At 36.9% G+C, this 136,588-nt stretch overlaps 3 protein-coding genes across 3 annotated transcripts; 1 reads left to right on the forward strand and 2 right to left on the reverse strand.

The window, feature by feature from the left end:
• Positions 1-17,810: 17,810 nt before the first annotated feature.
• On the reverse strand, positions 17,811-40,862 carry LOC131162732 (uncharacterized). Its single transcript, XM_058119338.1, has 3 exons — positions 40,280-40,862; positions 40,040-40,231; positions 17,811-17,920 (listed from the first exon to the last, which is right to left on the reverse strand). The coding sequence occupies exons 1-3, from the start codon at positions 40,860-40,862 to the stop codon at positions 17,811-17,813; spliced, it is 885 nt and encodes a 294-aa protein (XP_057975321.1).
• A 17,120-nt stretch (positions 40,863-57,982) lies between these two features.
• Positions 57,983-72,159, forward strand: LOC131162060 (WD repeat-containing protein PCN-like). Its single transcript, XM_058118189.1, has 11 exons — positions 57,983-58,337; positions 58,438-58,581; positions 58,999-59,305; positions 59,401-59,464; positions 59,623-59,736; positions 60,900-61,062; positions 64,540-64,693; positions 64,783-65,381; positions 65,752-65,933; positions 68,443-68,703; positions 71,477-72,159. The coding sequence occupies exons 1-11, from the start codon at positions 58,170-58,172 to the stop codon at positions 71,790-71,792; spliced, it is 2,472 nt and encodes an 823-aa protein (XP_057974172.1). The 5' UTR covers positions 57,983-58,169; the 3' UTR covers positions 71,793-72,159.
• Positions 72,160-75,176: 3,017 nt separating this feature from the next.
• On the reverse strand, positions 75,177-76,713 carry LOC131161729 (protein SOB FIVE-LIKE 5-like). Its single transcript, XM_058117694.1, has 4 exons — positions 75,933-76,713; positions 75,722-75,793; positions 75,547-75,622; positions 75,177-75,420 (listed from the first exon to the last, which is right to left on the reverse strand). Exons 1-4 carry the CDS (start codon positions 76,323-76,325, stop codon positions 75,395-75,397), a joined length of 567 nt encoding a protein of 188 aa, XP_057973677.1. The 5' UTR covers positions 76,326-76,713; the 3' UTR covers positions 75,177-75,394.
• Positions 76,714-136,588: the final 59,875 nt, after the last annotated feature.

Below are 136,588 nucleotides of genomic sequence, written 5' to 3' on the forward strand. Positions count from 1 at the left end.
GAAATCTATATCGGACTATATATTACTGCTTGCTAGAGGTGCCATCTCCTAGAAGAGTGCTAAATAGTCTTTTTTAGTCTCTTCCACCATGGCAGCAGGGTATATAGCGTGTTATGAGGAGTCTAATCATGGAGTATGGCTGCGAAATTTTGTCACAGGGCTGTGCATAGACCACTTAAGTTATTTTGTGACAATAAATCTACAGTTTTATATTCCAACAACAACAGGAGCTTGACGAAGTCGAAGCATATAGACATCAAGTTCCTAGTTGTTAAAGAAATAGTTCAGAGTGGTCAGTTGTCTATAGCGCACATTGGTACAAACTCCATAGTTGCGGATCTGCTTACTAAGGGATTGCCACCCACACAGTTTCATGAGCACACTACTCAGATGGGTGTCATATTTCTAGATGATGTTAGGTTTTAGTGGGAGTTTGTAATTTATGGATGTTTTTTTTTCGATATAGACATGTTTTTAGTTATTCCAGTTTATGGATTATTTTGAGGTTATTTTTTGCATAAATAAAGTTTAGTTTTCACACTCTGATTTATGTTATGGTTTGATCTCACTAAGGTTTAAGGCGAACCAATTGGAAATAGGCATGTTAAGATCACATTGCATGAAATTTCCATGCTACACATCCACATCATAATATATGTCATTCAGTTGTATTGACATATATGATTATTGATAGGTCGACTTACGAATATTGTAACAAAGGCCGCTTTGATCCTATGTTAGTATAATTGATGGACCGAATTGGTTATAGATACATTTTGGTATGGTAGCAAAGTTGAGCTCATTTGGTTATCTTTTGGAATACATAATTATGAGGTTACACATATAGCCCAAGTGGGAGATTGTTGGATCAAAATTCAATTATGGGCATATATGTGAAACAGTTATGTGTTGTGGATTGACTAATAAGGAAAGAATCTATTTAAAAGTGATCAATTATTTTGATTTATAATGGACTTTAATGTATCCAAAACGGTTGTGGACCTTTAAGGTGTAGATACTTTATTGGTTATTTCCATTTATTATGATGGGCGAAAACGGAAATACACATATATGGCCAACGGTAATATATATAGTGGTTATGGTCCTCGGATCATACAGACAGTTCTATAATATCTCTTTTGTCATCCCATCGCCAAAAGAGAATACAGAGAACACAAAAGGAATTCTCTGGACATTACGTGTTGATATGGAAGGTAATCCGCACGGCTCAACACATCTTGAAACGCTATGGATTCAAGTACACTTCCTTATTCAGTTTAATGTTCTTGATGATTTGACATGACTGATTCTGGCATGATGATGATTCTCATCAATTAAAGAAATACTCTTTAAGTTCTTACAAGGTAAACATAACATCTTTATATATATAAGCCCTTGATGGAATAAATATCATACTTCAATAATGGTTAGACTTTTATGCTGTATACTTTGTTTAATTTTTTTGTTTTCAAGGCTAGCATCTTATAATTTGTTTTCTTGCAAGTATATGATTTGTAAGAGCATGGTACATGGTGTTAAAAAAATGATCTTTGGTTTACCATGATTATAAACTAATTAAATAGACCGATTTTTTAAAATATTAGTATTATTAAACATTATGTTTTGTGACATTAAGGTTTATTGTTGATTGAATTGAAATAAAATATTTATAATTATTCAAACAATAACATATCGTGCTACATTTGGATCAATGTATCCTCACACGTTTATAACAAATTAATACTTTTATCTTTATTATTTACTTTTGGGAACGAGTATTAATAACCTATTTAAATGTTTACTTTAAAATATTTTAATAAAAATTTTAATTTGTCCCGCTGCATAGCGTGGCCCTTTCACTAGTTAACTAAGAAATTAAAGGCAACCTGTTGTGAAATAAATAGTGAATGTCACCATCCATGTCTTCAACATACCTGCCCCATCTCTATCATGTTTCCCATGCATGTGAATCTATTATTATTATCAAACAAACTCACTTGCCCTTTTAATTATAAAAGAATATATTACTCACTCCTCCCACGAATATATAAAGGGAATCATCTTATTGAGATAAGGTGAGGAAAAACGAAGAGTGCAGAGTGCAAAATATAGAGTGCGGAATATTAAGCATGCAAAAAATAGAGAAGAAAGAAGCAGGAGAAAAAAGAGAAAGTGAGATATTTTATAAGATAAGAAGGTGAGATATTTGTACAAAAGTCAAGTATATTTTGTAATTCCTCTTAAAATAGTGATCCAAAAAAAATTAATTAATTAATTATTATTTAATTGAATTAATTAAATTAAGTTATGTAAAATATATATATGCCTAAATGTATAAGGATTGGTGATATATGTATATATATAAAAGTATATAATATAATATTATTATAATATATAATAACTTAAAAATAAATAAATAAATAAATAATTAGTTATTTAATTATTTATTTGAATTAAATAAATTAAGTTATGTGAAGATTAAATATATATATATGCCTAAATGCATAAGAATTGGTGATATATGTATATATATAAAAGTATATAATATAATATTATTATAATATATAATAAAGTAAAAAAAATGAAAAGCATAGGAAGCTTCTCAGCTTCCTAAATTTGAATTCAATCAGATTGAATTCTAGAGAGTAGCGCACCCCCTTGAATTCTCACGTCCTCTTCTCCGTCTCTCTCCTTTCTCTCCTCAATTTCTCGGCAGATATTTGACCGATTAGAAAACGGAAGGTACCGTTGGGTTCCTAACTCCGCCACTGACATTTCTACCAGAACGAATTTGTCATTGGAGTGGTGTAGGCACCATTCTTGGGGTAAGGTAATTTTTCCCTATTTTCCCAATTTCTCCTTAAATCTATCATTAAATCGACAATCAGGCACCACCACGGGGTCTTAGTCGCGATCGTCGTCATTTTGGCCGGAGTAAAATTCCAATTTGGGTTTCCTAGGCCCCACTCCAAAGCGAGAGTGAGATTTAGGAAATTAAATAAATTGGTTATATTTAAGGGTATAATTATTTATTTGGAATTCATAGGCTTAGGAAATATTAAAATAGTCTTTTATTTAGGATTGATTTAATGGAATTAGGATTTTTTATTCAAAGCTCGGGTGAGTGCCACAGGTAACTTTTTGGAGTCCCTATTGGCGTAGTTCAAGAAACCAGGTAAAGGGAAAAATATATATTAAACCAAAATTTTTATGAATTTAATGGAAAATAAATTGTGTTATATATACGTGTATATGTTTTGATATGAGTTTAAAATATTAATCATTTAAATTATATTTTCCGAGCTTAGGGTTGTTTATTAGATACGTACATGCGAAAATGAACTGATGAAAGTTAAAGATATTTTCAGGATAATTATGTAAGATAAGAAAGGTATATTTTGAGTGTATGAATGTTAAATGTAGGTTGACTTATTTTATGGGGAATATATATATATATATATATATATATATATATATGAATTTTACTACTAAATAGTGTGGCATGAGTAAATTGAACCTTGTATGGGACTATGTTATATGTGTGAGATGCATGTTATGCAGGAAATGCATTAAAATGAAATGTTATATGGAATATGCTGCATGTGTTTGTTAATGCAACCATGTTTACGACAGCCAAAAGGGAGTTGTGGATCATGTTTATGACAGCCAAAAGGGAGTTGTGGATCACGTTTATGACAGCCAAAAGGGTACTATGGATTATGCTCATGACAGTCAAAAGGGAGTTGTAGATCATGTTAATGACAACCAAAAGGGAGCTGTAGAAATAACAGCCAAAAGGGAGTTGCTGTAATTAAAAGACAATGAGAATGATAAGGAAATATGAAATGTGAACAATGTGAAATGGAATGAGCCACGTAAAGTGAAATGCTATAAAATGTTTAAGCTAAGAACATGAACAATTAAGAATTATAGGATAATGACAAGAAGAATAATGTATTATGGTATTATCAGTATGTATGCTAGTAGAACATGTTACGTTTGGGTGGGGCAAACTCTTCGCCTGAGGGCTTGCTGAGAAAGGCAAGTGCCCTAGTAAGTATCAGATGTGGCACTAGGCTGTATAATGTGTTAGGGCAGAGGGAAACTATTTGTATGGGCGGGTAGATTTCCTTATTCTCGGGGCCTTCGCTAGTAAACCTTTGTATGAATTGTGTGAGTACGAGATTACATCACTACATAGGGGCTTACTGAGTAAGGTGAGTGCTCTAGTATGCTTCAGTTGTGACCTTTGGGTTACCTAAAGTATCATATCTGTTGACCTTACGTGTCACGCCCGGTTTTGATTATGACAAATACTCATTGTATCTAATGGGTAATTGAGTTATTGTGCAGGAATCAAGAATGACAAGATCAAGATGTGCACAAAGCAAGAAAGGCTTGAAGACAGTTTCATAAACTCTTAATTGAAATATTTTCCAGTGAAATTGTCTGTAATAGTAATTAGGGTTTTTCGGTTTGTAATAAGCTCACACACATCACATGAATGATTTACTTTGTAAGCTCAAACCGAACCATAGAAAGACCTTAGAGTGTACCTTCGGGCGACCGAAGGTCGACCGACACCGGACTTTTTCGGTGTCTTCAAAATTGGACCCCAAGTGGCCTTAGGACACACACATATGCACATATGTTTATTAGGCACTTAAAATTGATTGAGTTGGGTCAATTTGGGACCGAAATGCACACTTGGTGCACTTTCGGTCGACCGAGCCAAACAGTTCAAATTGGCCCGATCGACCGAAACCGGTCCGGGTCAACTATTTGACCCGATCCCGATCGACCGACCCCTTACAGGTCATTTGACCTCGGTCGACCGAACCACCTGGGAGTCAACTATTTGACCCCCCGGTCGACCGACCACTTTTGTACTCCAACAATTCGGTCGACCGAAGCGCCTCGGGAGAATTCCCAACAACTCGGTCGACCGAGCCGTGCAGTTCAAAAAGGCCTCGGTCGACCGAAACTCGGAGATTTCAAAAATCTCCCTTACCCGGTCGACCGACCCCTTAGTTCAAAATGCCCTCGGTCGACCGAGCTACTTGAGTCCCGGTCGACCGAGCTACTTTTGGTCGACCGGACCTCTCGGGTTGCTCCCATTTTTACCGTGGTTAATACTTTTCTAAACAGGGTTAAAATGCACTAAACTTCATTAAACTTTTCTGATAATACCCTATAGGTCCCCAACGGTCATATTTTCTCCCTTGCCTATATATATGCCTTCATTTGCAAAGATTTAAGGGATTAGCCACCTTGATTAGGGAAAAATTCTTTGAAAAACCAAAACCCTATAATACTCATTTTATTACTCAAACCACTCATACTTGCCTTCTAGCATTGCCTACATATTTTGTAAGTTGATTGAGTGTTTTGCTTAATAGGTTTGCTCTCCTTGTGTTACTCGTTTGATTTTCTTGAGAGCCAAACCTTAGGATTCTTAGGAGGCTTTTGCTAATAAAGCATTTCCTAAGAAGACCTTGTTAGATCTTCTAAGCTTGCACCTTCATTGCAAGATCTTGAGAAGAGTGTATTTGCTTTTGTCTGCAAAAACTTTTCAAAACACTTTCAAATATCTATTGTACTTTTATGTTGCAAAATACTTTGAAGAGATATTTGCATGTGTGATTGTGATCTTTGTTGCAACATTCTTTCACTCATATATCATTTGCTGAATACAAAGATTACACGTCTTTTGCAAATCAAGCATATACATCGTTTAATACTTACATGCTTGAAATATCTAAATGATCGAAATATACAAGACTTGACATCTTTGTGTGAACCTATTTATTGAACATATCTTGTGATACAAAGACTGTTAGTTCGACACTCTCACGTACACATTACACTGATAGAATATACTTTGAGAGTTGAACCATATTGACCACATTGAGCTTACAAATTATTTCATATTTGTGGTGTATATTATTGTGCGAATTTGGGTACATATCTGCTTTACTTAAAAGCACAATCACTGTACCAGTTCATTGTAATACACTTTGATTGTATTTCCAGGCACGGGCCTGAAGAGGGAGACTAGCCCTGGAATAGTCCCGGATTGGCTTAGACCCGGTTAGGAAAGCTAGGTGCGTCGTCCTGTTAAGGCGTGTAGGTTGAGGTCAGCCCCGCTAATTGACCTGGTTAAGGTTGAGGTCAGCCCTGTGTTAATTTGACCTGGTTAAGGTTGAGGTCAGCCCTGTGTTAATTTGACCTGGTTAAGGTTGAGGTCAGCCCTGTGTTAATTTGACCTGGTTAAGGTTGAGGTCAACCCTGTGTTAATTTGACCTGGTTGTAAACGGTGCCGCTCCACCCTTAAGTGAGCTATTAGTGGAATCCTCTAGCTTGCGAGCTTGAGGCGGGGACGTAGGCACGGTTGGCCGAACCCCGATAACATATCGTGTGTTCATTTTTATTTCCGCACTTTATATTTACCGCACATGTATGTTATGGGTGAATGATGCGTATGACTTAATTTTCACATTATATTTATCTACGCATTTGGAAATTGAATAGGCATACCCTAGGTTGTGTATATATTGCTATTTATCCAGTTCAACCTAGGTGATAAATTTTAAAATTCCAATTCACCCCCCCTCTTGGGAATACACCAATTCTAACAATATCAGAGGGGTGCTACTTGTATGGGTGGGTAATCACCCCTATCCTTGGGTAATCTCGTGAGTAAAAATGTCTTACATGTGTTTGAATAGAAACAGGAAATGATTTCAGAAATTATGCTAATGATTTGCAAATAATGAAAATTATATTGTTTCTTCCTTTACTGAGATGTGTCTCACCTGAATATGAACTTATCTTTTTCAAAACCTCCACGAGATCGAGCTTAGAGAGCTCGAGGTACTTGTAGCATTTTTGGGATATAGAAAAGAAAGGGTATATACTTAGCTGATATTTTGGGTTGTATGTAAGTTATGTTTTATGTTTTAAATTTTAAGTCTTTTGAGATATGGATGGTTGTGAAATATACTGGAGTTTAATACTGAATGTTTTTGGAGATATGTGTATATATGAGAATATAGGTGATGAATAGTTATTTTGGATTATAGATAGAAATAGTAAACTCTGATAATATATTTGTGGAGATTATATTTATATTTTCTGCTGTATATATGATATTAGAATGTGAATTATCAGGTAAATAAATGGATTAGTAGCACTCCGGGCCCACGTATAGGGTCAAGGTGTTACATTTCAGATCCCATCCGCCCGTGGAGTAGGTATAAACTGAATCACGTAAATCCTATCACACTTTTATTTATAATTATTATTTTTTATTTTGATTGTCTTCATTACTTTCTAATTATCCATGTTTATTTATTCCAGTATTATTTTAAAAGGCCATATATTAAATCTCCTGAAGAGATAAGTCTCCTAAAGAGTCAATATATTTAATCTCCAGAAGAGATAGTAATTGTTTACCTCTTAAAGAGGGTATATTTTTAATCTCCTGAAAAAAAAAATGATATTACTATTTTTGTATTATTTCAGTTAGTATGTTTCGCTTTTCTAAATCGCTTCATTATTGTTAATTTATTCAGATGTTGAGCCTTAGCAAAGTTGAGTTTGTTCGCCTTAACATCAAAGGCGACAACTATCTCTCATGGTTTCTTGATGTAGAAATCCATTTGAATGCAATGAACTTAGGAAATACAATATTAGAGGGAAATACCGCATCTCAACTGGATCGCTTTAAAGTCATGATCTTTATCCGACATCATTTAGAAGAAGAATTAAAAACGGAATACCTCACTATTAAAGACCCACTCCTTCTATTGAGAAATTTAAAGGATAAGTTTGATCATAAAAAAACAGTGATTTTACCAAAAGCTCGATATGAATGGTTGCACTTAAGGTTGTAAGATTTTAAAAATGTCAGTGAATATAACTTAGTTCTACATAAAATTAGCTCGAAGTTAAAGTTATGTGCAGAAAATATTACTGATAAAGACATGTTAGAAAAAACTTTTACTACTTTTCATCCCACTAATGTGCTCATGTAGCAACAATATAGGGAAAGGAAATTTACTAAATTTTTCGCATTTATATCACAAACAATTCACACAAGATAGAACATACATTCTTCATTCATACCCACACAATATGCACTCGTCCACACAGGACTCTAACACACTCATCATACACGTCCACAAAGGACAGTCAATTACAACATACCAATCCACACAGGACTAACCAATCACACAACATATATGTCCACACAGGACTAATCAAACCACACAGGTTACAAACAAACACTTCATTCATGGTAAATAGGTAAACAACCTCTTCATACCACTGCCAATGTTTACCTCCCAGTATAAACGCCCATATACAACCTCCTCATACCACTGCCAATGTTATATGATGGTTATACTAGGTACGATATAATGAATTCTTCATTCCACTGTCAATGCTATAACGCAATTTACATGAACCATAACACAAGTCCATAGCCAACCAATCATTCAACATATCCATAGTTCTACCACAGTATATACAACATCACTATCCGCAATCAACCAATAAATTCAACCAGACAAAAATTACAGCCAAATAATATTTGCAATCTCAATGGTTCATCAAATCCACAATGCTCACGATCATTTAATTAAGAAGAATGGTTTCAACCACACGGTTTTGCCCATTATAATATAAATATTTTAAAACAGTATTTTTAATACCAGCATGATTTAGAAAAATTATATCTGAATGTGTAGAAATTATACCTGAAATTAGTCTTTTAAAATTATTAAAAAGCTATTACAAAATATTTCCCCTTACATGCTCCTCAGAATTCAGCCTAAAATCAACAAAACGAGACCCAGTATTCCAAAAATTCCAAATTCCTCAAATCTTAGTAAAAACACCCTTATAATACTTCCTAGGCTCCAAATACTTCAAAATAATAATACCTTAAATTATTTCACTTACCCTGGTTTTGGGATGTTTCCCAAAGTTCTCAAATTGAAAATTCGCTCCACCTATATTACAGAGAATCTTCCCAAGAGTCTCGTAATAGCTTCCGATCGTCAAACCGAACTAAATCCTGCCTGAAATCGAAGAGAGAAGGCAGAGGAGTCGTGGGTAGAGAGAGAAACAAGAGAAAAAATGAAATTCTCGGCTAAAAATCTGATTTCTTCTTATTTATAAGCAACTTACCAGGTGGCCTCGTCGATGAGACGTCTGGACTCGTTGACGAGCCCAAGTACACCACTCATGAACGAGATAGAGATTCCGTCGATGTAATTAAGGTATTCAAAACCCTCTCTCGATAAACCCTCGTCGACAAGACATGAATACTCGACGACTAGGCTTTGAAGACTACTCGTCAACGAGAAAATCCAGCCCGTCGAGTAGTGCTTACTTATTTCCTTTTCTCATATTTTCCCTTTTTCCTTTTATTATTTTTCTTATTATTTTAAATAGTCCAAATTTTTCAAGTCGTTACATTCTCCCCTCCTTAAAAGAATTTCGTCCTCGAAATTAGTTAATCACCCATTTTCACAATCAAAAGTTAACTACACACATTCATAAATTTAAGCCAATCCAAACATATGCAGCATCAAATCATGCATAGTTAAACAAAATTAACATACATATTAACATAAACAAATACTTGGGTGTAGCGACCTCAAAATTTACATCATCATCATTTATATATATATATATATATATATATCCATACCTAAGCAGCGGAAACATAAATCATATATATATATATATATATATATATATCCATACCTAAGCAGCGGAAACATAAATCATATAACTATATATATTATACAATACCAGAATCCTGTATATACAGACCGTAGCCATACAAAATAAATCCCTCCAACATCATCTACCCCAAAAAGACAAACTATGTCAAAAACTCACCCTACAACCAGGGTAATCAGGTAAACTCCCTATCTGCGAGCATGATCTGCTCGCCTAGCTGGCTCACTAGAAAAAATGATAAAATAATGGGGTGAGACGACACTCAGTAAGTGGAAATATGATATTACTAGTGTGTGGTGAACGAGTCGTAAAAATATAATAATAGCATATAAAACTGCATGATCTGGTAAATCTGTAAAACACATATAACACATGTATAGTAGCTTAAAATGTATGTATCATCTAAACTTTCTATCATTCATACTGTTAATATCATACTATATACAACAAAAGCTGTAAAACTGCATACATATACATAACTATGCTTTATCCCTGAAACTCTGTATGTCATGATTTGACCCCTCATAACAGGGTTGTGCGGCCCATAGGTGGAACTTAATTTGGTTGGCCCTCCAAATAAGTCATCATACTCTACACTACCTCAGCCCGGCCAAACTGCATCCACTCCTAAGCTCGGGACTGGATGCTATCTCGTCAAACCGACCCCCTTAACCCAGTGAACTTGGGAGCTACATACTCTCCGAACACGGTTGACGATACCCACACACTATCTGAGATATGTGGTTGCACTCTATCTGTATATAGCAATGGTACCGTGTTCTGTATTCTTTATCTGTATCTGTTTGTAATCTTTTCACAGGGATCTAATACTGTATATATATATATATATATATATACTCTTTCACTGTTTTCATCATGTTTCCAAAATTACCATAACGCTATCTTTTGTACTGCAAATACTGTAATCTTTGTATGTTGTTTGTGACGAACTTAAAATTTACATAATTTATATATATATATATATATTCTACTCTGATACCGCCTGCTATGAAACTCAAGCCTTGGAAGGCACCGAGTAAATCTGAATATTAAATCATACCTATGCAGTAGAAACATAATCCATACATCCATACACATCATACAATACCAGGAATCTATATTTCTAAACCATAACTATATAATACATCTCTCTCCAAAAATATTTGTCCCAAAATACAAAACCCTGCACAAACTTACCCTCTAAACTAGGGTAATCAATAAACTCTTTATCCGCGAGCCTAATCTGCTCGCCCAGCTGGCTCACGTGAAAAATGTTAAAGTCATGGGTTGAGTCGACGCTCAGTAAGTGGAAATTATTGTTATTACTAGTGTGTGATGACTAAGTTGCATACTGTTAAAAATAACAACTAAACTATAACGAAATAGTAAATCTGTAAAGCATGTCCATCATTTTCACAAATTGAAATATAATTGTATCGTCTGTATTTTCTACTTTTCATACTACTAATATCATACTATACTCATCAGATATTGTAAAACTATATACATATACATAACTATGCTTTATCTCTAGAACTCTGTATGTCATGATTTGACCCCTCATGACAGGGTTGTGCGGCCCGTAGGTAGGACATAATCTGGTCGGCCCTCCAGATAAGTCAATATACTCTACACTATCTTAGTCCAACCAAAATGCATCCACTTATAGGCTCGGGACTGGCTGCTATTTCGTCAAACTGGCCCCCTCAACCCAATGAACTGGGGAGTTGCATCCTCTCCGAGCACAGTTTGACGGTACCCACACACTATCTGAGATATGTGGTTGCACACTATCTGTATATAGCAACAATACCGTGCTCTGTATTCTTTATCTGTATCTGTCTGTAACCATTCCTCAAAGATCTGATACTATATATATATATATGCATATACACTCTTTTACTGTTTTCATCATGTTTCCAAAATTACCATAACGCTATCTTTTGTACTATAAATACTGTAATCTCTGTATGCTGTATCTATAGCATCTTGATGCTATCTCTGTATATCTGTCTGTATACTATGCCTATATACTTTGTTTGTATACTCTGTATGTTATGATAATAGGAAACATGACATACTATAAACATTGTATATACTGTTCTGAATAAAACTGTAATATATTGATCTGAGTAAAACTGTAATATACTATTCTGGATAAATATCTGTGATATACTGATCTGTATAAAACTATAACATACTGATCTGAGTAAAACTGTAATATACTATTCTGGATAAATATATGTGATATACTGATCTGTATAAAACTATAACATACTAATCTGAGTAAAACTGTAATATACTGTTCTGGATAAATATTTATAATATATTATCTATATCTGTGTAATCAGTATAGTATGATATACTGTAAAAACTATATAAGTTCTTCATCACATAAATATCTACTCAGGCCACACAAGTATTTAAAACTCATATTCTGTAAAACTAGGTAATAAGCTGGTATATTCATATATGTAAAATCTCTGATAACATTACAAAAATTCCTAGCATAGCATATTTCTCTTACCTTATTCTGAAAAATAACTACTGTACTCTAGCCCTATACCTGCATGGTTCTCCACTCAACACCCTGAAAACCACATCCCCTAGAACAAAATATCAATATTTTCTTACTTACAACATTTCTTATAAATACAAGGAAGACATAATCTGAATAAAATACCTTACCCTGGATTTGGGATGAATTCCAAACCAACTTCTCCCACAATCAGCTCCAGTAGATTTGCAGAGAACTTCACCAGGAGCGTCATGGTGGCCTCGGATTTTCGATCCGACTAGAAACGAGACCAAGATCGAAGAGAAAAGGAGGGAGAGGCGTTTTAGAGAAAGAGAGAGAGTGATTGTTGTGCCAAATTTTACAATTTAATCCGAGTTTTCACTATTTATAGCCCTAGATTCATCGACGAGACACGTCATCTCGTCAACGAGTCTTTAAGAAATTTTGTCGACGAATCTTCCTCCCTCGTCGATGAATTTTAGACTACCCCCAAATCCTCTCTCAGTATTTTCTTGTCGACGAGACGTGGCTTCGTCGAAGAGGCCTACTTATGCGCTCGTTGACGAACTCCTTGTGTTCATCGACGAGGCCCTATGTAAAAAAATTTCTAAGTTATTATATTCAAAGTGCAATGTCATCGATGAACGCGAACCGTTTGTCGATGAAGCCTGCTGCCTCCTTCTATTTCTATTTTCATTTCCCTTTCTCTTTATTATTTAAATATCATTATTCTTCGGGTCATTACATTGGGTCTTTAGTGTTACCGTCCTCAGGCATACCCAACATATAGACATGCGTCGGGGCATCGTCACCACGAGGCATCGGGTTATTCCTCTTATTCTGATTCTGGTTCGGAGTTGGTGCATTATTTTGCAGTTCTCGACATTCCCGAGTTATGTGACCCAATTTTCCGCATCTATAGCATATGACACTCCTACTCTGGCATTATCCCCAATGCCGCTGATTCAATTTAGGGCACTAGGGCTGTGACGAATCACCTTGTCATCCCCGATCACTTCTTTTTTATCCTTGGCTCCCTACATCTCCGTATCCCCTCCATGACCATTGTTTGATATTCGTTTGGGATCATGGATACGCAGGCCTTTGCCATCGTTCTGAAGCCTCTATACCCCTCTGCAGACTTAACTCTGCCACGGTAGTTTTCTTAACCTACTTCATGAAATCTTGAATCTGCAGACACGCCATATGCTCGTGAATCCTCTTATTCAGACCCCTTTCAAACCACCTCACCTTTTTATATTCATTTGGAATCAAAGAAGGTGCAAAACGAGATAGCTCAAGAAATTTAGCGACATACTGTTGAACAGTGAGGCGCCCCTGAGTCCAGCTGAAAAATTCCTCCACCTTCGCATTTCTGGTGGTGGCGGGAAAATATCGGTTATAGAAAACGTGCTTGAAGCGACCCTAGGTCATCGCTATTGGTACCACTTGTTGTTCCTCCAACGGCTTCATTCCATGCCACCACCGTTCAACTTCTCCAGCTAGTTTGAAGGTGGCGAAGAGAACCTTCTGCTCCTCGGTATAGTTCAACACAACAAGTATCTTTTCCATCTCTTGAATCTACATCTCAGCCTTAATTGGGTTAGTGCCACCCTCAAAAGACAAGGGTTTCAGAGAAGTAAATTGATCAATGGTGCAACCCTGGTGCATTGGTGGATAGCTTGTTCCCCCAAAATCCCATCTCATTTTTTCCCTAACCTAACGAGCTATTCCTCGTAACAGTCGAGAGGTGTCAATCTCGTCCACGCTGGAAGCTCCCATTTCGCTTCCCCCTCCTTCATCCATGCCTTTGCCTTTAAGATCCATCCCTAAATATAAATGTACAACAAAGGCAATTTAAAATCTCCATATCTTAATATGTCTAACATAATCATATAACAAGTGATTATTTCAATATCCATATCTGCCATTAGTATCTAATATCCAATTATCTACAATCATATTAACCTTCAAATCTAAATTCCAAATTTTAGTTCCTCCGCTTAGAAACATCACCGTCGATGGATTTACCGTGGTTTTCTAAAACTGTCGACTAATTTAGAAAATCACATAAGTCCGTTAAGGGATTTCTGCCTCCAAGCTACGAAACAAACTCAAATCTTTTCAACACCCTAATCTACCCACTCCTACCCTCATTCAACTCAAACCTATACTTTGGTATTAATCCACCTAAAGTCCGCAAGACCGTTATGCTCTGATACCAACTAAAATGCTTGGACCCGCCACGTGGGGCCCAGAGTGTTGTGAGACCAACACGCGTCTCTGATACCATTCACGCAACAGAAATAATAAAATAACCTCAACAAAATATACCAGAGTTCTATATTTACACATACAGATCCATAATAATTACAAACTCATTCCTCATTTTACGACCAGAATTTAAAATATGTTAAACGTAGAACTTAATACATAACCGTTATGATAACCACTCACAAAACTACCCCGCCCTGGAGCTATCTAAGCTCGATCATCTGGATAACCTGAAAAGATTAAATCATCAACGGGGTGTGACACCTCTCAATAAGGAAGAAATAATTTATAATAGTGTGTGACTGAAGTGTTTAATATATAATTAAAATATCCATACAATCGCGTTCATGATCTACTAGTAGCCAAAATATCACGCTCATATTCATATCATGGTCAATGTCTTGTCATCCAATCCCATGCCCATATACATAAGTATTTTACTGATAATTCCCAAGAATAGGGAAGTCTACCCACCCATACAAGTAGATTCCCTCTGTTCTAGTACTAACACCAGGGAACTCACCTTTCTAAGTAAGCCCTCGGGTTATGTATTTAGGTAAAGTCTCCGAGAATAGGGAAGGTTACTTGCCCATACAAGTGGCTTCATCTACTTTGGTATCCACAAATAATTACCAGAGTACTCACCTTCCTCAACAAGCCCTCGGGTGGGGTAATCTACTTTACCCTAAATACTTAATTAATTGAAGTCACATGCAGCCAACCATAATCGTTTCACAAAACTCCACACATATATGCATATCACAAACAATCCACACAGGATAAAACATACAGTCTTCATTCATACCCACACAATATGCACTCGTCCACACAAAACTCTAACGCACACATCATACACGTCCACACAGGACAGTCAATTGCAATATACTTGTCCACGCAGAACTGGTCCACACAGGACTAACCAATCATATAGTATATATGCCCATGCAAGACTGGTCCACACAGGACTAATCAAACCACATAGGTTACAAACAAACACTCCATTCATGGTAAATAGGTAAACAACCTCCTCATATCACTGCCAATGTTTACCTTCCAGAATAAACGCCGATATAACGACCTCCTCATACTACTGCCAACGTTATATTACGGTTATACCAGGTACGATATAACAACCTCCTCATACAACTGCCAACCCTATATCGCAATTTACATGAACCACAACACAAGTCCATAGCCAACCAATCATTCAACACATCCACAGTTCTACCACATAGAAATTACAGCCAAACAATATTTGCAGTCTCAATGGTTCATCAAATCCACAATGCTCAAAATCATTTAATTAAGAAGAACGGTTTCAACCATACGATTTTGCCCAATATAATATAAATATTTTAAAACGGTATTTTTAATACCAGCATGATTCAAAAAAATTATACCTAAATATGTAGAAATTATACCCGAAATTAGTCGTTTAAAATTACTATAAAGCCATTATAAAATATTTCTCCTTACATGCTCCTCAGAATTCGGCCTAAAATCAACAAAACGAGACCCTGTATTCCAAAATTTTCAAATTTCTTAAATCTTAGTAAAACACACTTATAATACTTTCTAGGCTCCAAATACCTCAAAATAATAATAATACCTTAAATTATTTCACTTACCCTGGTTTTGAGATGTTTCCCCAAGTTCTCAAACTGAAAATCTGCTCCGCCTATATTGCAGAGAATCTTCCCAAGAGTCTTGTGATAGCTTCCGATCATTGAACCGAGTTAAATCCGGCTTGGAATCGAAGAGAGAAGGTAGAGGAACCAAGAAGGTAGAGGAGCCGTGGGTAGAGAGAGAAATAGGAGAAGAAATGAAATTCTTTGCTGAAAATCTAATTTCTCTCTATTTATAAGCAACTTGCCACGTGGCCTCGTCGACGAGCCCAAGTACACCACTTGTGGACGAGGTCGAGATCTCGTCGATGAAATTCAGGCATTGAAAACCCTCTCTCGGTAAACCCTCGTTGATGAGACATGAATACTCAACGACGAGGATTTGAAGACAGCCCGTCGACGAGTGCCTGCTTATTTCCTTTTCTCCTATTTTCCCTTTTTTTCCTTTTATTATCTTTCTTATTATTTTAAATAATCAAAATTTTCCAGGTCGTTACATTCTCCTCACCTTAAAAGAATTTCGTCCTCGAAATTCATTAATCACCCATTTTCACAATCAAAAGTTAACTACACACATTTTTATAAATTTCAGCCAATCCAAACATATGTAGCATCAAATCATGAATAGTTAAACAAAATTAACATACACATTAACATAAAAAAATACCTGGGCCTTTAGTGTTACCCTCCTCAGGCGTACCCAATATATAGACACGCGTCGGGGCACCGTCGCCGTGAGGCACTAGGTTATTCCTCTTATTCTGATTCTAGTTCGGATTTGGTGCATTATTTGGTAGTTCTCAACATTCCCAGGTTATGTGACCCTATTTTCCGCATCTATAGCATACGACACTCCTACTCTTCCATTCTTCCTAATGTTGCTGATTACATTTAGGGCAGTGGGGGCGTGACGAATCGCCTTGTCGTCTCCGATCACTTATTTCTGACCCTTGGCCCACTGCATCTCTATCTCCCCTCCATGACCCTTGTCTAACATTCATTTGGGATCATGGAGACGCAGGCCTTTTCCTTCGTTCTAATGCCTCTGTACCCCTCTGCAGACTCGACTCATCCACAGTAGCTTTCTCAACCAACTCCGTGAAATCCTGAATCTGCAGACACGCCATATGCTCGTGAATCCTCTAATTCAGACCCCTTTCAAACCACCTCACCATTTTATATTCATCTGAAACCACAGAAGGTGCAAAATGAGATAGCTCAAGAAATTTTACTACATACTGCTGAATAGTGAGGCGCCCCTGAGTCAAGTTAAAAAATTCCTCTACCATTGCATTTCTAGTGGTGGCGGGAAAATATTAGTCATAGAAAACCTACTTGAAGTGACCCCAGGTCATCGCTATAGGTACCGCTCGTTGTTCCTCCAACGGCTTCATTCCATGCCACCACCGTTCAGCTTCTCCGGCCAGTTTGAAGGTGGCAAAGAGAACCTTCTGCTCCTCGGTATAGTTCAATACAGCAAGTATCTTTTCCATCTCTTGAATCCACATCTCAGCCTTAATCGAGTCAGTGCCACCCTCGAAAGACAAGGGTTTTAGATGAGTAAATTGATCAATGGTGCAACCCTGGTGCACTGGTGGATAACTTGTTCCCCCAAAATCCCATCTCATTTCTTCCCTAACCTAACGAGTTATTCCTCGTAACAGTCGAGAGGTGTCAATCTCGTCCGCGCTGGAAGCTCCCATTTCGCTTCCCCCTCCTTCATCCATGCCTTTGCCTTTAAGATCCATCCCTAAATATAAATGTAAAATAGAGGCAATTTATAATCTCCATATCTTAATTAGTTTGACATAATCATATAACAAGTTATTATTTCAATATCCATATCTACCATTAGTATCTAATATCCAATTATCTGCAATCATATTAAACTTCAAATCTAAATTCCAAATTTCAGTTTCTCCGCTCAGAAACATCACCGTCGATGGATTTACCGTGATTTTTCTGAAACTGTCGACTAATTTTGAAAATCAAAAAAGTCCGTCAAGAGATTTCTGCCTCCAAGCTACGAAACAAACTCAATTCTTGTCAACACCCTAATCTACCCATTCCTACCCTCATTCAACTCAAACATATACTCTGGTATTAATCCTTCGAAAGTCTGCAAGACCTTTATGCTTTGATACCAACTATAATGCCTTGGACCCGCCACGTGGGGCTCGGAGTGTTGTGAGACCAACACGCGTCTTTAATACCATTCATGCAGCAGAAATAATAAAATAACCTCAACAAAATATACTAAAGTTCTATATTTACACATACAGATCCATAATAATTACAAACTCATTCCTCATTTTACAACCAGAATTTAAAATATGTTAAACATAAAACTTAATACATAATCGTTATGATAACCACTCACAAAACTACCCCGCCCTGGATCTATTTAAGCTCGATCACCTGGATAACTTGAAAAGATTAAATCATCGACGGGGTGAGACACCTTTCAGTATAAAAGAAATAATTTATAATAGCAGCCAAAATACATGCTCATATTCATATCATGGTCAACGTCTTAATGTTCAATCTCATGTCCACATACATAAGTATTTTACTAATAATTCCCGAGAATAGGAAGTCTACCAGCCCATACAAGTAGATTCCCTCTGCTCTAGTACTAATACCAGGGAACTCACCTTTCTCAGTAAGCCCTTAGGCTATGTATCTAGGTAAAGTCTCCAAGAATAGGGAAGGTCACATACCTATACAAGTGGCTTCCCTCTACTCTGGTCCACAAATAATTACCAGAGTACTCACCTTCTTTAGTAAGCCCACGGGTGGAGTAATCTACTTTACCCTAAATACTTAATTAATTAAAGTCACACGCAGCCAACTATATTCGTTTCACTGAACTCCACACATATATGCATATCACAAACAATCCACACAGGATAAAACATACAGTCTTCATTCATACCCAAACAATATGCACTCGTCCACACAAGACTCTAACACACACATCATACACATCCACACAGGACAATCAATTATAATATACCTATCCACACAGGACTGGTCCACACAGGAATAACCAATCACACAGTATATATGTCCACACAAAACTGGTCCACATAGAACTAATCAAACCACACAGGTTACAAACAAACACTCTATTCATGGTAAATAGGTAAACAACCTCCTTATACCACTGCCAATGTTTACCTTCTAGTATAAACGCTCATATAATGACCTCCTCATACCACTGCCAATGTTATATGACGGTTATACCAGGTACGATATAACGACCTCCTCATACCATTGCCAACGCTATATTGCAATTTAAATAAACCACAACACAAGTCCATAACCAACCAATCATTCAACACATCCACAGTTCTACCACAGTATATACAATATCAGTATCCGAAATCAACCAATAAATTCAACCAGACAGAAATTACAGCCAAACAATATTTGCAGTCTCAATGGTTCATCAAATCCACAATGCTCACAATCATTTAATTAAGAAGAACGGTTTTTGAAATTAGGAATAGCTTCCCAATAGGGGGGTGAATTGGATTTTAAAATTTTCTTTTAATTCCTTTTAAGAATTCCTAACTTCTTTTAATTCTTTAACCAATTCTTTAACTTGTTTGTTAAGTTTGTTAATCACACAACAACTTAATCTCTTTGTATAATCAGCAACACAGTTAATAAAACAACCAAGTAACCAATACAATCAATTTTTCAATCAACCACACTATCCAGACCAATCAAACACATTCAATCTAGATATACGTTGAAATTCTCAGTTTTTTCAACTTGTGTGCAGCCCTGTTGTAAATGCAATTACTTTTGATAATAATTTAGCTTTCTCAATCCACACAATATTCACACTCTTTCCAAACTTCAGAACTCAAATAAACTCTTGATAAATTTATCTTTGGGTGTTTAACCAAGTAACGTACTCCCATAAGGTTTCCACGAAGAATGGTTTAACCAACGTACTCCCTTTCGGTTTCCGCAATCCTAAATCAAAATTAAACTTTGAGTTTGTTTGATTTCCAAGTTTACATAGTATATATGATTTCAAATTTAAACCATCCATGCAATTGAAATATGTACTAAAAATAAAAAGTAAGAGAAAGAGAGAGTGTGACCGAGATTTTTACGAGGTTCGACTTCAACACAGCCTACGTCCTCGCCTTTGGCAAAACCACCAAAGGATTCACTAAACTTGTTCCGTTAATAGGTGGAACAAACCTTTACACACTCCTTTGTTAAGGCTAGAGCCCACCTTCTTCAAGCGATATCCCCTCACTTAGTCACTCCTTCAAATAGGTTAGAGCCCGCCTCTCCAAGCGATATACCCTCACTCGGTCACTCTTTAACTAGGCTAGAGCCAGCCTCTCTAAGCAATACCCCCTTGCTTAGCCAACGATCCGAACACCTCGAACCGTCCAAGAACTACACAAAAATATGGAGAAAATACTGCATACAAAGCACTCTCAAAACATAGTAGATTAGTACAATTTCAGCTCTAGGTACTTCAATAATTTAAATAGCACTAAGAAATAGAATTGAAGCTCAAGAGTAGAATTCATCAAGGTTTCCTTTGTGCTTTGAAAAAATTCATTATGAGAACCTTAGGTAGATATTTCAGTAGCAATTCACTTGTTCTCTTTCCAGCAAGAGTTTGAACAATTCAAGCCTTGAAAGAGATTGAAAGATTTTTATACAAGTGTGTTGTATAATTTGTCGTTATATAATTCTTGGGTTCAAAGAGATATTTATAGACATTCTAGGATTAATTTCCTTGTTCCCCAAGTTACTTTGAGTGTTTCCAAAGTTTTTACAACGTTCATATTTTGAAAAACCAATTTTTGAAATTTGCTCGTTGGAGTTTAAAAGAATAAAACCCGTGGAGTCAGTCGGCTGGACAAGCGACTGAGTAGTTCAAAAATCACAAGGTTAATTGGCTGGATAGGCAACTGACACCATTCTATTTCCCAAAACTTATTTCAAGAAATTGTCAGTTGGCTGGAAAAACACAGTTCATTTTGAGTCAGTCGACTGGGTAATTTTGCCTTGGTTAAGTCAGTCGACTGGGCAGACAAAAAACTGGTTTTTCTTTTTGATTTTTTCATTTTAGCTTTACACTTATGATTTGATTTTTCATAAAATATTTCAGGGATTTAAAAATGAGTTTCTTAAGTTCATATTGGTCCTTTAAAGAGCTTCAACAATATTCCAAAGGATATTTAAATATTAAAGTACTTACATAAAGACTTCTAAGCTTTTTGCCATTCTTGAACACTCCAAGTCTTCATGCTTTTGGTCTTCAAGCTTTGAGATACTTTAAGATACTGAGTTTTTCATTGAGTTTCTCTTTATCTTCAAACTTTCATATCAAGTTCATTATCTCATAGTCGTCAAGCTTTAATATATCATCCATTCTTTTAAGTATTCTTTAAGCTTCATATGATCATGTTCCTTTGAAATATAAGTTTCAATTGATCCTTATGAGTACTTGACCTATCTTTCACATATGTGAGATCTGAAATATAATCACTCAATCAAATATGTTAAGTTCCACTTGTTTGTTAGCATCAAAATAGGATGTTAAGCCTTGTAAGGCCAACAATCTCCCCCTTTTTTATGATGACAAACAATGAGCAAAAATATAAGTAAGTCTTAAAAAGACTCCCCCTCTCAATAAGCATCATCTTCAACATATTTGTAAAGATCATTCAATATCATGCATATCAATACCAATTTCAAGATCATTCAATATCATGTACTTTTCCCCTTTGTCAAATACTTCTCTCCCTTTTGAAATATAATTCATGTTGCAAAGTTTCAAAATATTTCATACCAAACTCAATTTTCAATTTTTGCTCAAAAACTTCTCTCCCTCTTGACATCAATCAAAAAGAGTAGGATATAAACAAAATATATCATATTTTTTAGCATATGAATATAAATCATGCATATCAAGTATATGATACCAATTTAGATTTTTATTCATTCTAATTCCTATTGAACTTTTGAATTTTTAATACCAAACTCAATTGAAAATTTGTGATACCAATTGAGGATTTATGATACCAATAAAAAATAATTCATGATACCAAAAAAAACAAAAAACAAAACAAAATTAGGGAGAAACAAAATACAAGTTATGAGTCATGATACTCCCCCTTTGATATTATTCAAGATACCAATTTTTGATACCAATTTAAAATTTTAAATTTAATTCATGACATCATTTGATTAATAGGGAAATTATCATAATATAAGCAGTAAGTCATAACTCCCCCTAAATTCAATAGATTCAGTTTTGTTACCAACTTTGCATTTATCATCCCATGTTTCAAAACATTTAATCATGTCATGTATCAAATATCAACATCATGCTAATATCACCAATGTCATACCATGCTCATAGACATAATCATACTTGTCATGCTCAAAAACAAATTGATCTTTTAGATTGTGATACTAAGTGAGCTTTTAAATTTTGATACCAATTAAAATTTTTAAATTGTGATGCCAAAAATGCTTTATAGACACCAAAGTCATTATCACATCATGCATAGCTCATGGATACCAATATTACTGTTTTATCTTTCATAGCTCATAGATATCAATAGTAAAAGTAGTAAGTTTATCCATATGATTCATCAATAGCATGCATGGTCAAGAATTAATCTCATATCAAAATTCATGCTTATACGCAATAATCTCATGCTCAAATTTTCAACATAGTGAGTCATAAATTATCAATATAAGTCAAGTCATGTAGCATATAGCATATCAACACATCATATAAATAGGGAGCATATCATATAGGCATGTGAGCATGTAGTATATAGGCATTCATTCTCAAATATCTTCTTCTTAATCAAGATACTTATGTAATAAGCTTAATTTGATATTTTCTTAATATTTTCTTAAGTTTAAGCCTTGTAAAAAAAATCATCCTATGATTTTGGACCAACAATGCTCTTTTCTTTATGTTTGTATGAAGTTATTATTTCACTTTTGGTACCCATACCTTTTTGGGCCCAGTAGGTTTCACAAGGGATGTTTCTTTTATCTTCCATACTTGTTTTTTTTTTAAAACCCTTTCTTTTAAATGGACATTCAAACTTTATATGCCCCTTTTTCTTACATTGATAGCATATGGTGTTAGTGTAGGCATTAGAAGACGTGTTTGCATAGTCTTTGGATCCTTTTGAGAAATATCCCATGTACAGATTCTTTTTCCTTTTATTTTCAACTCCATTGAAACCAATGTCTTCTTTGTTCAATGACATTCTTTGTGAGCCAATCATCTCATTAAGATTTTCTTTTCCTTTAGTGAAGTTATAAATGATCTTATCTTTATCTTTGATTTGACTCTTGAGATCGTTTATCTCCATCTCTTTCTTGTTGTCAACTTTCTTTAATGATTTCTCTAACTCTAGAGATAATTTTCTAATTATATCCTCTAATTCAGAAATATACATATCTTTCTCATATACCGTAGAGGATAGGGATCGAAAGTTTTCTATCATTTGTTCACTCTTGCTTTCTAACTTCTTGATTTTCAAGTCGTTTTCTTTTTCAGCAAGAGTTTTAACTTCTATTTCTTTTATTGCAGCTTCATACTTATTTTCTTTTTTCTTGATCCTTGAATCCTTTTCTCTCTCAACATTTCTAATGGATTCTAACTCTTTCATTAATCCTTCATTCTTATTCTTCAATGAAACATTTTGTTTATTTACTTTGATAAGCATCTTATGTACTTTGAATGAATCATTTTGTAGTTCAACGTAAGATGGTATACCCTCATCATTGGATTCACTAGATGAATTACTATAGAAATTATCTAAGGGTTTGATTGAAGAGCTTTCCTCATCGTCCCAAGCCATAAATCAAGTATAAGCAACCTCTTGGTCACTTGATTCATTTTTCGAACTACTTGTACTCATCATGTCCCAAATAGTGGTATTCATGCCCTTTTTGTTTTTCTTCTTAGACTCTTTCCTTAGTAATGGACATTCTGATTTTATATGTCCACTTTTATTATAATTATAACAAGTAGGAATTTTATCTTTAGATTTCTTTTTGCTGATTTCTTCTTCCTCTGATTTAGAGTATTGTTTAATTCTTTTGAATTTGTTTCTCCTTCTAAGGATTTCTGCTAGCTTTTTAGATATAAAGGTTGCTTCATCTTCATACATCTCTTCACTACTAGAGTTTTCTTTTGAGGCTTTGAAGGCTATTGTTTCTTGAGCTTTAGTTTTCCCACTCTTTTCATTCATTGTCATTTCATATGTGAGGAGAGAACCCATAAGCTCATCTAAGGATGTGTTTTTTAGATTTCTACCTTCCGTGATAGCAGTAGCCTTTGGTTCCCACATGGAGGGAAGGCCTCTTAGAATTTTTCTTATCATCTCATAAGTAGTGTAAGTTTTTCCTAAGGCGTTAAGGGAATTGATTATGTGGGTAAATTTGGTATACATACTAGACATGGATTTATCCTGGTTCATTCTAAAAGCTTCATATTCACTTGTAAGCATATCAACCCTATTATCCCTAACATCCGTTGTTCCTTCATATCTTACTTCTAGCTTATCCCATACCTCCTTAGCTGATTTGCAAGTCATTACTCTATTAAATTCATTAGCATCCAAAGCACAATATAAAGCATTTATAGCACTTGAATTTGTTTGGAGCATGTTATAATCTTGATCGGTCATATCTTTCTTCTCTTTTGGGATTTTTTTTCCATCTACTATCCTAGGGGGAATTTGATCTCCATCTATAACAACTTCCCATACTTTCCAATTCATCGTTTGGAGATATATTTGCATTCTCTTTTTCCAAAACGTGTAGTTCCAACCACAAAAGATTGGTGGCCTGGTTGAGGATTGGCCCTCACCGAAGGTGCTACTCCTATATTAGCCATTTGATCTTTTTATAGTTTCTTGTTAAGAGTTACTATAATTAGGCTCTGATACCAATTGAAATTAGGAATAGCTTCCCAAGAGGGAGGGTGAATTGGATTTTAAAATTTTCTTTTAATTCCTTTTAAGAATTCTTAACTTCTTTTAATTCTTTAACCAATTCTTTAACTTGTTTTTTTAGTTTGTTAATCACACAACAATTTAATCTCTTTGTATAATCAACAACACAATTAATGAAACAACCAAGTAACCAATACAATCAATTTTTCAATCAACCACACTATCTAGACCAATCAAACACATTCAATCAAGATATACGTTGAAATTCTCAGTTTTTTCAACTTGTGTGCAGCCCTGTTGTAAATGCAATCATTTTTTATAATAATTTAGCTTTCTCAATCCACACAATATTCACACTCTTTCCAAACTTCAGAACTCAAATAAACTTTTGATAAATTTATCTTTGGGTGTTTAACCAAGTAACGTACTCCTGTAAGGTTTTTGCAAAGAATGGTTTAACCAACGTACTCCCTTTCGGCTTCCACAATCCCAAATCAAAATTAAACTTTGAGTTTGCTTGATTTCCAAGTTTATGTAGTATATATGATTTCAAATTTAAACCATCCACGCAATTGAAATATGTACTAAAAATAAAAAGTAAGAGAAAGAGAGTGTGACCGAGATTTTTACGAGGTTCGGCTTCAACACAGCCTACGTCCTCGCCTTTGGCAAAACCACCAAAGGATTCACTAAACCTTTTCCGTTAACAAGTGGAACAAACCTTTACACACTCCTTTGTTAAGACTAGAACCCGCCTTCTTCAAGCGATATACCCTCACACGATAACTCCTTCAAATAGGCTAGAGCCCGCCTCTCCAAGCAATATACCCTCACTCGGTCACTCTTTAACTAGGCTAGAGCCCGCCTCTCTAAGAAATACCCCTTGCTTAGCCAATGATCCGAACACCTCGAACCGTCCAAGAACTACACAAAAATATGAAGAAAATACTACATACAAAGCACTCTCAAAATAAAGTAGATTAATACAATTTCAGCTCTAGGTACTTCAATAATTTAAATACCACTAAGAAATAGAATTGAAGCTCAAAAGTATGATTCACCAAGGTTTCTTTTGTGCTTTGAAAAAATTCAATATGAGAACCTTAGGTACATATTTCAGTAGCACTTCACTTGTTCTCTTTCCAGCAAGAGTTTGAACAATTCAAGACTTTGAAAGAGATTGAGAGATTTTTATACAAGTGTGTTGTATAATTTGTTGTTATATAATTCTTGGGTTCAAAGAGGTATTTATAGGCATTCTAGGATTAGTTTCCTTGTTCCCCAAGTCACTTTGAGTGTTTCCAAAGTTTTTACAACGTTCATATTTTGAAAAACCAATTTTTGAAATTTGCCCGTTAGAGTTTAAAAAAATAAACCCGTGGAGTTAGTCGGCTGGGCAGGCGACTAGGCAGTTCAAAAATCACAAGGTCAGTCAGCTGGACAGGCGACTAGCACCATTCTGTTTCCCAAAAATTATTTTAAGAAATTGTCAGTCGGCTGGCAAAACACAGTTCATTTTAAGTTAGTCGGCTGATTGTTAATCAACTGGGTAATTTTACCTCGGTTAAGTCAGTCGGCTGGGTAGACAAAAAACTAGTTTTTCTTTTTGATTTTTCCATTTCAGCTTTACACTTATGATTTGATTTTTCATAAAATATTTCAGGGATTTAAAAATGATTTTCTTAAGTTCATATTGGTCCCTTAAAGAGCTTCAACAATATTCCAAAGGATATTTAAATATTAAAGCACTTACATAAAGACTTTTAAGCTTTTTGCCATTCTTGAACACTTCAAGTCTTCATGCTTTTGGTCTTCAAGCTTTGAGATACTTTAAGATACTGAGTTTTTCATTGATTTTCTCTTTATCTTCAAGCTTTCATATTAAGTTCATCCTCTTATAGTCGTCAAGCTTTAATATATCATCCATTCTTTTAAGTATTCTTTAAGCTTCATATGATCATGTTCCTTTGAAATATAAGTTTCAATTGATCCTTGTGAGTACTTGACCTTGCTTTCACGTATGTGAGATCTGAAATATCATCACTCAATCAAATATGTTAAGTTCCACTTGTTTGTTAGCATCAAAATAGGATGTTAAGACTTGTAAGGCCAACAGTTTCAACCACACGATTTTGCCCATTATAATATAAATCTTTTGAAACAATATTTTTAATACCAGCATGATTCAGAAAAATTATACCTGAATATGTAGAAATTATACCCAAAATTAGTCGTTGAAAATTATTAAAAAGTCATTATAAAATATTTCCCTTACCTGCTCCTCAGAATTTGGCCTAAAATTAACAAAACGAGACCTTGTATTCCAAAAATTCCAAATTCCTCAAATCTTAGTAAAACACCCTTATAATACTTCCTAGGCTCCAAATACCTCAAAATAATAATACCTTAAATTATTTCACTTACCCTGGTTTTGGGATGTTTCCTAAAGTTCTCAAATTGAAAATTTACTCCGCCTATATTGTAGAGAATCGTCCCAGGAGTCTCGTGATAGCTTCCGATCATCGAACTGAGCTAAATCCAACTCGGAATTGAAGAGAGAAGGTAGAGGAGCCATGGGTAGAGAGAGAAAAAGGAGAAGAAATGAAATTCTCTGCTGAAAATCTGATTTCTCCCTATTTATAAGTAACTTGCCATGTGGCCTCGTCGACGAGACGTCTGGACTCGTCGACGAGCCCAAGTACACCACTTGTGGACGAGACCGAGATCTCATCGATGAAATTCAGGTATTCAAAACCCTCTCTCAATAAACCCTCGTCGATGAGACATGAATACTCGATGATGAGGCTTTGAAGACTGCTCGTCGACGAGAAAATCCAACCCGTCGACGAGTGCTTGCTTATTTCCTTTTCTCCTTTTTTCCCTTTTTCCTTTTATTATCTTTTTTATTATTTTAAATAGTCAAAATTTTCTGGGTAGTTACAAAGAATCATTGAAAACTCATATGGTCATCCACTAAAGAACCTAGAGATTCTTTTGTCTAGAGATTTTATGTGTACTACCTGCTCTCAAGGGAAATTAATTGTCAAACCATCTGTTTCGAAAGTAAATTTTGAGTCACCCAGTTTCTTACAAAGAATTCTTGGTGATATATGTGGACCAATACATCCACCATCTGAACCATTTAGATACTTTATGGTTTTAATTGATGCATCTATTAGATGGTCACATGTTTCTCTGCTTTCAACTTGAAATGTTGCTTTTGTTAGACTTCTTTCTCAGCTGATTAGATTACGAGCTCATTATCCCGATTATCCAATTAAATCAATTCTAATGGATAATGCTAGTGGTTAGTGCTCGAAGCACAACATGAAATCACATGGAATGCCATGAGTTTATCTCATTTAGATTCTCGTACAAATCAATGTGAACTTAAAGTTCAAAAGATTATACATTTGCAAGGGGTTGCAAATCAGTTACCTAATTCTTTTGCAAATACCAAGGCAATACTAAAATCCCATATACCTACTGCAAATACTCCAACACGTATTGATATCCTTGAAGGACAATAGTCGGCTAATAAATCTAAGCTGCAAGTTAAACGTGGAAGGCTTGTTAATGCAAAAGATAAGACTCTTAGAAGGAGAAAATTGAAATCTGTAAACACTCCAAAAGAGGTTACAGAGGTAAGTAATCAAATCGACATTCACAAACCCATTGCTCTTGAAAATGAAATCCCTATTATAGAATCTTCCAAAGAGAAATCCCCTCTTGAAGAGGAATCTCCTGAAGAGACATCCCTTGAAAAGGGACAGGTACCTGGAAATAATAATGAGATCTCAATACATTACACATGAGAAGTGTGGGATAGAAATAAAGTTGTTGTCAATAATACATTTGTATATGCAATAGCTACTGACATTACTAGAAGTAATGAGGTTCCTAAACCAAAATCTGTGGATGAATGTCGATATATAAGTGATTGGCCAAAATGGAAAGAGGCTATCACATTAGAAATAAACTCTCTTTCAAAAAGAAAAGTTTTTGGACCTATAGTCCAGACATCAGAAGATGTCCAACCCATTGTGTCACACCCCTAACCCGACAATGGGACCCAGGGTGTGATGTAGTAACCTAACTTGTCTCTATATCATACAAAACACACATGATACTATAATGAATGAGGGTCCGACCCCGTGGGGTTCCCGTACACCCTATACACATTCACATACACGACATATACGCAGCGAAAAAGTTCATTCCATACATATATAGTACCATACCAAAGTCTACGCAAATAGAGTCTAAGCTCCATAAAACAAAACATAACCTAGGGTGCCAGCAATACCCAAAACAACAACCCTGTTACAGTCCAAGTACTTACACAAGTACTCTACGCAGTAAACCGACCACCACGCTCCCCACACTAGGACGCTAGTTCTAGTTACTCGAAGGACCTGAAAACATGTACATACGATAGGGTAGGGGTGAGACATATCTCAGTAAGGCAGAATCAGGTTATATCGGTGTGTGGCATATGAGTGTTATCATGACATAAAACATACATAGTTAAGTTCCAGTATTTCCACAAAACAGATCCAGTATAGTTCTCAACACACACATGATCAAGCAACCCGGTGTCATCACACCCTTCAACACAAAATCGGCCCGCATTACACGGCATCCCCGGCATATGGCATAGTCCTAGGCTCCCATGGCATCGTATCGGTACATCTGGTGGATCCACACCCTTCAGTGATTAGCCAGTAAGAGGCAATATTTCACGCCCTCGGATATAGAGTTGGACACTCTTGCCACTGGAAAGTGGTATTTCACACCCTAGGATTAGAATCGGACACTCTTTCACAACCTAGAACAATTCAGAACACACGTTCCTATATCTCATTTTAGCAAATCACAACTCAATGCATATTCATATAACAATTCATTCCACACTCATTTGGCAATCACAAAATCATGATTTTCAAAATACAGGTTAAAGCAAGTCAAGGCACGACCATCTCCATAGCACAATATATTCAACAATATATCCACAGTTTTCCAACGAAACCAGAGATGCAACCTGACGCCCCATTTTCCCAAAACTGTAACATGAAAACCCCGTAATTTTTACCCATTAGATTTCCCAAAATAAGTAGCCAAAACACACACAAGATCGTGAACCACTATTCTACCGAATCCAATTTCAAAAATAACTGATATAAACAGAATCCCCTTACCTTTCCCCGAAAATCCAACACGAACTCTACAACTCCTAAACAGAGAACCGAGTTTCCAAAACCTATAAACCACAGTACGATAATTACTTACAATCTTACTCTTTATAGATCCACCAAAATGAAAATGAAAACAGAGCCTTACCTCGATTTTTGGGTCAAAACCCAAAGACCTCAAAACGAAGATCCATTCCACATAACACATAGAGATTCCTTCCCTGATCCACGCGGTAACGTCGGATCGTCGATTCTAACGACGAACAATGAAGAAATCTAGAGAGAGAGTGGAGTTTTAAGTTCTAAAGAGAAAGAGAGAGAGATAGAGAAATTTGGATATTTTAGCTTCTAAGCAACCCAAAATGATATTTATAGCACCTTTGACCCAGCCAACCTCGTCGACGAGGTGGCGTCTTCATCGATGAGCTAGCAAAGGAAATTCGTCAACGTAGTGGTGGCCTCGTCAACGAGCTTGAGATTTTTGGATTTCCCAAAATCTCTCAGCTTCTCCTCGTCAATGAACCTCTGTATTTCTTCGCCGAACAATAGAAGGGCCTTCATCGAAGAAACTCTGGCTTCGTCGACAAAGTCTGCTCAATCTACTATTTTACCCCTTTCTTATTTATTTGTTCCACATTTAACGGGTCCGGTTCTTATAACCTCTCCTCCTTACAAAAATTTCATCCTCAAAATTTGTAATCTCTCATTATGCACTCATCCACACAACCAAATACACATACCCGACTCTAAGAAGAGCCGGCGGCCACTTACATCGCAACCCCGTCACAATACATATATACCCTCGCTTGTGGTGGAGGAATACCGTGATTACATACATATACCATCTCGGGAGTTCACAATAACACACACTCCCATCGACTAACCACCTATCACAATACAATAGTACCATTATTCACACGTACTCAACTATCTCTACTATCCAAACTGCCACTTAGAACAACTGTGGATACTTCCGGCATATCTCCGCTTCCAATTCCCAAGAAGCTTCCTCAACCTCATGATTCCACCACAATACCTTCACTAACGGTATATCCTTGGAACGTAACTTCTGAACTTTACGGTCTAGAACTTGAATGGGTACCTCCTCATATGCTAAAGCATCCCCAATTTCCAAGTTCTCATAACTAATAACATGCGACGGATCCAACACGTGCCTCCTCAACATGGATACGTGGAACACATCGTGGATCCTCGAGAGCACTAAAGGTAGTGCAATCCTGTAGGCTACTGGACCCACTCGCTCAAGAACCTCAAATGGGCCGACATACCTCGGGCTCAGCTTGCCCTTCTTCCCAAATCTCATCACCACTTTCATCAGAGTGATTCTCAAGAATATTGTTGGTCTTAGAAGGCTTAAAATCTTGTTATCTTGTTTTGATGCTAACAAACAAGTCGAATTTAACATATTTGTGTGAGTAATGTTATTTCAGGGCTCACATATGAGAAAGTAAGGTGAAAGTGCTCACAAGGATCAAATGAAGGTTAAATGAGTCAAAGCATGGATTTAAAGATGATATATTAAACCTTGAAGAATATGAGGTCATGCATGCTAAGGAATGTTTAAAGTCAAAAGAGCCAAAGAAAAGCAAAGTGAGAGAGCTCAAAGAATATTGAATATTGAAGACCAAGAAAGGGCCAAAGCAAGCATAAAGACTAGAGCGTTTAGAATGTTAATGTCTTAGAAGTCTCATGTAAGTACTTTAATGTTTAAAATATCATTTGAAATATTTTGAAGTTCTTAGGTTAACTTCTTGGACCTAAATACCTTTTAACATACTTGGAAAATATTTTTATTAGGTCAAAAATTATTTTATAAAGTTTAGAATCATTTTTGGAATGAAAAGCACCAAAAAGAGTTTTTCCAAATGCTGTCAATTTTTATGCATCCGCATTGAGGTGAATTTTTCTCTATCAAAATCTCCTTATTTTAAAATGTTTTCAACAAAAAAGTTATAGGATTTTCTCTTGGATTTCTTTTGAAACCAAGAACACCTAATTTGAAGTTATACAGAAAAAGTTATGGCTAAAACACTGAAATGGGGTCACAGTTGTCAATCATCTGAACACTATTCATGGGAGGAACTTCAGCTGTCTGAACAACACACAGAACGACCTCAGACATCTGAAGATTAAGCTCATACGTCTGAAGATTTTCTGGGATAGAACTGAAACATGCAGTAGTTGTTCAGACGTCTGAACCCAGCACTTCAAACATCTGAACTCGACACTTCAAACGTTTGAACCCTCTTTTCAAACATCTGAACACTATTCAACGGGCAAATTTTTTAAAATCCAATATTTTAAATTATAACCGTTTGAGCTCCAAATTTTCTAACAACTTGGGAAATTCTCTAAGGAAACTTTTGCAATAAGGAAACTTGTTTGAAAGCCTATAAATACATGGTTTTGCAAATCAAAATATATCCAAGAATTGAAAAATCTGTTTTGAGAAGCTGAAAGCACTCTTGTTCTTCCAAAGTTCTCTTGCTCACTCATTGCAAATCTCTTTTGTTAAGTTATTCTGAAGTGCTAATCCTTCCCCGTCTGAATTCCTACTACTAATCCTCATCTAAGAAGGATATTGGTGAATTCTACACTTGAGCTTCAATGTATTTCATATTGATATTTTACATTGAAGTATATAATACTGAAATTGTACTAACTTGCTCTTTGGGAGAGTATACTTGTACACAGATCTTATCTTGTGTTTCTTGTAGTTCTTTGATGTTCCAAGGATTGTTTGGATCATTGGCTAAGCAAGGGGATATTGCTTAGAGAGGAGGACTCTAGCCTAAAGGAGTGACCGAACGAGGGGACATCGTTTGGAGAGGCGGACTCTAGCCTAGTGAAGGAGTGTTTGAACGTGGGGTATCGCTTGTAAAGGTTTTGTTTCACCCATCAACGGAATAAGTTTAGTGAATCCTTTGGTGATTTGTCAAAGGTGAGGACACAGGCTGGGTATAAGCCGAACCTCGTAAAAATCCCCATCTCACTCTCTCTTTCCCTATTCTTTATTTTTAGTTCATATACAACTGCGTGGATGTTTTAAATATCTAAATTATACATACTACGCATATTTGGAAATCAAGTAAACTTAAAGTCCAAATTTTGATTTGGGTTGCGGAAACCGAAAGGGAGTATGTTGGTTACATCATATCTTGCAGAAACCATAAGAGAGTACGTTACTTGGTTAACACCCCAAAGATAAATTTACCAAGAGTTTATTTGAATTCTAAATATTTGGAAAAAGTGATTGGATTCATTTATACAGGACTGTACATCAGCAAGCATAAATTCTCATTCACTACAGGACTTGGTTCAAATTTGGCTAATATCAACAAAAACCATTTTGAGTTTTTATATTACATAAGTGTTGTATTGGCTTGTTTGTTTGCTTTATAATTATAGTTGATTAGTTTCGTTGAATGATTGGATGTTTTATGGTTAAGGATTAAATAAAGAAACTAAGTTCTTGAGTGTTTAACAAATTAAACAAATAAGTCACAAATTGATTAAAAGAAATAAAATAAGTTTAAGAATTCTAAAAAGGAATTAAAAGAAATTTTTAAAAGCCAATTCACCCCCCCTCTTGGGAAGCTATTCCTAATTTCAATTGGTATCAAAGAGGGGTTATAGCAACTCTTAAACTAGAAGTTATAAAAAGATCTAAATAGCTAACTTAGGCCTAGCTCCCTTTGGAGAGGGACAATTTTCAATTAGGCCACCAATCTTTTGTGGTTTGAACTATACTTTCTGGAAAAAGAGAATGCAAATATATCTCCAAACTATGAATTGGAAAGCATGGGAGGTTGTCATGGAAGGTGACCAAATTCCTACCAAGATAGTTGATGGAAAACAAGTCCCTAAGGAAAAAATTGATATGACAGATTTAGACTATAAGATACTGCAAGTAAATTCTAGTGCCATGAATGCTCTATATTGTGCTTTAAATGCCAATGAATTTAATGGAGTAATGGCTTGCAAATCAGCTAAGGAGATATGGGATAAGTTAGAAGTAACATATGAAGGAACAATGGATGTTAGGGATAATAGGGTTGATATGCTTACAAGTGAATATGAAGCATTTAGAATGAACCCAGATGAATCCATATCTAGCATGTATACTAGGTTCACTCATATAATAAATTCTCTAAATGCCTTAGGAAAAACTTACACTACTCATGAGATGATAAGAAAAATTCTTAGAGGGCTGTCACCAAAATGGGAACCAAAAGCCACTGCTATAACTGAAGGAATAAATTTGAAAACCACTTCCTTAGATGAGTTTATAGGTTCTCTACTTACATATAAAATGGTAATGAATGAAAAGAATGGAAAAACCAAAGCCCAAGAATCAATAGCCTTTAAAGCCTTAAAAGAAAACTCAAGTAGTGAAATGGATGAAGATGAAGAAACCTTCATATCTAAAAAGCTAGCAAGGATACTAAGAAGGAGAAACAAATTCAAGAGAAGAAATCAAAAATCTGAATTAGATGAATTAGAAGAAGAAATCAGTAAAAAGAAATCTAAAAATAAAACTCCTACGTGCTATAATTGCAATAAAGTCAGACATATAAAACCAGAATGTCCACTACTAAATAAAGAGTCTAAGAAGAAAAACAAAAAAGCCATGAAAGCCACTACTTAGGATAGTACAAGTAGTTCGGAGAATGAAATAAGTGACCAAGAGGTTGCTTACACATGCTTTATGGCATGGGATAACGAAGAAAGTTCCTCAACTAAATCTTCAAATAATTCTTGTAGTGATGAATCAAGTGATGATGGTATGCCATCTTATGATGAACTTCAAAATGATCTATTCAAAGTACATAAGATGTTGATGAAAGCAAATAAACAAAACACCTCATTGAAGAATAAGTATGAATCAACAATGAAAGAAATAGAATCCAAAAATCTTGCTGAAAAAGAAAACAACTTGAAAATTGAGAAATTAGAAAGCAAGAATGACCAAATGATAGAAGACTTTCGATCCTTGTCCTCTACCGTATATGAGAAAGATATGTATATTTCTGAATTAGAGGATAGAATCAGAAAATTATCTCTAGAATTAGAGAAATCATTAAAAAAGGTTGATAACAAGAAAGACATTGAGTTAAATGATCTCAAGAATCAAATCAAAGATAAGGATAAAATTATTTACAACTTCACAAAAGGAAAGGAAAACCTTGATAAGATGATTGGCTTACAAAGAATGTCTCTAAATAAAGAAGGCATTGGTTTCAATGGAATTGAAAATAAAAAGAAAAAGAATTCTTACATGAGATATTTCTCGAAAGAATCCAAAGGCTATACTTGCACATCTTCTAATGCCTACACAAACACCATATGCTATCAATGCAAGAAAAAGGGGCATATAAAGTTTTAATGTCTGTTTAAGAGGAAAGGTGTTAAAACCAAACAAGTATGGAAAATAAAAGAAACCTCCCTTCAAAAATCCTTCGGACCCAAGAAAATATAGGTACCAAAAATGAAATAATGACTTCACACAGATATGAAATAGAAAATGACATTGTTGGCCAAAATCATAGGATGACTTTTTACAAGGCTTAACTTAAGAAAATATAAAGAAATTATCAAATATGAGTTTATTATATAAGCGCCTTGATGTTACATGCTACATGCTTACTTGCCTACATGTGATGTATTGATATGCTATATGCTACATGTGCATTAATTAACTTGACTTGATTTATATTGAAAAGCATGGCTCATTATGTTGAAAATTGAGAATGAGATTATTGAGCTTAAGCATAAATTTTTGATATAAGGATAATTCTTGAACATGCATGATTTTAAATGAATCACATGGATAAACATACTGCTCTTTATCTATGAGCTATGAAAGATATAGTAGTTATATTGGTATCCATGAACTATACATTATGTGATATTAAGTTTTGGTATCTATAAAGTATTTTTGATTTCATATGTTAAAATTTTCAATAGATATCAAATCTAAAAGCTCACTTGGTATCACAAAGTCAAATTATTTATGAGCATGATTATGTCTATGAGCATGATGTGACATTGATGATCTTAGCATGATATTGATATTTGATACATGATATGATTCAATATTTTATATGGGATGATAAAAGTAAAATTAATAACAAAACTGAATGTATTGAATTCAGGGGGAGTGTCATGAATCATTAATCAATTGATATCATGAATTAAATTTTAAATTTTAAATTGGTAAAATAAAAAATCATCAAATTAATTTCAATTCGTATCTTGAATAAATGCTGTGAGCTACACACTACCCATGTTATATTGAAAAACAATAACTTGAGTGTGTACATGTGTTTGGAATACATGGTTATTGATATGCTTAAAATGATTTGTATTTGAATTTAAATCATTTCTTTTCTTTTTGATTGATGTCAAAAAGGGGAGAAGTTGTGAAGTAAAAATTGAGCATGAACGTTATATCTATTCAAAAGAAGTATTTAAGTATTTAAAATTGATTGAAAAAGCTTGTAAATGATTGATAAAATTAATATTGATTTTATTAAGATGAAGTTTATTGAAAGGGGGAGCCTTTTTTAAGACTTACTCAAATTTTTGCTCCTTATTTGTCATCATCAAAAGGAGGGAGATTATTGGCCTTATAAGGCTTAAAATCTTGTTATCTTGTTTTAATGCTAACAAATAAGTCGAATTTAACATATTTGTGTGAGTAATGTTATTTCAGGGCTCACATATGAGAAAGTAAGGTGAAAGTGCTCACAAGGATCAAATGAAGTTTAAATGAGTCAAAGCATGGATTTAAAGATGATATATTAAACCTTGAAGAATATGAGATCATGCATGCCAAGGAATGTTTAAAGTCAAAAGAGCCAAAGAAAACCAAAGTGAGAGAGCTCAAAGAATATTAAAGCTTGAAGACCAAGAAAGGGCCAAAGCAAGCATGAAGACTTGAGCGTTTAGAATGTTAACTCTTCTGCCGATTCTAAGCCGATTTAATCCTATCCGTGTAACTCTTCTGCCAATTCTAAGTCGATTTAATCCTATCCCGGATCAAACCCACCTTCTCACACGCCTACTGCATGAGTTCAAGTCCTAAAACCTGACATTCACCAACCTCATCTCAATACAGAGGAGACCGACACCTCCAACCATACAGAGCCTCGAACGGTGCCATCCCCATACTAGCCTAGAAGCTGTTGTTATAAGCGAATTCTACTAGTGGAAGAAACTCAATCCAACCACCTCCGAAGTCTAACACATAGGCCCGTAACATATCCTCCAAGATTTGTATTGTTCTCTCTGACTGTCCATCAGTTTGGGGGTGGAACGCTGTACTGAAAGTAAGCTTCGTCCCAAGTGTTTCCTGCAAGCTCTTCCAAAAATAAGAGGTAAACCTCGAGTCTCGATCCGACATAATGGACATTGGTACCCTGAGCATTTTGACTATCTTATGCACGTACAAGTCTGCTAGCATACTCAAAGAGTAGTTAACCTTCATCGGTACAAAGTGAGCAGATTTCGTCAACCTGTCCACGATTACCAAAATGACATTCTGCCCATGAAGCGCTTGTGACAATCCGGTAACAAGGTCCATGGAAATGTGCTCCTATTTCCACTGTGAAATAACTAAGGGCTATAATGACCATGCCGGCCTCTGATGTTCCATTTTCACCTGCTGACACGTTAGACACTGCTCCACGAGCTGAGCAATCTCCCTTTTCATACCACTTTACCAGAAGGTCTCACGCAAATCTCGATACATATTCGTGCTACCAGGATGTACCGTAATAAAGAATGATGCGCTTCCTCCAGAATCGTCCTTCTGATCTCGTTGTCATTTGGAACACACATCCTGGTTCCAAACCTCAACACACCTCCCTCAGAGATGTTAAAACCTGCAGCCAACCTCTGCTGCACTTTCTCTCCACGATCTCAACTAATTTCACATCACTAGCCTGCGTGACTTTAATACACTCAAAATAAGTCTGCTGGATCACCAAGCTAGCAATGAAAGTCTGATGATCTCCAGCCACCAACTCTATGCCAAAGTTTTCTAGATCCCATCTGATATGATGCTGAGCTACAATTGCAGATACTGTCGCATGCTCCGACTTCCGACTTAACGCATTAGCTACCACGTTAGCTTTCCTTAGGTGATAATTGATGGTGCAATCGCAATCTTTGATCAGCTCAAGCCACCTTCTCTACCTCATGTTCAATTCCTTCTGTATGAAAAAGTACTTGAGGTTTTTGTGGTTAGTGAAAATCTCGCACTGAACACCATACAGGTAGTGTCACCAAATCTTCATGCATAAACTATAGCAGCCAATTCTAGATCATGTGTAAGGTAATTCTTCTCGTACTCCTTGAGTTGTCCAGAAGCATAAGCTATTACCTTACCCTGTTACATAAGCACACATCCCAAACCCTTCATAAATGAATCACTATAGATCAAAAAATCATCATCCCTAAAAGGAATGGTCATGACCGGAGCATTAACCAATCGTTGTTTCAACTCCTGAAAACATTGCTTACAATCTTCGGTCCAATCAAACTTCACACTCTTATTGGTCAATCGTGTTAGAGGCCCAGAGAACTTAGAGAATCCCTTCATAAACCGACGATAATAACCTGCCAATCCCAGAAAACTTTGAACCTTCTACACACTCTTCGGTCTCACCTAGTCAACCACAGCTTCAATCATGCTAAGATCAGCTGAGACACCGTCCTTAAACACGACATGGCCTAAAAATGTGACCTGATTCAACCAGAACTCACATTTCTTCAGCTTGGCATACAACTTCCTCTCTCGCAGAATCTGTAGCACCAACCTCAGATGGTTTTTGTGCTCTTCCGAACTCCTCAAGTATACCAGAATATCGTCGATAGACACCACTTCAAACTGGTCCAAGTACTCATAGAAAACCCTATTCATCAGATCCATGAACACTGCTAGAGCATTTGTCAACCCAAAAGGCATGACTAAGAACTTATAGTGGTCGTATCTAGTTCGGAAAGCAGTATTCGCAACATCCTCAGATCTAACCCTCACCTGATGATACCTTGACCGTAGGTCGATCTTCGAAAAGACCTGCGTCCCCTGTACCTGGTCAAAGTGATCATCGATACGAGGCAACGAGTAATGGTTCTTCACAGTTACCTTGTTGATCTCACGGTAATCAATGCACATGCCCATTGACCCGTCCTTCTTCTTTACGAACAAAACTGGAGCTCCCCAAGGCAAAACATTAGGTCAGATAAAGCCCTTGTCCAGTAATTCCTACAACTGCTCCTTCAACTCTTGAAGTTCTGCTGGAGCCATCCGGTATGGAGTTTTATAGATTGGTGCCTTTCCAAGCAGCAACTTTATCGCAAACTCCACCTCACGATCCGGAGGTAAACCGGGTAAGTCTTTTGGAAACACCTTCGGGAACTCATTAACCACTTGAATATCCTCGAGCTTCAACTCATCCCGCGGTGATTCCTTCACACAAGCTAGGTATCCCTGATATCCATCCAATAGTAGCCTCCTCACCTATAATATCGATAGAATCTGTAGCATCGAACGCACACACGATCCTACAAACTCATACTCTTGCTCGCTGAGAGGTCCGAACACTACCACCTTTCCACGACAGTCGATCACAACATAACTGGAGGATAACCAATCCATCCCCAATATGATGTCGAAACCAGACATATCGTACACCACAAGATTCGCCAGTAGTAGCCTTCCCTGAATTTTCATGGGGCAGCCTCCCCACATCCTCCTACAAGATGTTACACTTCCATATGGTGTAGCTACAGATAACCCCTTATTCATAACTTGGGTCTTAACCCCACACAACTTTACGAAGTTCACAGATACAAAAGAATGGGTTCCACCTGAATCGAATAAAACAACAGCTCTATTTGAAAGCAATAACAAGGTACCTGTCACTACATTCCCCGCACAGTTAGCATCCATCGGAGTAAGAGAATATACCCTTGCAGGAGCTGTGTTCGCCTGGCTAGTTCCCTGAGGTATCTGATTACTACCCCAGTTCACACTAGATGTAGGCATGTCTCTCTTTGGTGCGCGACAGTCACGAGCCATGTGGCCTAATTTGCCACAACTGTAATAGTAACCCCCAAATAACTGGCACTCACCTTCATGCCATCTGTGGCACCTGATACAATGATCAAGCGTCTGATCCACCTGGGAACCCTGATGCTCAGTATTCTGGTAATAACCTGAGCCATGGCTCCTCTTCTTCCATGATCCCTGATGAGAACTAGATGACACTGGCCTCTTCTTCGGTTCTTGATCCACCTCATCCCCCCGGATGCCGATCTCGATCACAGTGGCCTTATCCACCAAAACCGAAAACTCACGGATTTGTAGCATACCCACCAACCTATGGATGTCTTTCCTCAAGCCCTTCTTGAACCCCTGAGTCTTATCGTACTCATTAGAGATCAAACACTGCGTGAAATGGGATAGCTCTATATACCAAGCAGCATACCCCTGCACCATTATATCTCCCTATGTCAGAACAGAGAACTCACCCGCCTTAGCATCACATGTGGAGGCCGGGAAGTATCTCTCAAAGAACACTTCCTTGAAGCGGCTCCACGTCATCTCTGTTGGACCAACTCTCTGCTTCTCCAACAAGCTCACTGCAATCCACCATCGCCCAGCCTCCTTAGAAAGCTAGAAGGTAGCATAGAGGACTCTCTGCTTATCTGTGCAGTGTAAGACCTCTAGAATCCTTTCAGTCTTCTCGACCCAGTCCTCTGCTATCATCAGTTTGCATCCTCTTGAAAACGTCGGAAGGTGCATACGTGTGAACCTCTTGATGGTACACCTCGCAGCAATAGGAGAACGTTCACGTCTTCTAACACTCCGCCTAATCTCCCACAATACCTACCTCATCAGCCCTCGAGGTACAAAAGGAGACTCATCGCTCGCAATCTCCTCGGAGCCACTATCCAAGTTGTTATGCTTGGGCTCCATTTTGAAAAATAGAATAGGAATCGGTTACAATTCCTACGTCATATACAATTTACACAATCATGGATATCTAATCATATTAACTACCAATCTCACGAGTCCAGGTCTGTCCTATCACACCGACAAGAAACCATCAATGGTTTGCCGTGATTTTACTGAAATCGTCATTTCAGGAAAAACACAAAACACCGCCAATGAGTCCCTGTCCAACAACCAAACAACCCTCAACCTATTCTACCAACTTCCTACTTCCTATATTCTAGTATGTACACATAACTACGCCTAACCAAGTCTACAAGACCTAGCAACCTAGTTAGCTCTGATACCAAACTGTCACGCCCCGAACCCGATAATGGGACCCAGGGTGTGATGTAGTGACCTAACATGTCCCTATATCATAAAAAACACACATCATACTATAATGAATGAGGGTCCGACCCCATGGAGTTTTCGTATACCATATACACATTCACATACACAACATATACATAGCGGAAAAGTTCATTCCATACATACATAGTACCATACTAGAGTTTATACAAATAGAGTCTAAGCTCTATAATACAAAACATAACCCAGGGTGCCAGCAATACCCAAATCGACAACCCTGTTACAGTCCAAGTACTTACACAAGTACTCTACGCAGTAAAACGACCACCATGCTTCCCACACTAGGATGCTATTTCCAGTTACTCAAAGGACCTAAAACATGTACATACAATAGGGGTGAGACACATCTCAGTAAGGCAGAATCAGGTTATGTCGGTGTGTGGCATATGAGTGTTATCATGATATAAAACATACATAGTTCAGTTCCAGTATTTCCATAAAATAGTTCTAATATAATTCTCAACACACACATGATCAAGCAACCTAGTGTCGTCACACCCTTCGGCACGAAGCCGACCCGCATTACACAGCATCCCTGGCACATGGCGTAGCCCCAAGCTCTCATGGCATCGTACCGATACATCTGGTGGATCCACACCCTTCTGTGATCAGCCGGTAAGAGGGGATATTTCACGCCCTCAGATATAGATCCAGACACTCTTGCCACTAGCAGGTGGTATTTCACACCCTCGGATATAAAGCCGGACACTCTTTCACAACCTAGAACAATTTGGAACACACGTTCCTATATCTCATTTCAACAAATCACAACTCAATGCATATTCATATAACAATTCATTCCACACTCATTTGGTAATCACAAAATCATGATTTTCAAAATACAGTTTAAACAAGTCAAGGCACGACCATCTTACTATCTACAGATAATTACCTACAATCTTACTCTCTACAGATCTACCAAAACGGAAATGAAAACCGATTCTTACCTCAATTTTTGGGTTAAAACAGAACACGTTGAGATTCCTTCCCTAATCCCCGCAGTAATGTCGGATCGTCAATTCTAACAACGAATGACGAAGAAATCTAGAGAGAGGGAGAGAATGGAGCTTCAAGTTCTAGAGAGAGAGAAAAAAATTTGGATATCTTAGCTTATAAGCAACCCAAAATGATATTTATAGCACCTTTGACCCGGCCAACCTCGTTGACAAGGCGGCGTCTTCCTTGACAAGCCAGCGAAGTAAATTCGTCGACGTAGCGGTGGCTTCGTCAACGAGCCTGAGATTTTCAGATTTCCCAAAATATCTCGGCTTCTCCTCGTCGACGAACCTCTGCATTTCGTTGCCAAACAATAAAAGGGCCTTCATCAACGAAACTCAGGCTTCGTCGACAAAGTCTGCACAATTTACTATTTTACCCCTTTCTTATTTATTTATTCCATATTTCACAAATCGGGTTCTTACACATTGGATACAAATGGGTATTTGTGCACAATCGAAATGAAAATAATGAAATTACTCGATATAAAGCAAGACTTGTCGAGCAAGGTTTCTCGCAGAAACCTGGAATTAATTATGAAGAGACATATTCTCCTGTAATGGATGGAATCACTTTTACATTTCTAATTGGGCTAGCAGTTGCTGAATGACTGAGCATGCGTCTTATGGACGTAGTAACAACATACCTATATAAATCGTTGGATAGTGAAATTTATATGAAAATCCCTTAAGGTTTTGAGTTGCCTGAAGCAAAACCTAGTAATTTATATTCAGTCAAACTCCAACGTTCCTTGTATGGATTAAAGCAATCTGGGCGCATGTGGTATAATCGATTAAGTGAGTACCTAGTGAAAGAAGGATTCATAAACAATTCAATTTGTCCATGCGTTTTTATTAAAAGATCAGAATCTGGATTTGTTATAATTGTTGTTTATGTTGATGATTTGAATTTAGTTGGGACTCCTGAAGAGCTCACTAAACCTGCTAATTATTTAATGGCAGAATTTGAGATGAAAGATTTAGGAAAGATAAAATATTGTCTTGGCCTACAGATTGAACATTTAAATGACGAAATTTTTGTTCATCAATCTAAATATATTGAAAATGTATTGAAACAATTCTATATGGATAAAGTTCATCCTCTGGTATTTCCAGTGATGGCGTGATCACTTGATGTTAAGAAAGATCCATTTTGACCTCACGATGAGGGGGAGGTATTACTTAGTCTGAAGTACCTATTTAAGTGCCATCGGTTCTTTGATGTATCTGGCAAATAGTACTAGACCTGCCATTGCATTTGCTGTGAATCTACTAGCAAGATGTAGCTCTGCTCCTACTCGGCGATACTGGAATGAAATTAAATATATTCTTCGTTATTTGAGAGGTACATCTGATTTGGGTCTATTTTACTTTTTTAATTCCAAATCTCAACTAGTAGGATATGCAAATGTTGGATATCTATCTGATCCTCACACTGCTAAATCTCAAACTGGATATGTATTTCTTTATGGATTAACTACTATATCATGGAAATCAGTGAAGCAGACGATTACAGCAACATCCTCCAATCATTCTAAAAACTAGTTATTCATGAAACTAGTAAAGAATGCATGTGACTTAGATCAATGATTTCTCATATCCAAGAAAATTGTAGCCTTCAATCAATCAAAGATATTCCACAGTTTTGTATGAAGACAACCCTGCATATATAGCTTAACTGAGAGGAGGATACATAAAGGGTGACAGGACAAAGCATATCTCTCCAAAATTTTTCTACACGCATAAACTCTAGAAGAATGGTGATATAGATGTATAACAGATCCAATCAAGTGATAATCTAGCAGATTTATTTACCAAGGCTTTACCAACTACAACATTCAAGAGATTGATTCATTTATCAAAATGAGACATCTTAAAGATCTTAACTAGATAAGTTAATATATGGGTGACATCCAATGGAGAGTGTTGTGAAATGAATGGTAGATGTCACCATCTATGTCTTTAACATACCTGCCCCATCTCCATCATGTTTCCTATGCATGTGAATCCATTATTATTTTCAGACAAACCCACTTTCCCTTTTAATTATAAAAAAATATATTACTTGCTCTTCCCACGACTATATAAAGGGAATCACCTGATTAAGATAAGGTGAGGAAAAATAAAGAGTGCAGAGTGCAAAATGCAGAATGCGGAATAATGAGCATACAGAAAATAGAGAAGAAAGAAGCAGGAGAGAAAAGAGAAAGTGAGATATTTTGTAAGGTAAGAAGGTGAGATATTTGTACAAAAGTCAGGTATATTTTGTAATTCCTCTTAAAATAGTGGATTTCAGATCACATCTGCCCATGGAGTAGCTGGAAAATATCTGTCAAAGAACAAATCTTTAAATCGGTCCCATGTCATGGCTATCGAAATCACCCTCTGCTGCTCCAATAGTCCCACCACAATCCACCACCTCTCAGCCTCTCCTATCAGTCTATAGGTGGCGAAAAGGACCCTCTGTTCCTTAGTACACTGCAATACAACCAAGATTTTCTCGATCTCCTGCATCCAGTTCTCAGAGGCTACAGGATCAACTCCACCTGTGAACGCCGAAGGATTCATCTTCGTAAACTTCTCTATGGTGCACCCATGGCCTGCAGATGGACCACTCTGCTCCCTCGAGCTCCTAGCGATCTCAGCCATGACCTGCTGAGTCACGCTACGCAATATCACGTCAGAGTCGGTCCCAGCTGCACCTGATGGTCCTGCTCCATCACTGCCACTCACATGGGCACTATTTCCTTCTGGATCCATCCTTAAAACAACAACCACAACTTAGGAATTCTATCTTTATAATTTACCCACCTATCTTCACCATTTATCTCAACATTCCTAGCCCATTTCTAATCCCCAGTCCTACATTCTAGGAACACAACCCGACAATAGCTTACAATGGTTTTCCTGAAATCGTCACCCCAAGAAAAAAACAGAAACTACCACGGAAGTCCTGCCTCGAGACTGTAGAACAAAACCTCAAATCATTTCCTAGACTCTGGTATTATTTCCGCTGCATTCTAAAGTCTATAGGACCAAGCAACCTAGGCTCCGATACCAAACTATCACAACCTGCTTATTTTCCTCATTTTTTTTTATATAATAATAAAATCAACATCATACATTCCAACTCAGCAGATCACAATCCACCTAGACCTGTGGGTACCACGGATACATCAAAACACAAAATAGAAGCCTAAGTAGTAGAAAGTATACAATCATATACATACCATCATATCATACATCACAACATACCTGAATCTCAGTATATACATCCCAAAAATCAGATCTAGGGACATTCCCCACAAAATCTAACTATCCCTACGAAAACTTACCTTTCAAAAAGGGCAATTAACTCGCACTAGACCAGCGGGGCTTTTCCCGCTCTCCTATCTGGGGCTCTTGAAAAGTTTATAAGATTTAGGGGTGAGACACCTCTCAGTAAGGGAAATAAACTAATACTAGTGTGTGGCAACATGAGTATTCTGTGTTGTACATATATCATACATAACATATTCAATAACTATTTTGTCAAATCTGGGAAAACATGGATATATACATATATCAACACATGGCAGAACATACTGCATGTTCATAAACATATCTCATCTCATATAATAATAATAACATAAAAACAATCCTGGTAGGTTAGCTGGCTGTTGTCATGTATTACCCCCACATGATTGGGTTGTGTGGCCCGAAGGCGGGACTTGACAATGGTTGGCCGACCACTGCCAAGTCAAACATACAGTCTGTAAGTTCGATGGGTCTGCCTGACCTGGTCCGTACACCAGGAGCGATCATACACACTTCTTTAAAAACCACATCAACCATCCAATCTCACACCACTTCGTATAGCGACGTTAACAAAAATATCATGATCATGAGGACCATAGACACATAGCAACGGTACTGTGCAAGTGCTAACCTAGACCAAGCCAACCAGGTTCTGATACCATATAGCATATACTGAAACTGTGATACATGGATATTTCATATTATTAATTTTCACTTAAATCATATAATTTCACATTTATACGTATATCATGAAAATCACCGACCCGTACGCCGGTATTACACATTTTATCATAGCACGTCTCGTACGCCGGCAAATCATAGCACAACTCGTACGCTAGCAAATCACATCATAGCACGACCCATATGCCGGCAAACATATCATAGCACAGCCCATACGCTGGCAAATCACATCATAGCACGGTCCGTACGCCGGCAAACATATCACATATAAAAATCTCGGCCCATACGCTGATTTTCCCAATTAAAAAAATTCGTATCATAAACATAATTCCAGAAACAGTATTTCATAGCATTCTATACTCATGCCACACTAAACAGATTTTCCATATTCAATATATCATCATTTTAACAATAATTTCCCAAATAAAAATCATATATACATATACACATATTTACTTTTTCTGAAACCAGATGTTATAGTAGTATACATAATTTCAACAAATACTAGTTTAGTTTATCCCCTTACCTGACTATTGAGAAAGCCCCCAAAATAATTTAGTCTAACCCTCGTAGGATTTCCTGACCAATACCTTGAAACTGAAAATTTTCAGTATTAAACTTCAGTATTTTCATGCTTACATCATTTCTTACAACTACCACAAGATCAAATTTGGCTAAAAAAGTCTTACCTCAACTCAGGGATGATTTCCAACTAGCTTTCACCAACGATCCGCTCCGGCATATTTGCAAAGAACTTTGCCAGGAGCATTGGGGTGGCAAAGGATTGTCGATCCAGCGTAAATTTGGCCCGAAATCGAAGAGAGAGAGAGAGAGAGAGAGAGAGAATCGAAGGGGAGAGAGAGAGAGAGAAGAGGTAGCTTCGTTTGTAAGTTAAAAATCTGGATTTTTACATATATATAGAATTGAATTCGTCGACGAGCCACGTGCTTCGTCGACGAATCCTTCATTAATTTTGTCGACGAAATTCATTCCTCATTAACGAAATTCAGGCGGCTCGGAAACCTCTCTCGGTATTTCTTCGTCGACAAATCCCTTGTATTCGTCGACGAAGTCAACTGCTTCCTTCTGTTTCCGATTTCCATTTCCCTTCCTCTATATCATTTAAATTCCATTTTAAATTCAGGTCGTTACATTCTCCCCTTCTTATAAAATTTCGTCCTTGAAATTTACTATTCATGTAGCTTATCATCCCTTAATAAGAAAAGAGTCTACTTATTTTATTACTCACCTTCACTTATGGCGGAGGAATACCGTGGTTACATTTCGAGTCTTGGGAGATTACATATAGAAAAGAAAACCATTATCCTAAAACTAAAATACTACACTAATTATACCATTACATGTACCTGCAAAAGAAAACTACTTAACTACTTACATTTTATCCAATCAAACTTCTTGAAATAGATGCGGATACTTCTGTTTCATCTATTCCTCAGACTCCCATGAAGCCTCTTCTATCACATGATTCCTTCCCAAAACTTTTACCTGAGGAATCTTCTTGTTACGTAACTCCTGTACTTTCCTATCCAGAATCTGTATTGGTACCTCCTCATATAACAGTGAATCACTAAGCTCCAATTCATCATAACTGATGACATGAGAAGGGTTTGGGACGTATTTCCTCAACGTAGTAACATGGAATACGTCGTGGATCTTGGACAACACAGGTGGCAAAGCCAGCCTGTAGGCTATCAGTCCCACTTTATCTAGAATCTCAAATGGACTGATAAACGTAGGACTAAGTTTACCCTTCTTCCTAAATCGCATAACCCCTTTCATCGGAGCTATCTTCAGAAACACATGATTACCCACATCAAATTCCAGATTCCTACGGCGATTATCAGCGTAACTTTTATGTTGGCTCTGTGCTGCACTAATCCTGTCCCTGATAAGCCGAACCTTATCACGCGCTTGCTGCACAAGCTCAGGCCCCACTACTCACCATTCACCCACTTCATCCCAAAACAAAGGAGATCGACATATCCTACCGTACAAAGCTTCAAAAGGTGCCATGCCAATACTGGACTAATAACTATTATTATACGCAAACTCTACCAGCAGCATGAACTGAGTCCAGCTACCCCCAAAGTCTAATACACATGCACGGAGCATATCCTTTAGTATCTGTATCGTCCTCTCAGTCTGCCCATCTGATTGAGGATGGAATGCCGTACTAAACGATAACTGAGACCCCAGAGCCTCCTGCAAACTCTTCTAAAAACGTGATGTAAATCGCGGGTCTCTATCTGACACAATCGATACTGGCACTCCATGAGAACGAACTATCTCCTGAATGTAGATCTCCGCTAAACGGCTGAGGGGATAATTGATCTTGATAGGTATAAAGTGGGCGATCTTAGTTAGTTAAATGATCAACAATCATCCAGATGGCATTCTGGCCATGTAACGCCACCGGCAATCCTGACACAAAGTCCATAAATATATGATCCCACTTCCACTCTGGGATAAATAACGGTTGCAACTACCCTACCGGCCTTTGGTGCTTAGCCTTTACCTGCTGGCACGTCAAACACTGGGCTACATACTCGGCGATCTCTCTCTTCATGCCACTCCACCAGAACTCTCGCAGATCCCTATACATCTTCGTACTACCGTGATGAACCGTATACAAAGATCTGTGAGCCTCTTCTAAAATAGTCCTCTTGATCTCAGTAGCAGCAGGAACATATAATATGGAACGGAACCACAAAGTTCTGTCATTTGGTATACTGAAATCCTCCCCCTGACCCATTTGTACTTTGTCTATCACCACTGCCAATTCCGGATCTTCCTTTTGAGCGGCTTTAATTCTTTCTTACAGAATAGGCTGCACCACTAAACTGGCAATGTGAGCCTCAGAACCACTCTCAACTAATCAATGCTGAGTCTCTCCAGATCCATCATGATCGGATACTAGATTTCCATAGCCGTCAATACTGGTTCCCTGGATTTCCTGCTCAATGCATCGGTTACCATGTTTGCTTTCCCTGGGTGATAACTGATGGTACAATCAAAATCTTTAATCAGCTCCAACCACCTTCTCTGTCTCATATTCAGTTCCTTCTGCGTGAAGAAATACTTTAAACTCTTGTGGTCAGAGAAAATCTCACACTGCTTGCCGTACAAGTAATGCCTCCAAATTTTCAATGCGTGTACCACTGCAGCCAATTCAAGATCATGTGTAGGGTAGTTCTTTTCATATTCTTTCAACTGCCTGGACGCATACGCCATTACCCTACCATGCTGCATCAACACACAGTTAAGTCCCTTCAAAGACGGATCATTGTAAATAGTATAACCCTCACCCCCAGACGGGATGATCAACACTGGCGCTGTGACTAACCTCCTCTGCTTCAGCTCCTGAAAACTCTGCTCACAGCTGTTATCCCACTCAAACCTGACATTCTTCCTCGTCAGTCATGTCAAAGGTCCTGACAAAGTTGAGAATCCCTCAACGAAACAGCAATAATAGCCAGCTAGCCCAAAGAAACTCCTAATCTCCTGGACATTTCTCGGTCTAGTCCAATTCACTACTGCCTTAATCTTGCTAGGATCCACAAAAATACTGTCTCCAAATATAACATGCCCCAAGAACACGACCTTCTCCAACCAAAATTCACATTTACTGAACTTGGCGTACAACTTATTTTCTCGAAGTGTCTACAAAACCTGCCTGAGGTGCATCTCATGCTCCTCATAGCTCCTCGAATAGACCAGTACATCATCAATAAACACAACAACAAACTGGTCTAGGTATTGATAAAAGACTTTGTTCATCAAGTCCATAAATACCGCAGGAGCATTCCTCAAACCAAACGGCATAACAAGAAACTCGTAATGCCCATACCTGGTCCTTAAGGCCGTCTTCGCGACGTCTTTTGCTTTCACTTTTACCTGATGGTAACCAGATTTGAGGTCAATCTTTGAATACTCCTGTGTACCCTGGAGCTGGTCAAACAAATCGTCAATACGGGTAGAGGATACTTGTTCTTAATTGTCACTTTATTGATCTCCTTATAGTCTATACACATTCTTATAGTCCCGTATATCTTCTTCACAAATAAAACTGGAGCTCCCCACGGAGATACACTGGGTCGTATGAAGCCTTTATCAAGTAGATCTTGTAACTGATTCTTCAATTCTGCCAATTCTGCTGGCGCCATCTAATAAGGTACTTTAGAAATCGGTGCTGTACTTAGAAGTGGATCAATAGTAAAATCTACCTCACAATCGGGTGGCAAGCCTGGTAACTCTTTTGGGAAAACATCTGTAAACTCCTTTACTACAGGCGTACTAGCAAGTTTCAATTCATTTTCTAACATCTCTTTCACAATAGCCACAAACCCTTGACACCCACTCAGTAATAGTCTCCTGACCTGAATAGCTGAAACTAGCTGAGGCGGGGATTGCACTCGCGACCCTACAAACTTGAATTTTGTTTCCCCCAGAGATCTGAATATCACTTATCGTGCTCGACAATCTATGCTGGCAAAATTAGCTACTAGCCAATCCATGCCAAATATAACGTTGAACCCGTGCATGTCTAACACTATCAGATCAGTAGATAAAGTCTTTCCTTGAATATCAACTGGACAACCTCGGAGCACCCTACTACACCTCACTATTGACCCAGTCGGTGTAGATACTAATAGTTCGACTTCTAATAGTTGTATTTCAGCCCCACATAATTTAACACACCTCGAGGACACGAACAAGTGTGTAGCTCCAGAATCAAATAATGCAATAACTTTAAAAGAAAGCATAATGACCATACTTGTCACCATGTCACTTGACATCTCAGCCTTACTCGACGTCAGAGTAAACACCCTAGCTGGAGCCGTATTCCTCTGCTGGCCCCCACGTGGTGCCTGATAACCTCCCCGATATAGTCTAGAAGCTGGAACTGCATCTGGTGGGGTAGGAAAGTCTCGCACCATATGTCCCAATCTACCGCAGCGATAGCACACCGAGACTGCATCTGGTGGGGTAGGACAGTCTCGCACTATATGCCCCAATCCACCGCAGCGATAGCATACTACACCACCAGCTTGGCACTCTCCCCAGTGCCTTCTACGACAGGTCTAACAGACTGGAGGACCCTGACCTATCTGCACCTTGCGACCTCCCGTCTCCTGTCTCTGTCCACTGCCATGGTTTCCTCTCCTCCACTAGCCCGGTCTATGACCCTACTGGTAGCCGGTAGATGCAGATATCTTCTTCTGTCCCTGCTCCTCTGCATCAAGACGCTCACCAATCTCTGCCAAAACCGCCTTGTCGACTAACTCTGCAAAGTCCTGGATCTTCAGCACCACCACCTACTTGAATATGCTCCGTCTCAAGCCTCTCTCAAAATACCTCGCCTTCTTCACTTCATCAGGAACAATATATGGGGCGAAACGAGAGAGCTCGATAAAACGTTAACGTGCTGCATACTGCTGGACCGATAGCTGTCCCTGCTTCAGACTCAGAAACTCTTCTACCTTAGCCTCCCTTACAGTAGCTGGAAAATATTTGTCAAAGAACAAATATTTAAATTGGTCCCATGTCATGGCTATCAAAGTCACCCTCTGCTGCTCCAATAGTCTCACCGTAATCAACCACCTCTCAGCCTCTCCTATCAATCTATAGGTGGCGAAAAGGACCCTCTGTTCCTCAGTACACTGTAATACAACCAAGATTTTCTCGATCTCCTGCATCCAGTTCTCAGCGGCTACAGGATCAACTTCACCTGAGAACGCCGGAGGATTCATCTTCGTAAACTTCTCTATAGTGCACTCATGGCCTGCAAATGGACCACTCTGCTCCCTCGAGCTCCTAGCAATCTCAGCCATGACCTGCTGAGCCACGCTACACAATACTGCGTCATAGTCGGTCCTAGCTGCACCTGATGGTCCTACCCCATCACTGCCACTCGCATGGACACTATTTCCTTCTGGATCCATCCTGAAAACAACAACCACAACTTAGGAATTCTCTCTTTATAATTTACCCACCTATCCTCACCACTTATCTCAACATTCCTAGTCCATTTCTAATCCCCAGTCCTACATTCTAGGAACACAACCCGACAATAGCTTACTATGATTTTCCTGAAATCGTCACCTCAAGAAAAACACAGAAAACTACCACGGAAGTCCTGCCTCTAGACTGTAGAACAAAACCTCAAATCATTTCCTAGACTCTGGTATTGTTTCTGCTGCATTCTGAAGTCTACAGAACCTGGCAACCTAGGCTCTGATACCAAACTGTCACGACCTGCTTATTTTCCTCATTTTTTTTTATGTAATAATAAAATCAACATCATACATTCCAGCTCAGCAGATCACAATTCACCTGGACCTGTGGGTACTAGGGATACATCAGAACACAAAACGGAAGCCTAAGTAGTAGAAAGTATACAATCATATATATACCATCATATCATACATCACAATATACCAGAGTTACTACAATTACTGAATCTCAGTATATACATCCCAAAAATCAGATCTAGGGACATTCCCCACAAAATCTAATTGTCCTTACAAAAAGTTACCTTTCAAAAAGGGCAATTAACCCGCACTAGACCAGCAAGGCTTTTCCCGCTCTCTTATCTGGGGCTCCTGAAAAGTTTATAAGATTTAGGGGTGAGACACCTCTCAGTAAAGGAAATAAATTAATACTAGTGTGTGGCAACATGAGTATTCTGTGTTGTACATATATCATACATAACATATTCAATAACTGTTTTGTCAAATCTGGGAAAACATGTATAGATATATATCAACACATGGCAGAACATACTGCATTTTCATAAACATATCTCATCTCATATAATAATAATAACATAAAAACAATCCTGGTAGGTTAGATGGTTGTTGTCATGTATTACCCCCACATGACTGGGTTGTGTGGCTCGAAGGCGGGACCTAACAATGGTTGGCCGACCACTGCCAAGTCAAATATACAGTCTGTAAGTTCGATGGGTCTGCTTAACCTGGTCCGTACACCAGGGGCGATCATACACACTTATTTAAAAACCACATTGACCATCCAACCTCACACCACTCCATACAGTGGCGTTAACACAAATATCATTATCACAAGGACCATGGACACATAGCAACGGTACCGTGCATGTGCTAGCCTAGACCAAGCCAACCAGGTTCTGATACCATATAGCATATACTGAAACTATGATACATGGATATTTCATATTATTAATTTTCACTTAAATCATATAATTTCACATTTATACGTATATCATGAAAATCATCGACCCGTACACCGATATTATACATTTTATCATATCACGGCTTGTATGCCGGCAAACCATAACACAGCCCGTACGCTGGCAAATCACATCATAGCACGGCCTGTACGCCGGCAAACATATCATAGCACAACCCGTACGCTGGCAAATCATATCATAGCACGACCCGTACGCCGACAAACATATCATAGCACAGCCCGTCGGCTGGCAAATCACATCATAGCACGGCCCGTACGCCGACAAACATATCACATATAAAAATCTTGGCCCGTACGCTGGTTTTCCCCATTAAAAAAATTCGTATCATAAACATAATTCCAGAAACAGTATTTCATAGCATTCTATACTCATGCCACACTAAACAAATTTTTCATATTCAATATATCATCATTTTAACAATAATTTCCTAAATAAAAATCATATATACATATATACATATTCACTTTTTCTAAAACCAGATGTTATAGTAGTATACATAATTTCAACAAATACTAGCTTTATCCCTTACTTGACTACTGAGAAAGCCCCCAAAACAATTTAGTCTAACACCCATAGGATTTCCTGACTAATACCCTGAAACCGAAAATTCCCAGTATTAAACTTTAGTATTTTCATGTGTACATCATTTCTTACAACTACCACAAGATCAAAATTGGCTTAAAAAACCTTACCTCAACTCAATGATGATTTCCAACTTGCTTTCACCAACGATCCGCTCCGACATATTTGCAGAGAACTTCGCCAGGAGCGTCGTGGTGGCTACGGATTGTCAATCCGGCGTAAATTTGGCCCTAAATCAAAGAGAGAGAGAGAAAAAATCGAAGAGGAGAGAGAGAGAGAAGAGGTAGCTTCGTTTGTAAGTTAAAAATCCGGATTTTACATATATATAGAACTGAATTCGTTGACGAGCCACGTCCTTCATCGATGAATCCTTCATTAATTTTGTCAACGAAATTCATTCCTCGTCAACAAAATTCAGGCGGCTTAGAAACCTCTCTCAGTATTTCTTCATCGACGAATCCCCTGTATTCGTCGACGAAGTCGATTTCTTCCTTCTATTTCCGGTTTCCATTTCCCTTCCTCTATATCATTTAAATTCCGTTTTAAATTCGGGTCGTTACATTCTCCCCTCAATAATACCTGTCCCAAAATACAAAACCCTACACAAACTTACCCTCTAAACCAGGGTAATCAATATACTCTCTATCCGCGAGCCTGATCTGCTCGCCCAGCTGGCTCACCTGAAAAATGTTAAAGTCATGGGGTGAGTCGACACTCAGTAAGTGGAAATATGCTATTGCTAGTGTGTGGCAACTAAGTTAGGAATACTGTTTAAATAACAACTGAACTATAATACAATAGTAAATCTATAAAGCATATCTTTCTTTTCATAATTTAAAATATAACTGTATCATTTGTATTTTCTATTTTTCATACTGCTAATATCATATTATACTCATCATATACTGTAAAACTATATACATATACATAACTGTGCTTTATCCTTGGAACTCTGTATGTCATGATTTGACCCCTCATGACAGGGTTGTGCGGCCCGTAGGTGGGATTTAATCTGGTCGGCCCTCCAGATAAGTTAATATACTCTACACTACCTCCGCCCGACCAAACTGCATCCACTCCTAGACTCGGGATTGGCTTCTACCTCGTCAAACTGGCCCCCTCCATCCAGTGAACCGGGGAGCTGCATACTCTCCGAGCACGGTCGACGGTACCCACATACTATCTGAGATACGTGGTTACACTCTATCTATATCCAGCAACGGTACCATGGTCTGTATTCTTTATCTGTACTGTATCTATCTGTAATCTTCCTCAAGGATCTGATACTATATATATATATATATATATATATATATATATATATATATATACTCTTATACTGTTTTCATCATGTTTCCAAAATTATCAAAACGTTATCTTTCTGTATTGTAAATACTGTAATCTCTGTATACTGTATCTGTAGCATCTTGATGCTATCTCTGTATATCTATCTGTATACTCTGTATGTATACTCTGTATGTTATGGTAATAGGAAACATGACAAACTATAAATACTGAATATACTGTTTTGTATAAAGCTGTAATATATACTGATTTGAGTAAAATTGTAATATACTATTCTGGGTAAATATCTGTGATATACTGATCTGTATAAAACTATAACATACTGATTTGAATAAAATTGTAATATACTGTTATGGATAAAATATCTGTAATATACTGTCTATATCTGTGTAATTAGTATAGTATGATATACTGTAAAAACTATATAAGTTTTTCATCACATAAATATCTACTCAGGTCACACAAACATTTAAAACTCATATTCTGTAAAACTGGGTAGTAAATTGGTATATACATATGTGTAAAATCTTTGTTAACATTACAAAAATTCCTAGCATAACATATTTTCCTTATCTTATCTCTGAAAAGTCCCTACTGTATTCTAGCCTTATACTCGCAAGGTTCTCCACTCAACACCCTGAAAAATAAATTTCCCAAAAAAAATATCAGTATTTTTTCGTGTATTGTATTTCTCATAATTGAGGGTAAGACAAATATTGAATAAAATGTCTTACCCTAAGATTGGAACGAAATCCAAACCAACTCCACCAATGATCAGCTCCAGCGGACTTGCAGAGAACTTTACCAGGAGCGTCGTGGTGGCTTCAGATCGTCGATCCGGCGTAAAACGAACCCGGGATTGAAGAGAGAAGGAGAGAGGGACGTAGAAAGAGAGAGGAGAGGGTTTCTGCGCTGAAATTTCATAAAAAATATGGGTTTTCACTATTTATAGAGCCGGATTTGTCGATGAAACACGTCACCTCGTCGATGAGTCCTTTAATAATTTCGTCGATGAACTTCCTCCCTCGTCGACGAATTTCAGACTGTCCCAAAAACCCTTCTTGGTATCTTCTCGTCAACGAGGCGTGATTTCGTCGATGAGATCCCCTTATGCGCTCGTCGACGAAGCCTGTTGCCTCCTTCTGTTTCTATTTCTATTTCATTTCCCTCTCTCTTTATTATTTAAATACCATTATTTTTCAAGTCATTACAATTTTTTAAATCTTTATAGTATTTATTTGATTTAACTAATTGTTGTTATTGAATAGACCAAATTGAAATTGAAATAATTGGAAAAATAAAAATTTTAAATCCAAACTAAATTAGAAAAATGGTTAACCAAAATTTCAATTTGGTTTGATGTTTTCATTCAATTTTTTTTGTTTTTTTTTTTCTTGTTTACTCATATTGTAACTATTTTTTGAATAGGTGACAATAAGAATGCTAATTTATCAAAGTACTTTCTTTATGCACAATTAAACTCCCGAATCCATTTTCTTTGATAGGTAGACTATCATTGCAAATAAAATATATATATATATATATATATATATTTTTTTTTTCATTTTCTCAAAATAAAGTAAGATAACAACTGCAAATCTCTTCAAAACTAGTTTTGCCTCCGTTAGTAAATTTACCCTCTATTTATTTATTTTTATCCCGGCACCGCTTGCACGTAACAATAACCATCATATATATTATTTTTATGTGGAATCGGAGTAAAATGATGCATGTTAACCAAGGTTATATATTTTAAAAGTATATTAGACATGATATGAATTAGCCCTCTTTTGAAAATATCTTAAAAAATAAATACTTTCTTAGAAAAATATATTTTATAAGTACTTATATATTAATAAATGATGTTTGACGTACATTTATATAAGTACTTATTTTAAAAATTACTTTTCCGAACCAATTTTTTTAAAGGAAAATAAGTATTCACGAAAAAATATTTTCTTATGAAAAAATACTTTCTCAATAAGTTTGCCCATGATTCACGTGGGATTTCAAGGGCAAATGCTGGGCCTTGTACGAGGCCGGTGCTTAGATGGGCCGAACTACGTCCAATAGATTGCCCACCACGGCCCATTAAGCCCATTAAGCCATTTTTCTAAAGAACTGTGTTTTTGATTTGCCATCCCAGGGCCTAAAACCCTCAAAAACCTAACCTCTTCGCGGCGCCTTCGTCTCTCTACTTCCCCACTTCTATTCTCATGCTCCCTCTCTTGTCTCTCCGCGCCCCCTTCTCCACGCACAGACCTCGAAACCCCAAACACTGACCGCTGATCGATACTTCCCGTCCATCATCAGATTGCCGTTCAGAAAATGCTTGAGGTCTATCGTAACAGCTCCAGCTCCATCGAGTGGAAGCCATCGCCGGTAGTGGCCCTAGCAACCAGCGTCGACGACTCCCAGGTTGCCGCCGCCCGCGAGGACGGTTCGCTCGAGATTTGGCTCGTCTCTCCCGGCGCTGTCGGCTGGCACTGTCAGCTGGTATTTCTCTATCATCCTCACCCTTGATTTATATTCACTTTCCATTTATTAGTTCATTTATGTCTGCTCGTAATGGCGCGACTGATTCGTTTGTGCGTAGACGATACATGGAAATCCTAATTCTCGAGTTTCGTCGCTCGCGTGGTGCCGTTCTGCTTCCAGAGGCGCGCCTCCAGGTCGTTTGTTCTCGTCCAGTATAGACGGATCAGTGTCCGAGTGGGATCTCTTTGACTTGAAGCAGAAGGTATAAAAACTGTTGCATGCTCTGTTATGTCGTCTAGGCCTTGATTGCTGTTTATGCGGTAGCGGACTTGGCAGCTGCAATCATGCTTAACTATCATTTTATTTGCAGGCATTGGGTTCATTTGTTTATACATCAATCACTGCACACTGACAGGAATTTTCAAGCAATCTCAGTTCTATGTCAGATGTTTTGCTTCAATCTGTTTAATCCCAATTTACTCTAGGCATTGCGATTTTCCTAAACCAGTGACTTTGTGTCAGTTTGATATATGGATGTCTACATTGAAAATTTTTTGGGGGTCTTGTTGACTTGATAGATAACTCTTAAGGAAGAGTGTTGCAGTCAGATATTGTTGTTTGAATGTGATTTAAAGATGTTGTCATCTTGGTATCTTATGGTTTTATTCTGTGTTTGCAGACTGCTCTAGAGTCGCTTGGTGTCTCAATTTGGCAAATGGCTGTGGCACCTAGCAGTGGTCCAGAACTCCATGCAGAGCAGGAATCCCACAACATTGGAAATGGGTATTCAAATGATAAAATCGACGAGGCTGATGATTATGGAACCAATGAAAGTGAGGACGATGCAGATTCAGTTGAGCTCTCTGAGCAACCAGTCAACGAAAACCTGTCCGTAGCACTGGCTTGTGATGATGGATGTGTGCGAATATACAATATATCTGACACAGAGGAGTTAGTTTACAATAAATCATTGCCTAGGGTCAGTGGTGAGATATCTGCACCTTTTGCGCCAAATGGCCATGCTTGGTGATTTATTGTTTCTTTTTAAGAAGATTTTTTTTCTTAAATTTGTGGTCATCAGGGCGCATTTTGAGTGTGACCTGGAGTGCCAATGCAAAGATGATATATTCGGGGAGCAGTGATGGGTATGTATTCTTGTTGAGTCTAACCAATATCTGAGCATGATTGTAACTGGTTGTGGGTTTCTGTTGCATTCATCACCTCAGGATGAACAATGTCCAATTGTTTCTGCAAAATTGAGTTATGTTTGTAACTTGGTTTTATGTACACTAACAATTTGCAGGTTTATAAGATGCTGGGATGCTAAACTGGCTCATGAGATTTACAGGATAACAGCAGGACTGGGAGGACTGGGCAGTGGTTCAGATCTCTGCATATGGTCTTTACTTGCCCTGAGGTACTGGTGAAATTGTATCTTGCCTTTTCCAGATCCCTGATGGTGGGGAGCCTTGGGCACTGGGCGTTAAATTATATATTGTTTGAATTTTTAATAATGAGATGTGGCTTCTTGCTTCTTTTCATTTCTGCATTTTTTTTAATCTTGTTTACCCATTCTAGTTTTTTGGAAATTGCCTTAGAGTGCATTTGTTTTGGTAGCTAAAGTTTATGTTGCTGGACTGGACTGGCAATTGTAGTCAGCATATTCCGTATTTGTTTCTTCATGTATAAAGGACACATTAATCATTTAAACAACCAAAATAATCTTTATCTAAAGAACAATATAATTAAAAATGAAAAACCAATACTGATTTCTCTGTTATTCAGTGGGATCGTTGACCCTTTAGCCTATTTTTTTGGTTTCTTCGTTATTTATTGTAGTTCTTTATAAAGTGAGGATTTCTCATCCTATTTGTAGTTTTGTACTCTCTTCTTCTCTCTTAATCAATATCTTATTTTTTCTGTAAGAGAGGTATAAAACAAGCGACAGTCTGCTCCTTTTATTGCTTAGCTGAGAGGACTGGCCAGCTTTATATCATTGAAATGGGCTAAGGGTCCCCCTCTTGGTCGGTCCTATATTACACCTTTGTTGCCCCAAACAGAGATTGAGGGTGCTTGGCTTAGCCTAATCTAGCCACCAAAACGAACCCACCCTTATAGCATGGATGCTTTGGGGACAGCCAATCCTTGTATCATATTAGAATACTCTTCTGATTCTTATGGAGAGCTACACATAATTTTTAAGATCTACTAGCGTCCAATAAGGATATGCTTTCACATACTTTAGACACATGTTGAATTTAAAATACCTTACAAGTATAAATTGATAATGACTTTGCAAATAGAATCATTAGATAGAATATTATTTAACTTCTATAATATGAATGAATTTCATGATTTAGTCAATTTGTAATGAACTCTCAACCTTAGAATAATGTATGATTCAACAAAACACTAGCATTAGTATAATAAAATATTTATCTTCTGAAGTATCCTTACTGTTTTGCACCCTGTTTCTTCCAAGCATTGCAGTTTTACCATTTTTTGTATGGTATGATACCATATTTGTATCTGGCGTCAGCATCCATGCTTCATTAAGGCAATTGGTTTTGTTGATTTCAGGTGTGGGACACTTGTCAGTGCAGATAGTACCGGTAGTGTTCAGTTTTGGGACAGTCAACATGGAACTCTTTTACAGGCTCATTCTTTACACAAAGGAGATGTCAATGCTCTGGCTGCAACCCCTGGCCATAACAGAGTTTTTTCTGCTGGTTCTGATGGTCAGGTATGGGATTTTGCCTATTTGGGACGTGTTTTTTTGTTTACTTGTTTTAATTCTGTGATGCTGCTTGCAAGACACACACTATGTACATATCGTGGGATTCAACTTAAATCTTGGCTTTTATTTTTATTTTTGTTTCACAGAATGGGAATTAATTTGTAAATTTATTCATTGCATGGCAGTTTTAAGCATATTAATATGATCTTTCCAAACTTTTATGGTTGTGCGACAAAGAAACCAATAACTCAATGCGAAAATAAGCATATTTTAGGGGTTGTGAGAGAACTAGAGAAGGCATAGTGAAGTTTAAATAGTGAGGCAATGTTTTCCATAATGGAGTGAATGAAGATAATAATGACACATACTTTCTTCTATTTCTGTTGTTAGTCATGAGCATGAGGAGTTGTTGATCAAATCCAAAGTATTTAAGTGATATGGCTCACATTTTTTTTAGTCACTATTTGGTAGATGCGGTTTGCAGGATGGTTGGTGATTGGGAGATGCAGCTTATTTTAGGGCCTTTTTGTGGTGTGTTCTTTGTGTAGAAACATCATTTCAGTTTTCTTAACCATATTTTTGATTCTTAATCACAAATATGTTATGTGAACTCATGAAGATTCCAGCTGTGCTTTGAGATGTACCCTTTTGTGCTTTAAGCAATGTTGAGTTCAAGGTGAATTTATTACAAGTGAGTTGATTTGGGTTGAAGGAATGGAGGTTTGTTTGTTGGCAGAGATATTGAGGTATAAGCAGGGCATTTAGTTTTGATTTTGACTAAAATTTAGAAGCTTCAAAAGTACAAAAATTTCGATTTTAATCTCATTTTGATTTCAATGTTAAAAAAATATGGAATTACAAGTAAAGCATTGAATTATTTTATTAAACTTTAGGAATGGTTACTAGAAGTTCTAGAACTAATATATTATAAATTAAGTACATCAATGACACATTTGTTGTGTATGAGGTGTAGTAGCTATAGTATTTGTAAACGTATTCATTTAAAATAAATGAAATTCATAAATAAATTTAATAGTATTTATTATACAAATAGGGATAATTTAGACATAAATGTTTACATATGCGTTGTTGCTAATATCTAAGTTTAGTTTTTCATATAACTTCAAAATCACTTGTAAATAATATTTGGTTTCAATGAAAAATAAAATAAATTAAGAGAGAAATTTTATTTTGCGTTTAAATCTCACATTTGAATCGCAAGAAAATTTCATTCTATTGATAAAACTTTGACAAGTTTTGCTAAAATATTGAGATTTTGATAAATTTTGATTTCAATAAAAAATAAGATAAATTAAGAAATGAATTTTACTTTGTGTTTAAATCTAACATTTGAATCCAAAGGAATTTCATTCTATAGTTAAAATTTCTAAAGTTCCACTAAAATTGAGATTTCGATAAGTTTTGGATAATCCTTTGTAATTTCAATAAAAATTTTGTAAGTTTGAAATTGAATGCCATTTCAATTTTGACGGTGATGGAAAGTGGAAATTTGAATTGAAATTTTGTGGAAATTTGAGATGGTATAAGGTGGGGAAACTTCCTTTCATGTGCATGGGGATGCCATCAAGAGCCTGATTTAAGGAGTATTACCCTATGGAGTCCCATCCTTGAAAAGTTTGAGAGGAAGATTACTGATTGGACGAGTAGATATTTGTCAACAAGGAGAAGGCTCACCCTCATAAAGAGCATTTGTCAAACCTCCCTATCTATTTTGTGTCTTTGGGGAAATGTGGGTTTATAGTTCAAGTATCACCCAGTAAATTGTGTAGTCAAACAATCTTTGAATTGAGTAGGGTTGGGCGTCATGAATCTAATTTCCTTCAACAAAGCCCTTCTTGGATGGTGGGCTTGGTGCTTCATGTAGGAAAAATTTTATAGTGAAGTCACTGAATTCAATTCTAGGCTATATGGAAGAGAATTGTACAGGATGGAGGTATGAAAATGGATTATGAAGGCTTGGAAGACCTTTTGCAATATTTTCATGTTATTGTGGTGGTATAAGTGGTGGTGGTGGAGGGTCAACCTTTAATAGCGGCATTGAATTAAAAAGCTTTGCTGCCATCTTACTTTTTCACGACACATTGGAATTTCTTAGAATTTGAATTTTGAAAAGTATGTGTATGATTGGGAGATGGAGATTTTTTCCTAGTTTCTGAATTCCTCTTTGGACATGTGAGGTAGGACCAAATGTCCATACACAATAATTGCAACTCAACCCAACTTAGCCTAATGAATAGGATCCTTTTATAGGCTTCTAATGCTTCGGGAGTAATAAACTATTTTTAGAAACCTAAATATGCTGCATAAAAATATCCTTGAATTAGGGCTGCAGATGAGCCAAGCCGACCTTTATCCTACTCAAAGCTTGTCTATTAAATTTGTAATTGAGCTTGAGCTTGAGCTTGAGCTTGAATATACTTGTTGAAGCATGTTCTTCCATGTAAATGAATGAGCTGGTGAGCCCTTGCCAAGCCGAGCTACGGAGATGCTAACGAATGGTTTGATTTCTTTGAATCCTCTCATTGTGAGGCAAGATGCTCTTAGTTTTTTGTTAGACCAAAAGGTGAAAAGGGGCTCTTACTATTACCCTTTGGTTCCCCCCCCCCCCCCCCAAAAAAAAAAAAAAAAAAAAAACCAATCTAGCCTATAAGCATTGGTGTTGGCCCTATCACTAAATTTAGGTTATGGTGTTTGACCTGAAGAAGTCCATGCCCAAACAGTCCTTACTTTTATACATCTTGCAATTAATTGACCCTAATTCAACTTTATTAAATGATTGCATGAGGAAGCCTAATCCAGGTCTATTAAATGAGCCAAACCAAGCAGGTAACCAAGCCACTCATGAGCTGAAATGAGCATTGGGATTCGTTAATGAATAAAGTTTGTGCATACAAAATATTAAAATTTTGGGCAAAAGATGCGGACTTTCCCCTAAGGTTTGGCAAAAAGACAAAGTCTTCCCTTGTGGTTTCAAAAATCTCATAGACCTTTCTTTGAGATTTCAAAAATCCAATGGACTTTCTTGGACATTTGATCTTTGGGACACTTATACCCCTCAAATATTTTGTCTTTTCTTTGTCAAATAGAAGGGAGGTTTGTGTCTTTTTTGCAAACTTTAAGTGAGGTCTGTGGCAAATTTGAGATCTAAGGGGAGGTCCCTAGGATTTTTGAAATCTTAAGGGAGGTTCTTGTCTTTTTGCCAAACCACAGGGGAGGATAGCGTCTTTTACCCTAAAAATTTTGCACTGTTGCATTTGAAAATAGGTACAGAATGACAATTTTCCTTTTGAGTTTTGATGGTTGCATTGCCTGATTATTGTCAGTAGTGAATTGTCTATTGTTCATCTCAAACTTTTTGTTTTGTCATTTCTTTTTGAATGGTCTTTTTGAAAAATAAATTTGTAGTATCTATTTGCTAGGTTGGGTCCTACTTCACTAATGTTGAATTACTGTGGTTCTTAGGTTATTCTTTATAAGCTCTCTAGCAGTACAACTGGATCTGCTGATAAAAATTCATCTTCAAAAGAGATGAAGCAATGGGTCTATGTTGGTTATGTAAGAGCCCATACGCATGATGTCAGGGCCTTGACTGTGGCTGTACCCATCAGCCGAGAAGGTATGTGTGCATGCATGTACATTATTCCTTGTTGCCTTCTGACGCTTCATTTTCTTTGTTCTTTAACTATGTTCTCTTTACATTTGCAGATCCGCTTCCGGATGAAAAGGTAAAAAGGGTTCGCTGTAGAGAGAAGCCAATTGATTTTAGTTATCATAAGTGGGCCCATCTGGGAGTTCCTATGCTTGTCTCTGCTGGTGATGATACTAAACTCTTTGCCTACTCTGCCAAGGAATTCACTAAGTTCTCTCCACATGATATCTGCCCTGCACCTCAAAGAGTACTTATTCAACTTGTGCTGAGTACAGCTGTTAATCAGACACCTTTGCTTCTAGTTCAGGCTCCTAATTGGTTAGATATTCTCAGTCTTCGTACAAAAAATGGTGCTGTTCCTGGTGTGGGTACTAGCCCTTCTGGAATTGTTACAAGCACGGAGTTGTTGGCTCGAGTTAAAAGTAAGGCATCTCAGAAGATTATTTGCAGCACCATTTCTACTTCAGGGGCGCTTTTTGCTTATTCAGACCATGTGAAACCCAGCCTGTTTGAACTGAAGAGGTGTGGTGTTGGAAAAAGTGCGTGGGCTGTTAATAAAAGGAAACTACCTCGGAAGCTTCCATTTGCCCATTCCATGATTTTCAGTTTTGATTCTTCTCGCCTGATAATAGCTGGACATGACAGAAGGATATATGTAAGCCTTTTAGTCCTTCTCATCAGCTTTATTTTATTCTGACGTATGCATTCTTGTGTTTAATATTTTATGATTCATGAATTAGATGAGTCTTTCAAGTCATTGGCATGATGTTCACAAGAGTTGTACAACTCATGCCTTGATGGTCACCCTGCGGCGGAGTAAAAAGAAATTCACAATCTTCTGCAGATTCTCTTTGAACCTTTTTCCCCATGCCCTTTTTAATATAAAAAATGTGACAGTTCTAAATTCTAATTACTTGAAACTTTGTTGAGCTTAATATTGGGGTGAAAGGTGTGTTTGCATTTTGGATATGCATAGCCTTTGTTCCTTCCCACTCCCTGATCTTTTCATTGTGCTTTTGCTACAGGTTGTTGATGTGGGAAGCTCAGATCTATTGCACACCTTTACTCCTTGCCGTAGTGAGCATGATGAAGAATTGCCCCCCAGTGAGCCTCCTATAACAAGGATGTTTACCAGTTCTGATGGGCAGTGGCTAGCTGCTATAAACTGCTTTGGGGATATATACCTCTTCAATTTGGAGATACATAGGTATGATATTATGGTTTGCCTGTTTATCATTACTGATGTTGTCGGTCCCTCATAGTTTCTGCAGATTTATACAGTTGGTTACGTACATTGGTTTTGGTCCAAGATTTTTTATGCTGTGAATGCTTTTCAATATGAAGTAAACCTCTCATAACAGGGATTTGAGGGTTTTTCCTTTGTAAAATAACATATGGAATATTAGGAGCAAAATTTCTTATTAGTTAACCATAAGGTTTGTGACATCTGCATCAGCACTATCAAAGTCAGTTCAAGGTCTCCAAAGTGTTGGCAATTTTAGATTTTAGTTATTGACATCTTTATTTGTCCAGCGATGCCTGCTATTGCTCTTGCCTAAAGGTGGTTAACAGACTCCTTTATTTGTCTTGTTGAGCCCTTGTGCTGTAGAAGTATTTGCCATTGATATAGGCTGGAGGTGGCTTAGACTAACTGATGACTAATTTAGGGGCTGTTTGGTATCACTATCCAAAATTATGAAAATGAAAACTAAAAACTAGAAATGGAAACTGAAAACCAAAAATCGGCAGCCTGTTTGTTTAGGAGCCATTTAGTATCACTGTCAAAAATTAGAGAAACGAAAAGCAAATATGAAAATTGAAAACTAGAAATAGAAACTGAAAACTAGAAACCAGCAACATGTTTGGTTAACATTTATAAAAATAATACAAATTAAAAACTTAATTAAAAAATGTCCATTTTCATCTTTAAATAAAATAATATTATAATTTCTGGCAATAGATTGCCAAAACAACCAAAAATCATAAAATTTTGCTTTGAGTTTTTTGACAAATAGCTGAAAATTGGCAATGCAGAAAACTGACAAAATAAATAAACGCGTTTTTATAATCTATTTTTTTTTTGTGGAGAAATAGAAATAGAAAACAGAAAACAATGATACCAAACAGGTCCTTAATATTTCTAAAAATAAAAAATTGATTAAATAAATGCTCATTTTAATACTTGAATAAAATAACAATTAAAAATATGTAATTAAGATTATAAAAGTACAAAATAATACAAGTTTAAAATATTATAATAAAAATAAAATTTATTATTATTATTTTACTAATTATATTTCAAACTTCACTTTGCAAGAATAATTTTTGTACATGAAAATAGAAAAATAGTAAAAATATTTTGTGAATGGCCTTTATTATTTATTATCCATTTTTTGAAAATTTATGGATTTAAAAAAATATGTATTTAAATTTGTATGATCGTTTTATTTAATTTTGATTAAAAATTATGTATAAAATGAATTATTTGATCCAAAAAAGTTAGTTCTCGATCCAAAAGTATTCTCGTAATTGGTTGCCAAAACAACTAAAAATCGTAACATTTGATTTTTAGTTTGTGCAAACTAAACACCGACAACAAAAATAGAAAATTGGCAATGTAAACAAACACGTTTCTATAGTATGTTTTTTCACTATACGAAAAAACGAAAATAGGAAATAGAAAACAACAATAATACCAAATTGGACCCTTCGTTAATAGATGGTCATCCATTTCTAGTGGCAGGCATAAGTCTTCTATTCGTTCTTATTTATTTATTTTTAAGGAACAGTCGACACCTATGGCTTGTTGGATTGGGCTGGTGATCAGTTGAAGCTCAATGTACGTGTGATAGACATATTGACGAACATGGGCTCGAACCTGAGCTGCATGACCTTGATCCCAACCAAATCCTGACTAATGAAAGCTTGGACTACAGATTTCTTCATTTTGGCTTTGTTGGCTTGAGCACACAATGAAATGCGATGTCGCTTTCTGTTAAAAGTTTTCATTGGTTGGCTTGAGCACAGACTGAAAACAATGCATTTGTTTATTTATTTATTTTTTTCCAGAGGAGAAAGAATAAGTAAATATAATTTCTGTGCTCTTTGCTTAACCTCTTGCATCCCTTGAAGCCTTTTTGTTGTACCTTTTTAATCTTGAAGGTATATCCAAAGTATTCCAAAATGCACTGAAGCTGGAAGAGCGAGGAGAAGGAGAGATATGCAGTAGCATGACGATGAAGTAGTGCTGACAAGAGTTTTTCCTTTTTGTTCCTGATAACTGAATGGACTGGATGCTTTTTCTATTTCTTATATGGTTTGGTTGTGATGCCACACTTTGACTTTGCCTTCACAATGCCTGCTATTATCCAACTTATAAATGATTTTTTTTCTGTATAATATTGTACTATATGGAAGATTCTCAGATTCAGCTTTTATTCAACACCTTAGCCCGAGTCCAATAAAGATTGAGATCTCTCTTTTGGTTAATTCTAATGGAGTCTGGGGTGATATATTTCTAATTCTAGTCCAACCCTCTAATCAAAATGCATGCTTAATCTTGCCTGTTCTAGGTTGCCTTACTTTATCAGTTTAACCAAATTTACAATGTTCTCATCAAAACAGCAGGGGAAAGTTCTTTTAATGAGGGGGAGGGAAGATGTGAATTTGTGCTGGCTCTGTGATGTAATTTATCCTTTCTTTTTATTTGGGGACAGGCAGCACTGGTTCATTTCAAGATTGGATGGTGCCTCTGTTACAGCTGGTGGTTTTCCTCCACGAGACAGCAATGTGCTATTAATCACCACCTCATCAAACCAGGTTTATGCATTTGATGTGGAGGCCAAACAGTTGGGTGAGTGGTCAACACGACACTCATTTTTTCTGCCTCGAAGATATCAAGAATTTCCTGGGGAAGTTCTTGGGGTTTCTTTCCTGCCGTCCTCAAGCTCATCGGCAGTTATCGTTTATAGTGCCAGGTTCACACTCAATTCTTACTTATTTCATGAAGATTTGATTGCATTTATTCTTTAAAATTTTCTCTTGGGCTTTAACTACATGGTCACTGCATTGGTAGTGAGGTGTTAATGTTTTATGAGGGCATACTTGGTGGTGCTGTAGTTAAATGACATACTTGTATGGAAGACAATTTTAATGGAATTGACTGATTGACAATGAATTGTTAAGTGAGGATCAAGTTTACTGAATTAAGGTGTGTCTGAGTCTATAGGAATGGCCGCATAGGTACCTGTGCTTGTATGTGTTCTTTTGCATGGCTTGGAATTTTTTGGTGGCTTAATTTGTTTTTGGGAGGCACCCTCGATATGGTTGGCGGTGGTGGGAGGGAAGGCTGTGGGTGTACATGCTTGTTTTTGTTGGGGTTGCACTTCATATTCTAACAATGACTATTTGTAGATTGTGGGGCTTAGGGCTTGGTTGCAGTTGCAGATTTGAGTGATGCGTGGAGATTAATAAGTTATTTATTTTGTTTTGTTTATATTTATTATTGAATTGTGTAGGAACTCTGTTACATTTTTCCGTATAATTTAATATAGAAATATGCAGTATATGATTAACAAACTACATTGTACCATGTAAATGAATATAGCATCTATTTAAATTTAATTATAATGTTTATTATAATATTAGCATCCTGTACTTTTTAAAAAACTAAAAATTAAATAAGGATACAGTAATGCTAAATAGGTAAATGGAAAGAAAAATTTACTTAAATACATTTAATATATTTACCTTGTGATAGCCTCCTAAGACTTTGGGTGGGTTTTGCTTCCTATTTGGATAAAATTTTCCACGTTGGAAGTAGAAGTTGGGTACAACACGCAATGATAAATGGCTTATCTAGATTTTAAAAGGCAAACTTTTAGATTTTTTTAGGTCACTTTTAGAACTTAAAAGGATTTGAAGTTTTTAAAAGCCCAAAGCTGTTTTTTTCCTTAACAGATTATTATCCTACATGGTTATCCATAATTTTTCAGCAAATTTGTAACTCTTTTACAAACACTCAGATTAGCATCTTTTCAACAGCTCTTATTTCACGGGCAAAATAATTTTTTGTTGCAGTTGAATCAATCCCAAGTCTTTTTTCATCAGCTACACGAGGGATGCTAAGCCCTAGTCAACAAGTGTTTAAATATAAACAAGGTGACGAGAAGTATGGGCTTCATTGCAGAAGTTGTGATACTTGGGGAAAGTGGCATTGTTTCTTATGCAAGTCCTTGGAAGTTGACTGTTTTCTCTTTCCTCACTAATATGTTTCAAAGTAGTTAGCGGGTTTGGTTGAGAGGATTCTTTGGAGGGTGAGAGCTTGTTGGAGCTGATTGTGCTTCATTTTCAAAGCATTGCTCCCTTCAGAATGCACCAAAAAGATTGGTTCTCTTTCTTGGGATCCCACTTTTTAGGAATCTCAATGAAAGAGAGGTGCTTTTCTCTGGATCACTTTGTTCCATTCAAAGGGGGAGATGAGAGGGTTTGGGAGGGTGATTCGTCAGGTATCTTTTTCTTCCAAATCCTTTTGCCTCTTAAAAATATCTTCCCCCATTTTTTTTTTTTACCTTGGAGCCCCATCATTTGGAAGGAAAATGTTCCTTTCAAGGTTCAAGCTTCATTCGAACTGCAATTGTCCATTGGATCAACCTTTCCTAGCTTGATATATGTTGTTTTTGGCATCTTTGTGGGGCCCCTTTTTTGGGGGGGGGGGGGTTGTGGGGTGTTCCTGCCCCTGTCCGACCTTCAGAGAGATTGGAGGGCAGATTTAACTTAGTTTAATTTGCTTTCTTGTCCTCCTTTCTTTGTATCTCATTCTGTTTTTATTAGGGCCAATTTGGTGCTTGGAGAACATTAGAGAAAGGAAAGGAAAATTCGAAGGAGTCCATCTTTTCATATTCTATTATCAAGGAAAGTGAGAAAGATGATAAAAAATACACGAAATCAATGAACAAAAAGTTGATTCTGCACATTATTTGCATTTGGTTTTTCTTAATTGTTTATCATATTTCAACAAACTTTCATTTAATAATATTTAATACAGAGAATATATCATGGAAAATGAGTTTCCTTATTTTCTTTTCTTCTTCTCAAACAAAATCCTTGATCCAAGTGGATCCTTAATATATTTTTCTCTTAACCAAAAAAATGATGTTAAATGTCACATATTGTAAGCATCATCTAATATAATAGCAATTAACAACCACCAAGCCTCAAAGTTCCATTAAGTGAGACCAGCTGCATGAATCCTGTTCTGCTTAGTTACATGGTGTGCAATTTCCCCTGACAATTTTGAGGGTTAAAACTTAAAATCCTCACTTACATCAACAACATTTAATCTACTGATATGTAATGTTCATCCATAAAAAGCATTTAATACATTATTAAATTTAAAATGCAGATAACTTGCTAAATTCCTTTCTGAAAACACGCTGTTATTTGACTAGCTTGGCTTGATTGTGTGAATGCAATTTTCAATTAGTTTTTAGTGAGGATCCAGTTCAACAGCTGTGAAGGAAGCGCTGGTATGTTTTAGATATTTTCTGTAAATATTTGTTTGTCAACAAGGGAAATTGGCTTAGGTAATGTTGAAATATTTTTGGCTTGGCTGGCCTTTAATTGTAAGCAGTTGGTTTTGGATTTTATCATATACACTTATAGAAAAACCTATTCCTTAGTTTTCATGACATTTTGTTTCGCCTATGAGTTTCTAGTTGTTTAATTCCTCTAAATTGCTATATCTTTTAGGGCAATGTGCTTGATTGATTTTGGGATGCCGGTGGATCGAGATAATGACAGTGACTTGATTAATGGTTTGGATTCATCATCAAAGAAGTTGCAAAATTCTCCCATCAATGGAAGACTGAAACGTAAGTTGCAAGACCATAATTTAGAAGTCAAACTAATTGGTAGGAAGAATTTTGAGTTTTGTGCTTTCAGAGATCCTGTTTTATTTGTTGGGCACCTTTCAAAAAATGCCATCTTGGTTATAGACAAACCTTGGATGGAGGTGGTCAGAACTTTTGATGCCCCGCCTGTTCATAGACATATTTACGGGACGTAATTAGCTCATCAAAGATGGTTTTTTTTATAGCCTACGAGGGAGAGTGGCAAGCAATCCCTTATTCAATTTTGCACTTCTATGTGCGCACTGCCTCACTTTGTTTTCTTGTGGAGAGGGGGGGAATAGGTCCGAAGCATGTTGTGTAATGTATTCGTTAATTATGCTAGTTAACCTTTATGTAGTCTTGTTTTGTATTTTTTTTTTGTTTGAGCCATAATTTTATTAACTTGCTTTGAATTTTGCACCCCTGATGCCATGTTTATGTAACATTGGTTCATTTGAGCAACAAAGGTATTGAGTTTCTGTACATATTCTGGAATACAATTTCTGAAAGGACAATATACATTCAGTTTATTCCTGGCAGAAATCTTTTAGCCTTAAGGTTAAATGGTTAATTATTAGACATATTCAGCACTGCATTCTGGAGTTCCTAGTAATCTTAATTTTGGGTGAAGTGCCCAACTGTTCTCGCACAGTATCCCACCTGTTTGGGTTTGTTATTAACAAAGTTTGCATGTTTTCGACACATTATTTTTTCTTTTTTAGGTTTAATCTGTTAAATTGGTAATGATGATAATTAATAAAAAATGGATTTATATTTATAGATTAGGTCCACAGATTGTCTCTTATTCTATGCTGCTATCAATTGTTAGGTTTTATATTCTATTAGGTACAGGTCTGACCAGAAAAAAAGGTTAAGATGGGTGAAGATTGTGCCTAAAGCACATCTGTGTTAAATATCTTAGTTTAGTTTGGTAATGCATATCACAACAGATGGAAATATGGAATGCTTGCAATGTTGGTAAAATGCCTGTCTGGAAGACCCTGTGGCAAAAAGCATGTTTGAAGAAGGAAGCTGTCTGCAATGTTGGTATAAATGCATGTTTGGTCCTGTAAAACATTTATTTGCATTGGCAGCAGCAGCCCAAACCTGTTTGTGCTCTCTAATGTAGTACCACACCAGCCTAAAAGCTTTATTGCCATGTTTGGTTTTCACAATGGAAGGTATAGGAAATGAGATTGAATGGAAATGGAATGGAATGGAAATGTGAATATTGAACCTAAAGAAATCTAGTGATAAATTCGATTCTATTGTCATATTCATTTTCATTTTATCTACAACATGTGGTAAACGTATTGTTTAGCAGGGAGTCTCCCCCCATGTGCCTCAGTTTGAGCTGTTTTCTCTTTTACAAGACCAAATGATGCCTTTTTTATTCGCCTGATGATTGAAGTAGACACTGAAGAAATGGCTGCATGTGGATGTCGTGTCACAAAATCAGATAATTTTCTCAAGGATTTAGATAATTAACCCATTTCTAAATGCTGTGTGGTGATAATAGATAATATCCTTTCTTATGCTGGGTTTGGAAGTATGAATTTTGGACATTTGAATTTTGTGTGGATTTGTATAAATATAATTACAAATTTATGTTACATCTCATCTAAATCAAATACAAATTTAAATTTAAGATCTTTTTAAACATAAGGTTATAATTTTGGTATTAAACTTATACAAATTTAAATTTAAGACCTATATTTTCAAATATAGGAGTATAGTTTTGGTATCAACCCTGAGCCTTGGATAGAAAAGTAACATAAAATTCAGAATTGGGTATTTGGTTTAGCCTTTATGAGGAAGAGCCTTGGACAGAAAACCACATAAAAATCAGAATTGGGGATTTGGTTTAGCCTTTTATGAGGAAGTGGGTAGGAGCCTTTATTGGGAAGTGGGTAGGGTCATTGATATTATAAAGCCCTTGATCCTTGTCCGTTGCCATTCCCCCATGCCTGTTTGATGAGGGAGGGAGGGCTCTTTCGACTCCACTCCCACCCACAATTTTCTCCCATTTTTGACTTCAAGACTGCTAAATAATCAGAGGAAGGAAAAAAGTGACTGCATGGGTGGAATACATTTCCTTTCTCCATCTCACCTGGGTTTAATAGAATAACATTTCTCCGTACATCAGCAAAGGGGGTTTGACTCTCGAACAAAATTGTAAAAAATTCAGCCAACTAGTGAAGACAGAAGACATCAAGCAAAGCATTTGGCTTTTCTCCCCCGGTTAAATACCAAACACAGAAAACGACACGGCCAAAAGCACGAGGACAGCTTCACAAGAAGACACCCTTTCTGGGAAAAGCCCTAAAACAAACAAATCTTTTAGGAGAAAAGTAAAACAAATAAATCCCAAAACAGCTGTTCCATAGTAAATTTAGATAAGAAGGCTTTGAAATCTCAAGTGTAGTCGGAAGATTACCTACTCATCAACAAGCCAATTGGGTAGCAGCAAGCAACCCTAGGCCTAGTTGCGGAAGATATTCCTTGCGGATTTAACGTGAGATACCTCTTTAGATTTTAATCTTGCAATTCAAGTCTTTCATTTCATGTGGCTATTCTGATCTGATTGGCAAGCAGAAGAAGTATCATCAGTCCCCACCGGCCTCTGTTCCCTTCTCCCTCTCCAATTATGTGATGGTTTGGAGTTTAGACCTTTCCAAACTTCTTCATCATCATTTATCACTGTCGTTTATATATATTCATATTAAAAAAAGTTAAAAAGAAAGGGTAGCGGTGAGAGGCATTGTCAGCTTGAGAGATGGCGGTTTTGTCATTTTCCTTGAAGGGTCACAGGTCATTTTCCATGACACAGCTCCTAATTATATGGATGGAATGGAATCACACCAAACAGAGACTCAATAATTGCATTCCGTCCCCTACCCCCCCTCACACCAAAACAGAGTCTCTTATTGCATGGATCATATTCTCACTGAGGGCGCAGCTTCCCTTCCGTCCCCTTTAGTTTTGGTCGAAAATGAGACTCGTGGCTTTCTACTTTTTTACTTTCATCAATATTTTTGTCTATTTTTAAGTCTTTCATTCTAGCATGCTATTAAATGGACAATGTTACTAATTGAACTGAACCCTTCTACTGAATGCCGACCATTTGAAAAAAAAAAAGAAAGAGACTCATTTTTACTTTATATATTGTTATTCTTAATAGTATTTGATTAATGGAAAATAAATCTCTTTCTTATTATATTTTTTTTACTTTTATTATTTCCATTTTCTTAAGACAAAATTCTTGATCAAATTTGAACCTAAAAAAGTTCTACTATTTTTGCATTGTTACATGTTCATGTCATATATCCACAAGAATTGTCCAACGATTATTTTTCTTATAGTAGAATGATACTTGGATCATTCAAGTGGGTACTTCCAATAGCTGAAGATTAATACAATTCACAAGGTATAATTTTACCCAGTTATATTCTTGTCTACAGTATTGATATTCTTCCAGGGTTATGCGATGTTATGCTCCCCCCCTCCCTCCAAAGAAAAAAAAAGAGGGAAAAAATAAAAATATAAAATGTACAAGAAAGTAAAAGCAAGAAATTTATAAAATTTCTATTCTCAGGTTGTTTTCCAGGAACAAATGAAAACTAGACATTGGGAAAAAAAAAATAAATAAAAGGAAAGAAAGAAAAAAGAAAGAAAGAAAGAAGGAGAAGAAGAAGGGAACAAAATCCCTTTTGTGATCCAATGCATTTTCCCTCTCACGTTTGTGTCTTGAAGCTCGAGCACCTGAGAAGAAGATATCTCATTCCCACTTCCCCTGAAAACTACCTGTCAAGAGACGACACATGTAACACAAACTAGCTCAGGCACTTGGAAACATCATTTACATGAGAATTTGGATCCTCTCTGCACACTGCCTCTATTCTCAAGAGTATAAATTAGACAATCCCTCACCTGGATCCTCAGAGGTTGGCTTCTCAGAAAAAGATGGCTGCAAGAAACCAAAGTGCTTCTGGAACGATTCTGGTCCCTGCAGGAATTTGGTAGCCCACTCAAATGTGTTGTAGAATTGCATATTTCAATTACAAGAAACAGAGCATTGTATGGTTAGAAGTGAAGAATACTGTGCCTTCAAATGTGTTGCAGAGTAGCCCTGTGAGAAATCCAAGTGCATTGAAGCTTGTCCATTACTGATTTTCTTCTGCAGAAATTTCATTAGAAGCCATCATTGTTAACTTGTTTGGTTGGAAAAAAAAAAAAAAAAAAAACAAACAAACAAAAGGGCTTGTGAATTTTAAAGCCTAGAGAGTAGAGATTATAATGTTCTTCCTTGAACTTGCCTTGGAAAAGCTCTTGGCAGGGGAGCTTGCAGTGTCATCAAGATAAGAATGCCTCTGCTTCCCTCTCTGTTCTCTGTTTTTCTTTTTCTTGTCACCCTTCTTCCCCAATTGTGAAGCTGAATTGGAAGCAGAATAGAAACACCCATTTTCATTGAAGCAGTATTCTTCTTCATGGAAATGCGGAGGCCCAGAGGAAGCATCAGACACCATGGACAAATCCTCCTCTTCATCATCGTCCTCCACCTTTGTCCTCCTTTCTCTGCAGTATTCATCCTCTCCAATTCCACTACCTCTCTGGCAATCACTCGCAGAATTGTAGGATTGATCCAAGTACAATGTCCAACCGGATTCACTCTCTGCACTTATCCCATTGTGGGAAGATGATATATTCATCCTTTGCCTCCTCTAACTTCCTCTGCTAACCAAAACTCCAAATGGGTTTTCTTGGGTAGGCACCTTTATGAGAACCAAAATGGGAATTAAATGAGTTACGCTTGCTCTTTCTTGTTGTCCTCCATATAAGTAGTAGAATTTAAGAAAAGTGGCGAGAGAGAGAGAGAGAGAGAGATGACACTCAAATCCTAGACTGTTTTTGTCCTAATCCCCTCTATCCGTTTTCTTATTTTATCAGTATGCGAATGAATCAAAAATGCCAGTTGGCTTGGGCATGAGAGAGAGAGAGAGAGAGAGAGAGAGAGAGGAATCGATAAGTGGGTCAGTGGGGGGAAGTGGCATAGCTTCATCTACGGATGCAGCAATGGACAGCTTGGATGCACAAAAATGGTCCTGTGGTGGTGTCCTCATGTGAGCTAAAGGGGGAGAGAGGAGAGGGAGAGGGCAGTTTGGGATTTTTAGGGTCATGTGTTTTGGTTGGATCAGTTCTACATATCTGCCCTCGTGTTGTGACTTGTGTGATTAATTACCAATTGCTGAAACTGGCAACAGCCTGGTGATTGCACTAATAATGAAGTGGATTAGATAGATTGGCTTGTGTTTAGTTATTATGTCACCCTCCCATCTCCTAATTTCTTCCCTTGTCTATTCACTACTTTAATTGCCATGGGAGAGAAAATAAAGCAAAACCAGAAAATAACACTCTCACCCCCTTACGTTATTTCCTGAAAGTGAACTAAAGAGAAATTGCATAGGATATATATAATATGCAAGAAAGTTGCTCATGTCGCAAGCTATTAAATTCTTGTACTATGACTATGTTATTTTTAGAAATAGATATTTTGCTAGCTTAAAGAAAAAAGATTGACTAGAGTTTCAACATATTAGGAATCACATCATATTTAGTAGGGATGAACAAGAAAATAGGACGTAATTAGGCTAAAAGTTTAAGCACCAGGATATTTTTAGTTACTCATTTCATCATTTACAAATCCTTTCAAGCTTTCAACATTCCCCATTGATGTGTTGCAACACTAGGAATTGCTTGTTCCATTGCTCACATAATAGGTCGCCAATTTTGGCCATATTATTTAGCCGTGTGCTTTAATTTCTTCTATTTTGTGACTTATCTAGACCCCTCATCTTATGTTCCGTTTATGTTCATCTTATTTTGCACGTTTGATACTTAAGAATGAAATGAAATTGGGAGGGATGAAGTATGTCTTGCTTGATTTGATCATATTTCCCTTTTAAATTATCATTTCATTACTTTCATATCATATTCTGCCAACAAATCAAACATGATGCTGCTTGGGTATTGTTCACTCCTGCTTTGAGACTTATAAAATTTTGTTGTTAGTTTGTTTGGTTGAATACTTTCTTATAGATTGTTGGCATTTATTTGCAACTTAAAAAAATATTGACAAAATGAAAATGTGAAGGAATTAATTTTCTCTTATTTGGTTATCAAGAAAATCAAAGGAAAAAAAATAATGTATGTAATGAATCATTTAGCACAAGAGTTATTTTATATACTGTAATTTTTTTTTCTTAATTTTTAATAATATTTCAATAAGTTATCATTCCTAATCATATTTAAGATTAGAGAGAAAATCAAAAGAAAAAAAAAATTGATGTTCATTTTATTTTTCTTCCTCTTTTCTCTCACAAAATTCTTAACTCAAATCTAAGCATACCCTTGTGGATCACATTGTTAGTGTGTACTAGTGCGTTTATGGGTTTCTTCTCTTCCATTTTTTCCCTTGCTTGAGTTCCATTCTCCTCTAGTAGACTATGAAAAGAAAAGTAAGCTCATTATATATATGTATAAATTTTTTTTTCCTTTCTAACACTTATTTTTTTTCTCCTCTTTTCTTCCATATACCAAAGAAAGTATTAAGTTATGACTTACCTTACATAGCAGCTATCCTCTTAAGAACGATGTTATATCAACACATTATTATAGCGATATGCTAGATAGGGTACCTAAAAATTTCATCTCAAAACCTCTTTGTAATGAAACAAATACTTTAAATAAATTCTTGTGTTGTATCTACTAGCATAGATTTGACTGTCATTATAAATTGATTTTGTCTGAGTTTAAACAAAATGCAGTATAAATTATACTAAATTTTATCATATCTCAAATAAATTTAGATCCAATATCAACCTCTTTGCATCCAAAAGATCTCACTTAACACTTTACAAAATGCAAGCTTCCGCTCCTTTCAACAGGAGAAAAAAATAAAGGAAGAAAACAAACGAAAGAAAAGAAAGACGGTGTTCTATATATATATATATAAGAGTATATTAATGAGCTGCCGGTGGATTGGATGCAACAAAATTGAATTGGTTGTCGTCCCCACTCCCCCACAAGAGGATGAGAACATCCATGAGGTATGTTAAAGTAAGAATCACTTGGTGCATGCTTGACGTTTCATCCCTTTTATTAAATTAATGCGCGCCTATTGGTCTTTAGCTCCAAAGACTCCGGTCTTCTCTCGCCCACACCCGTACCTGCTTTCATTGACAAAGAAAAATCTCTCCTATACTGCTGCAAGCAAACTGACTTTTTCATTAGCTAAAAGAAAAATTTGAATAAAAAAGTATAAAAAAATTAAATGATAAAATTGACTTCGTTCTACCCGATCCATTCTATGATTATCCACTAATCGTATAGTTATTGCAAATCTTGAGTGTGAAGACCTCTCTCCGTCGTATATCTTAAGTGAATAAAACCTTAAGAAAAGGGAAAAGGAAAAGGCGCATACTAATTTCTCTAACATGTGAAAGTAGTTCAAAAAAATTTCGACATATGTGTACCATGTTTTGAATTTTTCGAGTACACCCAGATGGGGCCTTTTCCAGAGATTACAATCTCCCACATCACATCAATGGCTCAATAATTCAACACTTTTGGTTTGAAAGAAATAAAGAAGAGAGAAGGAAGAGAAATGGTGGTGGATGGGAGGAGAGACGCAAGCTGGGTAGAACAGAGTACAGGTGTGCAATTTGCTTGGCAACACATGAACTTTTTATTTGTTTGTTTAGGGTTTGGAACGAGCTAGAAAATGTGGGGAGCAGTGCCTTTTTATTTTTTATTTTTTTTGTTTTTTGAGATGGGGTTCCTGTTGGGGCCCTATTAATAGTAATAATATAGCATTCTTAATGGTTGGGGGATGCCAATTGCCAAATGCAATTGCATTAGTCCACAATTCCCAATTAAGCCATTCAATGTCACAGTTCTTCCTGTCCCTTGTCTCAACCATTCCTTTAATTTTGTTTGGTATTCCAACATTTGGGTTGTTTTAGCATTTAGCAACTCTCTCTATCTCTCTCCGCTTTGATTTTCATATTTGTTAGTGATAATAATTATTTGCATTATATCAGGGTAGAATTGTCTTTTTCTCTTTTATTCTTGTAGGCTATATAAGCCATCTTTATCTCTTGTAGAACCCTAATGATTCAATGAAAGTTTTTTATTTTCCCAATCTTTTGCTCCTCTTTGATTCTATTATGGTATTAGAGCTTTGCTCTATGGAATTTCGCATCTTGTCCATCAATTTCGTGGTGAGTTGGCTGGGGGTAGTGCGCCCCTGCTTAGGGTTAGGGCGGAATCTTGAATTTTTTTTTTCGGTGTTTGTATGGTTCAATTTTGGTTTTTTGGTGAATTTTGGCTGTTGGCAAATCTGGACGTGGTTTGCTTTTGGTTCGAGTTTGACCCGTGATTTGTTGGATTCTTGTTTGGTTTGGTATTGGCAGGTTTGGTTTCGCTCTTATCATTCTCAAATTAATTTGTTTCTTATATCTTGGGTACATTTGTTGTTGTTCGTCATGATTAGTGAATAGGATGATTCTTTACAATCTATTAGTGTGCGGTTAGATGGTAAAAATTATCCTTATTGAAGTTATGTGATGAAAAATTTCTTAATGGGTAAGAAATTAACTAACGTGAAGTAGAATGAAAATTAACTAGTGCAAGGAAGACACCTCCGCCTTGTGAATTAATTGGGTTTATAAAAGACCCCAAATGCTATTGCTTAGGAGAAGAGAAGCATGTCTTTTGAGTTGAATTCAGCTAGTCTATTTCCATCTTATATCCCATTCCGCCATTTTTTAGAATTAGAGCTCAAAACATGAAAGAATCAAGAAGTTTAACTATTTGGATTCCATACAAATAGAAGAGAATTTGGGGGTAAATGCATGTTGATTCAGCTTTGTTTTCTCATTTGAAGATTAGTTTTTGAGTTTGGAATTGGAAGATTAAAGTGAGTTCATCTAGTTGAATTGCTAAACCAACTTGCTGTTGAAATTTTAATTTACAATGTACTATATATTATCTTCTTTGTCACAAAGTTGGCATCAATCAACCAATTATCTAAAGTTAACATTTGAATAACTTACTGTGGTATAGATACAACTAACTCAATTTAACCTTGAGAGAATTGTTACCTAATTCAAAAGATAAGAAGGGGTGAATTTAGAACGAGGCATGAATATCTAAACAATATCCACCCCTAACTCGACAAAGAATTTTTACCATCAGATCAACATATTTTTGGTGATATAAATTTATAGTAATGTTGATTGTATACATATATCCTTCCCAACCTAATTTTGTCATCCTTCAAAAAGATTAAACTCTGGGTGTGGGACTGTACGGTTATCTAATTGTCCCATTCACTAAAATCATGTGGCACATGCTTTTTGATATTTTATGACATAAGTGTCATTATGAGATATGTGATGGGTTTATGCTTTTTCTTATTTATTATTTTTTTCTTTTCGAACATTTATTGGGTTTTGGAATGATTGTTTTAAGAAAAGCATCACGTTTAATTAATGAGCAAAAATACGTCTAAAAGGAGCCACGCTACTAAAATCATTCAAGAAAAGTCTGAAAATTTGGATATGCAAAATTGATTTGAGATGGTGATCAACAAGATAATTAGTTACCTTGTTTGTTTCACTCTACACAAGACCAATAGTAATTAACTAAAATTTGCTTTAAAAAAGAAAAATACAACTTCAAAAGTGTTGACAATTTTGAAGGATCCTTGAATCTTCCTAAAAAGAGGTCCATGACGATTTTCGAGTCATAGTGAATATGAATATTTGAAAATATTTTACAACATAAGTTGTTTATTTTTTACTCTTATCACAGGAATTGATGCCTTGACTTTATTAAACTACTCTTAAGAGGCTAAAGGTAAAATCATGATAGTACTTAAAGTGACAAAAATTAAAATTTCAATTCTACGATTCATTATAAATTCATGAAATTAGTAATTTCATATATGTCTCAAGGGCCAAAATTGAATATCACCCCTTCACATTTCACTTGATTAATGCATAACATCTTCCTTACCTTTTGCAATTCATAAGTAAATTTATAACTCTCTTCAAACTCCTCCTCTTCTTTTTCATTAGCCTCTTTGTTTTCTCCATGACCTTTAATTTTCCCAAACTGAAACCCTTCCACTTCTTACATGTATAGTTATATATATTTTGGTTATGAATTTTGGTAGATAAGGGTTCTGAATAGGATCTCAATGCAAATATAAAGGAAATTTTTTTTTTCTAGAAGTGGGGTTTTTTTTTTTTTTTGTTTGAAATGTTAACTCTCAAACACATTGGTTTGGAAGGGAAAATATTTCATTATCCCACTTTAGCACGAAAAAGTAATTATTTTCATTCCCTCTTCTTTCTAACAAATTATACCCTCATCTCCCATACACTTCCCAACTACTTAACATTCGTAAGATCACTTTCAATTCCCCCTCCTCCTTTGCTAAATCTCGAATATTCATCTTCTCCCTCCCCTTAACTCATTGTCATAGGCAGTCGTAAGACACCGCAAATGTGATACTCTACAAATTGTTTACTCCTAAAAGCCAAAAGTTGTTTTTGTGGAAGTCCTCATGTGAAATTGTTTTAATGCTCATAATACCTTTGAAAATATATTTGTTCATAAACTAATTGCCATGGTATCCCTAGAATTTGAATAGTCACATATGTTATCATAAATGAGGTCTCTCCTTCTTCCATACATCCATTTTTTTTTTGTTATTTTTTCTTCTTCCTTTACCTTCATTCTCTATGCCAATTCATTTCAAATGCATGCACAAAAGGTCTAATGAAGGCTTCCACAAAGAAGTGCAATCTAAATAGCCATAGAGTCACATCAACAGATTGCTTTGCTACCATGTCGTCCTCTTTGTCTATCAACTTCAAAATTAGCACTAATGCATTATCTTCCTACCTAATGTACAACATTAGCACATCTAAAATTACATAGAATAAATTTCATATTTTTTAGAACAATTTTTTGGATGATTTTTTAGGTTAATACCTTAACTTTGTCTTGCCTTTTCATCCCACAACATCATTGTTCCCTTTGTATTCCTATTCTCTCATTTTATACTTTTTTATTTTTTTAATATTTTTTAGCTTATTGATAAGCTCCAAAAAAACTCTACTTGAATTTGTTTGATTTATTTACCAACAAAAAACTTGTAGTTGAATGTATTTTGAATTTTTTTTGAATATGGCTTTTTCTAATTCAAGTGCATCTCGTCTTTATTAATGAAAAAGAGGGTTTTCTATTTCCTATTTTATTATTATTCTCCTTAACCTCTCATTATTTTTTAACTTCGATTACTTATTTTCTTTTAGATTGTGTTCAAGGGCATGCATGGATTTTTTTTTAATTGTTTTTCCTTTTAAAAAAAGAATAATATTTTTGCTACAAAAGCTTCCTACAAGATAATAACATATTTTTTCTGAAAATTACCTTAGAAAACATGCTTATTCACATGCAACACATGTGCCCATAACTAATATGCTTAAGTGTTAATTGATTTACCTACATTGTCACGAACATAAAATCTGTAGTAGTTGAACTAGATAACGAACAAAGCTAAACCATCAAAATTAATTTAAGTTAAGTAGTAACATTTACTTCCCATATGGAGCAACTTGAAGGTTCTAGCAAAAAATGCATACATGTTCTCGTCCAAAAAAGAAGGCAACTAGCACCAACAGAAAGGCCAAAGCAGCACTTATACCTGGCCTTAATCTCTTTACGCAAGGGTAAAAGTATTTGAGGTCCCTAACCTTTTTTTTTTTTGTTTACGTCGGGTGTCCTGGCTTCCTTGGCACATCCAGTTGACACTCTAGTTGGCACTCTCGTTGATCGGGCACACTCTGGTGGCGACACATGGTACTCAGACTATTCTCACGCCTATGCAATAAGGTCCCTCTCACTGCTCAGTGGTAAATATAGGATTTGCTCGTTGGGGCAGGAATCGAACTTGGGACTTAAACCAACAAGTGGCCCATACCAAGCCTGCCCTTGCCACCTGAGCCATTGCTCGGGGGCATTTGAGGTCCCTAACTTGCACCAGTGCTAATCAGATTCCATCCATCTAAATTTAGCTTCTCTTTTTTCAAAAAGCTCTTGAACTTGTTATTTGAGGTCTTAGATTTTTATGGCAAGCTTGGAGTCCATATGTGATTTGCAACTTGTGTATGGGGATTTGGTTTGATTTTCCCTTATTTATTATTATTATTATCTTCTTTACAAGCATTTATTTGTTAGCGCCAGCCTCATCTAGAAAGCAGGAATATTATTGCTGCAATTCGGTGGCCTCGTGAGGAAGATGGTTGCAATTTGTTATGTCAAAAGTGGCTGCTGTTTGTTGTAGCAACTCCACCTACCTTTTGACAAAGAAGGAAAATTGATTTTTGGTGGAAATTTGGTTGTGGTAATCTTCTCCTTCTCTTCTATAAAAGGAGTACTTCCCCTCCATTGTATGTACACAGATAGAGAGTGAGAGTGAAGATATAATTATTAGTACACTGTGAGTGTGTATTAATGTGAGTGAGTTGAGTGTGTTGTAATCCTCCTCCTCCTCCACTGTATATATATAGTGAGGTTACTCCTCTCCCGTGGACGTAGGCAAAATTGGCTGAACCACGTAAATATTGTGTATTATTTGTGTGTATGGTATTTGATCTTGGACGGAATTCATATCCCAACAATTGGTATCAGAGCTACTGGTTTACCGCCTTATTAGCAGATTTTATTATTTTTATATTAATATCGCCTTGACGACATGTTTTATTTCTGTGTATCAATACTGCCTTAATGGCAGATTTTATTTGTAGAGGTCCGAAAAATAGGAATAATAAGAAAAATAATAAAAATAAGGAATTTGGTTTGGTGTAGACCAGACTGTCGAAATTTTGGTGGGGGCGCAGAAAACTGTCGACTATTTTGTGTTACTGCGGCCGGTTAAGGGTAAAATGATGAAAAAGATTTGGTTAAAAAGCCAAATCGTCGACGGTTTTGTTCGGGGCAGACTTGTATATAAAGGGACTTAACCTCATTTTTGGAAAGGAAATTAAAAAGGCTCTCTCTCTCTTTCTCTCTCACTCTCTCTCTTTATTTTTTTCCTCAAATCTCGCCCAGATCAATGATCGAACACCACTACGGGATTCTAGGGTAGATCCTCGTTAGTTTAATCAAAGCAGAATCGTGTTTTGAGGATCTTGGGCACCAATCCAAAGTTGAGGTAAGGGAGTTGATTATGTTGTTGTTATAAGGTTTAATGGGTTAATAGAGTGTGTGGGCCTAGGAATGTTGGATAATTATAATTTCGGGCTTGAGCTGATTAAACTTAGGAAACTTGCAGGCACGTTTGTGTGAATGCTGTGGGCGTCGATTTAGGAAACTTGCAGGCACGTTCTCAGTTAACGGGTAAGGGGATAGGTAGTGTCAGGAATTTTTGGAAATATTATATAAATGTTTTTCTGATTATCTCAAAATCTATATTTTTCGGGGTGGATATAATTGTCACGCCCCGAATCCGGCAATGGGACTCAGTGTGTGATGTAGGAACATAACCTGTCCTTGTATCATACAAAACACAAATGATACTATAATGAATGAGGTTTCGACCTCGTGGGGTTCCCGTACACCCTATACACATTCACATACACGACATATATGTAGTGAAAAAGTTCATTCCATACCTACATAGTACCATATTAGAGTCTATACAGATAGAATTTAAGCTCCATAATACAAAACATAATCCAGGGTGCCAGCAAATACCCAAAACGACAACCCTATTACAGTCCAAGAACTTACACTAGTACTGTACGCAGTAAACCGACCACCACGCTCCCAACACAAGGACGCTAGTTCCGGTTACTCGAAGGACCTGAAAACATGTACGTACGATAGGGGTGAGACACCTCTCAGTAAGGCAGATACATGTTATATTGGTGTGTGGCATATGAGTGTTATCATGACATATAAAAATATACACAGTTCAGTTTTAGTATTTTCACAAAACAGTTCCCAACACACACATGATCAAGTAACTCGGTGTCGTCACACCCTTCGGCATGAAGCCGACCCGCATTACATGGCGTCCCTGACACATGGTGTAGCCCCAGGCTCCCATGGCATCGTACCGGTACATATGGTGGATCCACACCCTTCGGTGATCAGTCGGTAAGAGGCGATATTTCACGCCCTCGGATATAGAGCCGAACACTCTTGCCACTAGTAGGTGGTATTTCACACCCTCGGATATGGAGCCGAACCCTCTTTCACAACCTAGAACAATTTAGAACACACGTTCCTATATCTCATTTCAGTAAATCACAACTTATGTATATTCATATAACAGTTCATTCCACACTTATTTGGTAATCACAAAATCATGATTTTCAAAATACAGTTTAAAAAAAATCAAGGCCCGACCATCTCCATAACACAATATATAACACAATATATCCACGATTTTCCAATGAAACCAGAGATGCAACCCGATGCACCCATTTTCCCAAAATTGTAACATGAAAACCCCGTAATTTTACCTGTTATATTTTCCCAAATAAGTAGCCAAAACACACACAGGATCGTGAACCACAGTTCTATTGAATTCGATTTAAAAAATAAATGATATAAAAAGAATCCCTATACCTTTCCCTGAAAATCCAACCTGAACTCTACGGTTCCTAAACGGCGAACCGAGTTCCCAAAACCTATAAACCACAGTACAATAATTACTTACAATCTTACTCCCTACAGTTCTACTGAAACAAAAATGAAAATCGAACCCTACCTTGATTTTTGGGTCAAAACCCGAAGACCTCAAAATGAGAATCCGTTCCATAGAACACGTAGAAATTTCTTCCTTGATCCTTGCAATAACGTCAGTTTGTCGATTCTAACGACGAATGACGAAGAAATCTAGAGAGAGAGAGTGGAACTGAGAGAGAGAGAGAGAGAGAGAGAGAGAGAGAGAGAGAGAGAGAGAGAGAGAGAGAGAGAGAGAACTTTGATAACTTAGCTTCTAAGCAAATAAAATGATATTTATAGCACCTTTGACTTGGCCAACTTCGTCGACGAGGTGGCGTCTTCGTCAACGACCCAGCGAAGGAAATTCGTTGACGTAGTGGTGGTCTCGTTGACGAGCTTGAGATTTCAGAATTTCCCAAACCCCTCAGCTTATTCGCGTCGATGAACCTCTGCATTTCGTTGCTGAACAATAGAAGGGCCTTCGTCGACGAAACTCTAGCTTCGTCGACAAAGCCTGCTCAAATTACTCTTTTACCCTTTTCTTATTTATTAATTCCATATCTCACGGGTCAGGTTCTTACAACCTCCCCTCCTTACAAAAATTTCATCCTCGAAATTTGTAACCTCTCATTTACGAACTCATCCACCCAACCAAACACACATACTTGATTCTAGGAAGAGCCGACGACCACCTACAACGCAGCCCCATCACAATATATACATACCCTGCTTATGGCGAAGGAATACCGTGGATACATACGTATACCGTCTCAGGAGTTCACGATACACACATTCCTAAAGACTAACCACCTATCGCAATACGATACATTAGTAACATCATTCACACGTACTCAACTATCTCTACTATCCAAACTACCACTTAGAACAACTGTGGATACTTTCGGTGTATCTCCGTTTCCAATTCCCAAAAAGCTTCCTCAACGTCATGATTCTTCCACAATACCTTCACTAGGGGTATATCCTTGGTACGTAGCTTCTGAATTTTACTGTCCAGAACCTGAATGGGTATCTCCTAATACCCTAAAGCATCCCCAATTTCCAAGTTCTCGTAACTAATAACATGCGACGGATCTGACGTGTACCACCTCAACATGGATATGTGGAACACATCGTGGATCCTCGAGAGCACTGGGGGTAGTGCGATCCCATAGGCTACCGGACCCACTTGCTCAAGAACCTCGAATGGTTCGATATACCTCAAGCTTAGCTTGCCCTTCTTCCCGAATCTCATCACCCCTTTCATCGGAGTGATTCTCAGGAATATCTTACCCTCATCTTGAATTCCAACTCACGACGGTGAACATTCGCGTAACTTTTCTTCCGACTTTAAGTAGATTTAATCCTATCCTAAATCAAACCCGCCTTCTTAGACGCCTACTGCACGAGTATAGGTCCTAAAACCTGACGTTCACCAACCTCATCTCCTGATCCTAGTTCGGTACAGGTATAATAGGCAACAGTTCCTGACAATTCTTCTTGATATGCCCTGGTTTACCGTACTTGAAACAATTAGGATTCCTAAACCCGCATTCACCTTTATGCCTCTTGTTACATTTCTGGAATACAGAGTAAGATTGATTACCTTGATAACCAGGATAACCCCGATCTCCTGTCTCTTATCTCGAGTCCATAGCATCTTTCCCTTTCTTCCTCGATCCCTGACTGACCTCAGCCTGAATACTGGATGGTGCAAGCCTCTTCTTCTGCTCTGTAGGCTCTATACTACCCTGGATGCTCTTTTCCAGCACCGAAGCCTTATCAACCAAGTCTGAGAAATTTTGGACCTGGAATCCCACCACCAGTTCGTAAATTCTGCATCTCAGGCCTTTTTCAAATTTTCTGGTCTTTCTTGCCTTGTTCGGGATCAAGAACGGTGCGAAACAAAATAGCACCATAAATTTAACTGCATATTCCCCAATGGTCATATTCCCCTGGGTTAGGTTAGTAAACTCTTCAATCTTTTCCTCTCTGATAGATAATAGAAAATACCTATCAAAGAACAGCTCTTTGAATCGCTCCTAGGTCAGTGCTATCTTTACCAGTCTCACTCCTCTAGTAGCTTCACAAAAAGCCACCAGCATTTTGCATCTCTGGTCGTCTTAAATGTCGTATAATGGACCTTCTGCGCATCCGTGTGGTCAAGTACAGTCATGATCTCCTCTATCTCTTGTACCTAATTCTCTATAGCCACTGGATTAGGTCCTCCTACGAAGGCCGGAGGATTCATTCTCATGAACTTCTCGATGTTGCAGCCTTGACCTGCAGGTGGACACTTCTGCTCTCTCGGATTCTTCCTTATTTCTGCCTTGACTTGTCGGGCTATACCCTTTAGCATCATGGAGATGTCCAAGTCCTCCTCAGTGGAAGTCTCCGCATCATCTCTTCCTTCAGCCTCTACATCCTCATACTTAGGATACATCCTGAAAATAGGACAAGAAAGAGTTAAGAATCTCATATCATAACTCTAACAACACAATAATTAAATTTAAATCCAATATACATCCAAATTCTCCATATAAGGACCAGTCTCACAATTTAGAAACGAAATCATCTAAGGTTTACCATGGCTTTTCTGAGGCCGTCGATTGCTTCAGAAAAATCATAGGAAATCGTCGACGTATTTTCGCCTCTAAACTACAAAACAAAATCCTATACTTCTCAACACCTAACCTATCCATCTTGTATCCTTATCCTAACTGATTCCTATACTCTGGTATAAATCATCCCTAAGTTTGCAGAACCCAAAACCTATTGCTCTGATTCCAAATTGTAACACCCCAAACCCAAAAATAGGGCCCGATGCGTTATTTTGCTTAAATCATGCTCTGTGGCGCCCCGAACCTGCCTGGTGGGACCCGAGTGCCACATAATCTATTTTCCTGTACCTGTTATTCCATTAACAATTATGCAGCGAAAAACATAACTACAATCCTCAATCAATATAATACTAGAGTTTTTTACATCTATCTACATTCCAAAATAAACCATTCATCCTGTAATGACCCAGCCCTTTATACGGACTAGCACCATTAACCCAAATACAAAATACCTGTACCTGTTCAAGATACATAGACAACCCACCCTAAAAAGGGACATATGGGTGTAAACTATACATAATTACAATGTAAATGTTGGGGAAAGACATAAACACTCATTGGGATTTCTGCTAGACTTATACCAGAGTTTACTATTCATCCTCAAGTACATAAATCCAGACATAGAATATAACCTGTTATTACAACCCTCCAAAAAAGGAACTTCATCTAAGTTTAATACATGATTGAACGCTTACGTAAGCTAAACCAAAAAAAAAATCCCCCAGGTCCCTCTAGCTACGAGGACTGACAACCTGATGGACCTGAAAACAAAGGTTGTATAATAAGGTGAGACACTTCTCAGTAAGGAAGAAGGTGTTACAATAGTGTGTGACTACATATATGCATATTTTCATAAAAACTCATACATATGGAACATTTCTTTATAATACTGTAACATATAGGATTTTTCTACACATTCAAGTATTTAAATCATGCATATGAATATTAGAACAACTACTAGCTTGGTATGACAATTTGCCTGTTTACCCCCATGGCACGGGTTGTGCACTGATACTTTTGACAATGTTCTGTTCGTACAGACAATGCCGAGCATCTTCTATAGTCCGACCACCCCTGATTTATTTTTACCAGCAGTTTACTAACTCCACGCAGGTCGACTATCTTAAGTACCCACACTGATCCCTCATGTGTGGTTGCACTATACTGCCAGCAACAGAACCGTGCTTATAATAGTTTAGAGTATTTTTCAACCCCATCACTGAAGTTTTTTTCAACTTCTTTTGGTAACAAGCTGTGGTTCGAGTATCACATATACAATTTATAACAAACTATAGTAACCTGTGCAATTCCAGTATTTTCACAAATTCAGATAATCACATCGGGTATAAACCAGCACACATCCTCTCGATTTACCCTTTTCACATCTACAGCTCGGTGTATAACCGGCCTCTGTTTTTCACATTTTCAGTATAACAAGTTGGAACTCCGTTCCCATAATCCATATCAAAATATTAAATGTTCACAAGTTCATTTTCGTCCATACGTCACACTAATTTAAACAAAAATCCGCTATATAGTATATAATGTAATAAACACCATTTAAATAAAAACAAGGGATTCAAGCATCTCCTACATACATAATAATACAAATAAATAAGTTTTGAAACATTTGGAGACCATACGCTAAAATCCATATTTTTACCAAAAATCGAAAGATCGTAAAAAATGGCATTTATACTCGGTAGAATTTAGCAAATAAACAGTTAAATCATACATATAAGCATAACCTAACTTTTTAGCAGTTTAGTTTTCCAAAAATGTTGTTGTAATCAAATTCCCCTTACCTTAAACTCAAAACGAAACTATATACGGAAACGATCCAAACCGACAACCTGGGTTCCTCAAAACCTAAAAACCACAGAACATAACCTTACTACAATTTCGACTACTATCCAAATATTCAATCGAAATTGAAATCAGATCCTTACCTCGATTTTTGGGAAAAACCCAAAAATCTTCGAAACAACGATCTGATCCGCTAAAGTTTTAAAACTTTCTCCTCTGATCCATGTAGGAACCTCCGTGAATCTTAGAGAGAGAGAGAGAGAGGATTTTCACTGGTTTAGAGAGAGAGAGAGAGAGAGAGAGCTTTGGGAGAAACTTAGCTTCTAAGCAACCAAAATGGATATTTATAGGGCCTTTGACCGAGTCAAACTCGTCGACGAGGCGGCGTCTTTGTTGACGAATCCGCCACACAGCTCGTCGATGAAGTAATTCCTCCGTCGCCGAGCCCAATTCCAGATATTTCTCTGACCCGCTCGGTATTTGCTCGTCGACGAGGCTCTGAAGGACTTCGTCGATGAATGTGACCCCTTCGTCGACGAACCCATCTTATTACGGGTTTGGGTCTCTACACATCCACTTGTATCTACATATATACATATCTCCAAAAACATAATCTACAACTTCCAATATTCACAACTCAGAAGACTTAAAACATAAAACATAAAACATAAAACTTATACGTCCCCAAAGTATCATCAAAGTTTATACCATTTTTCTTTTTATATAAAAAAATGCTATAATAACCCTGAGCTCTCTAAGCTCGATCATATGGAGGTCCTCAAAAAGATAAATTTGTATTCGGATGAGACACATCTCAGTAAGGGAAGAAACAATATATTAAATCAGTGTGTGGCCAACATGAGGTTTGTAAATCACATATGTGTATGTATTCAACATTTTCATATCATTATCATAATTTCTAAAATCCTTTCCTGAGCTTGATCAAACACATGCAAGGTATTTTACCCATGAGAATACCTAAGGATTGGGATGATTACTAGCCTATACAAGTAGCACCCCTCTACTCTCATACCTTAGGCAAACAATGGTCATAACTAAAGCATATCAAGGCACTTACCTTACTCAGTAAGCCGTCAGGTGAAAAAGTAATCTCGTACTTACACAGTTCATACAAAGGTTTACCAGCTAAGGCTCCTGAGAATAAGGAAATTTACTCGCTCATTCAAGTGATTTCCCTTTGCCCTAATACGTTGTGCAGCCTACTGCTACATCTGATACCTACTAGGGCACTAGCCTTTCTTAGCAAGCCCTTAGGTGAAGAGTTTGCCCCGCTCATATAAATACATATCATACTAGCATGAATACTGATATTACAATAATACATTACTCTGTCTGGCATTTATTCTATATTTCTTATCTGTTCATGTTCTCAACTTTCACATTTCGTAGCATTTCACTTGACGTGACTCTTTCCCATTTTACATTGTTCACATTTCGCATTTCATTTCCATCTCATTCACCTTTTATTTCATTCTTTCCATTTCATTTTCTGCATTCATTACTATAGCTCCTTTCAGTTGTACATCAGTTAGTCCACATAGATATGCACTATTTTGCTACTACAATTCCTTTCAACTGTTCATCAGTTAGTCCACATAGATTTGCGCTATTACTACAGCTCCTTTCAGCTATTCATCAGTTAGTGCACATATATTTGCGCTATTCAACTACTACAATTCCTTTCAACTATTCATCATTTATCTATGGTTGAATTAACAATCACATGTAGTATAATTTATAACACATTTTCATTCTTATTGCATTCCTTGTATAACTTGCATTTCATACATATAACATAATTCAACATAGAATTTCCATTTTACTCATGCCACACAATTTAGCAATATATTTCAAATATTTTCAGTAAAATAAGTCAACCCTCATTTATTGTTCATATACTGAAAGCATACCTTTAATTTCCTACACAATTATCCGAAAAAATCTTTCACAATCATCCGTCCATTTTCACAAATACATATCTAATAAAACAACCCTAGGATCAGAAATTATAATTTAAACGGTTGCCATTTTAAACTCATACGTAAACATATACATATATACATAACATAATCCATTTATCCGTTTAATTCATAAAATTTGGTTTAATATATATTCCCTCTTACCTGCTTTCTTGAACTACGCCAACAAGAACCCCAAATGATGCCTGTGGCGTTCATCCGAATCCTGAATAAAAAATCCTAGTTTAATTAGATAAACCTGAAATAACCTACTATTCTATATTTTCTCAACCTATAAACCTCAAATAAACATTTAAAATCTCAAAACTAAGAATCTTAACTTTTACCTCAACTTTAGAGCGTTTCCTGAAAAACCCAGTTTAGAAATCTGCTCCACTAGATGTGTAGAGAATCTTCTTTACAACATCGTAGTGGTCTTCGTTTGTCGATTCGGGTTGAATCCGAGCTGGATTTGAAGAGAGAAGGCAGATAGATGTTTTAGAGAGAGAAAGAAGAAAAGAAAACTGTTTTCTTTGTAAAGAAGCTTCCTCATCCCTTCTTGTACACGTTACTGCCACATGACTTCGTCGACGAGAAGACAAGCTTCGTTGACGAACCACAGAAGGGAATTCGTCGACGAGAGGATGCGTTCATCGACGAAACTTAAAATTTGAAATTCACTCACTCGGGATCTCTTCGTCGACGAGAAACTGAACTTCATCGACGATCTTTAGAAGAACACTCGTTGACGAAGACAAGAAATTCGTCGACGAGGTCTGCTGTTCTCCTTTCAAAATTTCTCTTTTTCCCTTATTATTTATTTATCTATTCCATCTATTATCTTCCTAATTATTTAATCATTATAATTTTTCCGAGTCTTTACAACCACGGTGGGTGGGCACATGGCTCACCAAATCCAGCCGGGTTGAGCCCACTCCAAATTGGTTCAACCAGTTTGGTTTCTTAAACCATTTTTTATTATTTTAATTTTAATCAAGTTTTAATTTTTAAAAAATGGGGAAAAATCAAAGAAAAATTAGGAATTTTTTTTTTTAAAAAAACAAAGTTCATTTGAGATGTTTTAAGTCAAAATAAATGGGAAAATAAAAATATAAGGAAAAAGTCTTTAAAAATCCTGAGAAATTTAAGAAAAATGTTCAAAAAATTCAAAAAAATTTCTATAAATTTTGAAAAAATATAGGGACATTTTTAAAGACTCTTTTGCTCAAAATTTGACAATTTTCCCTATTTTTACTTGTGTGCATCCGAATGATTTTAAAAGGGTTAAAGCGGTATTTTAGACATCACTTATATTAGTTCTGAGGGGGGTTTATCTAACAAGATCCCCATATTTGGAGATCTTATTAGATATTCCTAAATTGTACTGTAATTTTCACCCATTTATTTATTAATTTTTTATTTTAAAAGAGTTAATTAAAGAACCTTAGATTCAATTTAGGGATAATTCGCAATTAATTAGGTATTGTTCTTAGAACAAGTGCATAGGGGGTGCTGATACCTTCCTCTCGCATAATTGAACTTCTGATCCCAATTTTGGTAAAAACAGACCGAGACTACTGATTCCTTGGTCTAGAATTAGTTTAGAAACCAATCAATAAGTAGTAATTAGGTGATCCAACTGCACCTAAAAAAATAACAGATTAGTGGCGACTCCATCCAATTTCCAATTTTCAATATTTATACCCCTTGCCATTCCAGACCTCGCTCTTTGGGACGATGCGACATTTGTTATTAATTTTATTAATATTCACTTTGTCCTTCTACTATTTTTCTGACAATTTGAGCTTAGAAAGGATTAGAGAAAAGAAAGAAAAAAAATAATAATAAAACATATAAAAAGAAAATAAATAAGAACTCAATTTTACATATTATTATTATATATTTTTTTTCAATTTTTAATCACATCAAAACATATTTTTGTTTTTAATTAGTAACTAATATAAAAATAAAATATTGCAAAGAAATTTTTAATTTTTTCGAAATAAAATCATTCATCAAAAGGAAAGATCAAACATATGTGTGTGTGTGTGTGTATATTACAGATATAAAAGAAAGAAAATGGGATGGCATTGTTGGGTTAGGTTTGAGTAGTGGTCGCCCAAAATTAGGTTCAGTGGCACGCAACCCTTTGCTTGGTGCAAGTATTACGGCACTTTCCCCCCTCAACCCCCGCCGGCAGTCGGCATGGGCTCAATCTATTTGTATGCTTTGCATTTGCAGCCGAGTTGACCAACATACCAACATCTATGTATTATAAAGGTCTAAGATTAAACATTACCCTTCTTTGTTTTGCGTAAAAAATTTAGGCGTGTGGCTAAGAAGAATATGAGAAGAGAAGGCACATCTTCTCTCTCTCTCTCTCTCTCTCTCTCTCTCTCTCTCATAAATATACATATATATATATATATATATATATATCAATATTTAGTATAGTGATAATCATACAATCAAACAAGTGAAAATTAACATGGAATGAGAGAAGGGCTACCTCTCTCTCTCTCTCTCTCTCTCTCTCTCTCTCTCTCTCTCTCTCTCATAAATATACATATATATATATATATATCAATATTTAGTATAGTGATAATCATACAATCAAACAAGTGAAAATTAACATGGAATGAGAGAAGGGCTACCTCCAATTATAGAGCTAAAGTCTAATAATTTTTTTTTTCCTTTTGTACACAGTTAACGTGGAATTGTGACAAGTGGTAGAGAGAGAGAGAGAGAGGGGGGGGAGAGAGAGAAAGAGAGAGGGGGGGGGGGGGGATGGGGACAAAACGTACCCAAGTCGATACATGCTAACAGGCACATGCACTAGAGCATTTACGGAAAATAGTTAAGAGTGATTGGCTAGTGGACTCGTATGCGTGCATATATATACATGACTTGCAGATATTATGCAAGATATGAACAATCTAGAGGTGAAGTCCTCATCGTTAGTTAGTTGATATATATATATATATATATTATTGGAGCTGCTAAGTGTATGAGAATGATACGTCGTCGTCCTCATCAGTTGTTTTCGTTTATTCCCCTATAATTGAAAGTCTATCGTCATCATATATAGTGGTAGGTATATGCATGGCTTGGCTCAATAATGGGATCAGCATAAATATATATGCAGCAGACAAGCAAGTGGCTGAAGCGGACCTAACAGGGTGAAGAAGTACGTTGTCCTCATCATCATCATTATCATCATCAGGATATGTGTGTATGATATGCATAACGTACGTAGACGCATGCATGTATGCATGTCCATATTAATTGATTAAGCTCACAAATATATATCAAAATCCATGTATCCACCTCATTTTCTTCTTCAAAATTCTGACATCCATGCATGCTTCACCGCACACCTGTCACACCCACCCCAACCCCCTTTCTTGCATTTCCTACCCACCTACCAACCTACCTACCTACCTCTCTCTCTCTCTCTCTCTCTCTCTCTCTCTCTCTCTCTCTCTCTTTTCTTGAGGTTTAATTTAAAAATCATGCGACAGGACCATATCTTTCAAATAATGTATGTCATCTTAGAAAATTAGGATAAGATAAATGTTAGGTGTCTAGATATTTAAAATGTAGCCGTAACATCTCTTTCCATGACATTTGATCCATATCTTTCAATTTATATATAGAGACTCAATAATGTTAGATTGTCCGATATATATTTGACATATAATTGAGAGTATTCATAGGTCAGGTTGGGCTTAAATTTCAGTCAATACGATCTTATTAATTTGGTAAGTAGTTAATTTTAAGTCGAAGCATTGAGAATGAAATTTTAATCGGTTTGGATCGATTTGAATATCAGATAGTTTGGTTTGAGTTTTCGGTTTAACTTATTTTAAGGTGAAGTAGAAAATAAAAAGGGAAAAAAAAACACACACACACACACAAAGGAATAAGTGCAAGAATTTTTACCAAATATAATACATATGTTATATTGAAAACACTACTTAAACTAGTATTATTTAAGTTAAATATATTAAATTGATAGACTTCTCATTAAAAAATAATAGTATCAATATAACAGTATGACGAACACACTAAGTACTTTATAATTTTCAATTTTACATTAATAATACAATTTACAAAAGACTCCAAAACTAATAAAAATACTAAGTCTATTTTCTAGCATGCATATCATTGACAACAATAAAAAAAAAAATGCAAAATATGTTCATTGTCATCCAAAAGGATTAAAACACCATATTCATAAACATTATTACAATAGAAATAAAAATAAAATTATAAGAATTAAAACATTTCAAAATGCATGTGCCTATCCCATAATTCATCATATACATTTTTTTCATAAGTTTTGAATAATAGTAGGCAATGTATATGGTTCAAGTTGGGTCAGGTGGATTTGATGCTAAACATGCAAATCGAACCATATGATTGGGTTGTGTAAAATAGAAAATCGCCAACCAATCCATAAACCATTTGACAAATTTCATATATACACCGTCGACAGGGACAAATTTCATTATAAGAATAACTTGATTTTGTGTGCCTTAAAACATTTTATTTCTATATTTTCTAACAAAATTGTGTGTGTGTGTGTGTCTGTGTGAGACCTAACATATGACCGTCGTACTTGTTGAGAGTTCCACTTGTGAGTTTGTTCCATTTTGAAAATTTTGAGTGGATGATGAGTGCTTATATACATGGTTGGGCCCAAGACCCAATAGGCTTAAAGTTTTGGGTCAAATTGAAGTTCACTCATGCGTATCAAATCCATCCATAGGCTCTTCTGGTGCAAACAAGTGGTATCAGAGCCAATGGTTCATAACTTGGGGCAAACAATAGCGTAAAGTGAGGTGTGAAGCCAATTATCTTGATGTGCTAACAGTTTGAGGCACGTGGAATGCAATCCGAGGCACGTAAGGCGCTAGTGGTAAGGCCCACTTGAGCAACTGTCGGGGAATTGGGCTTACTTCCACAAGGGATTCGGTTTCCGTTCAAGGGGGAGTAGTTGGAACTCACAAGTGAGGGAGAGATTGTTGAGAATTCCACTTGTGAGTTTGTCTCACATTAGAAATTTTGAATGGATGATGGGTGCTTATATACATGGTTGAACCCAAAACCTAATATGTTTAAACTTTTGGATCAAGTTGGTGTTCACCCATGCATATCAAGCCCATCCATGGACTCCTCCGGTGGTAATAGTACTCACAGTCCTTTTCAAAATATCTACTGCGACTATTGATGGCTTCCCCCCATGTAGATATATATATATATATCAACCCCACAAATGTCAAAGTGAGCATTTGATCATATTTAAATGCATCCTAGGAGGTTAGGTGGCCCAAGAAATGAAATATCTTCCTTGGCTCGAAATCTTGTGTGGTTAATAATAATAATAATAATAATAATAATAATAATAATAATAATAATAATAATAGAAATGTAATTGGGATATGTGTAAGTGTAAATTAATGGATATATGATTCAAAGTGAAATTGAGAGAGTTGATGAGAAAATGGTAAAATTGCAAGATTAAATGTGCTAGCAATATAGTAAAAGATAGATAAAGTAAGGGATGCTATATTGAACATATTTGTTGTTTGAACTAATAAGGTGTGTTAAGTATTCTCAAGTTATATTTGGTGCAACCAAAGGTGCCTTCAGTTTAACAACATCATTAACGAAAATCAAATGACTAGGTGATGCAAATCAATATTCAAAAAGAAAGATGATTTTCAGAAAGAGATGGTAAAAAATTCAAAGCCAAACTAATGGCAAAAGAGTACTCTCATTAGGAAGGGATAGACTATGATAAGGTATTCTCTCCTATTGTCTGACATTCCTCTATTCAAGTTTTACTAGTCTTGGCAGCTCAATTTGATTTAGAGTTAGAGCAACTAGATGTTAAAACAACAATTTCTTCATGGTGATTTAAAGGAGCAAATTAATTTATATGAAGCGATTGGAAGGTTCCAAGGAACTTGAGAAGGAAAATCATGTTTCTTGATTGAGGAAATTTGGTTTGAAGCAATCGCTAAGGTAGTGGTACAAACCCTTTGATTCATAGATGATGAGTCGGATATACCCGTTGTAAGTATGACTGTTGTGTTTACTTTAGAAGTTTACTTATTAATTTTTAATTAATCTTTCTACTATTATATGTTGATGATATCTTGATTGCTACAAAGAGTATTCATGATGTCAAATGGTTAAAGAGTTGAGATGAAGGATCTTGGTGCTGTAAAGATCCTTCAGAAGGAAATGTATGGCGACAAGTTAGCTAAAAAATTTGGGTCTCTCAAAAGAATTATATAGAGAAGGTGTTTGAGAGATTTAGCATGAGCAATGATAAGCAAGTGTCTAGCTCATTGGTAGATCATTTCAAGCGATCGTCAACGCTATGTCCACTATTAGAAGAGGACGTGGCGGAGATGTCAAGGGTACTATATGCCAATACAGTGGATTGCTTGATGTATGCCATAGTTTGTACTAGTTTAGATCTTGCACATGCAGCAAGCTGGTGAGTAAGTTTATGGAAAATCTAGGCAAGAAGCATTAAAGTGTTTTGAAATGGGTCCTTAAGTAATTGAAAGACATTGAAAATAATGATATTTATTTTGGTATCAAATAGGATTCAAATTTAGCACAGAGATTTATTGATGCAAATTAAGCAAGAGATTCAAAATGACAAGAGGTCCACTATAGGTTATATATATATGGTAGACAGGTCTATTTGTTGGAAATCTATGTTACAATAAGTTGAATCATTATCTACCACTGAGTAGAGTACATGGCAATCATATAGGCATATAGGATGCTATGTGATTGAGGCATTGGTAACTGAACTTAACATAAAGTAGTATATTTTTCATTTGTAGAGTGACAGTGAAAGCGTCATTCACTTATCAATGAATCAAGTTGATCATGTTAGAACAAAATACATTGCGATCATATATCATAAGATACAAAAGCTAATTGGTACTAATAAGATTCAGTTGGTTTAGGAGTTATACAAGAAAATACAAATATTGATGAACATTGTTACTAAGGAGAAGGTTTTTCATTGCTTGAACTTACTCCATATTGCTTGTTGTTGAATCAATCATGTGCAACTTCAAGCAAAGGCACATATCTGAAAGCTCCGATAGGGGTGGATATTTGGTAAGGTGAAGATTAAGGTTGCAAACAAACCAAGTCGTTCATGAGTGGCTTGGGAGTTCAGCTCGATAAAAGCTCCTTTGGCCTCATTTATTATCTAAATGATCAATTTCCAAACCTAGTTTTCAAACTCATATAATAAACGAGGCAAACTTGAACATATATGAGCTCGGCTCATTTCGGTTTGTGAACAAGCTCAATAAGGGCTCGATTTAAGTTTAAATATTCTAAAAATATTTATTTATTTAAGTTAAAATTTTAGTTCTTACATTCCTATTCAAATTAGAAAATGATTGACAAATCCATTTATACTAATAATCAATCGAATAAGAACTTGTCTTATATAGGAAAAGGAAGACTAATAAAACATTCATTATCCGATATGGGATTTGGAAAAATGAAAACCAAGTTGAAAACTTAAACGCAGGGAAGAGAGGTAGAGAGTTGCATTCTTGGGGAGTAATACTTGTCCCACATTGGAAATGCAATAGAGAGTAAGCCCCTATATTGCTTATAAAATCCAGCCTCCAACATATACTTCTTCATTAATTTCAGGGCTACTACTCCCTCCTTTGTAGGCCTATTTTCATGGTGGCCTATTGGGTGTAAATCCCTCAACTCGTTGGTTGGCTTGAGTATAGTAATAAACTTCGTACTTAACTTGAGAATTGGCTTGAACTTGGCTTTAAATTGGTTTAACTTTTGGTTTATTTTGAAACTAAGTCGAGCTCGAGCTGAGCCCACGCCACTAATTTAAACTTTTCATTTTTTGTCGAGTCCCCAAATATGCTAAAGTTCGGCTTGGCTTGACTCAACTCTTTTACAGTGATTGTTATGTTTCATATTTAGAAGGATTATCCATTTTAGGTTTATTTGAAGTGGGAGGTTCCATGAGGAGGGTGAGGGAGCCCAATTAAACACACGTGCGCGCGCGCGTGTGTGTATGCATAATATTAGAGCGTGATTCATTACAAAATAGTTAGTCTATTCTTTCCAAATGACATATAATCCAAACATCAAATAATATAACTGTTATAACTAAAAACCAGAAATTGATAACTTATAAACTAAAATAAATTAAAAACTTAAGTAAACAAATGCTCATTTTTGTCTTTGAATCAAATAATATTTTAAAAATATGATTTAAATAATAAAATTACCAAAATAATATAAATTAAAAATACAATAATAAAAATAAAAATAATTATTGTAATTATTTTACTTAATTATTATATTTCAAAATTTACTTTATAATATAAATCTTATTTTACATAAATTTGAATAATAGTATATATATATATATACATATATATATATATGTATGTATATATATCGTGATTGAATTTTATTATTTTTTAAATATATTTGAAATTTTTATGGATATTTTTTAAGAAACAAGTTGCCAAAAATTGAAAATTATAAAATCTGATTTTCAATTTTTTTTTTTGCAAACAACTAAAAATCGACTATAGAAATAGAAAACTAATGACATAAATAAATACATTTTTATAATATATTTTTTTATTGTGTAGAAACAAAAATAGAAAACAAAAAAAATTGAAATGATACCAAATACACCTTAAACGAACTCTTTATTTTTTACCTTTTTAATATAAATCTTAAAAAATTAAAAAAATAAGCTAAATTTTCTACAATTTTTTGAAAAACTAAAAATCAAAAACAAAAAAAAATTTTCCACAATCAAACAAATCCTTAAGTTTTGAAACAATTGCTCGCTTACTTTCATAACCCCCTCTTCTCTTTTATAACCTGTTGTGTTTGTCAAAGATGGACTTATATAGCTTCTAAAAAAAATGCATTTTGAGCAAATCACTAAAACTCTATGCTTTTTTATTATTTTTATTTTTCTTTATTCTAGTAATGATGGTGTTGACAACAATTTTGGAGGACCTGTTTGGGTTGCCAACATTTGGTAACCATTTGAAATCAAACAAATGTAGACAACTAAAACTTTGGTACATCTAACTTGTCTTTTTTATCTTTGAAAACAGAGTCGCTACTTTATTTTAATTTTTGATAAGACAAAATAAAGTATTTTTTTTTATAAAGACATTAGGTTCTGGAGTACAATTGTGCATTAAGAAAGTAACACTTTAAATTCCCTTTCTTAAAAATTCAAAGAGTTAACACCCTAAAACATTCATTCTCATGAATGGTACCGTGCTTATCTTGTGTGTATGTGTGTGTCTGTATATCTCTTAAAAAATTGTTCATTTAAAAAATTGTTCAACCTTTATCCCTTTTGATAGGCTTTCGTAGGACTTATGCACAGGTTTATGCCACATAAAAGCCCTATTATTTTGATGTCAAATTAAGAAAAATCAAACAATACAAAGAACACATATACATTTACACATGCATGCAAACAATGAAACAATAAAAAGAAAATTTTAGTTTTTATTTGGTATAATTGAATATAAAGTAGATTGCCCACATATCCTCAAAAGATAAATCAAGTCATCTATAGTTTGGAAAAGAACAAAAAAAACATTTACTTCTAAAAAATAAAAAATATCAAAGAAAAATGAATTTGCATGATTTTGGTTTCTTTAAAAGAAAGATCATAAAGCCTAACTTGAATTTCCTTATTTTATCTTGTAGACAAGAGGTTATTTAATCTATTCAATAGACACATCATGAATGGTTCATTAAAAAGTAACTTTTCTAAAAGACATTTTGACTTATTTCAAAGGAAAACCATGAAAAATCATTTGAAAAGGTGTGATTTTTTTGAAGAAAAATCACTAACCCGACTTGGTCGCCATTGAAAACATTAGAAAACACCCAAACACCACTTTATGGATGTATAATCCCAAATGACTTGAAAACTTTGCAAAAATGTTGATTATTTTGAAAACTAATGCAATTGTTTTTTTTGGATAAAAACTTTGATGTAGAGAAACCTTGAAAACTCTGAAGAGAAGACTAATCAACATTAATCAAATGTGTTCTACAATGTTTAAAGACACTAACATGCTTGAAATCTTAAATCAAATCAAGAAAAAGTGCAAAAATAAACACTCTTGGGAATTGGAAATTGACCACATACAAGAGCTGATCCACCGCATAGTCAATGACTATATTTTCAAAAGAAGGAGAGAATGGTCGACCGTGCTTTTTGTTCTACAAACACATTAGAAGCATATTCTCCTATTCTTAACATATAAATTTGACATGGGCAAATGGAGAAATCATGAAGTATAGATCAAATCATTCAAGAAGACTTAAACATGCTTTAACATGCTAAAATCAATACAATGTATGGAAATGAATGAAGTAAAGGGTTTGACATTGACCTCTTAGAAGAATAACATGTTGGGAAAGTAACAAGACAACTAGCACAGCGGATAAATCTTTCCCAAAAAATAAATCTATGACGAGAAAAAATAACCAACCAACAATAATAATAAATAACACACCACGATTTTTAACGCGGAAAACCACTCCAATGTGAAGGGTAAAAACCACAGGGCTTATGAGACCTAATAAAATTTTCACTATAATAGAGGCAAAAATTATAGCAATACAGTCACTAAAAATGCTCACAAATTTAGAGCAAAAAAGGATTCCCAAAAGAATTGCAATAAAATAAGAATGAGCGGAAATAAGTCACACGAATGCAGTTATTATTAGTACTACAAAATCAGGTCCTCCAAGCTCTAAAACAGATCTCCACTGTCCAGATCAAAGGTCGATGAATCCTAAACGTGCTCTCCAAATTTCAGTAAAATCGAATCACAAAATACCTTTCGATCGTCAAGTTGATAAAGACAAGAGGTGTGGAGAAAACGATTGTTGTAGAAGTTTTTTTTTTCTTCTGCTGTGCGGTGTAGCTCCCTGCCACCTCCTTTAATTTGCCCTAATGAGTTTCTTGGCACATGGGCCTCTTTTTTTTTTTTTTATATTTATTTTATGTGGGTTGGACCCAACAAATCTCCCCCTCCAGCCCATAAGAGGAAGGAGACATTCATTAAGATTATCAAATAATTTTGATACCGGCTGCCTCGACACACAACTCAAGCTTCGCACGAGGAACCACCTTTGTCATCATATTAGCAGCATTCTTATCAGTGTGGATCTTCTCAAGTTCAAGAAACTTAATTAGAATCTAAAACATCTCAAATCAAATGATATCTCACATCAATATGCTTTGATTTACCATTAAAACTGAGACGAATAGCACTTTGGTTCTCACAAAATAACGCATACCTCTTCTGAGTGAATCCAAGTTCACGAACCAATTTCTTCATCTACAATAACTCTTTACATGTCTCGGTAGCTGCAATGAACTCATCTTCTGTAGTGGACAAAGCAACACATTTTTGCAACTTGGATCGTCAAGACACAACTCCCCTTGCAAAGGTAATCAAATAACCTGAAGTAGATTTCATTGAGTTCGAATCTTCAACCATGTCTGAATTTGTCTAACCAGAACAGGTTTTTCAGAACCAAAATAGAGTTTCAAATCAGCTGTACCATGTAGATACATCATAATCCATTTCGCAGTATTCCAATGCTCTCTACCTGGATTAGAGAGAAATCTACTAACTACACCAACTACATGAGCTAAATCTGGAATTGTGCAAACCATTGCATATATTAAGCTACCAACTACAGATGCATGTGGAACACCTTCCATGTCTTTCTTTTTATCATGAAGGATACTGTTTACTACTTAACTTGAAATGAGTAATAAGAGGAGTACTTACCACTTTGGCTTTCTCCATGTGAAACCGTTGAAGTACCTTCTCAATATAATTTTTATGAGATATAGCCATAACTTCTTAGCACTTCTATCACGTGAGATTCTCATGCCAAGAATCTGTTTCGCTACTTCCAAGTCTTTCATGGCAAAAAACTTGCTCAACACGTGCTTTAACTTGTCAATTCTAGAAGCATTGTAACCAATAATGAGCATGTCATCAATATAAAGCAACAAAATAATGAAATCATCATTAGAGAATTTTTGAACAAATACACAATGGTCTGAAGTCATCTTCCTGTAGCCCTGTTGAACCATGACAACCTCGAACTTCTTATACCACTGTCTAGGAGCTTGTTTCAGGCCATACAAGCACTTCTTCAATCCGAAAACATAATTCTCCTTACCTTTCACCGCAAAACCCTCAGGCTGGTTCATATAAATTTCTTTCTCAAGATCACTATGGAGGAAAGCAATTTTCACATCCATCTGCTCAACCTCCAAATAAAGAATAGCAGCCAAGCTTAAAACAACACGGATTGATGACATTTTCACTACCAATAAGAAAATATCCCTAAAATCAATCCCCTTTTTTCTGACTGAAGCATTTGACAACTAATCTAGCTTTGTACCATGGGAGTGAAGAATTCTCTTCTTGTTTTAATTTATAGACCCACTGATTTTTCAAAGCTCTCTTACCTTTAGGTAATTTTACCAGCTCAAAAGTGTGGTTGTCATGTAGAGATTTCATTTCATCTTCCATTGCACTAAACCATTGTTGCTTCTGCTCACTTCCAATGGCTTCTTCATAACACTCTGGTTCTCCCACATCAGTTAGAAGAACATACTTATCTATAGGATACCTCGTGGAAGGCTATCTATAAAGACCCATAAATTATAATTATTAAATAATAGAGAGAAGGGAAAAAAAAAAAAGACAAAGCAGGGTTTGTCGACGAATGCCCTGGTTTCGTCGACGAACTCCCAGTAGGATTCGTAGATGAAGTTTAGTGTTTCGTAGATGAAAAGTAACCGAGAGGGGGTATTTCAGGCCCACTGGTTTGTCGATGAGCTCTTTACCTTCATTGACAAACTCTCTTCTTTAGTTCATCAATGAAGCCATGTGTCTCGTCAACGAAGCCACGTGGCCAGCCATCTATAAATACGCGAAAAATCAGATTTTGGCAAGGAAACTTTCATTTTACTGTTTCTCTCTCTAGAATTTCGGCCTCTCTGCCTTCTCTCTAAGATTCTAGCCCCATTTCTCCCTGATTCGGTGATCAGAAGTTACCACAATGATCCTGGGGAGATTTTCTATAACTTAGCTGGAGCAGAATTTTGGTTTGAGGAGTTCAGGCACCATCCCAAAATCAGGGTAAGTAGGTTGTTTAAGGGTTTAGTAGTTATCAGACTTTTTTGTACCCATATTTTGGATTAGATGGAAATATACTAGTGTTTGGGTTGATTAAATTAGGGTGTTGTGATTGCAGGGTTTGGATTTCCAAACACCTCAGGCATGGGTTGAGGATCCCACAGGTGTTTTCCTAGGAACTTAGGTAATATTGATAAATAATTAATAGTTCAGAAATTTTATGAATAAAAGATAAATATGACCCTAAGGAAAAAGGCAGATATGGTTATTATTCTGAGATCGGTTAACTGAATTGGGAAATGTATATTATTATAGGATTTTGTGTTTGGCGCGGCAAGCATAGGAATATAATTGGAGTCAGATTTCCTAGCCAGTTAGATAAGGGAAATATGTTATGCTAGTTAAATCAGGGATTCTTATTAGTCAATTATGGTATTTGATTATGAGATATAGAGTATTAATTATACAATTATATAAATTTTAGTACATGAGTTTTATGTATGAAATGTGTGGCCTGAGTAAGTGTTTGTTTAGTACAATAGTTATACAGTTTTCAGAATATTATGATCTATAGTATTTATGCACAGAAATATGTTTTATCAGATTTATAGAATTACTATTTACAGTATACATAGAAAGATATTTTATAGTATTTACAAAATACCATGATTCCCTAAATTTCAAAACCATAACACTCTGATATTACGGTATATTCAGTTCAAATATTACAGATTATTCAAATAAGATATTCCAGATATTTTAGCTTAAATAATACAGTTTATTCAAATCAGTTTTACAGTGTTATGGTTATTCAGTATCATGCTGAAGAGTCGGATATATATAAATAGAATAGTATTATACAGTATCAGATCACTGATGAATTAGATCAGTTATCAGAGCATAGTACCATAGCTATTTCAGTTCAAAGTGTAACCATACGTCTTAGATAGAGTATGGTATAGCTGATGGTGCCACAAGTAGTGTAGAGGCTCCCTGGTGTTCGGTCCAGGTGGAGCCGGCCTTTCGTGCAATAGGCATGTTTATGCATACAATTAGACTAGCACTGGTAAGCCAACCAGTGTTTAGTCCTGCCTACGGGCCGCACAACCAGTCATGTGGGGTAAATCATGACATATAGTTTTCCAGGGAAGTTTTTGAAAACCAAGGTGTAGTCCTAAGGAAGGGGGGGGTGAATTGGGTTATTGAAATTTTCTTTTAACTCTTTTTAAGATTCTTAACCTTTTGTTGATTTAACAATACAACTAACACTTAAAATAATATTCAATCCACAATCATATACCAACAAGGTACTTAACCAATCAGCCAATCTGTCGACCAAACCAATCAATTTTCCAATCAACCACAATATCCAAACTAAGATATACGATTCAAATTTTGTTTGTTTGCAGCCCTGTATATATGAAAGTTTGATTCAAGCCCTATGATTAATGCAAGCCCTGTGATAATGAATTTGTTTTCTCACATTGAAATGTAATATAAAATCCAATTCTCTTTCCCAGAGCTTAGACGTTAAATAAACTTTCAGTTAAAGAGTCTTTGAGTGTTTCACCAATCAACGTACTCCTTTACGATTTCCGCAAAGTATGGATCAACCAACGTACTCCTTTTCAGTTTTCACAAGCCCAAAAACAAATTAAGCTTAAGTTTATTTAATATCTAATCCACGTAGTGTATATAATTAAGAAATTAAATCATCCATGTAGTTTATATGTATACTGGAAATAAAGAGAGTAAGGGAAAGAGAGAGACAGCAGATTTTCACGAGGTTCGGCTTATACTAGGCTACCTCCTCGTCTTTGGCAAACCACCAAAGGATTCACTATACCAGTTCCTTTTTCAGGTGGAACAACACCATCGCACACTCCTTCAGTAGGCTAGAGTCCACCTCTCCAAGTGATACCCCTCACTCGGTCACTCCTTCAATTAGGCTAGAGCTACACCTCTCTAAGCGATACCCCACACTAAGCCAACGATCCGAACACCTCGAATCGTCCAAGAACTACAAAAGAAATATGAAGTAAACACTGCGTACAAGAACACTCTCAAACAGTGTAGATTAGTACAAATTCAGCACTATGTACTTCTATAATTTAAATATCAATATGAAATAGAATTGAAGCTCAAGTATAAGATATCACCAAGGGTTCTTTAGTGATTGAGAGAACTTAGTATGAGAACCATAGGTTGATGTTTCAGCAGCAATTCAGATGAATTCCCCCCAACAAGAGTATAAGCAATAGAGAACTTTGAGAGAGATTGAATGCAAAAATGTCGTGTAATTACTTGGTGATTAATTTCTTTGGATTAAGGTAGTATTTATAGACTTTTTATGTAAGAACCCGAACTGTGATATATGGATTAATTATGTAAAAGAAGGGTAAATTGGTATATTGTGCAGAGTTTGTCGACAAGACCAGAGTTCGTCGACGAAGTCCCTTCTGTTCTCGTCGACGAAATTTAGAGGCTCGACGATGAAGAGAAGCCAAGAGATTTCGAGAAACTGGGAATCTCAGGCTCGTCGATGAGGTGTCTTCAGTGGCTCGTTGGCGAGGGCGCCATTTCATCGACGAGGGCGGCCGAGTCAAGGGCTATAAATATCAGTTTCCATTACTTTGGAACTAAGTAATCTCAAAATATCCTCTCCCTCTCTCTCTAGAACTTGAAGAACTCTCTCTCTCTAGGTTTCTTCGTCGTTTGTCGCCTGATTCGTAAATCTGACATTACCGCGTAGATCAGGGCAAGATTCTCTTCGTGAATAGTGGATCGGAATCTTGTTTTGAGCAGTTTCGGGTTTCGGAGAAAAATCGAGGTAAGGCTCGATTTTCTTTTCTGATTCGAAATATGTGTAGTAATTTGAGTTGTAAGCTTGTATTGTACTGTGATTTATAGGTTTTGGAGTCTCGGTACGTAGTTTTGGGGACCGTAGAGTTCGTAGTTGGAATTCAGGTTAAGGTAAGGGGAATCAGTTTATATCAGTTACTTTTTGAAATCAGGATTGGTAAGCTTGTAGGCTACGATCGTATGTATGTTTTGACTGCTTATTTGGGAAAATTTATTGGGTAAAATACAAGATTTTTGGGTTACACTTTATGGGAAAATTTGGGGATTTCGGGTATCATCTCTGCTTTGTTTGGAAAACCATTTGTTTTGTTTAAACTGTATTATTAAGATGACTGTTATCCATATTTGTATAAAACTGTATGCTTGAATTGGAAGACGATATGATTTGCCGTAAACCAAATAAGTGTGAAATGTATGGTTGTATGTAATTGTTCCAGGTATTTTGTAAAACAGCTAGTGGCGGCTAATTACCGTACGCTGATGAGTATAGGAACGTGAGTTCCAAAATGATTTCAGGTTTTGTGAAATCAGTTATGTGGCGGCTAATTAACGTACGCTGAAATAGCTATGTGGTGGCTAAATACTGTACACTGCGCCATGTACCAGTTCATTACCATGGGTGAGAGTGTCCGACTCTATATTCGAGGGTATGAAATATCACCAGTGTGTTCCGGTTGGTCACCGAGGGGTATGAGCTACACCGTATTGGCAACATAATTGCCGTGAGGCTCCAGTCTTCATAGGGTAGTTGCGTATTAGTGTGACGACACTGATCATATGTTTGGGTATCGTATGTACTGGAATGGATTTGTGAAAATACTGGAACTGTATGGAATTGTTTTCGAACTGTATCGTATTGTATGGTGTTATGTTTTACATAAAATAACACTGGTATGCCACACACTGATATAACCTACTTTCTTCCTTACTGAGAGGTGTCTCACCCCGAATGTATATACAAATGTTTTCAGGTCCTTCGGATAGCCAAAACTAGCATCCTAGCATTCGGAAGCGGGGGTGTCATTTAGCTATATTTAGTGCCTGAGTAGGTACGAGTTTTGTAACAAGGTTGTCGTGATGGTTTTTGTAGAAACCCGAAGTATGTATTGTAATTATGGGATTGTATATCTTAGTGTTGTATGGGTTTGTATATCCTAGTATTGTATAGACTCTGGTATGGTATGTTATATGGATAGATGAAACATTTTACGCTACGTATTTAATGAGTATGGATGTATATGTGTATGTGTATAGAGCATCCGTATACCCCACGGGGTCGGACCCTCTTTTTGTTTTGTATTATGTATGTTTTAATTGATACAAAGACAGGATATGTTACTATTTTCACACCTGGGACCCATCTACGGGTTCGGGGCGTTACATTTTAGGATTAGTTTCCTTATTCCCTAAGTTACTTGGAGTGTCCACCAAGTTTTTATAACATTCATATTTGAAAAACTAATTTTTAGAAATTTCCCGTTAAGTTCAAAAATTTAAATTCCCATAGAGTCAGTCGGCTAGACAGGCAACTGAGGCCGTTCTGTCTGCCAAAAATTAATTCCAATACATGATCAGTTGGCTGACTCAACCACGTAAAAAAAATGTCAATTGGCTAGACATTGTCAGTCGGCTGAGTAAGGTCAGTTTATTTGGTCAGTCGGCTGGGCAGTTTATTTATCCGTTGTATTCTTGTCAGTTGGCTGAGTAAACCCAGTGTAATCTGGTCAGTCGGCTAACCAGTACATTTGTTTGGTTTTTCATTTTTTGTTTTCAAAATTAGTTTTGCTCTCTTACTTTGATATTTCATAAAACATTTTTCGGGGTTTTAAAATAGGTCTCTAAGTCCACAAATATCCCTTAAAGAGCTTCAACAATATTTCAAAAGATATTTAAAATATGAAGTACTTATATAAAGACCTCTAGGACTTTGAACATTCTTGACACTTGAATCTTCATGCTTGTCTTTTCTTTGACTTCTCTTGCTTTGCTTTCTTTTGCCTCTCTTGCTTTTCTTCAAGCTTTGATATACTTTTAAGCTTTCTCTCATTTTCTTCAAGCTTTAAAATATCATCTTGAAATTCATACTTTAAGCTTTTTATATCATTCTTCTTTGAAGTATAAGCTTGCAATGGATCCTTGACTTCTAGCATTTATATGTAAGTTCTTGTAAGTCCTGAAGTATCATTACTTAACCAAATATGTTAAGTTTCTCTTGTTTGTTAGCATCAAAACAAGATGTTTAAGCCTTGTAAGGCCAACAATTTTCACTGTTATTTATATGTATACAGATTTACTGAATAACAGCAGATATATTATAATACTAGAAGTATGAATAAATAAAAGGCTCAGATATTATAGTTGTACAACATAGGTGTGAGTTATACTGTATATTATTTTACATGCTATCTCAGTTTTCGTTATTTATCAGTATATTATTCATGTAAACTCAATTGCCACACACTGGTAATAGCATATTTCTTTTTACTGAGAGTTGTCTCATCCCAATAATTTAACATATTTCAGGTGATCAAGCTAGACGAGTAGATCAGGCTCGAAGGTAAAGGGGATAGTTTTACTGCCTATTTAGAAGGGTAAGTGGTTTTGGGGAGATGTATTCATCAGTAGTTTATAGGGGGATCTAGCGGAGGATTTTTGGTAGATATGTATGTATTAATGTTTGAGAAATTACTGAATTCTGGTATTATAAATATGGGTGTATGACTTTATGTTTTCCGCTGCATAGGAATGCTATCTTGTGAACAAAAATTTTTTCGGTGCCCACTTGGAGCTTGAGATGTTATAATAGATAATACATGGGTATCAGAGTAATTTTAATAATAATATTTATATAAAAAATGGTATGAATTTTAAGGTCTTTACAATTTGGTATCAGAGCCTAAGTTGTTAGGTTCTATAGACTCTAGAGTATAGCGGAAAACAATACTAGAATATAGGAATAGATTTTGGAGAAAGATAGAAATTTGGATTGAACAGAATTTCAATGAGTTAATGTTGGGAATTAGGATGAGAATTTATGGCTCTATTATGCAGTCTGGAAGTAGGAACTTCGAGGTGGTTTCTGTGCTTTTCCTGGGGTGACGATTTCAGTAAAACCATAGTAAACTATCGTTAGTTTCTATTTCCATATGGTAGGACCAAACTTTAAATTAGTAGGAGGTATGAGGGTATCTTAGTTAGATTAATGTGAGAATAGCATTGTGAGGTTCGGATTCTCAGAATAATTTGGTGTTATTACAGGATGGATCTTGGAGGTAGTAGTGCTCATGCTAGCGGCGATGATGGAGCAAGGCCTTCTGGCATAGGAGGCAGGGATTCAAATGCTGTATTACGTAGCGTAGCTCAACAAGTTATGTCTAAGATTGCACGAAGCTCCAAGGAGCAAGAAGGGCCATTTGTAGTTTAGAGGTGTATGATAGAAAAGTTCACAAAGATGAATCCTCCAGCATTTTCAGGAGGAGATGACCCTACAGTTGTAGAGAACTGGATGCAAGAGATTGAGTAAATACTGAGGGTACTCCACTGCATTGATGAGCAGAGGGTCCTCTATTCCACGTACAAGTTGACAGGTGAGGCTGAGAGATAGTGGACAGCTACGAGATTGTTGGAGGAGCAGAGGCCTATACCAGTGGCTATGACTTGGAGCTGGTTCAAGGAGGTATTCTTTGACAAATATTTTCCTGCCACTGTCAAAGAAGCTAAGGTAGTGGAGTTTCTAAATTTGTCTTAGGGATATCTTACAGTTCAACAGTATACAGCGAAATTCATTGAGCTGTCACACTTTGCCCCCTATGTCGTTGCAGATGAAGATAAGAAGGCGAGGATGTTTGAGAGGGGCTTAAGGCGAGAAATATATAAACAAGCGGTAGTTTTGAAGATGCAGGATTTCTCTAAGCTAGTTGACAGAGCCACAGTAGTAGAGGAGAGCAAATAGAAAGATGTGGGAATACCGAGCCAGAGGAAGAGGCTCACGCCTCCAGGTTTTCAAGCGGGTTCCAGTAGGGGCTCATTGAGAGGAGGTCAGTACGGAGGAGGTCAGAGGCAGATGACGGGACACAGTGGTGCTCAAGGTGGGCAAACTTATCCTATTTGCCCTAAATATGGTTGGAGGCATCCGTGATAATGTAGAATGAAAGAGAACATCTGCTATTGGTGTGGGAGATTCGGCCATATGGCACGATCATGTTAGGGACCGCCGACCCACGACTAACTCACAGACCATTCCAAAGTGGTTATTAGGCGCCCCGTGGAGGTCAGTAGAGGAACATAACTTCGGCGAGGGTTTATGCACTGACGCAGAGAGACGCCAAGGCTGCCGGAGACGTTATAGGTACATTGTAAGAACCTGACCCGAGATATGTAGATTGAATAAATGGAAATGGGCAAAAAGGTAAATTTTGCAGGCTTCATCAATGAAACCACTGTTCTCATCGACGAAGGCCCTTATACTCTTAGTCGCCGAAATTCAGAACCTTATTGATGAAGAGATACTACACGTGTTGTAAAATATCAGAATAGGGTTCGTCACTGAAGGAGCCGGTTCATCGACGAAATGTATGGATGATTCATTAACGAAGGCACCATCTCATCGACAAGGTTGGCCGGGTCAAAGGGGCTATAAATATTCTATTGCTTTGCTTAGTTGCTAAGAAGCCTCAAACACTCTCTCTCTAGAACTAGTGGGATCTCTCTCTCTCTCTCTCTCTCTCTCTCTCTCTCTCTTTCTTTGATTCTCCACTGTTCGTCGCTTGATTCAACGATTCGAAGTTACTGTGTGGATCAAGGGAGGAATCTCTTCGAGAATAGTGGATCAGAAAGTTGTTTCGAGGATTTTTGGGTTTTGACCCAAAATTGAGGTAAGGATCTGATTTCATTTTCGTTTCAGTATATATGTAGTAGTAAGAATTGTAAGGAAGTATTGTTCTTCGTTGTTTAGGTTTTGGTGTCTCGGTTCGTAGTTTTGGAGCCGTAGAGTTCATAGTTTAGTATTCAGGAAAAGGTAAGGGGATTCTGTTTATATCTGTTTATTTTTGAGATTGGGATCTATAAACCTGTAGTTTACAATCATATGTATGTTTTGGCTACTTATTTGGGAAAATCTATCAGGTGAAAATGCGGGATTTTCGGGTTACAATTTTCGAGAAAATTTGGGGGTTTCAAGTATCATTTCTATTTTGTTTGAGAAATCATATGTTGTATTAGAACAGTAGTATTAAGATGACCGTACCCATATTTGTATTAAAATGTATTCTTGAACTGAAAACGATATGATTTGCTATATACCAAATAAGTGTGGAATGAATGGTTGTATGTAAAATGTTCCAGGCTTTTGTAAAAACAGCTAGTGGCGGCTAATTACTGCACGCTGATGAGTATATGAACATGAGTTCCAAAATGGTTTTAAGTTTTGTAAATAAACTAGTGGCGGCTAATTACTGTACGTTGACGCCATGTCTCGGCTAATTATCATGGGCGAGAGTGTCCGACTCTAGATCTGAGGGTGTGAAATATCGTATGTTCTTTCTGACTGGTCACCGATGGGTGTGCGCTACACCGTAGTGGCAACGATATTGCTGTGAGACTTTGGTTATCGCAGGTTATCGGGTGCTTGTATTGGCAACATTATCATTGTGAGGCTTTGGTTATCGCAGGGTAATTGTGTGCTTAGTGTGACGACACTAATTGTATGTTTGGGTATCGTATGTACTGGAACTGGATTATGAAAAATACTAGAATTGTATTGAATTGTATTGGACTGTATTGTACTACATCGTATTGTGTTATGTTTTATGTCGAAATAACACTCGTATGCCACACATTGATATAACCTACTTTCTTCCTTACTGAGAGGTGTCTCACCCTGAATATACAAATGTTTTTCAAGTCCTTTGGGTAGCAGAAACTAGCATCCTAGCGTCTGGAAGCGGGGGTGTTGGTTTAGCTGCGTTTAGTACCTATGTAAGTATGAGTTTTGTAACCGAGTTCTTATTGTTAGGTTTTGTAGACACCCGGAGTATGCATTGTAATTTTGGGAACATATATTCTAGTTCTGTATAGACTCTGGTATGGTATGATGTATGTATAGAAAGAACATTTTTTGCTGCATATTTGATGAGTATAGATATGTATGTGAATGTGTATAGGGTACGTGAACACCACAGGGTCGGACCCTCATTCAGTATTGTATCATGTATGTTTAATTTATATAGATACAGGTTAGGTTACTATATTCACACTTGGGACCCATCTGTAAGTTCGGGGCATGACAACTTGGTATTAGAGCTAACTAGTTTATTAGGTCATGTAGACTTGGTTAGTCATAGCTATGTGTACATACCAGAGTATAGGATGTAGGAAATGGATAGAGTAGGTCAAGGGTTGTTTTGTTGCTAGACGGGGACTCATTGGCGGTGTTCTGTGTTTTTCATAGAATTACGATTTCAGTAAAATCATAACAAACCATTGATGGTTTTGTGTCGACGTGGTAGGACAGACCTGGACCCATGAGAGTAGTAGTTGATATAATTAGTTCTAATGATTGTGTTAACGATGTACGATATAAGACTTATGACCGATTCCTATCTTACTTCTAAAGTGGAGTCCAAGGATAACAACTTGTATAGTGATTCCGAGGGGATTGTGAGTGATGAGTCTCCTTCCGTGCCTTGGGGTTTGACGAGACAGGTTATGCTGTAGATCGGGCGGAGTGTTAGGAGACGTGAGCACTCTCCTACGACTACGAGTTGTACTATAGAGAGGTTCACTCGCACGCACCCTTCGACTTTTACCGGAGGACCAGATCCAATTGTAGTAGAGAACTAGGTGCAGAAGACCGAGAAGATATTGGAAGTTCTGCACTGTTTTTACCGACAGAAGGTTCATATTCTACCTTCCAGCTGGCAAAAGAAGTAGAAAGATGGTGGAAGGCGATGAGTCTGCTTGAGAAGTAGGGAGTTGGTTCATCTGATATGATGTGGAGCCGCTTCAAGGAGGTATTTTTCGAGAAATACTTCCTGGCTTCGAGTCGTGATGCGAAGGTTGATGAGTTTTGGAGCTTGATGCAGGGAACCCTGACGGTGTAGAGATATGTCGCCATATATTGAGCTATCTCATTTCGCGCCATACTTGGTCCCGAATAGGTATGAGAAGGCTCGGAGGTTCAAGAAGGTTCTAAGGAAGGACATCCGTAGACTTGTGGGGATGCTACAGATCCGAGAAATTTCTGTTCTGGTGGATAAAACCACCATATTTGAGTTTGACCTCCAGAGGGATGAGGTGGTACAGGAGCAGAGGAAGAGGCCAATATCTTTTGGTTCTCAGACTGGTCCTCGACAGGGACAGTGGAAGAAGAAGAAGAACTATAGTTCAGGTTATCAGCAGAATACCGAGTGGCAGAGTTCTCAGGGGGATCCATCCTCCACACCATGCGCCAAGTGTCGTAAATGGCACAATGGTGAATGCCAGTCGTTCTGGGTTAACTGCTACAACTGTGGCAAATCAGACCACATGTCTCGAAACTATCAGGCTCAGAGGATCGAAATGCCTGCACAAAGCAAGAACCGTGGAAGTAATCAGATGCCTCAAGGGAATTATTAGGCGAACACGGCTCCGGTGAGGGTGTACTCCCTTACTCCAGCAAATGCAAAACACACTGGGAACGTGGTGATAGGTACCATGTTATTGCTTTCGAATAGAGCTATTATTTTATTTTATTCGGGAGCAACCCATTCGTTTATATTTGCTAGTTTTGTGAAATTATGTGGGGTTGAAACCTGAGTGATGGATGAGTGGTTATCGGTGGTTACACCGACTGGGAGTGTAACGATCTGCAGTAAGATGTTGGGAAGCTGCCCAGTGGTTATTCAGGGAAGACTGCTATAGGGGAACTTAGTTGTGTACGACATGTGTGGATTTGACGTCATACTTGGAATGGATTGGTTATTCTCTAGCTATGCAGTGATTGATTGTTGTAGGAAGGTAGTGGTGTTCAGACCTCATAGGGAGCAGAAGTATGAGTTTGTGGGATCGTGTGTGCGCTCGATGCCACAGATTCTATCAGCTATACAGGCAAGGAGGTTGCTCTTGGAGGGTTGTTAGGGGTACCTAGTTTGTGTGAAGGAACCACCTCGGGATGATTTGAAACTTGAAGATATCCGAGTGGTTAACGAATTTTTGGATGTATTCTCGGAAGACTTACCTAATTTACCTCTTGATCGGGAGGTGGAGTTCGCTATTGAATTGCAGCCAGGCAAGGCATCGATTTCTAAAGCTTCATACCAGATGACTCCAGTTGAACTTAGAGAGTTGAAGGAGCAGTTGTAGGAACTACTGGGCGAAGGCTTTATCCGACCTAGTGTTTCGCCCTGAGGAGCTCCAGTATTGTTTATGAAGAAGAAGGACGGGTCGATGTGAATGTGCATTGATTGTTGCGAGATCAACAAGGTAACAGTGAACAACCGATACCCATTGCCTCGTATAGATGATCTATTTGACCAGCTACAAGGAACGCAGGTCTTTTCAAAGATCGATCTACGGTCAGGGTATCATCAGGTGAAGGTTAGGACCAAGGATGTTGCGAAGACAACTTTCGAACTACATACGGTCACTACGAGTTTTTGGTCATGCCTTTTGGTTTGACTAATGCTCCAGCAGTATTTATGGGCCTAATGAATAGGGTTTTCCATGAATATCCGGATTAGTTTGTAGTGGTATTTATTGACAATATTTTGGTATACTCTAGGAGTTCGAAAAAGCATGAAAACCATCTGAGGTTGGTACTTCAGGTACTACGGGAGAAGAAGTTGTATGCTAAGTTGAAGAAATGCGAGTTCTGGTTGAATCAGGTCACTTTTCTAGGCCATGTCATGTCGAAGGGTGGTATCTCAGTTGATCCTAGTATGATAGAATCAATGGTTGACTGGGTGAAACCGAAGAGTGTGCAAGATGTTCGGAGTTTCCTAGGACTAGCTAGGTATTTCCGGCAATTTGTGGAAGGATTCTTGAAATTATTGGGCCCTTTGACATGGTTGACGAGGAAGGGTGTGAGATTTGATTGGATTGATGAGTGCGAGCAAAGTTTCCAGGAGTTGAAACATCGACTGGTCACTGCTCTGGTTTTAAACATCCCATATGGGGATGGTGGTTACGTGATTTACAGAGACGCATCACGGAAGGGGTTGGGATGTATGCTGATGTAATAGGGGAAAGTAATTGCTTATGCTTCTCGATAACTCAAGGAGTACAAGAAGAATTACCCCACGCACGATTTGGAGTTGGCAACAGTAGTATATGCGTTAAAGATCAGGAGACACTACTTGTATGGTGTACATTGTGAGATCTTCACGGACCACAAGAGCCTCAGATACTTTTTCACACAGGAGGAGTTGAACATGAGGCATCGGAGGTGGTTAGAACTGATCAAGGACTACGAATACACGATTAGCTATCACCCGAGAAAAGCTAATGTGGTAGCTAATGCGTTGAGTCAGAAGTTAAAGTATGCATTAGTATCTACAGTAGTAGGTCAGCATCATATCATACGGGATTTGGAGAGTCTCGGTGTGGAGTTGGTGGATGGTAATCATCAGACATTCATTGCTATCTTGGTGATTCAACCGACGTTATTTTAAAGGATTAAAGTCGCTCAGGCTAGTGATATGGAGTTAGTTGAGACTGTGGACAAAGTGCAGCAAGGTTTGGCTGCAGATTTTAACATCTCCGTGGGAGGTGTGCTGAGGTTTGGGACTAGGCTATGTGTTCCAAAAGACAAAGGGATAAAAAGGACAATCCTGGAGGAGGCACATCATTCTTCGTATACGGTACGTCCAAGTAGTACGAATATGTATCGAGATTTGCGCGTGTCCTTCTGGTGGAGTGGTATGAAGCAGGAGATTGATCGATTTGTGGAGCAATTTATAACGTGTCAATAGGTAAAGGCTGAACATCAGAGGTCGGCAAGGCCGTTGCAACCATTGAGTATCCCGAAGTGGAAATGGGAGCACATCTCCATGGACTTCGTTACTGGGTTGCCACCAGTACTACATGGGCAGAATGCCATCTGGGTAATCGTGGACAGGTTAACTAAATCTGCTCACTTTGTACTGATGAAGGTTAGCTAATCTTTGAGTAGGCTAGTAGGTTTGTACGTGCAGGAGATAGAATGCACGGGGTACCAGTGTCCATTGTTTCAAATCGAGACCCAAGATTTACTTCTGGATTATAGAAGAGCTTGCAGGAAGCACTAGGGACGAAGCTTACATTCAGTACAATGTTCCACCCCCAGACTGATGGACAGTCAGAGAGGACGATACAGATCTTGAAGCATATGTTACGAGCTTGTGTATTAGACTTTGGTGATAGTTGGATTCAGTTTCTACCATTGGTGGAGTTTGCCTATAACAACAGCTTCTAGGCTAGTATCGGGATGGCACCGTTTGAGGCATTGTATGGTCGGAGGTGTCGGTCTCCTTTGTATTGGGATGAGGTCGGTGAATGGCAGATATTGGGTCTCGAACTCGTATAGCAGGATTCTGAGAAGGTTGGTTTGATCAGGGATAGGATTAAATCAGCTCAGAGTCGGTAGAAGAGTTACGCGGATGTTCACCGTCGTGAGTTGGAATTCGAGGTTGGGGGTAAGATATTTCTAAGAATCGCTCCGATGAAAGGGGTGATGAGATTCGGGAAGAAGGGCAAGTTGAGCCTGAGGTATATTAGACCATTTGAGGTATTGGAGCGAGTGGGTCTGGTAGCCTACAGGATTGCACTACCCCCTATGCTCTCAAGGATCCATTATGTATTTCATGTATCCATGTTGAGGAGGTACATAACAGATCCGTCACATGTGATTAGTTACGAGTCCTTAGAGATTGGGGATGCTTTGGCATATGAGGAGGTACCTGTTCAGATTCTGGACCGTAAAGTTCAGAAGCTGTGTACCAAGGAGATACCATTAGTGAAGGTATTGTGGCGGAATCACGCGGTTGAGGAAGCTTCTTGAGAGTTAGAGACATAAATATGCCAGAAATATCTGCAATTGTTTTGAGTAGTAGTTTTGATAGCAGGGTCAGTGTGGGTATGTAGGTATGCATGTATGTAAAACTCTGTTATCGTAGTAGTACTGTGTGGTTAGTCTCCAGGAGAGTTTTTTAATATTGTGAGCTCCCGAGACAGCGTATGTATGTAACCACGGTGTTCCTCCACCATAAGTGAGGGTATGTATATATTTGGGACGGGGCTACTATGTGGGTGGCCGCCGGCTCTTCCTAAGAGTTAGGTATGTGTATGGGTATGTAGATGACTAGGTAAATAAGAGATTACAAATTTCGAGGATGAATTTTTTGTAAGGAGGGGAGGTTGTAAGAACCCGACCCGAGATATGTAGATTGAATAGATGGAAAAAGGCAAAAGGGTAAATTTTGTAGGCTTTGTCGACGAAGCCATTGTTCTCGTCAATGAAGGCCATCATCATAGTGACCTAGGAGAAATTATGGTATTTTAAATAGTAACAGAGAGAGAGAGAGAGAGTGAAAATAGAAATGGAAACAGAAATAGAATGAGGCAGCAGAAGCGTTCGTCGACGACATTGCACTTTAGGAGTAATAACTGAGGAATTTAATCAAGGACTCGTCGACGAATACAGGGGATTTGTTGATGAGGATAACACAAGGTCTCGTTGACGAGAAAATATCGAGAGAATTTTTCGGCGACTCTGAATTTCGTCGATGAAAGGGAGAGTTTGTCGATGAATTTCCTGTTGACCTCGTCGATGAGGTGACGTGGCTCGTCGACAAAGCCCACTGTATAAATAGGGCCAACTTTCATTTTTGGCCGAAATCTTGCACAAACATCTCTCTTTCTCTCTCCTCTATGCCCCTCCTACCTTCTCTTTAAGATCTCGGACCGATTTTGTGCTAGTTCGACGATTTGAAGCCACCATGACCCTCCTGGAGAAGTTCTCTCCAAGTTTACTGGGGCGGATCGTTGGTGGGGCTGAGTTGGAAACCATCCCAAATCTAGGGTAAGACTTTCTACTCAATATTTGGCTATTTGACAGTTATAGAAAGTGTAGTATGTGTAAAAATACTTAACTTTAGTTCTAGGGAATGTTGTTTTCAGGGTGTTGAATGGGGAACCTTGCGGTTGTGAGGTTGTTTGTTTTAGGGGCTTTTCAGGACTCAGGTAAGGCGATAAACTAAGCTAGTAATTTTATGAAAAATATGTATATTGTTACAGCATTTGATTTTAGGAAAATAAATATATTTATATATGATTTATATTTGGGAAATACTACTGAAAATGATGGTATGTTAAATATATGAAAAACCTATTTCGTGTGGCATGAGTAGAAATTATAATGAAAAACTATTTTCTGGGAATGTGTTAATGATACGGATTTTTATAAAGGAAAACCAACGTATGGGCCGAGATTTTGATATATTTGCCAGCGTATGGGCCGAGCTATGTGTATGATTTGCCGGCGTACGAGCCGAGCTATGTGTATGATTTTCTAGCGTACGGGTCGTGCTATGTATATGATTTGCCGATGTACATGCCGAGCTATGGATATGTTTGCCGGCGTATGGGCCGAGCTATGGATATGATTTGTCGGCGTACAGGCCAAGCTATGGTAAAATGTGAAATACCAGCGTACGGGCCGATGATTTTCATAATATACATATAAATGCAAAATGATATGATTGATTTGATAATTAATAGTATGAAATATCCATGTATCACAGTTTCAGTATATGCTATATGATATCAGAACCTGGTTGGCTTGGTTTAGGCTAGCACTTGTACGGTACCGATGCTATGTGTTCATGATTTATCATGATATTTGTGTTAACGCCGATGTTCGGAGTGGTGTGAGATTGGGTGGTCGATGTGGTTTTAAGAAGTGTGCGAGCGCCCCTGGTGTACGGACCAGGTCTGGCAGACCCATCGGACTTATAGACTATACTCTTGATTTGGCAGTGGTCGGTCAACCATTGTCAGGTCTCACCTTCGGGCCACACAACCCAGTCATGTGGGGGTAATACATGACAATAGCCAGCTAAACTACCAGGATTGTTTTCATATTATGTTATACGAGATGAATTATATTTATGAAAATCATGTATGTTCTGCAATGATTTGAAAATATATGTTTCCCAGATATGATACAGATAGTTATACTGATATGTTTATGTATGATTTTATATAGAACACAAAAATACTCATGTTGCCACACACTAGTGTTAGTTTATTTCCCTTACTGAGAGGGGTCTCATCCCAAATTTCATAAACATTTCAGGAGCCCCTAATAGGAGAGCGGGTAAAGCTCCACTGTTATAGTTCTGTTGATCTGCCCTCTCTGAAGGGTAAGTTTTGGCGGGGACAGTTGGATTTTATGAAAATGTCCCTAGATTTTCTTTTTGGGATGTATAAACTTAAATATAGTGGATGTAGTAACTCTAGTATTGTGATGGATGGGTTGTGTTTATGATATATTGATTTTATGTTTCCTGCTGCTTAGGCTTCCGTTATGTGTTCTGATGTATCCCTGGTACGCACGGGTTTAGGTGAATTATGATCTGCTGAGCTTTGTGATATTGTATTATATTATAAACTAAAAAAAATTTGGAAATTAAGCAGGCCATCACACTCATACTCTTTGTCGCTGAAATTCAAAGCCTCGACGATGAAGAGATATCGAACGTGTTGTAAAATATCGGAATAGGGTTTGTCTCCGAAGGAGCCGGTTCATCGACAAAATGTATGAATGATTCGTCGATGAAGGCGCCATCTCGTCGACGAGGTTGGCTGGGTCAAAGGGGCTATAAATATCCTATTGCTTTGCTTAGTTGTTAAGAAACCTCAAACACACACACTCTCTCTCTCTAGAACCCGGGGATCTCTCTATCTCTCTCTTTGATTCTTCACTATTCGTCGCTTGATTCAATAATCCGACGTTATTGTGTGGATCAGGGGAGGAATCTCTTCGAGAATAGTGGATCGGAAAGTCGTTTCAAGAATTTTTGGGTTTTGACCTAAAATCAAGGTAAGGGTCTGATTTCATTTTCATTTCAGTATATATGTAGTAGTAAGAATTGTAAGGAAGTATTGTTCTTTGTTGTTTAGGTTTGGGTGTCTCGATTCGTAGTTTTGGAGCCGTAAAGTTCGTAGTTTAGTATTCGGGAAAAGGTAAGGGGATTCTGTTTATATCATTTTATTTTCGAAATCGGAATCGGTAAACCTGTAGTTTACGATCATACGCACGTTTTGACTACTTATTTGGGAAAATCCATCGGGTGAAAATGCGGGATTTTTGGGTTATGGTTTTTGGGAAAATTTAGGGGTTTTGGGTATCATCTCTATTTAGCTTGGGAAATCGTATGTTGTATTAAAATAGTAGTATTGAGATGACCGTGCCCATATTTGTATTAAACCATATTCTTGAACTGAAAACGATATGATTTGATGTATACCAAATAAGTGTGGAATGAATGGTTGTATGTAAAATATTCCAGGTTTTTGTAAAAATGGTTAGTGGTGGCTAATTATCGTATGCTGATGAGTATAGGGACATGAGTTCCAAAATGGTTCCAAGTTTTGTAAATCAGCTAGTGGCGGCTAATTACCGTATGATGAATAAGCTAATGGCGGTAAATTACCGTACGCTAACACCATGTCTCGGCTAATTACTGTGGGCGAGAGTGTCTGCCTCTATATCCGAGGGTGTGAAATATCATCTATTCTTTCCGGCTGGTTACCGATGGGTGTGCACTACAACGTAGTGGCAACGATATCGCTGTGAGGCTTCGGTTATCGCAGGTTATCGAGTGCTCGTATTGGCAATGTTACCGTTGTGAGGCTTCAGTTATTGCAAGGTAATTGTGTGCTTAGTGTGATGACACTGACCGTATGTTTGGGTATTGTATGTACTGGAATTGGATTGTGAAAAATACTAGAACTTTATTGAATTGTATTAGACTATATTGTACTGTATCGTATTGTGTTATGTTTTACGTCGAAATAACACTCGTATGCCATACAATGATATATCCTGCTTTCTTCCTTACTGAGAGGTGTCTCACCATGAATATACAAATATTTTTCAGGTCCTTTGGGTAGCCGAAACTAGTATCCTAGCATCCGGAAGCGGGGGTGTCGGTTAGCTGCGTTTAGTACCTGTGTAAGTATGAGTTTTGTAACCAGGTTGTCATTGTTGGGTTTTGTAGACACCCGGAGTATGTACTATAATTTTGGGAACATATATTCTAATTCTGTATAAACTCTGGTATGGTATGATGTATGTATAGAAAGAAGTTTTTTCGATACGTATTTGATGAGTATAGATATGTATGTGAAAGCGTATAGGGTACGTGAACCCCCCGGGGTCGGACCCTCGTTCAGTATTGTATCATGTATGTTAAATTGATACAGAAACAGGTTAGGTTACTATATTCACACCTGGGACCCATTTGCGGGTTCGGGGCATGACATACACTTACTGTTTTACCATATAAAGTTGTTCATTTGTTTGACTCAAGTGCCACCCATTCCTTTGTATCATCGGGATATGTTAAAATATCTGGGGTGGAAGCACAATTGTTAGATATTGAATTGTCAGTTGTCACGTCGACTGGGTCAGTAGTGAGGTGTAGGAGAGTATTTAAAAATTTTCCAGTAAGTATTCAATAAAAAGTGTTACCAGCCAACCTGGTAGTATTAGATATGCAGGGGTTTGATGTGATATTGGGTATGGACTGGATGGCTGCTAACTACGCCAGCATTGACTGCCATAAAAAAGAAGTGATCTTCAGACTTCCAGGTGAGCAGGAATTCAGATTTTTGAGATCACATGTGCATGCCTCACCACAATCAGTATTGGCTATTCAGGTGAGGAGGCTGCTTCAGAGGGGTTGTCAGGGGTATGTTGCGTATATAAAGGAAATGCCAAAGGAAGAATTGAAATAAGCTGATATTCTGGTAGTCAGAGAATTTCCAGATTTTTTCCAGAGGAGTTACCTGGTTTACCACCAGACCGAGAGATTGAATTTGCTGTGGATTTACTACCAAGATCAGCACCGATATCTAAGGTACCCTACAGAATGGCTCCAATCAAACTGAAAGAATTGAAAGACCAGTTGCAAGAGTTGTTGGATAAAGGATTCATTAGACGTAGAGTGTCACCCTAGGGAGCACCATTCCTGTTTGTTAAGAAGAAAGACGGGACTATGAGTGTGATACCCCATGGATGAAAGACTTAAAAGATTAGATGTTGCTACCCATATCAACAAGGTGCACCTTTTTTTTCAGGAGCTTTCCCATAAGAACTCCACGGTTAAGCGTGCTTGCCTTGGAGCAATATTGGGATGGGTGACCTCTTGGGAAATTTTCTCAGGAAGTGTGTGAGTGATGACAAAACACACTGAAAATGACACGTGTTGGTTTGTGGGGCCAGTCATTAGTCCGATAAGGGCCGCCCCCCTGTTGTCTGGTCTAGGAGGAGGAGAAATGCAGTGCTTTTTGGCAGACCCAGGTTGGGGCGTTACAAATGGTATCAGAGCCAACACCCAACCGGAAGTGTGATGAGATTCACATCGCCTGGGTTTGGAAATGTGAGTTCGCAACGAGGACGTTGTGTTCCATAAGTGGGGGAGAATGTGATACTCCATGGATGAAAGACTTAAAAGATTAGATGTTACTACCTATATCAACAAGGTGCACCTTTCTTTTTGGGAGCTTTCCCATAAGAACTCCACGGTTAAGCGACTTGCCTTGGAGCAATATTGGGATGAGTGACCTCCTGGTAAGTTTTCTCAGGAAGTGTGTGAGTAAGAACAAAACACACTGAAAAGGACACGTGTTAGTTTGTGGGGCCAGTCATTAGTCCGATAAGGCCCGCCCCCCTGTTGTCTAGTCCAGGTGGAGGAGGAGAAATGCAGTGCTCCTTGGAAGACCCAGGTTGGGGTGTTACAATGAGGATGTGCATTGATTATAGAGAATTAAAAAAATTGACAGTTAAAAATAAATATCCTTTTTTGAGAATTGATGATTTATTTGATCAACTCTAGGGGACTCAGGTCTACTCCAAGATTGACCTACGACCGGGATATCACCAGGTGAAAGTTAAAGTAGAGGATGTTTTAAAAACAATTTTTCGAACCAGGTATGGGCACTATGAGGTCTTGGTGATGCCATTCAGATTATCTAATGCATCGGCAGTGTTTATGGATCTAATGAATTGGGTGTTCCATTAGTACTTAGACCAGTTTGTTATGGTATTTATTGATGATATACTGGTCTACTCGAGAAGTTTTGAGGAGCACGAGAATCATCTGATGCTAGTATTACAAGTATTGAGGGAAAAGAAATTGTTCGCTAAATTTTAGAAATGTGAATTCTGGTTGAGGCAGGCTACTTTTCTCGGGCATGTAATTTCGAGGGACGGCATATCAGTAGACCCGAGCAAGATAGAACCAGTGGTAAGTTGGGTGAGATCGGGGAACATTCAGGAGGTCAGGAGTTTTCTAGGTCTGGCAGGATACTACAGACTTTCTGTGGATGGCTTCTCCAGATTATTAGGTCCACTGACACTACTCATGAAGAAAATGTGAGATTTGAATGGACCAACGTTTGTGTGTAGAGCTTCCAGGGGTTGAAGCAGCGATTGGTCACTGCACCGGTATTGTCTATTCCATCAGGAGAGGATGGATTTGTTATATACAGTGATGTATCTCTGAAGGGACTCGGATGCGTGTTGATGCAGCATGAGAGAGTTATTGCCTACGCATCTCGACAGCTTAAAGAGTATGAAAATAACTACCCAATACATAATTTAGAGTTAGCTGTAGTGGTGTATGCTCTAAAGATGTGGAGGCACTACCTTTATGGTGGGAGATGTGAAATCTTCACTAACCATAAAAGCTTGAAATATTTTTTTATCCAGAAAGAATTGAATATGAGGAAAAGGAGATGGCTAGAGCTCATTAAAGATTATGATTGTACCATGAGTTACCATCCAGGGAAAGCAAACATTGTGGCTGATGCGTTGAGCCAAAATTTAGTGGGTGCAGCATTGTCAGCAGTGAAAATTCAGCATCCGATTCAGATGGACCTGGAAAGGCTCAGTGTAGAGCTAGTAGAGGATGGTCACCAGGCATTTATTACCAACCTGGTGGTACAACCTACCTTGGAGGAAAAAATTAAAGCTGCTTAGAAGAATGATGCAGAATTGGTAGAATTGATAGATAAAGTGCAAGACGATTAGGGAAAGGAGTTCAGTATTTCTAAGGATGGAGCTCTAAGGTTCCATACCATACTATGCGTCCCTGCAAATGCTGAGATTCGGAGGGCTATCTTAGAAGAGGTGCATGAATCTCTTTATACAGTGCATCCTGGCAACACTAAAATGTATCGGGACCTTTGGAAATCTTTCTGGCGGAGCGGTATGAAGAGGGAGATAACTGAATTTGTAGAATAGTGTTTTACGTGCCAGCAAGTGAAGGCCGAGCACCAAAGGCTAGTAAGGCAGCTATAGCCACTTCAAATTCCCGAGTGGAAATGGGACCATATATCCATGGATTTTGTTACAAGGTTACCACCTGCGTTGCATGGTCAGAACGCCATTTGGGTTATTGTAGACTGGCTAACGAAGATGACCCACTTTCTTTCTATTAAAGTTAGTTATTTTAGGAATAGACTGACAGAATTATACATTCGGAAGATAGTTCAATCTCATGGTGTGCCCATATTTATAGTTTCAGACCGAGACCCACAATTTACATCCCGATTTTGGAGGAGTTTGCAGGAAGCTTTGGGGTCTCAGTTATCATTCAGTGCAGCCTTTCATCCTCAGACTAATGGGTAGATAGAGAGGACGATCCAAATACTTGAGGATATGTTACGAGCATGTGTGCTAGATTTCGGGAGTAGTTGGACCCAGTATTTGCCGCTGGTAGAGTTCGCGTATAATAACAGCTACTAGACCAACATCAGGATTGCACCATATGAGACATTATATGGTAGGAGGTACCATTCTCCGTTATACTGGGATGAAATGGGTGAGAGGCGAGTACTAGGGCCAAAATTAGTACAACAGGCGTATGATAAAGTCCGACTTATTAAAGACAGAATCAATGCAGCTCAGAGTCAGCAGAAAAGTTACACAGATACTCATCACAGGACATTGAAGTTTGATGTAGAAAATCAGGAATTTTTTAGGGTAGCACAACTGAGAGGAGCTATGAGGTTTGGGAAGAAGGGTAAGCTGAACCCTAGGTTTATTGGCCCATTCAAGATACTTGAGAGAGTGAGACCAGTCGCCTACAGGTTAGCATTACCACCAGCACTATCTAGGATATATGACGTATTTCATGTTTCCATACTGAGGAAATACGTCCCAAATCCCTCCCACATAATCAAATATGAAGAAATAGAGCTTAGAGATACACTAGAATATGAAGAAACACTAGTGCAGATTTTAGATAGAAAGGAACAAGAGTTGCGTACTAAGAAAATACCATTAGTAAAAGTCATGTGGAGGAATCATGCAGTGGAGGAGGCTTTGTGGGAGTTAGAGGAAGAAATACGGCATAAATACCCACATCTATTTAGTGGGGACTAGTATTAGACAGAAAAGAAACATCTATAGCTTAGATAAAGTAAGTTTTGTTTGATATCGTTTATATATTGTAGAGTAATTGATATATAAGTTGTATTTTAGGTTATATGATAGATAGTGTTTTGGTTTTCGTAGAATTTTATTTTACGAGTATATTTGTAATATCCCAAAGCAAGGTTTGTCGACAAATGCCCTAGATTCGTCGACAAACTCCCCATAGGATTCATAGACGAAGTTCCGTGTTTCGTCGACGAAAAGAAACTGAAAGGGGGTATTTCAGGCCCATTGGTTCATCGACGAGCACTTCATCTTCATCGACGAACTCTCTTCTTTGGTTTGTCAATAAGGCCACGTGTATCGTCAACAAAGCAACGTGGCTAGCCATCTATAAATACGCAAAAAATCAGATTTTGGTGCGGAAACTTTCATTTTACTGTCTCTCTCTTGAATTTCAGCCTCTCTGCTTTCTCTTTAAGATTCTGACCTCGTTTCTCCCTGGTTCGAATCAGAAGTTACCACAATGATCCTGGGGAGATTCTCTACAACTTAGCCGAAGTAGAATTTTTGTTTGAGGAGTTCAGGTACCATCCCAAAATCAGGGTAAGTAGGTTGTTTAAGGGTTTAGTAGTTATCAAGATATTCTGAACCCATATTTTGGGTTAGATGGAAATATACTGGTGTTTGGGTTGATTAAATTAGGGTGTTGTGATTGTAGGGTTTGGATTTGAAACACCTCAGGAATGGGTTGAGGATCCCAACAGGTGTTTTCCCAGGAACTTAGGTAATATTGATAAATAATTATTAGTTCAGAAATTTTATGAATAAAAGATAAATGTGAGCCTGGGGAAAAAGGCAAATATGGTTATTATTCTACGATGGTTTAATTGAATTAGGAAATGTATATTATTACAGGATTCTGTGTTTGGCGCGATAGGCGTAGGAATATAATTGGAGTCAGATCTCCTAACCAGTTAGGTAAGGGAAATATGTTATGCTAGTTAAATCAGCGATTCTTATCAGTCAATTATGGTATTTGATTATGAGATACAGAGTATTAATTATACAGTTATATAAATTTCAGTGCATAAGTTTTATGTATGAAATGTGTGGCCTAAGTGTTTGTTTAGTACAATATTTATACAGTTTTCATAATATCATGATCTATAGTATTTATGCATAGAAATATGTTTTATTAGATTTATAGAATTATGATTTACAGTATACACAGACAGATATTTTATAGTATTTACATAATACCATGATTCCTTGAATTTTAAAACCATAACACTCAGATATTACAATGTATTCAGTTCAGATATTACAGATTATTCAGATAAGATATTCCAGATATTTTAGCTCAAATAATACACTTTATTCAGATCAGTTTTACAGTGTTATGGTTATTTATAATCATGATGAACATTATGATATATATATATATATATATATATATATATATATATATATATAAATAGAATAGTATTTTGCAGTATCAGATCCCTAATGCATCAAATCAGTTATCAGAGCATGGTCGTAGTAACGCCCCAACCTGGGTCTGCTATGGAGCATTGCGTCTCTCCTTCTCCACCTAGACCAGACAACAAGGAGGTGGGCCTTGTCAAACTAATGACTGGCCTCACAGACTAACACGTATCATTTTTAGTGTGTTTTGTCCTCACTCACACACTTCCTGAGAAAACTTCCTAGAAGGTCACCTATCACAAGATTACTCTAAGCCAAGCATGCTTAACCGTGGAGTTCTTATAGGAAGGCTCCCAAAAAGAAAGATGTACCTTGTTGATAGGGGAAGTTACATCTAATCCTTTTAAGCTTTTCTTTCACAGGGTATCACATTCTCCCCCACTTACAGAACACAACGTCCTTGTTGCGACCCATATTTTCAAACCCAAGCGATGTGAATCTCATCACACTTCCGGCTGGGTAATTGTTCTGATACCATTTTGTAATGCCCCAACCATGGTTTGCTAGGGAGCAGTGCGTTTCTCCTTCTCCACCTAGACCAAACAACAAAAGGTGGGCCTTATCGAACTAATGACTGGCCCCACAGACTAACATGTGTCATTTTCAGTGTGTTTTATCCTCACTCACACATTTTCTGAGAAAACTTCCCAGAAGGTCACCCATCCCAAGATTACTCCAAGCCAAGCACGCTTAACCGTAATGTTCTTATTGGAAGGCTCCCAAAAAGAAATGTGCACCTTGTTGATAGGGATAGTAACATCTAATCCTTTTAAGCCTTTCTTTCACTGGGTATCAGAACAGCACCGTAGCTATTTTAGTTTAGAGTGCAACCATACGTCTCAGATAGAGTATAATATAGCCGATTGTGCCACAGGTAGTGTAGAGGCTTCCTGGTGTCCGGACCAGGTGGAGCTGGCCTTTCGTGCTATAGGCATGTTTATGCATACATTTAGACTAGAACTGGTAGGCCAACCAGTGTTTAGTCCCGCCTATGGGCCGCACAACCAGTCATGTGGGGTAAATCATGACATATAGTTTTCTCGGGAAGTTTTCACACTTATTTATATGTATACTGATTTATAGAATAATAGCAGATATATATATATATATATATATATATATATATATATAGTAAAAGAGGGCAGCACCTCCTAGCATTATTAGAAATCCCCTCATTTATGACAGAGGAATACTGTGGTTCCAATATTGAGACTTTGGGACAATAAAATCAAACTCCAAGACCCTAGAACTAAATTAACCAACATAATCAAAACCAATAAGCCAATGACCAGCAACCAAACAAAAAACTAAGAACTAAACAACTATAAGTGAAAAACAAACAAAACTCCGGAAGATAACACAAAACATCAGAGCGCAAAGAAGAAAATCCCAACAAATCCAATCGAATCATTCCCCTGATTTGCTATGGAAGATCATCCTAGCAACTATATGATTGAGAAATACCAGATTCACCCTATTTGGCAAAGAAATTTGCACTTTTATTCGCCTCCCTGTAAACATGTTCCACTTTGAATTGTATGCCTCTCAATGCTAGCATAAGCTCTTCCCACAATTGCCATAAGTTCCAAACCGAGCACTTCCCAGAATTTATCCACTGAACCAACAAAGTAGAGTCACATGCAATCTCCACTTGATTATATATTACAGTTGTATTTTAAGCCACATAGGTGTGAGTTATATTGTATATTATTTTACATGCTATCTTAGTTTCCATTATTTATTAGTTTATTATTCGTGTGAACTTAGTTGTCACACACTGGTAATAGCATATTTCTTTTTATTGAGAGTAGTCTCATCCTGGTAATTTAACATATTTTAGGTGATCAAGCTAGATGAGCAGATCAGGCTCGGAGGTAGAGGGGATATTTTTACTTTCTTGTTAGAAGGGTAAGTAGTTTTGGGGAGATGTATTCATCAGTAGTTTATAGGGGGATCTGATAGAGGATTTTTGGGTACATATGTATGTATTAATGTTTGAGAAATTACTGAATTTTGTTATTGTAAATATGGGTGTATGACTTTATGTTTTCCGCTGTATAGGAATGCTATCTTATGAACAGGAATTTCCTCGGCGCTCACCTGGAGCCTGAGATGTTATAATAGATAATATAAGGGTATCAGAGTAATTTTAATATATAATATTTATATAAAAAATGGTATGAATTTTCAGGTCGTTGCATTGTCGGTCTCTGGTAGACCTCCTGAGTGAAGCTGTAGGTGGTTCAATAGTCGAAGTACCTTCCTCATCAATAGTTTCGTGATCTTCCACCACATGATCATTTTGAACATCTGCCTCTATATCATACTGATTTCCCATCTCAATTGTATCAAGAAAACTTTCAGAAGGAGTCCAAGTCAACTGAGCCATCACTATCCTGAAACTGAAAATTTTCTATCTTGCCAATGTATTCAATGGTTTGATCCTCCATAAAGACTACATCACGGCTTCTCAAAAGTTTTTTTTCCACTGGATCATAAAACTTGTAGCCAAACTCATCCTGACCATACCCAATAAATATATACTGTGTTGCCTTGACATCTAACTTGGATCTTTCATCTTTAAGCACATGAACAAAGGCTTTGCAACAAAACACACATAGATGGTCATAGGAAACATCCTTCCCATACCAGATTCTGTCAGGGATATCAGTCGGCAGCGCAACAGTAGGAGACATGTTAATTACATGAACAATAGTATATAATGCCTCACCCCAAAATGATCCAGGTAGTTTTGCTTCTGAAAGCAAACATTTGACTCTCTCTACCAGTGTTATGTTTATCCTTTCTGCCAAACCATTCAACTGAGGAGTCTTAGGAGGTGTCTTATGATGTTGGACGCCCTGTTGTCTACAGTACACATCAAATGGACCACAATACTCGCCACCATTATCAGTGCGAATACATTTTATCTTCTTTCCTGTTTTTCTCTTAACTAAAGCCTGGAAATATTTAAACATATCAAGCACTTGATCTTTGGATTTCAAAGCATAAATCCAAAGTTTTCTTGAATGATCATCAATAAAAGTAACAATATAAAGTGCACCACGAAGTGTCCTTACGTTCATTGGGCCACAAACATCTAAATGAATCAACTCAAGTAGCTCTATTTTTCTGGAAGGAGGGTGACTCTTAAATGAAACCCTTTTCTGCTTCCCGACCAAACAGTGAACACATCTTTTTAGTTTTGCACCATTTAAGCTTGACAACAAACTCTTCTTGGCCAAGCAATCGAGTCCTTTCTCACTTATATGACTGAGTCGCTTGTGCCATAACTCTGATGTGATATCACTATCAACTAAATTCACAAAATTCAAGAAAATAGAAGCATTCATAAAATATAAATTAGAAAATTTGTTACCTTGGGCCACAATTAAATTTCCTCTCATAAGTCTCCATTGTGCATTACCAAAGAAGTTGCAATATCCATATCATCAAGTCTTCCAGTAGAGATCAAATGCAGACGAACACTAGGAGCATGTCTGATATTATTGAGTACCAATTCTGTTTCATTGTTGGTCTTTAAGCAAACAGTTCCTGTACCAACTATCGGTACCAAGCATCGTTTCCCTTCTTCAAAACTCCAAAGTCATCGGAAGTATATGAACTGAAGAAATCCTTCATTGATGTCACGTGAAAAGAGGCACCACTGTCAACCACCCAATTAATTTCATTACAGGCAACACTAATTACCTTATCATCATAAGTAAGAACCAAATCATCGCCAACAATAGCGGTAACACGATCATTATTATCCTGATACTTCTTTTCTTGCTTGTCATTGTTGCTTTTATTTTCTCTCTTCCACTTGTAACAATACTTCTTGATATGACCATTTTTATCACAATAATCACACTCAAAATATCTAAATCTTGACCTTGACTTGCTTATACTTTTACTTCTACCCCTTTCATTTTTGTATTAGCTTCTCCCCCTATCTTCTGTAACAAGTACCTGGGTATTATCTATACCCATTTCTTTCCTTCTGGTCTCTTCATTAAACAAGTTATCTTTAACAAACGACAAGGTCAACACACTGTTTGGGGCTGAGTTACTAAGAGATACTACAAGAGTCTCCCAACTATCTGGTAAAGAACTTAATAGCAACAAAGCTTATAGTTTATCATCTAAAATTATCTTCATGTTGATTAACTGGTTTACCAAATTCTGAAAAATCGCTCAAATGGTCAGTAACAGATTTTCCTTCTCTAAGCTTCAAATTTACAAGCTTTTTAATTGCAAAAGCTTTGTTGTGAGCAGTCTTTCTTTCGTAAAGACTCTCTAATTTCTTCCAAAGTATTTGGGCATCCATCTCTTGAGCCACATGATGAAAAACACTATTATCCACCCACTGTCTGATTTTGCCGACTGCTTTCCTATGCATTTTCTTCCAGTCAGCTTTAGTTTGTTTTTCCGAATTATCGCTACCCAACTCAATCGGATCAAATAAATCCTTACAATAAAGAATATCCTCCATCTTTGGTTTCCAAATTGAATAATTTGAAGCTTTGAGCTTGCCATAGTACCTACGTTGTCTTCCATATTTTTTATGAACGAAGCTCTAATACCACTTGTTGGGAAAGTAACAAGACAACTAGTACAGCTGCTAAATCTTTCCCAAAAATTAAATTTGTGACGAGAAAAAATAACCAACGAACAATAATAATAATAATAAATCACACACCACAATAGGAACACCATGATTTTTAACGTGGGAAACCCCTCCAATGTGAAGGGTAAAAACCATGGGGTCTATGAGAGCCAACAAAATTTACACTATAATAGAGGCAAAAATTACAGCAGTACAGTCACCAAACAAACTTAGAGTAAAAAAGGATTCTCAAAAGAATCGCGATAAAATAAGAATGAGCGGAAAGAAGTCACCTGAACGCAGTTACTGTCAGTACTACAAAATCAGGTCCTCCAAAGCTTTGAAACAGATCTCCACCATCCAAATCGAAAGTTGACAAATCCTAAACGTACTCTCCAAATTTCAACAAAATCGAATCACAAAAGACTTTCCGATCGTCGATTTGATAAAGACGATAGGTGTGGAGAAGAAGGCTACTATAGCAGTTTTTTTTTTCTTCTGCTGTGCGGCGCAGCTCCCTACCGTCGCCCCCTTTAATTTGCCCTAATGGGATTCTTGGCACATGGGCCTCCTTTTTCTTTTTCTTTTTTTTTAAATGTGGGCTGAACCCAACATAACCCTCTATAGATCAAGTGGGAAAACCCTCACTTCAAATCATACTCTCAAAGTCTCTTTCAAAAGAAGAGGATTGTGATTTCTCTTCTTTTTCTCCTCGAAAATCCCTTTGAAACCCATGACTGTATCTTGAAACTCTCACCCTACCCTCACTTGGATGTACCCTAAAGTCTCCCTTAGAAAGTCCTTTTGTAGACATTCAATGGAAGGAAGGAAAATCCTTTTCGAATTTGAATTTCAAAAATTCAAATTAAAAAATAACTACTAATAACCACCAATCATTAACCGCAATGTCAAATGTTGACATTTGATATCAATGGGACACATGGTTGGTCCAAAATCTCTAATCAATGACATGAAAACAACTCAAAATTTGGACCGATCAACCACTTGGAGCGCGCTAATGACTACTTTTGAAGGAAAGACTGATCAATTGCCCTAAGAGTCTGATCAACGGCCCACCACAAATCTTGACTTTCTCATCATGTCTTTTTTTAAGATTTTTGCTTATTCATTTGGTTGAATTTTGTTTGATTAAAAAATAATTATCGATATATGGTATTTTATTTATAATTCTGTTTTATGCACTATGTTTTTTGCTTCCCTAGGTGCTTATTATGAAAAACCATATCACTATGTTTGTCTACCTAATTTAAATTTTTTTTTTTTACCTCTCATTATATAATCCCAACTCAGTAAAACAGAAAATTTATTGTGTTTAATTATTTATTTATTTATTATTTTATTGTGTTTGGGTTGGGGGTGAAGTTTGATGATTGGGTCCACCAACCGTTGGCAGATCCAGAGGACTGATCTTCTGGGCTAAAGATTCAAGAAGGGCCCCTGGTAGTACTGCTCTCTTCATTGGTCACTTTCTTTATTTATTTTTTTGGGGGGGAAACTTGGGTAGCTACATTTAGCTGCCATCCTCCAACCTCAAGCATGCATTATTAGATATTTGGTAATTTGGGGGGAAACTTGGGTAGCTACATTTCGATTTATTTTTCAAATTAAACCTTTTTTTTTTTCTTTTGGAAGCAAAAATTAAAACAACATTTTTTTAGTGAGTGAAACACGATCAAACCAAACAATACCAAATATTTGATGTGGTTGGGCTATGAATTTTATGTTTTGTGAGCCTAAAAGAAGACCCAGGGTTCTAAGTTCTAATCCAACAAAAGCAAAAGGTAAAAAAAAAAAAAGAAGTCTCAATGGATAGTTTAGATGATTCATTCAAGACTCTCCTAGTTAAATTGTCAGGATTCGAGTCTTAAAATTATGATTTTTTATTTGAAATAATAGTTTGGTATTTAAGTAGAGAATGGTAG

This window comes from Malania oleifera, chromosome 8, assembly GCF_029873635.1.
Source record: "Malania oleifera isolate guangnan ecotype guangnan chromosome 8, ASM2987363v1, whole genome shotgun sequence".
NCBI lineage: Eukaryota > Viridiplantae > Streptophyta > Magnoliopsida > Santalales > Ximeniaceae > Malania > Malania oleifera.

Excerpts from the sequence above, each read along its gene's own strand:
- LOC131162732 (XM_058119338.1), bottom strand. The coding sequence starts at position 40,862 with ATGGTGCAGGGGTATGCTGCTTGGTATATAGAGCTATCCCATTTCACG. Across the intron at positions 40,232-40,279 it reads TGCGGGGAATGTAGTGACAG|GTGGAACCCATTCTTTTGTA; the intron begins GTACCTTGTTAT and ends TATTCGATTCAG. Across the intron at positions 17,921-40,039 it reads TGTGGTGTACGATATGTCTG|GGATGGATCTTAAAGGCAAA; the intron begins GTTTCGACATCA and ends ATTTATATTTAG.
- LOC131162060 (XM_058118189.1), top strand. The coding sequence starts at position 58,170 with ATGCTTGAGGTCTATCGTAACAGCTCCAGCTCCATCGAGTGGAAGCCA. Across the intron at positions 58,582-58,998 it reads TCTTTGACTTGAAGCAGAAG|ACTGCTCTAGAGTCGCTTGG; the intron begins GTATAAAAACTG and ends CTGTGTTTGCAG. Across the intron at positions 59,737-60,899 it reads TGGTCTTTACTTGCCCTGAG|GTGTGGGACACTTGTCAGTG; the intron begins GTACTGGTGAAA and ends TGTTGATTTCAG.
- LOC131161729 (XM_058117694.1), bottom strand. The coding sequence starts at position 76,325 with ATGAATATATCATCTTCCCACAATGGGATAAGTGCAGAGAGTGAATCC. Across the intron at positions 75,623-75,721 it reads ACTCTGCAACACATTTGAAG|GGACCAGAATCGTTCCAGAA; the intron begins GCACAGTATTCT and ends AAATTCCTGCAG. Across the intron at positions 75,421-75,546 it reads GCCAACCTCTGAGGATCCAG|GTAGTTTTCAGGGGAAGTGG; the intron begins GTGAGGGATTGT and ends GTCTCTTGACAG.